The sequence below is a fragment of the Oncorhynchus keta genome, chromosome 10 (genome assembly GCF_023373465.1).
Source record: "Oncorhynchus keta strain PuntledgeMale-10-30-2019 chromosome 10, Oket_V2, whole genome shotgun sequence".
Classification (NCBI taxonomy): domain Eukaryota; kingdom Metazoa; phylum Chordata; class Actinopteri; order Salmoniformes; family Salmonidae; genus Oncorhynchus; species Oncorhynchus keta.
Window position 1 is genome coordinate 59,976,916 of NC_068430.1, and position 116,507 is coordinate 60,093,422.

At 44.0% G+C, this 116,507-nt stretch overlaps 1 protein-coding gene across 2 annotated transcripts; it reads right to left on the reverse strand.

Moving 5' to 3' along the window:
• Window positions 1–11,702: 11,702 nt before the first annotated feature.
• Window positions 11,703–76,688, reverse strand: LOC118389097 (heterogeneous nuclear ribonucleoprotein L-like). Of its 2 annotated transcripts, none has more exons than XM_052527412.1 (13): window positions 76,331–76,688; window positions 43,525–43,643; window positions 39,550–39,787; window positions 37,114–37,199; window positions 34,097–34,193; window positions 33,911–33,983; window positions 23,541–23,612; window positions 21,470–21,690; window positions 20,894–21,015; window positions 17,870–18,071; window positions 17,360–17,417; window positions 16,844–16,942; window positions 11,703–13,008 (listed from the first exon to the last, which is right to left on the reverse strand). In XM_052527412.1, exons 1-13 carry the CDS (start codon window positions 76,541–76,543, stop codon window positions 12,953–12,955), a joined length of 1,656 nt encoding a protein of 551 aa, XP_052383372.1. In that variant the 5' UTR covers window positions 76,544–76,688; the 3' UTR covers window positions 11,703–12,952. The 2 variants fall into 2 exon arrangements, with proteins under 2 accessions (XP_052383372.1, XP_052383373.1); XM_052527413.1 differs by lacking the exon at window positions 76,331–76,688 and adding an exon at window positions 48,951–49,120.
• Between the last annotated feature and the right edge of the window lie 39,819 nt (window positions 76,689–116,507).

Below are 116,507 nucleotides of genomic sequence, written 5' to 3' on the forward strand. Positions count from 1 at the left end.
GAAGACTGTGTGATCACTCTCTCCGCAGCCGATGTGAGTAAGACCGTTAAACAGGTCAACATTCACAAGGCCGCAGGGCCAGACGGATTACCAGGACGTGTACTCAGAGCATGCGCTGACCAACTGGCAAGTGTCTTCACTGACATTTTAAACCTCTCCCTGTCCGAGTCCGTAATACCAACATGTAATACCACCATAGTGCCTGTGCCCAAGAACACTAAGGTAACCTGCCTCAATGACTACCGACCTGTAGCACTAACGTCTGTAGCCATGAAATGCTTTGAAAGGCTGGTCATGGCTCACATCAACACCATCATCCCAGTAACCCTAGACCCACTCCAATTTGCATACCGCCTCAACAGATCCACAGATGATGCAATCTCTATTGCACTCCACACTGCCTTTTCCAACCTGGACAAAAGGAACACCTATGTGAGAATGCTATTCATTGACTACAGCACAGCGTTCACCACCATAATGCCCTCAAAGCTTATCAATAAGCTAAGGACCCTGGGACTAAACACCTTCCTCTGCAACTGGATCCTGGACATCCTGACGGGCTGCCCCCAGGTGGTAAGGGTAGGTAACAACACATCCGCCACGCTGATCCTCAACACAGGGGCCCCTCAGGGGTGCGTGGTCATTCCCCTCCTCTACTCCCTGTTCACTCCTGACTGAAAGGCCAGGCACGACTCCAACAGCATCATTAAATTTGCAGATGACACAACAGTGGTAGGCCTGATCACCGACAACGACGATACAGCCTATAGGGAGGAGGGTAGAGACCTGACCATGTGGTATCTGTCTCTGCTGCTAAAGCCACTTTCTACCACTCTAAATTCCAAGCATCTGCCTCTAACCCTAGGAAGCTCTTTGCCACCTTCTCCTCCCTCCTGAATCCTCCCCCCTCCTCCCTCTCTGCAGATGACTTCGTCAACCATTTTGAAAAGAAGGTCGACGACATCCGATCCTCGTTTGCTAAGTCAAACGACACAGCTGGTTCTGCTCACACTGCCCTACCCTGTGCTCTGACCTCTTTCTCCCCTCTCTCTCCAGATGAAATCTCGCGTCTTGTGACGGCCGGCCGCCCAACAACCTGCCCACTTGACCCTATCCCCTCCTCTCTTCTCCAGACCATTTCCGGAGACCTTCTCCCTTACCTCACCTCGCTCATCAACTCATCCCTGACCGCTGGCTACGTCCCTTCCGTCTTCAAGAGAGCGAGAGTTGCACCCCTTCTGAAAAAACCTACACTCGATCCCTCCGATGTCAACAACTACAGACCAGTATCCCTTCTTTCTTTTCTCTCCAAAACTCTTGAACGTGCCGTCCTTGGCCAGCTCTCCCGCTATCTCTCTCAGAATGACCTTCTTGATCCAAATCAGTCAGGTTTCAAGACTAGTCATTCAACTGAGACTGCTCTTCTCTGTATCACGGAGGCGCTCCGCACTGCTAAAGCTAACTCTCTCTCCTCTGCTCTCATCCTTCTAGACCTATCGGCTGCCTTCGATACTGTGAACCATCAGATCCTCCTCTCCACCCTCTCCGAGTTGGGCATCTCTGGCGCGGCCCACGCTTGATTGCGTCCTATCTGACAGGTCGCTCCTACCAGGTGGCGTGGCGAGAATCTGTCTCCTCACCACGCGCTCTCACCACTGGTGTCCCCCAGGGCTCTGTTCTAGGCCCTCTCCTATTCTCGCTATACACCAAGTCACTTGGCTCTGTCATAACCTCACATGGTCTCTCCTATCATTGCTATGCAGACGACACACAATTAATCTTCTCCTTTCCCCCTTCTGATGACCAGGTGGCGAATCGCATCTCTGCATGTCTGGCAGACATATCAGTGTGGATGACGGATCACCACCTCAAGCTGAACCTCGGCAAGACGGAGCTGCTCTTCCTCCCGGGGAAGGACTGCCCGTTCCATGATCTCGCCATCACGGTTGACAACTCCATTGTGTCCTCCTCCCAGAGCGCTAAGAACCTTGGCGTGATCCTGGACAACACCCTGTCGTTCTCAACTAACATCAAGGCGGTGGCCCGTTCCTGTAGGTTCATGCTCTACAACATCCGCAGAGTACGACCCTGCCTCACACAGGAAGCGGCGCAGGTCCTAATCCAGGCACTTGTCATCTCCCGTCTGGATTACTGCAACTCGCTGTTGGCTGGGCTCCCTGCCTGTGCCATTAAACCCCTACAACTCATCCAGAACGCCGCAGCCCGTCTGGTGTTCAACCTTCCCAAGTTCTCTCACGTCACCCCGCTCCTCCGCTCTCTCCACTGGCTTCCAGTTGAAGCTCGCATCCGCTACAAGACCATGGTGCTTGCCTACGGAGCTGTGAGGGGAACGGCACCTCAGTACCTCCAGGCTCTGATCAGGCCCTGCACCCAAACAAGGGCACTGCGTTCATCCACCTCTGGCCTGCTCGCCTCCCTACCACTGAGGAAGTACAGTTCCCGCTCAGCCCAGTCAAAACTGTTCGCTGCTCTGGCCCCCCAATGGTGGAACAAACTCCCTCACGACGCCAGGACAGCAGAGTCAATCACCAGCTTCCGGAGACACCTGAAACCCCACCTCTTTAAGGAATACCTAGGATAGGATAAAGTAATCCTTCTCACCCCCCTTAAAAGATTTAGATGCACTATTGTAAAGTGGCTGTTCCACTGGATGTCATAAGGTGAATGCACCAATTTGTAAGTCGCTCTGGATAAGAGCGTCTGCTAAATGACTTAAATGTAAATGTAAATGTATCAGGACAACAACCTATCCGTCAACGTGATCAAGACAAAGGAGATGATTGTGGACTACAGGAAAAGGAGGACCGAGCACGGCCCCATTGTCATCGACGGGGCTGTAGTGGAGCAGGTTTAGAGCTTCAAGTTCCTTTCTGTCCACATCACCAACAAACTAACATGGTCCAAGCACACCAAGACAGCCGTGAAGAGGGTATGACAAAACATTTCCCTCCCCCCAGGAGACTGAAAATATTTGGCATGGATCCTCAGATCCTCAAAAAGTTCTACAGCTGCAGGTTGCATCACTGCCTGGTATGGCAACTGCTCGGCCTCTGACCGCAAGGCACTACAGAGGGTAGTGTGAACGGTCCAGTACATCACTGGGGCCAAGCTTCCTGCCATCCAGGACCTCTATACCAGGCTGTGTCAGAGGAAGGCCATAAACATCGTCAAAGACTCCAGCCACCCTGGTCATAGACTGTTCTCTCTGCTACCGCACGGCAAGCGATACTGGAGTGCCAAGTCTAGGTCCAAGAGTCTTCTAAACAGCTTATACCCCCAAGCCATAAGACTCCTGAACATCTAGTCAAATGGCTACCCAGACTATTTGCATTTTCCCCCCACCCACCCTTTACACCACTTTAACTCTCTGTTGTCATCTATGCATAGTCACTTTTATAACTCGACCTACATGTTCATATTACCTCAACTAACAGGTGTCCCCGCACATTGACTCTGTATCGGTACCCCCCTGTATATAGTCTCGCTATTGTTATTTTACTGCTGCTCTTTAATTACTTGTTGTTATCTCTTATTGTTATGCATATTTCTTTTAAACTACATTGTTGGTTAGGGACTCGTAAGTAAGCATTTCACTGTAAGGTCTACCTCCACCTGTTGTATTTGGAGCATGTGACTAATAACATTTGAGTTTATTTGATTTGGAGAGATGATCCTATATAAGCACAATTTGCTTGATACTGTACATACGGCCCCTGGTCCCAGATCTATTTGTGCTGTAGAGCAAACTCCTGTGGTCATTATGATGTAGTGCACCAATATCCCTTTAAAAAGGCAGCAGTCAAAACTTCAGGGCTGGATTCGATCATGGATTCAATAAAATAATATATATATTTTTTTGTGTGCAACCTAATTCAACTATTTGCATTATTATGGTGGTTTGCTACCATCCGGTCACTACAAGCGTCACTACAGACCCTGTAGTGAGGCGTCATTAAATACCCTGGTTCGATTCCAGGCTGTATCACAAATGGCCGTGATTGTGAGTCCCATAAGGCGGCACACAATTGGCCCAGCGTCGTCCGGGTTAGGGTTTGACGGGGTAGGCCGTCATTGTAAATAAGATTTTTTTCTTAGCTGATTTGCCTAGTAAAATAAAGGTTAAATAAAAAATCTAATAAAAAACAGCACTAACAGATATTTTGCTCAAAACATTCTTGTTGTTGTCTTTAGTATGTGTATTTTACTGTATTTATACTTGGGATATCGCTTTTCAACAGAAAAAGTTTTTTTTAAATGGCTGGAGGACGTCTTTACGGCCCTGTATCAGGGGCTATTTATATGGTCGGTCAGGGGTTTGAAGAAGGTCACACTGGTCCTAAGACCAAGGACTTCAATTAAGGTCAATGGGAACATGATCCTGTGTGGCTCTGTTGGTGGGTACATGTCACTAGCAATGCCAGGTTAATGGTTTCGATTCCCAATGGGGACACATACACAAAAAATGTATGCACTCACTGTACTGTACATTGAATTGGGTAAAGTGTGGCTATATGGCATATTTTATACATTATGGGGTGGTTTCCCAGACACAGATTAAGTTTAGTCCTGGACTAAATAGCTATTTCAATGGAGATTCTCATTTGACAATGCTTTTTAGTCTTGGACTAGGCTTAATCTGTGTCTGGGAAACCAGCCCTAAAACATTCAAATAGCATCATAGTGAAGCAATGACTGTATATATGAATGGACAAAGACATTGATCGCGTGACAACATTCATTCCTATGTGAAAAGTCAATTGCGCACTGAAGCCAAATGTCGTTGATTAAGATGGCGTCTCATGGAGACATAACATGCGTAGTTTGAGCTACTCCAGGAAGTGACATTGCAGGGTAGCTCAGTGTTGCTCCCTGTCATTGAATAACTCAAGTAGAAGGCTGACCGGGGTACTGCAGGCTGCTATTAGCAACTATATAAAACTTATTCTGTGTCATTTTTAAATAATCAGTTCAAGGACATGGTGTCTTAGAAGCAAATATTGGTAACTATTGTACCAAGACTGTCTTATTTACATGATGATTGACCACGAATATAACATGTTTTCCTTTCACTATAACGGGGGATCTTGTGTTCTGCTAACAATGCCTGCAGTACTGCGGCCTGCCTTAAACGACCGTGGTTTCAATGAGAAGGGGCAGTCGTTCTCCCTTGCAGTGAAGACACATGTTTATTTATTTACAGGGGCATTGGCAAGACATAGAAAACTGCTTTGAATCTGCATGCCACCATTTTGGCAGAGCCGAGATATGGCCTGATTACACTCTGATCCCAAGACAGGTATGAGTTATCCTGGGGTGGGTGGAAGTGTGTCAGAGGAGTATGTTTTAGCCCAAGTATTACTGTCCTTGTAAGTGTGTGTGTGTGTGTGGGGGGGTCAGTGATTAAAGACATCAGGGAAGTGCTCATCAACTATTCCCTGCCTGTTTCAGTCCATTGTCTTCTGTGTGGTACATAATGGCCATAACCCTGAGTTTTTACCCCTTTTCGTGATATCCAATTGGTAGTTACAGTCTTGTCCTATCGCTGCAACTCCCGTTCGGAGAGAGCCATGCGACCCCCGAAACAATACCCTGCCAAGCCGAACTGCTTCTTGACACTGCCTGCTTAACCCGGAAACCAAGCCGCACCAATGTGTCGGAGGAAACTCGGATCTCTGGTGACGCCTCAAGCATTGCGATGCAGTGCCTTAGACCACTGCGCCACTCGGGAGACCATGAGTAGAATAATCTAAAGAAAGCCTAGTGTAGACTAGATACAAACCAGGTGAGTTTTTACCTCCCAGTGAAAATGAAGATGACTGTTCAAAGGGCTGACAAAAACTACTGTAGCAGAAGCCAATAGGGTGTAAACTAAGAAGAATCTATATTTAAGGTGAGAAAGTCTGAATATATTCTATATATCGTAGCGATCCTCACTATATGAGCCACGTTACAATCCCCACCAAGTGGTTTAACCCAATCGGTGCGATGTACAGGGTGTTTGCCTTTCACACCATCGACCTGAGTTTCCCTGCAATGTTGCCCGCGAGGCTATTGGAGACTATCGGAGACTATCGGAGGCTATCGGAGACTATCGGAGGCTATCGGACGCTATCGGAGACTATCGGAGGCTATCGGAGGCTATCGGAGGCTATCGGAGACTATCGGAGACTATCGGAGGCTATCGGAGAGGCGCGTAGAAAAGTGAATGAAGATGCACTCCTGAAAGAACGGGGTTAATGTAGCGATCTTAACACAACACCTACCAACCTCTTTCAGGTTTTGACCTCTTGGTGTAAGTTGTAGGCTTGGCAGTCGCTGCACCAGTGTTCGAGTCCCGGTCAGCGGTACCCTCCAAATTCACTACAATATACAGTAAGAGATTATTAATTTGACATTTTATTCAAACATTTTTTCCCCTATATTTCTTGTCAGTCCACCAGCAGTATGGTCTCAAAATGCAATTATTTTGCACATAAAAGCCTCATAGCTATATTAATCTCACGCCTGTGTTTACTTCCTGGAAAAGTCTCTTGATGATGAAAAATGAATCATTATAAGACTTTTTTCCTCTTGCTTGATTTTTGGGCCCAGTTTTAAAAAACACATTTAAACCAGATTAAAAGGATCCTGTGTTGTGTTATATTTGCTCCTTGTTTTTTTGGTGCAATTTTAAGCAATAATTTAACCAAAACTCTAATATACTACATCATCTTCTGCAACAAAGATCATGTTATAAAATCTCATGACAAGTTTATTTCTGTGTCCAGGGAACAGAATTGAATGGGGTATCAGAATTTAGAAAAGTGGGCCCAGTAGGCTGAAAGTAATATCTTAAAAACTATAACAATGATATGTTGAACTGTATCAAAAGTGGACTAATGAAAAATATACAGTACCAGTCAAAAGTTTGGACACACCTACTCATTCAAGGGTCTTTCTTTATTTTTCATTTCCTACATTGTAGAATAATAGTAAAGACATTGAAACTATGAAATAACACATATGGAATCATGTAGTAACCAAAAAGAACATGTTAAACAAATCAAAATACATTTTATATTTGAGATTCTTCAAAGTAGCCACCCTTTGCCTCAACGACAGCTTTGTGCACTCTTAGCATTCTCTCAACCAGCTTGATGAGGTTGGAATGCATTTCAATTAACAGATGTTCCATGTTAAAAGATCATTTGTGGAATTTATTTCCTTCTTAATGTCTCTGAGCCTGTCAGTTGTGTTGAGACAAGGTAGGGGTGATATACAGAATATAGCCCCATTTGGTAAAAGACCAAGTCCATACTATGGCAAAAACAGCTCAAATAAGCAAAGAGAAACGACGGTCCATCATTATTTTAAGACATGAAGATCAGTCAATCTGGAACATTTCAAGAACTTTGAAAGTTTCAAGTGCAGTCGCAAAAACCATCAAGCACTATGACGAAACTGGCTCTCATGAGGACAGCCACAGGAAAGGAAGACCCAGAGACCTTCTGCTGCAGAGGATAAGATCATTTGAGTTACCAGCTTCAGAAATTGTAGCATCAACTGTTCAGAGGAAACTGCATGAATCAGGCCTTCATGGTTGAATTGCTGCAAAGAAACTGCTACTAAAGGACACCAATAAGAAGAAGAGATGTGCTTGGGCCAAGAAACATGATCAATGGACATTAGATCTGGTCTGATGAGTCCAAATGTGAGATTTTTGGTTCCAACCGCAGTGTGTTTGTGAGATGCGGAGTAGGTAAACGGATGATCTCCGCATGTGTGGTTCCAACTGTGAAGCATGGAGGAGGAGGTGTGATGGTGTGGGGGTGCTTTGCTGCCGACACTGTCAGTGATGTATTTAGAATTCAAGGTACCCTTAACCACCATGGCTACCACAGAATTCTGTAGCGATACGCCATCCCATCTGGTTTGCGTTTAGTGGGACGATCATTTGTTTTTCAACAGGACAAGGACCCAAAACACACCTCCAGGCTGTGTAAGGGCTATTTGACCAATGAGAGTGATGGAGTGCTGCATCAGATGACCTGGCCTCCACAATCACCCGACCTCAACCCAATTGAGATGGTTTGGGATGAGTTGGACTGCAGAGTAAAGGAAAAGCAGCCAACAAGTGCTCAGCATATGTGGGAACTCTGTTGGAAAGCATTCCAGGTGAAGCTGGTTGAGAGAATGCCAAGAGTGTACAAAGCTGTCATCAATGCAAAGGGTGACTACTTTGAAGAATATAAAATATCTTTTGATTTGTAGAACACTTTTTTGGTTACTGCATGATTCCATATCTGTTATTTCATAGTTATAATGTAGAAAAATAGTACAAATAAATAAAAACCCTTGAATGAGTAGATGTATCCAAACATTTGACTGGTACAGTATATATTTTTTATTTTGAGTAAAGTGCCCCTTTAAGGGTTACACACCCACCATCAACAATTAATATTACCAAAAAGCTTCCAATAAACATGTTTTCTGAAATAATAACCTGATGGTTTCTGGAATTCATTGCGATTGTATATTACGAGTAGGGTGCCACATGTAACAGAGATAAAGAGAGTTGTTGGTTTTCTTCATCTGCTTGTGTGTAGTGAGCTTTTGATACTCCAGTGTGGTCTTGAGGGAGAAAATCAACTCTGGCATAACTAGACCACATAGTTCTACAGCGGAGAGTTTCTATGACATGGGTGACTGAAGGCCATAATCTCCTTCGCTCTCTCTCTCTCTCTCTCTGATGGCTCAAGAGGACTTCTTCGCACTTCTCATCTTCTCTTTATCAGTACATTGAGTACATTTTTACATCTCAAAGGGGTCAGGCATAGCCTACAAAGTCACGCCACATTAGTAGCTCATTTTGGCTACTCACACTATAGGCTAGCTGGGCTCCTCTCTCACTGCCGCAGGAGGAACCCAGGTTATAACTCAAAAGCCAGTGCAGTAATGGAAACTGACCGATGACGAGGCATGTCGCTGCACTATGTCGCTGCACTGTAAACAAACATTGTCTGACACTCGTCCCATATGTAAATCGACCTGCTCCCCGTGACTGCTGCTGATTTACACACATTTGTGGCACTAGGCCTTTGTCATTTTAGACATTTACAAAGACCTATTGCCGTCGACGACAGTAGTAGGATGGGGTTAATTTAGAGCCAGATCATCCAATCTCAGGCTCCCACAGCTGGGTCGTATACATTAGTGCAAAATATAGCTAAATGTGTTGGAGCGGATTTCAGTCTGTTTTCTTCCATTTGTGCCAAGTGAATATGACCCTGGTGAGAAAAACATGGATCGCTACAGCCAGGGAAGTGTGAAAAAAGAGAAGAGGGAATTAAGGGAGGCCAGACGGTTGCTTTTCCCGCTTCACTGAAGCACAAAGACACGCTGAGTGGGTTTGGTCTTTTTGGGACACAGCTGTGTTTACCCCACACACATCTTCTCATGACCCCAAGACCAGAGGGGCAGCCGGGCAGGAGACACTACCATGGCTATAGTTGAATACAGAGCAGAGATACAGATGGATGGTCTCCAGATCATTTTTTCACAAACCCCTCCCAAAGTACCAGCATCAGTGCTTAACAAACCTCTGCTCAAGGACCCCCCGCTATTCCACATATTGGGTCTAGTCCAGCACTAGCACTCCTGATTCAACTAATTAAAAACGTGATTAGTTGACCAGTTGAATCAGGTGTGCTGGTACATTCAGACATTCAAGGAAATGTCTGGGAAACACTGTTCTCGATAATGCAACCCAGAGCTACAGTTAATTCGGGAAGTTTTCAGACCCCTTGACTTTTTCCACATTTTGCTACGTTACAGCCTTATTCTAAAATCGATTAAATACACCCCCCCCCCCATCAATCTACACACAATACCCCATAATGACAAAGTGAAAACAGGTTTTTTAGAAATCTTTGTAAAAAAACAGAAACACCTTATTAACAACTTGATCGAAGTCCACCTGTGGTAAATTCAATTGACTGGACATGATTTGGAAAGGTACACACCTGTCTATATAAGGTCCCACAGTTGACAGTGCATGTCAGAGCAAAAGACAAGACGTGAGGTCGAAGGATTTGTCCGTAGAGCTCCAACACAGGATTGTGTCGAGGCACGGATTTGGGGAAGGGTACCAAAAAACCTCTGCAGCATTGAAGGTCCCCAAGAACACAGTGGCCTCCATTATTCTTTCGTGGAAGAAGTTTGGAACCACCAAGACTTGTCATAGAGCTATTGGGGAAGGGCCTTGTTCAGGGAGCCAAGAACCCGATGGTCACTCTGACATAACTCCAGAGTTCCTCTGTGGAGATGGGAGGACCTTCCAAAAGGACAACCATCTCTGCAGCACTCTAACAATCAGACCTTCATGGTAGAGTGGCCAGACAGAAGCCACTCCTCAGTAAAAGGCACATGACAGCCTGCTTGGAGTTTTCCAAAAGGCACCTAAAGGACTCTCAGACAATGAGAAACAAGATTCTCTGGTCTGAAGAAACCAAGATTGAACTCTTTGTTCTAAATGCCAAGTGTCACGTATGGAGGAAACCTGGCACCGTCCCTACAGTGAAGCATAGTGGTGGCAGCATCATGCAGTGGGGATGTTTTTCAGCGGCAGGGACTGGGAGACTAGCCAGGATCAAGGTAAATATGAATGGAGCAAAGTATAGAGTCCTCCTTTATGAAAACCTGCTCCAGAGGGCTCAGTACCTCAGACTGGGGCAAAGGTTCACCTTCCAACAGGACAACGACCCTAAGCACACAGCCAAAACAACACTTGAGTGGCCCAGCCAGAGCCCGGACGTGAACCTGATCGAACATCTCTGGAGAGACCAGAAAATAGCTGTGCAGTGATGCTCCCCATCCAACCGGACACAGCTTGAGAGATCTGAAGAGAAGAATGGGAGAAACTCCTCAAATACAGGTGTGCAAAGCTTGTCGCGTCATACCCAAGAAAACTTGAGGCTATAAGCACTGCGAAAGGTGTTTCAGAGTAAAGGGTCTGAATACTTGTGCAAATGTGATTTTTCAGTTTTTTACATTTCTAAAAACATGTTTTTGCTTTGTCATGTGTGTAGATTGATGAGGGGAGAAAACTGTTTGAGCTGTAAAGTAACAAAATGTGTAAAAAGTCAAGGGGTCTCAATATTTTCCTGAATGTATTGCATATTGATAGTTTGGCAATTGCTTTTCCAAGCAAGATGCTTTGCAAACCTCTTCAACTGTGGGGACCAGCCGAATGCCAAGATGCGACCAAAATCGACGACGACTATATCCTCAAATCATTTTGCTCATAATCATAATATGATTTGCCTGCTCAATTGCTTCCACATAACTTCAAATGGTCTAAAGTGTAAAAGTGGTTTCCATAACCCTGTGACCTAGATGTCAGGACACCAAATTCTTGGTCAGAAACTGCCAGTCCAACTTTGATCTTGCTAAACTGCTGAATTTCCCTCTCTGTCTCATGAAACATGACAAAGCAGCAGAAATCTTAAGTCTCACTGTTCTCATTATTCAAATGAAATTTAGTAGCAATATGATGTTCTATAAATGTTTAATTAAATAATAAACAAATGAAAACCCCTTAAAGGTAACCTTATTGCAAAGTGTTACCAGAACTGAATATATAATAGAATGCTAATTGAATAGGCGCCTATCGGATGAAGAATAAAATGACATCGTTGTGTATCGACTGGCAAATGTTTTAATGACTGCACATGCTCACAGTGAATTCTTCAGACGTGGTGGTGGTGGGCCAAGTACAAACATGGAGACACAGTATAACTGGGAACACTAAACACATCCAACCCGCATGGACCTTCAGGTTTTGGAACGCTTGAAACACAGTTTGCAAATGTCTTCTTCTTCTTCAAAAAAATGTAGTCTTGAGAGAAGACAGACGTCTCGTAACGGCTGAGTATTTTCCAACCCTAGATCCAGGGACCGACATGGCGGGTTGCTGCTGACCATCAGATAGTAAGCTGACAGTCTCAAGTGTTCATTTGAGTTATAATTCAAATGGTCCTCCGAAGAAGAGGACCATCGACAGAAAAAGTTTAGAAACACCCCTTACAGAAAAACCACCCAATTTCACATGTGGAAAATCATATGATTTGAAATCACATGGAAATGTTTTTTCTTGGAACAATTCACATGGGAAATGTAGTTTTTTCCATAAGGAACTGCTCTTATTAACATAGTGCCCGGACACCCACTCAACTGCTATACACACATATGTACAATATAATGTGAACAGGTTGTTCATTTACAAACACTGAGTAATCTCTTATATTGCAGAGTTAGGCACACGCATTTCCACTAGTTTCCACCAGTGTTTCCCCTAGCTGAGAGCAGGCCTCCACCGCCTAAATTGTTTTGCCCTCGATTGGTTTCAATTTGTATTTTTTTTATCCCAGCTGCCCTTTGGGAATCTTCTGAAAGTTTTAAAACTGGCCACTGGCCATTGACATCAGTTTAGGAATGAAAATGTACCGTAGGTCACTGTCTTTTGACCACTAAAATAGGTCACGCAACAAAAAGACAGAAGTCAAATTCGGCCCTCATCAAGTCAGCACAGGAAATGTCAAATCAATTGTGGTGCAGAGTAAGCAGCCCTGCTAGGATGCATAGTTGGGCTTTCCTCTCCCTCTGCCAGTTACAACTGTCAGCCCAACCGCTGCAGCTCCTTCAAATAATTTTTGTAAACAAAGGAAAAAATACAACAAAAATAATCCATTAAGATAGTTCATATGGGGGGGGGTCTTGAGTGTTTTTAACTCCTCGCTCTTCCATTCTCAGGTCCGAGAAAGTGTGTTGACTCTCCACTCTCACGTTGTTTATTTCGCTCTCCTTCATTGGGTGCTCTTCCTTTCTCCCCGATCCGCTTCTCTCCTTGTTGATGGCGTACTAGTGCGGCGGCCATCTTGGTTTTTTCCAGGTCTCAGAGGTGTGAGGAAGTGGAGAAGCAAAGCTTGAGGGTGTAAGGGTTGGAACCATCTGCAGATGGAAAGACAGAATAGGAAGAAGGGATGAGGAGAAGATTAAAAAATACATGACTTGCACACACCTTTTAACTCAATACATTTACTTTGTGGGGTGTGTGTGTGTGTGTGTGTGTGTGTGTGTGTGTGTGTGTGTGTGTATGTGTGTGTGTAGTTGTGTGTTTGCTCGATAGATTTCCTAGATCACAGGGGAGGTAGCCTGCAGGTATAATTGTTTACTTCATGTTATAAGCATGCACAAGCCTTTATAATGTTTTTTAATAATGCTTATAACATGTCATGTCTCTTTATGCATCAACATTTCAACGGAATGCCTGGTATTTACTAGTCAGGATCATGTTTCAAGTTTTAATGTCACATGCACAAGTTCAGTGAAATGCATACTATAAGCATACTATATACAGGAAATATTTAAAAAGTCAGTTCCAATACCATATTTACATGTGCAGGGATACTGGAGTGACGGAGGTAGATATGTATAGGGGTAAGGTGATAGGCAACAGGATGTGTGTGTAGAGTCAGTATGCATGTACAGTGAGGCAAAAAAGTATTTAGTCAGCCACCAATTGTGCAAGTTCTCCCACTTAAAATGATGAGAGGCCTGTAATGTTTATCATAGGTACACTTCAACTATGATAGACAAAATGAGAAAAGAAAATCCAGAAAATCACATTGTAGGATTTTTAATGAATTTTTTTGCAAATTATGGTGGAAAATAAGTATTTGGTCAATAACAAAAGTTTATCTCAATACTTTGTTATATACCCTTTGTTGGCAATGACAGAGGTCAAACGTTTTCTGTGAGTCTTCACAAGGTTTTCACACACTGTTGCTGGTATTTTGGCCCATTCCTCCATGCAGATCTCCTCTAGAGCAGTGATGTTTTGGGGCTGTTGCTGGGCGACACGGACTTTCAACTCCCTCCAAAGATTTCCTATGGGGTTGAGATCGGGAGACTGGCTACGCCACTCCAGGACCTTGAAATGCTTCTTACGAAGCCACTCCTTCGTTGCCCGGGGTGTGTGTTTGGGATCATTGTCATGCTGAAAGACCCAGCCACGTTTCATCTTCAATGCCCTTGCTGATGGAAGGAGGTTTTCACTCAAAATCTCTCGATACATGGCCCCATTCATTCTTTCCTTTACACGGATCAGTCGTCCTGGTCCCTTTGCAGAAAAACAGCCCCAAAGCATGATGTTTCCACCTCCATGCTTCACAGTAGGTATGGTGTTCTTTGGATGCAACTCAGCATTCTTTGTCCTCCAAACACGATGAGTTGAGTTTTTACCAAAAAGTTATATTTTGGTTTCATCTGACCATATGACATTCTCCCAATCTTCTTCTGGATGATCCAAATGCTCTCTAGCCAACTTCAGACTGGCCTGAACATGTACTGGCATAAGCAGGGGGACACATCTGGCACTGAAGGATTTGAGTCCTTGGCGGCGAAGTGTGTTACTGATGGTAGGCTTTGTCACTTTGGCCCCAGCTCTCTGTAGGTCATTCACTAGGTCCCCCCGTGTGGTTCTGGGATTTTTGCTCACCGTTCTTGTGATCATTTTGACCCCACGGGGTGCGATCTTGCGTGGAGCCCCAGATCGAGGGAGATTGTGGTCAGTGGTCTTGTATGTCTTCCATTTCCTAATAATTGCTCCCACAGTTGATTTCTTCAAACCAAGCTGCTTACCTATTGCAGATTCAGTCTTCTTGAGGTTGTGGACAGGTGTCTTTTGTACTGATAACAAGTTCAAGCAGGTGCCATTAATACAGGTAACGAGTGGAGGACAGAGGAGCCGCTTAAAGAAGAAGTTACAGGTCTGTGAGAGCCAGAAATCTTGCTTGGTTGTAGGTGACCAAATATTTATTTTCCACCATAATTTGCAAATAAATTCATTAAAAATCCTACAATGTGATTTTCTGGATTTTTCTGCCTCATTTTGTCTGTCATAGTTGAAGTGTATCTATGATGAAAATTACAGGCGTCTCGCATCTTTTTAAGTGGGAGAACTTGCACAATTGTTGGCTGACTAAATACCTTTTTGCCCCACTGTATGTACATATTATGTGTGAGTGAGCGAATGATGGACTGAGTGTTTGTGTGTGTGTTGTGTTGCCTCAAGGGGTTATTCGTTATATTCTGTATTCTGACTATTTTCAGGTAACTGGGGACCTTACGCCTGCCACACACAAAGAGACTGTGGCTTGAGGCTGTCTGTATGAAAGCCATTATTACTAGAGAACACAAAGCTTTCTCCTGCAATTGTCCTCCTCTGCCACAAAAACAAATAATGAAAGCACAAGATGGAGTTGTTTGAGGGGGGCTCCATTTTTGTTTTGCCTCACAGTAAAAAGAAAATAAAAAAAGACCCAAAGTCTACTGGCTTTTGTTTGCGTTGTCGGGCCAGTGTGACGGTGAATACCTGCTGTGTAAGGGAGGGAGGAGCACAAGGGAAGAATAAAACAAACATGTCTTTAACTTGTATTGTAGTCGAAAAATAGAGAGAGTGAGAACGATGATGAAGGCCAGTGATGAACAGGCGTCTAGCGGCAAGCCTGTCGTGTTGATTCTATTTGACATTGTCCGGATGGATAGCGGTAATATTCAAGCGGTCAGGATTTCTGGTTTTCACCCAGGCGGCCTGGGTTTGACTCCCGGTATGGGGACGAGTCTTTGGGCTCCCGAGTGACGCAGCAGTCTTAAGGCACTGCATTTCAGTGCTCGAGGCGTCACTATAGATCCTGGTTTGATTCCAGGCTGTATCACAACCGGCCATGGTTGGGAGTCCCATAGGGCGGCACACAATTGGCGTCATCCGGGTTAGGGTTTGGCCGGGGTAGACCGTCATTGTAAATAAGAATTTGTTCTTAACTGACTTGCCTAGCTAAATAAAGGTTACATAAATGTAAAACATGGTATATTGGGTTGACAGGTTATTATGCACGTTCCTGTTGTCCATCATAAACATTCAAATTGAGTTGATTATATAAGAATCTGGGTGTGTTGTTCCTACCTTTTGTTTTCACTAGTAAAGTGTTAAGAAGTGTTCATTCAGATTGGGGGTGCGTTCCCGCTTGAATTTGGTTAAGAGGGAAGTGAATTTGCTCACACTTTGAGAACTTGCTTTACCAAGCTCCTACGTGTATCAGACACACACAGTTTTTTTCCTCTGAAGAGATGATTCTGAACTGAAGACGTGTGTAACCACGTGAAGTCTTAGCCTATTGGTGATAGACATTTACTCTGCGTTATGCTGTAATGCATCACGTATTTAATGTACACTGTAATTGTTTGAATCTCATTGATTTCGTGACTAATACATTAATATTCGTTGAATTGAGTAAATGCATTCCTCGTTCTACGGAGCCATTATTTGATTGAGTCTTTGCTTTTCATTTGATAGTTGTTAATTACACTAAACACATAGACCAGGCTTGTAACACCTTCACATCCCTGAGCTGCACGCCTCAATAAATTCATGCTAGAACATTGGTCGCCAGGATTAGCTATTTTTATCTAGCCTCTTAATAATTGCATTTGTATTGTGCTAATTAGATTTCCGTGTGGACGTTAATCTTATATATATATATATATATTTTTTTTTTAGGTGGATAGTTGCAGAACCATGTTAAACGTCTCGAAGATGTCATTTAAAAAGAGACAGAGGAGTTCGCATGGGTTTTCTAGTGGTTTTCTAGGGCTGCAGTCTCTGGCACACATATGGTGCTGGCAGAGGTTTGAATCCAGCCTTCTGTCATTCTCTCATCATCTCTCGCTCTACTTTTCTGTCCTTGAAGCAAGCATTCTCTCCGGAGTAAGACACAGGACTTACTTGGTATTCTGATCTGGTGGTGGTTGAGGACTGTTAGAACCTCCACAGCGTGTGTCTTGTTGTCAAATTCGAATAAGCCTGAGATCGTTTTGGAGCTGGCTAGAGGGGAGAGGGAAAAACATCGGCCATCTTGAAAAGACAGTGATTGGAAAAGATAACATGTGAAAGTGCTTGTTAATAATAAATAACAATATGTTATGCGCATTTATTAAGTATTTCATCTTTCGTAAACATTGATACGCATTACAATTTATAAGCATTTACAACATGTATGATAATTTGGAAAGCATTTATGAACATTTATAGAAAAGCATCCCTAGTGGTCTATTCATATCAATCATAGTAGAATACTGTTTATCTATTTATTTTATTCCTTGTTAATTACATTTAGGTGCCTAGCTGTTGCTGACACAATTAGAAAAACAGCTGAATGTCTATGACAAGTACCTCTACTGAATGGACTCATGCTGTATATCGTCCATTTAGTCCAACACAATGAATGGAATGAGCACTTACGTTTTGCATCGAAGACTTTGAACTTGATGAAACCGGGTACCTCATGCTCTGTACATAACTAAACATAAAGCACACAACAGAAAGGATTCAGCTTTTGCGTCAACATCGCTTCATTCGGTGTTTTGTATAAATAATCCACTAGATGGCGATGGTATGATGTGAATCTCAACACCGGACAATAAATAGGCTACGAGAGGCAAGTGTTATTCAAACCTGGTCTTGGAGGGCCACTGGGCCACTGTCTGTCTGATGCCAAATAACTTATTGCAAACATATTGCAAACATTTTAATGCCTGTTTATTAAAATGTTAATCGCCCCACTTGCTTGTGTCCTCTCTACCCTATAGGCAAGAGTCTCTTGTTACCCATTCTCAGGGTCATCCAAACGTTTAATTCCACTATAGAAAGGGTTCAACCTCCCCTTAACCCAACCTCCCGCCTCTCTAGACATCAGTCACCATTCCAGCCTAAACAGCCACCCCTTCCTTCCTCCCTCCCCTCCACACCCACCCTCTGCAGCTCGTCCTCAGTGATGCAGGGCGGGACATTGTAGAAGTGCAGCACAGTGGCGGGCGGCTGGATGATGTTCTTGGACGCCTGGCCCACGCTGCTGAAGCGGTTGTTCCGGGTCATGCCGAAGTCCTTGTAGCTGCTGCTGCCGTCCTCCAGCTCAAACACCTGACTGGGGATGACCGCGTGCTGCTTGGACACACTGGAGGGAGGGAAAGATCGAGGAAGGGAGGGATGAATGGATAGAGCAATAGATAGATAGACAGATAGATAGAGCGTGTGTAACAGGAATGATAAACAAAGGAAGGGAGGGATGGGGAAGAGATAAGAAGATGAGGAATCAGAACGCAGCTGATAGTTTTCCAGCCATAGAACATCTATGTGTAATTCTATGTTTCCAGCTCTCCTTTAGTGGGTGAACAAAAAGGAAGCATTTTAAATGGGGTTTATACCCGCCCGTCCAGCATCACTACTCTGGACGGCTCTGACTTAGAATGCGTGGACAACTAAAAAATATAATAAATATTAATAATATATGCCATTTAGCTGACGCTTTATTGGCTTCCTTTTCCAACAAAGAATCCTTCACTCATGCTGCCAAACTGACCATACATTCGACATAGGCGATGTCATCTATAAAATAGCCTCCAACACTCTACTCAAAACCCTGATGCAGTCTATCACAGTGCCATCCATTCTCACCAAAGCCCAGAAGGACCAACTACCCAAACTACCTAGGTCTCTGGGTAGACTGTAAACTCTCATTCCAGACTTACATTCAGTACCTCCAATCAGGCCCAAAATTAAATCTCATCCAATTGGCCTTCGCCTCCCTACCACAAAGAATCCTTCACTCATGCTGTCAAACTGACCATCCTGGCCCCCAATGGTGGAACAAACTCCTCACGACGCCAGGACAGCGGATGTCAATCCACCTTAAACCTGAAGCCCCAACACTCTTCAACAAATTGGATGCAGTCTATCATCAGTGCCATCCATTCTGTCACCAAAAGATTTAGATGCAAGTGGCTGTACCCAGTTGTCCAGGTGTATGCACCAATTTGTAAGATCTCATAAGGGTGGCCTAAATGACTTAAATAAATGTAAATGCTAGGTAAATCCCCGCCTTATCTCAGCTCACTGGTCACCATAGCAGCACCCACCCATAGCACGCGCTCCAGCAGGTATATCTCACTGGTCGCCCCCAACGCCAATTCCTCCTTTGGTCGCCTTTCCTTCCAGTTCTCTCATGCCAATGACTGGAATGAACTGCAAAAATCACTGAAGCTGGAGACTCATATCTCCCTCACTAGCTTTAAGCACCAGCTGTCAGAGCAGCTCACAGATCACTGCACCTGTACATAGCCCATCTGTAAACAGCCCATCTATCTACCTCATCCCCACACTGTATTTATTTATTTATATTGCTCGTTTGCACCCCAGTATCACTACTTGCACATTCATCTTCTGCACATCTACCATTCCATTGCTATATTGTAATTACTTCACCACCATGGCCTATTTATTGCCTTAACTCCCTTATCTTACCTCATTTGCACTCACTGTATATAGACTTTTTCCCCCCCTTTTTTCCCCTACTGTATTATTGACTGTATGTTTTGTTTACTCCAAGTGTAACTCTGTGTTGTTGTATGTGTCGAATTGCTACGCTTTATCTTGGCCAGGTCGCAGTTGCAAATGAGAACTTGTTCTCAACTAGCCTACCTGGCTAAATAAAGGTGAAATAAATGAAAAAGAATATACATTCATGAGGCCAAGGTACAGATAGGTATAGGAAGACGTGTCTTGACCCTCGAATAACAAATTGGCTCTCAAGGGCCGAGGGGAACAAGAGGTTAGGTACGTCATCGGCTTAGTGCTGCAAGAGACTAACTCCCAACGGGAGAGGGGATTTATGAAATGCCCTTTAGGTTTTCCAATGATATGCAGTCTCTCATTTAGAAGCCTAGTGATATAACTATTGTAGCACAGTTTTTTAACATGCCATAATTATTCTGGCATTGTTTGTATTGTAACATTCTATACTATTTTGGGGCATTGTTTATAACATGCTATGGAAAACGATGTGTTTTATGCCACGAAATCCATTTCTTTCACAACATATAGCATGTTACAAACAACGCCCCACATGTTGCAGCAATGTCTTCAGATTGGGTATGCAGTCGGTTGGTGGTGGACCGTCCGCCAACATAATGAAACGCTGTTTGAATTCCTTGCGGCGAGTTTGAGGCCCAGTGGAGCTGAACGAAGCCTCATCTAAACTGGATCTAGCAGCTAAGGCAATTCATTATTCTGATAGATGGAGGCTGCCAATTTGATAGGACAGCGCAACGCAACGCACACAGAGGCTTTGAACAGCCAACGCTGTCGAGACAAATAAGTGCAACTCCTCTGTCCTTTTGTCTATAACGCTTTTGAAGATTCCAAAACACAAACTTGCTAAAGCAACAGATTGATGATAATGATTATGGTAATAGCTATTTTTATTTAATAGCTATTTCTAAGTAAATGTTGAAATATTTGTATCGAAACGTAAGAATGTTATATTTAGGTCATAAATTACAACATTTACTGAAGGAACGTTTTATTTTATGTAAGGCCGAAATAAAGAGTTACAAGTTATGTAATCCAAACTATACATTTTGGTTTCTGTTGCTTTAGCGAAAGCATGCTGTTACGTATCATGGTATAGGCCCTGTTAAAATCCTTCTAAAATCCTCCTTTCCTTCCTTCCTAGAAGTAATTTTTGATCTAAAATTAGACGAAACCAAGGGGACCAATAGGTTCTAAGCGTTCAAACAATGTCTCTTTCAAAAAATGACCTTGCATCCTCTCTTCTTGCCTCCTTCTCAAAACGCATTTGAGGAGAAGATCCCAGGTTCTTCCCTTACACCTGTTCATCCAACGTATTTTGACAAGGAGGCAAGGAGAGATGAACGTCACGCTCATCAAGCTATGGGTTCAAGGGGTGGGGGTCAAAGGTGAAACATGTAACCTCCTCACCAGACGTTGAGCCTCTTGCTGAACACCTTGATGCTGTTAAGGTGTGTGATGGATCGGTCCACAGCGTACTCATCTCCCATCTCTACCAGTGCGGTGCCAGGGACGCTCTTCATAAACTTCACCTGGGGGGGGCGTAAATAAGACCGAATGGCATCACTGTGAATCAATACAGACCTTCCAATATTCTACTAGGCGACACTGATCTTGGGTCAGTTTTGCATTTCCTCTACTGATGGCTTCTCTTCGACTACGCCAGTACTACTCCAGTACCGGCACACTTGATTCAATTGGTCAACTAATCACTAAGCACACTTTTGTTTTTAATCCACGTTAATACAGAGACCAAATGAAATAAGTCTCAATCTAAAACATATTACAGTTCAGGGTTCAATTGAATCAAACTGGTAGGTATTCCCCTCACAGTGGTAGGTTGCTGGCAGTGATTCTGTAACCAAAGCTACTGCATAAAGATTGATAGTCACACTAGCTGTCACTCGACTGCCCTCAACCCTCTCATTTAAAAGGGACAATCCAATCTAGCTTTAATCGCATGTGAAAACAGTTGCTGACACTGACCTTCTCAATATTCCCGTACAGGCAGAAGAGGTTGAAGATGCGGGTGCAGTTCATCTTGGCGGGGTGCAGGCCGCTCACCATGGCGACCGACGAGCTGGAGGCGTGGCCCATATAGGAGGAGGTCTGGGGCAGGGGGTAGGCGACCACCTCCTGGGCGTCATGGAGGGAGCTCCTCTTGTACCTGTTATTGCTGGGCACGGGCAGCAGGGGGCAGTGTGGCCCTGGAGAGTGGGAGAGAGAGAGAGAGAGAGTGAGAGGGAAAGAATAAGACAATGAGAGAAAGAGAGGGGAGATGAGGATAGTGGGAGAGAGAGAGAGAGAGAGAGGGAGAGAGAGAGAGAGAGAGAGAGAGAGAGGGCGTGAAAGAGAGAGAGAGAGAGAGAGAAAAGAGTAGAGAGGGGAGAGAGGCGGAGAGAGAAGAGAGAAAAATATGTAGATGAGGGGAGAGAGAGTGAAAGTGGGAGAGGGAAAGAAATAGGGAGGAGAGAGGGTGTGAGAGGGAGAGGCAGAGGGGGAGAGAGAGGAGTGAGAGAGGGCGTGAAAGAGAGAGAGAGAGAGAGAGAAAAAATATGTAGATGAGGAGAGAGAGAGAAAGTGGGAGAGAGAAAGAAATAGAGTGAGAGAGAGAGAGAGTGGGTGTGAGAGGGAGAGGCAGAGGGGGCAGAGAGACAGAGAGAGATAGAGAAAGAACAAGAAAAAGCTGCCATTGACATAGGATGACCTTATTGAGGATGGTTGAGATGACAGTGCAAACTTCTCCCCTCAGCCCCTCAGCCCTCAGCTCCCAGCCCTCAGCCCCCCCCCAGCCCTCAGGCCCCAGCCCTCAGGCCCCAGCCCCCAGTCCTCAGCCCCCCAGTCCTCAGCCCCCCAGTCCTCAGCCCCTCAGCCCCCAGCCCCTCAGCTGCCAGCCATCAGCCCTCCACAAAGGAGAGAAAATTCCAGCAGTACTAAAAAAGGTCCTAGACCATTTTCTACACCACTGCACCCTGTTTCCCCTGCAGATCTTGCTAATTACCAAGGGCCTTCAAGAGTAGCCACTCACATCACCACACGCTTTCTAAACTACCGACACACACACACGCACACCGTTGACTATATGACACACGCACATACACACCTATGACTATATGACACACGCACACACACACTTACGCAGACACCACCCCTCCTCCCCCTGTTTTTCCATCCATCCAACCTCCACCACCTCCTCCAGATGTAAGTGTCTGTAGGGGATGGAGCTTAATTACAGGATACCCAAAGCCCAGCTGCACAATGACACAGCGAGACAGAGAGACAGAGAGACAGAGAGACAGAGAGACAGAGAGAGATAGAGAGAGAGAGAGAACAGAGAGAACAGAGAGAACAGAGAGAACAGAGAACAGAGAGAGAGAGAGAGAGAGAGAGAGAGAGAGAGAGAGAGAGAACAGAGAGAGAGAGAGAACAGAGAGAACAGAGAGAACAGAGAACAGAGAGAGAGAGAGAGAGAGAGAGAGAGAGAGAGAGAGAGAGAACAGAGAGAACAGAGAGAACAGAGAACAGAGAGAACAGAGAACAGAGAGAGAGAGAGAGAGAGAGAGAGAGAGAGAGAGAGAGAGAGAGAGAGAGAACAGAGAGAGAGAGAACAGAGAGAGAGAGAGAGAGAGAGAGAGAGAGAGAGAGAGAGAGAGAGAGAGAGAGAGAGAGAGAGAGAGAGAGAGAGAGAGAGAGAGAGAGAGAGAGAGAGAGAGAGAGAGAGAGAGAGAGAGAGAGAGAGAGAGAGAGAGAGAGAGAGAGAGAGAGAGAGAGAGATGATGAGTCTGAGAGTGGGATGCAGAGAAAGGGACAGGCTGGGAGAAAGAAAGGTGGAAGAAGAGAGACTGAAAGAGGGATCTAGAGAGAGAGAGATGCTGAGAGGGGGAGCGAGAGATGGAGAAAGAGAGAGATGAGTCAATGAGAGGGATAAAGAGAGAGGGAGTAAGCGTGTGTGCCCTCGTGTTTGTGTGTGTGAGGGAGAGACATGAGACAAAAAGAGAGAACGAGCTAGGGAGGGAGGTAGGGATAAAGACAGGCAGCTAATTTGAGCGACACTGACCATAGCCGTTGTCGCTGTAGGAGGACGGATGCTCTCCCAGAATGGCCTGGCGTTGCCTCCCCTTCCCCCGCTCTGCAACACAGAGAGAATACACAGTGTAAGGCAATTTGAAGTGACAATGCCACCAGGTGCCAACTGCACATCCATCCCCTCAAAATGCACAGACACGCACAGATACACACACATGGAGACTAACAGACACAGGCACACACACACACATGCACACATGGGATTAACACACACAAGTCTAACACACAAGCACATATATGCACACACACATACACACAAATTGGCACATTTGCACGCCAGCCTAGAAATGACTGAAAACCATAACACCACACTACGCAAGCAGATTCGATTTAGTAACAGCAAATCTAGACACTACTTGACACTTGTGGTAATTGGCATAACAGCAAAACAAGACACGTTTGGTTCACATTTGGCCTTTCAGTTCAAATAACACATTTCTCTTCCTTGGCTGACTGAGCCTGGGTGAATTGATAAAAAAGTGTGTGTGTGTGTGTGTGTGTGTGTGTGTGTGTGTGTGTGTGTGTGTGTGTGTGTGTGTGTGTGTGGGAGGGGGGGGGAGGAGGGGTTCGGTAAGAGGGGTGTGTGAAAATGACAGTTAAAATGTCACAGTCACAGTTCAATGGCCTCGGGTGGAAACATTGACCCAGATAGGAGGGAAAATGCATTGACATGGAAAAAGGTATATCAAGCAGCCTTCTACCCTAATCCTCTTACTGTGAACCAGGAAGGGGACCAACAGAACAAAGATAAGAGTCTTTTCAGCCCGTCTTTTCCCCAATGCAGCTTACTGGCAGAGTCGCAGACAAACCCACTCTAGGTGCTGTCAGAACTAAGACTGAAGCATATGTAATGTAATTGTTTTCATGTAAGGTGTCCCAATGAAGTTACAGACTACCATATGGAGCATTGCTGGAAACAGCCTCCATCTTTGTTAGCCTGGTCCCAGATCTGTTTGTGCTGTATACCTCTATGGGGCTTTGTCTGTACAGCACAAGCAGATATTAGGTACCAGGCGATCTCACTGCATCCCTCACTCATCAAACAAACGCCACCTAATACGAAAGGATTCCGTAACATTTTCGAGGTGCTGGTGGGAGTTGGACGGCGTGAGTATTGCAATGACCTATGGACAGTCAACTCAGTGAACCCCGTTACACTGGGGATTTGAGAGAAATGTGTGTGCCAGACTGCGTGTGCGCGTGCTGGTCACGTGCACGTGTCTTTCAACGCAAGCACCAATGACTCAACCTGCGCTACATCATTTGAACATCATTTCAAAGTCTCATTTCAACAATGCAAGGGAGAACTGGTGCTGCTCACGCAGACACAAACGGAAGGTGCAGCGCTGAGTTAAAAGAGAACGCATGTTGTCCACAGGGGACCGAGCTCATGCAGAGCTAAGCTAATTGGTACAAAACGAGCAGTTAGGCGGGCAGGAACCGGTGGGATTGGTGGGATGCCGTACTTGTACAGAAAACCCAAAGAGAGGGTAGAGAAGAAGGATTAACTGAGAGGAGAGGAGGAGTGGCCTTGATCCCTGCACTGAGCCGAAAGGTTCGCCATTCGCCTGACAGTGGCAGAGTGAGAGAAAGAGAGAGGGGGGAGGAAGAGCGAGAGAGACGGTGGGAGAGAGCGAGGAGGGGAGAGAGAGGGGGGAGGAAGAGCGAGAGAGACGGCAGGAGAGAGCGAGGAGGGGAGAGAGAGAGAGAGAAAGAGGGGGAGGAAGAGCGAGAGAGACGGCAGGAGAGAGCGAGGAGGGGAGAGAGAGAGAGAGAGAGGGGGAGGAAGAGCGAGAGAGACGGCAGGAGAGAGCGGGGGGGGGAGAGAGAGAGAGGGGGGGGAAGAGCGAGAGACGGCAGGAGAGAGCGAGGAGGGGTGAGAGAGAGAGAGGGGGGAAGAGCGAGAGAGACGGCAGGAGAGAGCGAGGAGGGGAGAGAGAGAGGGGGGGAAGAGCGAGAGAGCGGGAGAGAGCGAGGAGGGAGAGAGAGAGAGGGGGGGTGGAGAGCGAGAGAGATGGCGGGAGAGAGCGAGGAGGGGAGAGAGGGGGCGAGAGAGATGGCGGAGAGAGCGAGGAGGGGAGAGAGGGGGGAGAGCGAGAGAGATGGCGGGAGAGAGCGAGGAGGAGAGAGAGAGAGGGGCGGAAGCGAGAGAGATGGCGGGAGAGAGCGAGGAGGGGAGAGAGAGAGGGGGGAGGAAGAGCGAGAGAGACGGCGGGAGAGAGCGAGGAGGGGAGAGAGAGAGAGGGGAGAGGAAGAGCGAGAGAGACGGCGGGAGAGAGCGAGGAGGGGAGAGAGAGAGGGGGGAAGAGCGAGAGAGACGGCGGGGAGAGAGCGAGGAGGGGAGAGAGAGGGGGGAAGCGAGAGAGACGGCGGGAGAGAGCGAGGAGGAGAGAGAGAGAGAGGGGAGAGGAAGAGCGAGAGAGACGGCGGGAGAGAGCGAGGAGGGGAGAGAGAGAGAGGGGGAAGAGCGAGAGAGACGGCGGGAGAGAGCGAGGAGGGGAGAGAGAGAGGGGGAGCGAGAGAGACGGCGGGAGAGAGCGAGGAGGGAGAGAGAGAGAGGGGGAGAGGAAGAGCGAGAGAGACGGCGGGAGAGAGCGAGGAGGGAGAGAGAGAGAGGGGAAGAGCGAGAGAGACGGCGGGAGAGAGCGAGGAGGGGAGAGAGAGAGGGGGAGAGAGAGGGGGAGAGAGCGAGGAGGGGAGAGAGAGAGGGGGGCCAGAGAGATGGCGGGAGAGAGCAAGGAGGGGGAGAGAGAGAGAGAGAGAAGGGGAAGGAAGAGCGAGAGAGACGGCGGGAGAGAGCGAGGAGGGGAGAGAGAGGGGGGGGAGCGAGAGATACGGCGGGAGAGAGCGAGGGGAGAGAGAGAGAGGGGAGGGGAAGAGCGAGAGAGACGGCGGGAGAGAGCGAGGAGGGGAGAGAGAGGGGGGAGCGAGAGATACGGCGGGAGAGAGCGAGGAGAGAGAGAGAGAGGGGAGAGGAAGAGCGAGAGAGACGGCGGGAGAGAGCGAGGAGGGGAGAGAGAGGGGGAGCGAGAGATACGGGGGAGAGAGCGAGGAGAGAGAGAGAGAGGGGAGAGGAAGAGCGAGAGAGACGGCGGGAGAGAGCGAGGAGGGGAGAGAGAGGGGGAGGAAGAGCGAGAGAGACGGCGGGGAGAGAGCGAGGAGGGGAGAGAGAGGGGAGAGGAAGAGCGAGAGAGACGGCGGGAGAGAGCGAGGAGGGGAGAGAGAGGGGGAGCGAGAGAGACGGCGGGAGAGAGCGAGGAGAGAGAGAGGAGGGGAGAGGAAGAGAGAGAGACGGCGGGAGAGAGCGAGGAGGAGAGAGAGAGGGGGAGCGAGAGAGACGGCGGGAGAGAGCGAGGAGAGAGAGAGAGAGGGGAGAGGAAGAGCGAGAGAGACGGCGGGAGAGAGCGAGGAGGGAGAGAGAGAGAGGGGGAAGGAAGAGCGAGAGAGACGGCGGGAGAGAGCGAGGAGGAGAGAGAGAGAGAGAGGGGGAGGAAGAGCGAGAGAGACGGCGGGAGAGAGCGAGGAGGGGAGAGAGAGAGAGAGAGGGGGGGAGGAAGAGCAAGAGAGACGGCGGGAGAGAGCGAGGAGGAGAGAGAGAGAGAGAGGGGGAGGAAGAGCGAGAGAGACGGCGGGAGAGAGCGAGGAGGAGCGAGAGAGAGAGGGGAGAGGAAGAGCGAGAGAGACGGCGGGAGAGAGCGAGGGGGGAGGAAGAGCGAGAGAGACGGCGGGAGAGAGCGAGGAGGGGAGAGAGAGAGAGAGGGGAGAGGAAGAGCGAGAGAGACGGCGGGAGAGAACGAGGAGGGGAGAGAGAGAGAGAGGGGAGAGGAAGAGCGAGAGAGACGGCGGGAGAGAGCGAGGAGGGAGAGAGAGAGGGGAGAGGAAGAGCGAGAGAGACGGCGGGAGAGAGCGAGGAGGAGAGAGAGAGAGGGGGGAGGAAGAGCGAGAGAGACGGCGGGAGAGAGCGAGGAGGGGAGAGAGAGGGGGAGCGAGAGAGACGGCGGGAGAGAGCGAGGAGAGAGAGAGAGGGGAGAGGAAGAGCGAGAGAGACGGCGGGAGAGAGCGAGGAGGGAGAGAGAGAGGGGGGAGCGAGAGAGACGGCGGGAGAGAGCGAGGAGGGGAGAGAGAGAGGGGGGCCAGAGAGATGGCGGGAGAGAGCAAGGAGGGGAGAGAGAGAGAGAGAGAAGGGGAAGGAAGAGCGAGAGAGACGGCGGGAGAGAACGAGGAGGGAGAGAGAGAGAGAGAGGGGAGAGGAAGAGCGAGAGAGACGGCGGGAGAGAGCGAGGAGGAGAGAGAGAGGGGGGAGGAAGAGCGAGAGAGACGGCGGGAGAGAGCGAGGAGGGGAGAGAGAGGGGGAGCGAGAGAGACGGCGGGAGAGAGCGAGGAGAGAGAGAGAGGGGGGAGAGGAAGAGCGAGAGAGACGGCGGGAGAGAGCGAGGAGGGGAGAGAGGGGGGGAGAGCGAGAGAGACGGCGGGAGAGAGCGAGGAGGGGAGAGAGAGAGGGGGAAGGAAGAGCGAGAGAGACGGGGGAGAGAGCGAGGAGGAGAGAGAGAGAGAGAGGGGGAGGAAGAGCGAGAGAGACGGCGGGAGAGAGCGAGGAGGGGAGAGAGAGGGGGGAGGAAGAGCGAGAGAGACGGCGGGAGAGAGCGAGGAGGAGCGAGAGAGAGAGGGGAGAGGAAGAGCGAGAGAGACGGGGGAGAGAGCGAGGAGGAGAGAGAGAGAGAGAGGGGGGAGGAAGAGCGAGAGAGACGGCGGGAGAGAGCGAGGAGGGGAGAGAGAGAGAGAGAGGGGAGAGGAAGAGCGAGAGAGACGGCGGGAGAGAGCGAGGAGGGGAGAGAGAGAGAGAGAGGGGGAGTAAGAGCGAGAGAGACGGCGGGAGAGAGCGAGGAGGGGAGAGAGAGAGAGAGGGGGGAGGAAGAGCGAGAGAGACGGCGGGAGAGAGCGAGGAGGGAGAGAGAGAGAGAGAGAGAGAGGGGGAGGAAGAGCGAGAGAGACGGCGGGAGAGAGCGAGGAGGAGAGAGAGAGAGAGAGGGGGAGGAAGAGAGAGAGAGACGGCGGGAGAGAGCGAGGAGGGGAGAGAGAGAGAGAGAGAGAGAGAGAGAGAGAGAGAGAGAGAGAGAGAGAGAGAGAGAGAGAGAGAGAGAGAGAGAGAAGATACAGAGAGGCCTCTGACAATGACGTCATCCCAGTAGTTGGGATAAATCTATGGAAATTGTATCTGCCCACATAAACCTGGCAGTACATAGGGGATCAATACATTTAAAAAACGATAGAGCGGCAAAAATGACACTGTGAAACATTTTATTTTTTTTAAATTACAGATAAGAGGTAAGAGATGTGTGGAACACACCTGGCGTGTTTCTCTCCTGTCTTATCAAAATATTTAATAAGGCACGTCCCTTGTAGGTGTGAATACACTTCGAGACTTTACTTGGAAGTGTTTGAGGCAATGTTCTTGAGTACCTTCGAGGCAATGTACTCAAAAGAACGAACGAGAGGTTTGAAAGACAACATCCATAAACTACTATGTGATTCTGATGAGAAGAATTACATCTATTTACACGCTGTCCTTCTCTATGTTTGTATAATAAGTTACTGTATAGACACCGAACAAATCCTTTTTGAAGAGCATCTGATACGGTAAGGGCCTCAAGTGCGAATATAGCATTTCAATTTCCCCAAAATGCAAGCTGATTAGGATTTAAATTTGCCGTCTGTGGCTCAAGAGGATTGTGTGGGGCTGTTTTATGTTAATTTCTCTCTATTTGCACTAAAGTGCTTCCAACCCATTATTATTTTCATGTCAGCATTTTATTTTCAGACTCTTGCTATTTTTCTAGTTGCTTGTCTGTCTCCTTCCTCCGGTCAATAGAAACAATTGGAAGCTGACCACATATCTTCAACTCCACGGCAAAAAGTCCTTGACGCCGTCAAAGTCAAACAGACCTTCAAATCCAATACACGGCAAGGCGATCGATTGGAGAGCAGCCCTGGCTTGTGGGTGATAAGACACTGTTTACCCTCCATTTGTGGCGAGAGAATTGGAATCGGGGTTGGCGTGTCAATCACACCATCCAACGGACGTTTAATCAAGCCCAAGTCACACAAGGCAGGCTTTCTGCTTGGTTAAAAACCATGCTCCCATTTATATGAATATGATTATGGGCTGTAGTCTATCTACAGCACCTCATATTGTTAAAGCAGCCCCAGTACATGAAAGCTTCAAATTCAGAGACCAAGGGTTCTCTTTTATTGAGCATTGTAAAGCTATAATATTTGGTGTGGACAATGCTATTGTACAGTGCATTCGGAAAGTATTCAGACCCCTTGACTTTTTACACATTTTGTTACGTTACAGCCTTATTCTAAAATTGATTCAATCATTTTTTCCCCTTGTCAGTATACACACAATACCCCATAATGACAAAGCAAAAACAGGTTTTTAGAACATTTTTCAAATGTATAAATACCCCTCACCCAAAATATCACATTTACATAAGTATTCAGACCCTTTACTCAGGACTTTGTTGAAGCACCTTTGGTAGTGATTACAGCCTCAAGTCTCCTTGGGTATGATGCGACAAGCTTGGCACACCTGTATTTGGCGAGTTTCTCCCATTCCTCTCTGCAGATCCTCTCAAGCTCTGTCAGGTTGGATGGGGAGTGTCGATGCACAGCTATTTTCAGGTCTCTCCAGAGATGTTTGATCGGGTTCAAGAACGGGCTTTGGCTGGGCCACTCAAGGACATTCAGAGACTTGTCCCATAGCCACTCCTGCATTGTCGTGGCTGTGTGCTTAGGGTCGTTGTCCTGTTGGAAGGTGAACCTTCGCCCCAGTCTGAGGTCCTGCTCTGGAGCAGGTTTTCATCAAGGACCTCTCTGTACTTTGCTCCGTTCATCTTTCTCTCAATCCTGACTAGTCTCCCAGTCCCTGCCGCTGAAAAACATCCCCACAGCATGATGCCGCCACCACCATGTTTCACCGTATGGATGGTGCCAGGTTTCCTCCAGACGTGACGCTTGGCAGTCAGGGCAAAGAGTTCGATCTTGGTTTCATCAGACCAGAGAATCTTGTTTCTCATGATCTGAGAGTCCTAGGTGCCTTTTGGAAAACTCCAAGCGGGCTGTCATGTGCCTTTTACTGAGGAGAGGCTTCCGTTTGACCACTCTACCATAAAGTCCTGATTGGTGGAGTGCTGCAGAGATGGTTGTCCTTCTGGAAGGTCCTCCCATCTCCACAGAGGAACTCTTGAACTCTGTCAGAGTGACCATCTGATTTTTGGTCACCTCCCTAGCCAAGGCCCTTCTCCCCCGATTGCTCAGTTTGGCCGGGCAGCCAGCTTTAGGAAGAGTCTTGGTGGTTCAAAACTTATTATATTTAAGAATGATGGAGGCCACTGTGTTCTTGGATCTTCTTGGAACTTTAATGCTGCAGACACCAGATCGGTGCCTCGACATAATCCTGTCTCGGAGCTCTACGGACAATTCCCTCGACCTCATGGCTTGCTTTTGCTCTGACATGCACTGTCAACTGTGAGACCTTAGAAAAAACAGCTGTCTGCCTTTCCAAACCATGTCCAGTTAATTGAATGTACCACAGGTGGACTAATCAAGTTGTAGAAACATCTCACCGATGATGAATGGAAACAGGATGCACTTGAGCTCAATTTCGAGTCTCATTGCAAAAGGTCTGTATACTTATGTAAATAAGGTATTTCTGTTTTTTTTTTTTTTTTTTTTTTTTTTTTAAATGTGCAAAAATTTCAAAAAATGTTTTTGCTTTGTCATTGTGGGGTTAGGTGTAGGTGTGTAGATTGCTGAGAATTAAAAACATTTGAATCAATTTAAGTATAAAGCTGTAACGTAACAAAATGTGGAAGAAAGGGAAAGCGGTCAGAATACTTCTCGAATGCACTGTGTATCTGTATATCAAATTAATATGCATCAATTCATTGGTATGGGCTCAGCAAATGGACAGGGGAACAGGCTCTGTTATGAACAGATTCTATGATGTTTTCACCAATTGAGTAGGAAGATAGATAGATAAGAAAATTAAAGATTAAAGGAGGGGGGGTTAGCAATAGCCCTTTCACCCCTGTTGCTTTATTTTCTGGACCTACTCAACACTGTCAAATCCAAGGGTTCGAGCGTCGTTATTGTTTTTCAATATTTCCTGTCAGCATTTGTACCCTGCAATGTAGGCTACCATGGCCACGGCAAAGGGATGAATGTTTTTTTTCTTTTTCAAAGACGGGCTGTAATTAGATAAAAACATCCAATGTTTCCATGAAGATTTGTTCAAGGACAGACTGATAGAAGTGGAGGCATATTCATGGGATGCACCTCCATCAGTCGCGTCATTGCCAGATGCTGCAGCATATTGATGTCTGGTTGTTAAAAAAAAATATATATATATATAATTTTTTTTTATTTAAAAAAATGTCTGGTTGTTAATGCTGAGTCTGAATGGGGGCTAATGACTGTTTCGTCAAATGTACACTATAGTGACCTGGAAATACAATGACATTGCTAAAGTAGACAAATCATTTGTGGAAAACAACTTCGCCATCAAGTTTATTTTAGAGAGGTGGCTATTTTGCCCTCAGCTACAAAAGTTTGTCAGAAATAGCTAGCAATGCTAACGTTAGCCAGCTAAAATGTCAGCGCTCTCCCCTCAATCTTAGCTAGCTAGCTGAAGTTATACGATATCTAAAGTAAATCTGGTGACATCACAATGACAAAAGCTTGTCTTAAAAATGATTTGCCTCCTTTTGAAATGTCATCGGGTTTCAAAGCCACAGTGATGCACTTTAGACAAAATCTTCATCAGCATTCATTGAGACTGCATTGAGCAGAATGCTCAGCTGTGCATCAGTCCTAAAAAGGACAGTTCAAAACAATATTGTGACGAAACGACGAATAAACATATCTGTTATTCATCTGTTATTCATCACAGATACTTTAATCATTTCTTGGCTATGAAAAGCCAACTGACATTTACTCCTGAGGTGTTAAACTATTGACCATGTTGGTCATCTATGAACGTCTTGAAGAACGATCTGGCCTAAATGACCATGTACTGTTATAATTTCCACCTGGCACAGGCAGACGAGGACTGGCCACCCCTCAGAGCCTGTTCCTCTCTAGGTTCCTTCCTCGGTTCCTTCCTTTCTAGGGCGTTTTTCCTAGCCACTGTGCTTCAACATCTGCATTGCTTGCTGTTTGGAGTTTTAGGCTGGGTATCTGTATAGTACTTTGTGACAACTGCTGATGTGAAAAGAGCTTTATAAAATAAATGTGATGGATTGGTTGCAATAAAATATTTATTTGAGTACGTGTACACAATCAGGACTTGATTCAATCAGATGGCTCTCTTCCTAACTATATACATAAACACATGTGGATAAGATAAGGTTGGGGTTAGTGGATGAAATACCATTTGTGATTAAAAAAATGAAGGTACTACTAAACCCGGGTTTCCCAAACTCGGTCCTGGGGCCCTGCCTGGGTGCACATTTATTTTTTTGCCCAAGAACTAACTACACAGCTGATTCAAACAATCAAATCTTGATGATGAGTTTGGGAAACTCTGTTCTAGACAGTGACGACTGGGCCGTACCCGCTCTGATCTGCAGCACTGAGAAGTAGGGGCCGCTAAAGCAACAGCGAGCTACAGCACTATAAGCACAGGAAGTGGTACACAGAGAGGTTGACCATCATCAGCCAAATCTGACATTTCTATTAACAATTCATGCGTAAAACAGAAGGATCTGTATGTAACCAAGGTTCTCTGATGGAACAAGTGCGGATGGCTGAAAGAGAAAATGTCATTTTGACTCATTTTAGTTAGGCAATGAAGAAGACTAGGCAGGGACAAAGACTGAGGCCTAATGTTGAAGAGAAATCAAGAGACGAACTGGCAAATTGAGATTCATGGCCGATCTTTAAGCAACGAATGTAAAACCACAATGGCGGAACTCATTTCTTGTCACAGTCCATTTCAACTGATTATGCGTCTGTAGGAGTGTGAAGGTTGAAATGGTTTTGAAATGGTTTGACAACCACGGCTACAGATGAGAGGGTTGCTCTGCTCACCATATTTTTATTTAAGCTCTTTGTAAAAACAGAAGTGACACACACAACACACACACAAATGTCGTATTCATTAGAGCTGCAACGGGAGAATAGTTTAAAACATTTTGCAACGGAGAACTAAAATGTGTGTTTCTTATTGGACACGTCCAGGTAGTCTCTCCTTGTTCTAGTCCGTTTTCTTCAATTTGCTACCTAATGAATACGACCCTAGTACATGAAGAGATTCAGCAGGAAGGAAGGATATCGTACCTCGCCTGACGAGAAAGGGCTTGGTGTAGTCCCAGCTATCATTGTCGTTGCGGAGGACGTTGAGTCGCGTGGGCTGCATGGGGAGAGAGAGCAGAGCACCGGTGCATGTGTGTTAGGGGTCCACAGGAATCCTGGTGGAGTGTGTGTGAGCACTGTGTGTGTATGTGAGTTTGTGAGTGTGTTTACCCGAGCGTATTCTATCTTCAGGGTACAGCAGCCGGCGTATATGTCTGCTCCGTTGAGTGCTGATTTTGCCTTCTGGGCATTTTTGACAGTTTCGAACGTGGCGACACCATTAAGGAAGAGCAACTAGGAGGATCTCAGTGGAATAATTCAAAACATTGCAAACAGAATAAATCAGTGTAGAATCACAAATGACCAGAAGGCAATAACATAGGAGATGGAGCAAGAACCACAAGCCAAACCTGCAGATGACTAAGGCTGCTCGCATACTCTTAGGTCACTCAGCCCAACGAAGTTATGCTTCGGCGAAGCTGTAATCAGCTCAGCAATTGCAGATTTGTTTATAGAATAGGGCCCGGTTCAAATCCTCCTAAAAAGCATTCTCCTCCCTCGCTTCCTTGTAAGTAATCACTCATCTGACATGGCATAATTGGTGCAATACAATGGAAAGCTTGCTTACGTCAATCCATTCATGTCAGATCAGTAATTAGCTGAAGAAGGTAGGAAGGAAGGATTCATTTTTAAGAGTGTTTGAACAAGGCCCTATTCTACTCCAGCTACTCTAAAGCACAGTTGCACTGGGTTGAGTGACTCTTGTCTCTAACCATCATGAAATCTGATCAAGCTGCTCTGGTTCCAGTAAAATGCAGACGGCTAGATCTTTATGCAAATTTGGTAGTAAAAGTAAAATGCAGTATAAAAACCTAAGAGCATAAAAAGGTCCAAAATGCCTGTGGTAATATAATCTAATTGAAATCTAATTGAGGTGGGCCAAATTGTCTTAAAACAGGGGATTTAAGCATCCATCTCCCATAAAACCCCGAACCTGAAACAACAGTGACAACAATCCCTTGTCTCCTGAGTTTCCATTGGCCAATCTCTGCTCCTAGTGGTACCATTAGCAAGAAACTGGACTGATATCTGTACATGATCCACATAATGTGCCAACTTGGGGACAATGTGAAATGTCTTATAATGCTAGACAGTAAATATAAACAGAGGCCCATTGCCTCTAAGGGAACAATATGGGAATTAGTTATCAAATGTCTATTTATGTTATTTTATTTCACCTTTATTTAACCAGGTAGGCCAGCTGAGAACAAGTTCTCATTTACAACTGCGACCTGGCCAAGATTAAGTAAAGCAGTGCGGCAAAAACAACAACACAGAGTTACACAGAAACAAACGTACAGTCAATAACACAACAGAAAATAAAATTAGAAAGATCTATTACAGTGTGTGCAAATGTAGAGGAGTAGGGAGGTAGGCAATAAATAGGCCATAGAGGGGAAAATAATTACAATTTAGCATTACTACTGGAGTGATATATGTGTAGATGATGATGTGCAAGTAGAGATACTGGGGTGCAAAAGAACAAGAGGTTAAGTAATAATATGGGGATAAGGTTATTTGGGTGTGCTATTGACATATTGGCTGTGTACAGGTACGGTGATCGGTAAGCTGCTCTGACAGCTGATTTAAAAAAATAATAATTTCACCTTTATTTAACCAGGCAAGTCAGTTAAGAACATATTCTTATTTTCAATGACAGCCTGGGAACAGTGGGTTAACTGCCTGTTCAGGGGCAGAACAACAGATTTGTACCTTGTCAGCTCGGGGGTTTGAACTCGCAACCTTACGGTTACTAGTCCAACGCTCTAACCACTAGGCTACGCTGCCAACCCATGCTTAAAGTTAGAGAGGGAGATATAAGACTCCAGCTTCAGAGATTTTTGCAATTTGTTCCAGTCATTGGCAGCAGAGAACTGGAAGGAAAGGCGGCCAAAGGAAGTGTTGGCTTTGGGGATGACCCGTGCAATATACCTGCTGGATCGCATGCTATGGGTGGGTATTGCTATGGTGACCAGTGAGCTGAGATAAGGCGGGGATTTACCTTGCAAAGACTTATAGATGACCTGGAGCAAGTGGGTTTGGCGACGGATATGTAGTGAGGGCCAGCCAACGAGAGCGTACAGGTCGCAGTGGTGGGTAGTATATGGGGCTTTGGTGACAAAACGGATGTCACTATGATAGACTACATCCAGTTTGCTGAGTAGAGTGTTGGAATCTATTTTGTAAATGACATGGTCGAAGTCAAGGATCGGTAGGATAGTCAGTTTGACGGGGGTATGTTTGGCAGCATGAGTGAAGGAGGCGTTGTTGCGAAATAGGAAGCCGATTCTAGATGTAATTTTGGATTGGAGATGCTTAATGTGAGTCTGGAAGGAGAGTTCACAGTCTAACAGTCTACTATGAACTAGGTATATCAGTACTTCCCATTGTTGATTATTTTTCCAAGAAAATACAAAAACTGAACTCAAATGTGGTTCACACTCCAGAACTATATGCACTGACTGGCCTACAACATGCTAAATATTACATAGGTTGTTATAAGGTTGATATAAGGTTGATGTAAGGCTTGCATAATGAAAAGTGTGTTGAAATATGGCCTCTAACCAACTACACATACTGGAGGTGTGCAAACCATAATAGACACACAGACACTGCTTCCGACACATAAGTGAGCGCTGATACTGTCAGGTGTTTATTCATGCTAGATGTGTGTGTGCCAGGAGTGTGTGTGATGCCGAGAGACAGTCATCCATATTTGATGAAGGGCCATCTCGTCCGCTGGAATGCTGCTCCAGCGCTCTCGAGGACCCGGTCGAGTGGAGTGGGTTCTGCTCCTCTACTCTGAAGCTTTTTACAGCCTGAGTGTGTGTGTGTGTGTGTGTGTGTGTTTCTGTGTTTCTGTGTGGGGCCAGCACTGACTGACAGCTTGTTTCCCACTCCAAAGTGACATACTGATGCAGGTGTGCATACTCACACAAACCCACAGGGAGACATACACAGACATGTACGCAACAAAATCACTCATACAGACAGACTCCTGAATCCACACACATGTACATGCATCCACAGTAGATGCATCCTCGTCACACACCCGTGCATGCACGAACACACACACGCACGCACGCACGCACGCCTGCAGTAGCCCAGCTTGACTCCAGAAAGGATATTCCACCATGGCCTGGATTCCATTGCGTTTGAAGATGACAATGCGCAGTACGTTGCCTATGGGATTGCAGACTGTGTACAGAACATCCTAGAAGACAGAAGAGCAACGACAGGGTTCTGACTAATGCCGAACTGAGCACAATAATAAGTCGCAATTCAGGGGTGAGTTTCCAGAAAGCTTAGTAGTTCATGTGGTATTTTTCTAGATGACTCAGACCAACAACGCACGTCGAAAAGTATTTAATCTGGCTTATTTTGATTATATTTGTTCATTTTGATTATATTTGTTCATTGGCTGTCAGTTAAACATACATTTTAGACTTTACATTACTCTCTTGTGGCTGAGCAGCTGGGTTGTCGAGATAAATAACATGCCACATTAGCTACAAGGCTTTCGGGAAACCCAAGCTAAATCGCTGTAAACTAAATCATCGTAAGCAACACCATTGTAAAGTTAAACCATTCTGAACTTAAACATTGTTAACTATTGTGACCAAAACCACTGCTGAACTATCACAAATTTAACCATTGCTGAACTATCACACATTTAACCATTGCTGAACTATCACACATTTAACCATTGCTGAACTATCACACATTTAACCATTGCTGAACTATCACACATTTAACCATTGCTGAACTATCACACATTTAACCATTGCTGAACTATCACAAATTTAACCATTGCTGAACTATCACACATTTAACCATTGCTGAACTATCACACATTTAACCATTGCTGAACTATCACACATTTAACCATTGCTGAACTATCACACATTTAACCATTGCTGAACTATCACACATTTAACCATTGCTGAACTATCACACATTTAACCATTGCTGAACTATCACACATTTAACCATTGCTGAACTTTATATTCACTTTAAATGACGTTTTACTTGATCTAATCCTATTCTTCAACTTACATTTTTGGTTGAGATGGAGACGTGAATCCAACATACTTAATAGTAACTCGTAGATTCCATTTCAAAATAAACCAAAGCGTGAAACCCTAGGCGTACATGCATTGTCTATTTTTTGTTGAATCCTGGGCTGAATTTAAACAATAATAATATAACAGCTGTTGATTACGTCCCAAATGCTACATAGATATAGCGTCATTGATGATACACAGAATGATCGATAAAGTATGGTTACATTCCATTTGCTCTGTGACCCTTTCTGTGACCCTCTCTGTGACCCTACCCTTTGGAATGACTTTCATAGCAACAATGAGATTTCTCAACAATCATTCTCACGATAGCACATTGGCAAAGACAGAATCGCTAAATTTGCACGACAATCGTGCGCCGTATTCTGTAGGTGTAATCTCTGAACCTATGACCACGTTCCATGCTAGTTAGCTATCTACATTTTCTAAATTTGGTCTGTCACTAGAGATCAGCCTCGATGTTGCGGCGGGTTACTAATTTGAGCCTTTGTCAACGGTTCTTCCTTTGACAGCGATGCCATGATGATGGTGTTCAAGCGCCAGGCGCTGGTGGAGTTTAAAGCCACGGACAGTGCCGACCAGTGTCCGGCATGCGGCGCCAACGAAGTCGTCCTGTATGGCTCAGTTATGTAATGAATGTAATATAATAATAATAATAATAATGTCATGTAATGTAATGAATGTAATGTAATGAAACTGCAGTGAGCAGGTCTCGAACCCTCAACCTTCTAGCCCGGCGCGCTATCGACTGTGCCGCAAAAGCATGCTCTAGCGGCAGAGTCGATTTCCACGCTTATAAACCCAGGGTCGTCTCAGTAGTGCATGGCGCTTGAAAAGCCAGGATTTTGGGTTCGAGTCCCTGGACCATCCACAGGGCCACCCACAAGTAAAGTGTATGCATGCATTACTGTAAGTCGATTTGGATGAAAGCATCTGCTAAATGGCATATATATTATTATATTATGGTTAATAGTCAGTGACATATATCAATGCTAAGCAGGGCTTGGTTAAAACCCTGGATGGGAGACTGAAGGAATAGCTGTAGATAGATCGACTGTCCAGTAGGAGGTGCTGCCCAGCCTATTGTTTTTTTCTTATAGTGGATATTACGTTGAAAATATGACGTTGTTGTAATTTGTACAAATTCAACATATTTTATACAAGGTTTGTCTATGTTGAAAATTGGTTACCACGATGACATAATCCTGCGGTTGAAATGACACCCCTCAAAACCACATTTGATGACAGTTGATTACTTTTTTCAAATCCAATGTATTTTCCACATAGATTCCACATCACAATATGTTGACAAATTACGTTGAAACAACGTTGATTTAACCAGCTTGTGCCCAGTGGGTTGACTACCGTAATTTAAACTATTGAAAGCTAAACCATTGTAAACTAAACCATAGTGAACTAAACTATTGTCAACATTGTAAACTCAACCATTGCACTGAACTGGCATGAAGTTCATGAACTTACAGTGGTGATGGGATAGAGGGGGTTCTGAATGGAGAGGAGCAGGACTTTGTTGCCACTGTTGGGGTCATCGGCGTTAGTTGGCCGCGTGATCCTCTTGCTGGTGGAGTAGTTGAAGAAGGCCTGCTGGCCGGCAATGTAGACCGCTTCGTTGGCACCGCATGTCACGCACTGGTCGGCACTCTCCATGGCTTCAAACTCCACCAGCGCCTGACGCTTGAACGGCATCATCATGACGTAGCTGTCAAAGGAAGACCCAGTGACAAAGACACAATTAGTAACCCACCGCAACATCGAGGCTGACCTCTGGTGACCGACGAAATTTAGAAAATGTTGATAGCTAAAGTAAACTCACCCCATTCCGTACAAATGTGCGCAACCGCAACATTCAAACGAGGCTAAAAAGAAAACTAATGGGACTGTAACGACTGTGTTGACTTCAAAATCTGGGGTGTGAACCTCGTTTCTATTCAAGCTTTCATCGACATGGTAATGGCTCTATAGTATTGGAGAAAAGTTAAAAAACTGTCCCTCCGTTACATCTTGACGTGTCATGTCGTAACGTAGAGCACGGATAAAGCAACTATTTATGTCTTACAATCTCTCTCCACCAGATGTAGCACTTCTATCATCCTTTAAAAACAAGAAATGGACAGTGACAGGGGTAAGGGGGGATACCTAGTATTTTTTTTCGTCATCTTTGCATGCGATCATCAATCTCAAAGCCGCTGTTTACTTCTAAGATCACTTTAGCACCGTGCTAAAAACCCGATTCAAATTCGACACAAACCTTCAAATGGGTATGTAATGACACATTATATAAACTCTTTATAGTGTTTTATTTACATTTTAGAGGCGATAAGGTGATAAGTTGGACAGATCTAGTGAAAAAAAGCCATTTTCCCACACAACATCTCTCCTTATCACGCATTAGTTTCGCTTCCCCACCCGCCATTTTTAAAAGACCCGACGGGGCTCATTGCCTTCTTGAATCATGCAGAAACGAGAAGTGTTTAGGTCATGTTATTGATTCTGTTGGAAAGAGGAGAAATTGTGCTTTACAATGGTATTGACATTACAGTTGATTTGGAAGTATTACGTTTTTGGGGCGCTAAAATAAGGGCAATTGTACGGACCAAGACGATGTACGAGTTTACGTGAGTTTACGTTACTTAGCATGAATGTGGTTATGGGTTCTGAGATTTCATCTATGGAATACGGCACACGATTGTCGTGCGGGTTTGTCATTTTGTCTCATGACAGAGAAACGGTTTCCCTTTTTGTCAGATGCTGTGCAACACTCAACAAAAATAATCAGACTGCAATATCTGTTGAAAACAGTGATATTGGAAACTACCTGGAGTCTACAGTACCTGCCATCTTGCTGCCAAAGAGGACCAGAATGGAAATAAACCTCAGGGCGTTAATGTGTTTTTATCCTCAATCATGTTTTATGTATGTGATGTTGTATCTGGCTGGAGCAGCCACTTCTAATGATCAAATCAAAATGATCAGACATTTGATGATTGTCAAACAACAATCCATGTTGTTTGTTCTCAAACAATCCAAAAGAAAATTCTAGTTTATTTTATAACAAAAAAATGGTTTCGTTTGGGAGGGGGGTGTTACAACAACATTTGTCACAAAGTGCTTTACAGTAACATGGCCTTGTCCTTTCAAAAAGCAAGCAAAAGGAAACAACTCCCCAGGAGGAAGACATCATCTTCCATTGATGTACAATCCATAACCATACTATCATCCTCAACTTTAGAATTAGTAAGCAACAAGCCCTACAGCTAATATGTTTCTCTTTACACAGCTCTCCTTTGGCAACAATCATATTGATCAGAATCAGCATTCGGGAATCATCTACATCCTGCCACAGGAAACAGAGACAGCATTCATACACAGTAAGCGTCCCCACACACTGAAGACCCAGCCAGTGTTTCACTCAGTGGCCCATATTCAATTTTAGCTCCCCCAGTTCCCTAGTTAGACATCTCAATGTTTTTCTTATACCAGACTCCCATGCAGAGATGGTAAAACAAAACTGGATGCTCGTGTGAGAATTTGTCTCGTCTAACAGAACCCCAAAACACACTTGAAGTTATTGCTTTGTAACTCAACATTTGTGAAGAGACCCCAGATAGAAACCAAACTCTTTTATAGTTCTCACCTCTCCGGAGGTGCTGTTGTTCACCGTGCATTCTATTTCTGTTGAACTAGAAAGAGTTCAACATAAGTTAAAATAAAATGTCCCTCTGGTTATGCTTTATTTTACAGTCAACAACTATTCATCCAGCTAGTATCTTACAATATATACTAAGAATGGCTGGTATTGGATGATTGTGATTATAAGACATTATAAGGTGGTCATCCCTGCATTATAAATGTGTGATAATGCATTATACCCGCAGGCCCCAAAATATATACCTTATTGATTTTTGAAAGAACAACAAAAAGTACCACAGAATGCACTACTTAAATTGCAGACACTCCACCCCCATAAATAACATTGCACAATAAAGCCTCCCCATCATTCTAATCGGAATGCTGTCTTTGAGGCTACTGTTTGAGTGGAGCTGACAGCTCCCGTTCAACGTGTCACAATATGTCTGCCTAAGGCGTTCTCGGAGGAGTCTACAGTATATCGATATTGCACCGACCTAAAAATAACCTCGCCTGATCTCAATTCCGACTACAGCACCGGGAAACCTACTCTACCAAGTCAAGTCCTTTGCAATCAAATCCACATCCCATAATATCCTCAAAGCGGTGACCCCTCCCGAGTTACGGAAATATCAAGTGACACTGGGATGGATGGAGGCAGAGAGATATTTACAATAATCACAGGCATACTGGCCCCGTACACACTAAGGTTGTGAAACTGAGGTACAACGCATTTGACACAATGGTTGTGAGACAACTGCTATGTTTGTGATACAATGGAGAGTTTGTCTGCATAAAAAAGTCTACACAACCATTGTGCGGTGTCTCCGCAAAAACGTGTGTATCAATACTTTTGTGCAGAAAAACTCTTCCTTGTGTCACAACCGTTGCGTCGAATGCGTTGTACATCAGTTGTGCAACTTAAACGTGTCTACGGGGTCATTGTCTTTTTCCAAATTTCACCCAAATTCACCTCAACTTCAAATCAAAACTTTCTAGATTCTCTGAGTGAACGTGAAGGGGCTCTGCAAATAGGCCTCTGCTGTGTATTCCCCGTTGTGTGAGTGCCCCAAATGACGCTTCCTCAGGCAGTCCACGCAATAAGAAGATCATATGTTTGTCCCCTGAGCAGCTATACTCTTGAGTAAACATGTGTGGTCTGATGTTAAAAGCAGGCAATTTAGAGGACAGACATGAGCTAAAAATACAGGTCCTAAATGGCACACGTTAATGTTTTCCAAGCCCTTAATGGCCCTTGTTCTACGAGAAATATGATAACTGGGAGATTGTTATTAGATTTAAATTGATTCAAAATGGATTCCCCAAGAAATGGCTAATGGGAGATCAATTTTAAAAAATCAAGAAAAAGGGAGTTGTATTCTAACAGGACAAAGAGTCCAGTCCGACTAGCTACGTTGGAGAAAAACAATCCAACTGCACACAGGGAAAAAATATGCATCTCAATACATTCTGTTGATGCATTCAATCAGTGAGCTGCTCAGAAGCATAATAGTATTAGAATACTAACTCAAATGTATAGTCACAAGTATTTCGCTCCACTCGCAAAGACATCCTCTAACCATGTGTATGTGACCAATAAAATGTGATTTGATTTTAGTAATATAATAGTTGGTAAGTGAAAACTCACAGTAAGTGCCACTCTGAACTATGAATACAGTTTTGTAATGCACTACAGTTCTGTAGCACATTTAAAATAATCATATGCACAGGCATCCATGTAATGGAAATGAGGCAAAAGATTGCCGCATGTCCCTCAAAGCAGAACAGACAACAAGAAACATCACCTACCAGATGTTGCCAAACTTCTCCAGGGCCTCCACCAGGTCCCCTTCCACCACTGACTCACAGAGCCCCCGCACGTGGACCACCGGAGAAGGGGCGATCCTGTGGGCATCCTCCCCATTGTCCTGGAGGAGAGAGGGGGGGACAGCGGTCAAATGGGGTTCAAAGGTCAAAGGTCAAATGAGGTATACCACAAGGTACATACGAAGGCCGCTTTCACAGCAAAGAAGGTTTAACATAACGGAAATGTAACCAAGCGCCAAAGCCCTCGTCAGCACTGGCACTGAGCACCGTTGACATGCTGTTGGAGTGCACGGAATTGCAGAATGTTCCCTTGTCAATGCCTTAACGCTGTTTTCTGCATGTTTATAGTTCATTTGTTTGTGTTTTGTAGCAATGTTGGTTTGGTTTGAATGACTTCAATCAACATTTTTTAAACATTTTAACTCATTATTGAGGCCTAAGGAAATTCAGCCTCTTCAGATTCCTTGACACGAGGGCCACCTACAGACCGGCAAGCAAATACAGTGCATTTGGAAAGTATTCAGACCCCTTGACTTTTTCCACATTTGGTTACTTTCCAGCTTATTCAAAATGGATTAAATGAAAAAATGCCCTCATCAATCTACACATTTCTAAAAACCTGTTTTCGATTTGTCATTATGGGTTATTGTGTGTAAAATCAAATCAAATCAAAGTTCATTTTTCACGTGCGCCGAATACAACACCTTACAGTGTAAGTAAGCATTTCACTGTAAGGTCTACCTGTTGTATTCGGCGCACATAAAATTTGATTTGATTTTACACACAATACCCCATAATGACAAATCGAAAACAGGTTTTTAGAAATGTTAGCAAATTCACTACAAATAAAAAACAGAAATACCTTGTTTACATAAGTACTCAGACCCTTTGCTATGAGACTCGAAATTGAATTGCAAAAATCGCTGAAGCTGGAGAATTACATTTCCCTCACTAACATCAAAAATCAGCTATCTGAACAGCTAACCGATCGCTGCAGCTGTACATAGTCCATCTGTAAATAGCCCACCCAATCTACCTACCTCATCCCCATATTGTTTTTATTTACTTTGCTGCTCTTTTGCACACCAGTATTTCTACTTATGCACCATCATCTGCTCATCATCATCTGCTCACCTATCACTCCAGTGTTAATCTGCTAAATTGTAATTACTTTGCTACTGTGGCCTATTTATTGCCATACCTCCTCATGCCATTTGTACACACTGTATATAGACTTTCTTGTTTTGTGTTATTGTCTGTACGCTTGTTTATTCCATGTAACTCTGTGTTGTTGTTTCTGTCGCACTGCTTTGCTTTATATTAGCCAGGTCGCAGTTGTAAATGAGAACTTGTTCTCAACTAGCTTACCTGGTTAAATAAAGGTGAAAAAAAATATAAGAAAAATAAAATTGAGCTCAGGTGCATCCCGTTTCCGTTGATCATGCTTGAGATGTTTCTACAACTTGATTGGAATCCACCTGTAGTAAATTCAATTGATTGGACCTGATTTGGAAAGGCACACACCTGTCTATATAAATCAAATAACATTTTGTTAATCACATGCGCCGAATACAACAGATGTAGACCTTACAGTGAAATGCTTACTAATGAGCCCCTAACCAACAGTGCAGTTTCAAAAGATATGGATAAGAATAAGAGATCAAAATAACAAGTATTTAAAGAGCAGCAGTAAAAAATAACAATATATACAAGGGGGTGACAGTACAGAGTCAATGTGCGGGGACACCGGTTAGTTGAGGTAGTATGTTCATGTAGGTAGAGTTAATTAAAGTGACTATGCATAAATGACAACAGAGAGTGACAGTGGTGTGCTGTGGGGGCGAGCAATGCAAATAGTCTGGGTAGCCATTTGACTAGATGTTCATACTTTTTTGGCTTGGGGGTAGAAACTGTTAAGAAGCCTCTTGTCTTGCACCTAGACTTGGCGCTCTGGTACCGCTTGCCATGTGGTAGCAGAGATAACAGTCTATGACTAGGGTGGCTGGAGTCTTTGACAATTTTTATGGCCTTCCTCTGACCCTGCCTGGTATAGAGGTCCTGGAAGGCAGGAAGCTTGGCCCCAGTGATGTACTGGGCCGTTCACACTACCCTTTGTAGTGCCTTGCGGTCAGAGGCCGAGCAGTTGCCATACCAGGCAGTGACGCAACCAGTCTGGATGCTCTCGATGGTGCAGCTGTAGAACCTTTCGAGGATCGTAGAACCTTTTGAAGATCCCACAGTAAAAGGCACATGACAGCCCACTTGGAGTTTTCCTAAAAGCACCTAAAGAACAAAATTCTCTGGTCTGATAAAACCAAGATTGAAATATTTGGCCTGAATGCCAAGTGTCACGTCTGGAGGAAACCTGGCATCACCCCTACAGTAAAGCATAGTGGTGGCAGCATCATGCTGTGGGGGATGTCTTTCAGGGAAAGATGAACGGAGTAAAGTACAGAGAGATCCTTGTTGAAAACCTGCTCCAGAGCGCTCAGGACCTCAGACTGGGCGAAGGTTCACCTTCCAACAGGACAATGACCCTGAGCACACAGCCAAGACAATGAAGGAGTGACTTCAGGAGAAGTCTGAATGTCCTTGAGGGGCCCAAACAGAGCTCGGACTTGAACATCTCTGGAGAGACCTGAAAATAACTGTGCAGTGATGCTCCCCAACCAACCTGACAGACCTTGAGAGGATCTGCAGAGAAGAATGGGATAAACTCCCCAAATACAGGTGTGCCAAGCGGGTATCGTCATACCCCAAAAGACACGAGGCTGTAATCGCTGCCACAGGTGCTTCAACAAAGTACTGAGTAAAGGGTCTGAATTCTTATGGAAATCTCAGTAGAACTACTGATTTTCAGAGGGTTCGTAGTCCGGCAGAGGTGAAAGAGAGAAAAGGAAGGAAATATACGCATGAGGAAGGAAGAGAGGGGTCTGCATACTTTCCGAATGCACTGTATATCCTGGTCTGTCAAACAAATGAAATGTAACATAATTTCAACCTAACACTACTGAAAGCCTTGTCTTGCAGCTGGATGTTGTTAAATCGCAGCACAGGCTGTTAATGCGTAGTTCTTCACACCTGTTTTACAGTGGCTTCACAACTCACACGCCCTTCACACTTCTCTCAAAGTGAGGGAAATATGCTAATGATAAAAAACCTCTTGGGAAAGGACTTCTGAAATAGCAACTGGCAGAGCAGGAGAATCACTTTGTAAACTGTTGCACAACACCTTTGTGAGCTGTTTGAACATTCATGAATGCTTACATACGACAATACAAGGGGAATTGAAAGTAGAGGAAAACCATATCTGAATACTCACTGATACATCCATGTTGGACTGGCTATTCAGGCATTCAAATATGTATGTTGAAATATAAAAGAAAACTCTTCTGAGTCATTGCCAACATTGCTTATATGCTTCACAGACCAACCATGAAAATGCAAGTCTGGCAACAGCACCAAAAGCCAATACCTAAAAATGACACAATTCATCTGCAAATTGAACGCTGTAACATGCAACAAGCTTTTCTTAGTCTCCAATTAAATCGGAAAACAGATTACAAACAATGATGAACAGCACACAAAATTTAAAAAAATAAATAATGATCTACTAAAAGCCGCTATGAAACAAGAGGAGTGAAATTGGGAAGGCCAATATGAACTTACTCTAAAACCACTTCACGATGAATGAATGACCTCAGCCCAATTTTAAGCAATGAGATGTTTTTGCAGAATCACAATGAACGTTAAAAAAAGCAGCAGCTGCGGTGAACAGGTTACAGCATCCATTCTTATATATCTTCCAAATGGATGCAAATTGTGGGAATGAAGAAACATGTCACCCCGATGACACTGGAGCTACAATACATTAGAAAATAAGCTAACAGTAATTGTAATCAGGCTGTCTTGACGCTGTATTCTTCAGACTACTTGGTCTGCCTTGTTTCCACCGTAGACCGGTTTTGAGAAACCGCATCGATAAGGGCCACAGCACTCCTGAGGCAACCAATTACTTGGCCCTCTTCTTTGTTCGAAGCTAGCTCTTCCAGGAGCCCAGGATGGTTCATTACCGGAGCTGTCCGTCGCAACGAATTCCTCCCGCCTAGTCTAACCCTCCATGCGCTCTGGGACAACGCCGAGCCCCGCACGGCTCTACTTCAGACACAGAGACAAATTGAATCCTCGCCGACAGGCACTGTGCTTAAGATGATATTCGTTTACAATTGACCACATTCTTACCCCCCAGCCTATCTAGAAAGAGAGATAGATAGCCTGTGTCCCGATTCACCACCCTTCTCCCGGAATATGCACTTGCATACTTTCTTCCATGGATTTAACAATGATGGAAACTCCCTACAGCCAATGTTTACACCGATCACTAGCTTTCAAATCCATAACGGGGAGTGTGTGAGTGCACACTTTTGGTAAAGTGTGGAGAATCAGGACGCAGACAAAACGTCCCTGAAAACAACTCAAAAACGCCCCAGAAATGACAACCGCAATCCAGGAACGGTGTTTGTCTGAAGTAGAGCGTCAGAGCGGCAACATGTAGCTCAACAAGCTTCAGTAAAGACGTTGATATATTCATATCCCTTTCCTGAAGATCTTTTTAATGCTCAGGAAATTGGAGAGATGGGGGGGACATGCAAAACTGCCGCCTGTCACAGTGGTAAAGAAAAGACTCAAGTTTCTTTTGTGCAGTTCTATGACGCGCCGAGACAGACGACACGAATAACAGAATAACTGGTGTGCTTTTCGCTGGGGTAAAATTAAGCATAGAAACTATTTCAAAGCTGCTTTGTGGCTCTCGAGCCGTTGCTTGTTTGGAAAATATCTGAGCTGTCTTCTTTTGATGCCTGCACTTGAACACAGTCAGGCATACCTACCACTACTTTAACTACCCGAACTTTCAAGGGTGTCTTCAAAACTGAACACGTCTCTCTGCACCTTTCCCCTCTTCCATTTCTTTCATTCCTTGTTCCCTCTTTCTTACTATCTAGACTTTCTTCCTGTCTTCAGTCCTCCTCCTTCCTCTCTTCCACTCTGTCTGTCTTTATTTCTTTCTTTCCTCTCTCTCTCTCTCTCTCTCTCTCTCTCTCTCTCTCTCTCTCTCTCTCTCTCTCTTCTCTCTCTCTCTCTCTCTCTCATAGCTAGACAGACCTTGGCCCCTTTTGTCAGTCCCACGTGCAAAGCTATTTTCACCAACTGACACTTGCAGTCTGCCTCTTCCCTCCTTTAAAAATAGCACTGAGGAAACGTGGACAAAAGTTCTGTCCCCACAAGAAATGGGGTCTTGGAGCAACGATTCATCCCATGAATCCAGCCAATAATCCAGTGCAGCCAGCCGAGGAGATAAAATGCAATGTCACAAGAGGTTAAAGCACTCTTGTGTTTGTAAACAGTACCTGTTCACATTGTTCACACACTCCTCTTCCACGGTAGCTGATAATGACAATTCCCACTGATTCAGGCTCAACCGCAGTGACAGGCTTAATGCTGCTGCTGTTGTGAAACAGCATCCAGACGAACACAGCAGCAGAGGGCCTAGCAGGCCACACACACAACAGGATACACATCTCCCCGGCTCTGTTTTGCAGTTTGATCTGAGACATAGCTACATCAAAGGCTGTTGCACCACTTACTCCACCTCTACTGCTATGCAAGCCATGTCCCTCTGGCTTTACACCCTGCAGAACAATGCCCTATTGAGCAATATTCTCAGAAAGTGTTTAAAAAATATATATATTATTTGAATTTTTGATACATGCTTTACTCCCTGTGATGTTGAAACAGTACCTCTTCTGTCGTCCGAGAGACCCGCTAATTCAGGAGTCCTTTTTTTGGTTTATCTGAACAGTCAGCAGTTGCGGTCGGAAAATCCCCTCACTCAAAATGGTAAAAACAACAACGAAATAACAAAATGTCAACCTTCCTAAGCTTTGCCACTAACACCTTAGCATGAGCAAAAGCACGAGAGCGTGCAGTTTTTGCTCGATGCAGACCTCGACCTTGTTTCCGGCAGCTGAATTGAAGGCTTTGTGAGGCCATACTACCTCATCTCACGATACGGTACAAAACCTGGGAGACAACCATCTGCCAACACTAAACACACAGACACACACTTTGGTTTGTCGCTGCTTGAGCAACCTTTTTGGGATAATTCTGCTAAAGGCTCTTTAAAGTACACTTTAAAAACCATTCTAGTGTAGATATAACCATTGCCTGCCACAAAGCACATCTCAAGAACCCATTGTTACAATACATATACACACACATTATTGATTGTTATCCTTTTTAGATGTTATAGAACTGTCTCAAAAGGGTTCAATATAGAATCATTTGACAAAACCATCCCCAAAAACAACTAACCTCTCCAGCAGCCTTCTAAGCAAAGTGTGCACTTTAACATCAGGTGTCAGCACATGTTATATTTAGAATGATCCAGACTCTCAAAGAGCAACTTAGGGCAAACAGGGTTCTGTCAGAGAATAGACACTTAGCCATGTTTAACAGTGTGGTGTAACTGTAGGCAAGATACAGGGGTTGACATACTGTGTGTGTGTGTGTGTGTGTGTGTGTGTGTGTGTGTGTGTGTGTGTGTGTGTGTGTGTGTGTGTGTGTGTGTGTGTGTGTGTGTGTGTGTGTGTGTGTGTGTGTGTGTGTGTGTGTGTGTGTGTGTGTGTGTGTGTGTGAGAGAGAGAGAGAGTGCACGCGTGTGTATGTGCATGTTTGTGTGTGTGTGAGAGAGAGAAAGAGTGTGCATTTGTGAGAGGATGTATGTGTGCCAGGTTATGTGTGTATGTATGTTTGTGTATGTGAGAGAGTGTGTGTCTACACACTGTCTACACCGCCTTATGCGTACCCCAGGGGTATGACCAATGCCGTCGGGGGATACGCCAAATAAAACAGGGCTATACATTTGGGTGATGTTTTTGTCTCGCCTGAGTAGCCTCGTTTCACTGCCAAAAATAAAAATAAACCATCTAGTGTTCAGCAAAATAACAACACAATGTCAAGTACAGGTAGCCTAGTCAAATAATTAACATCCAATCACATTAACCGTTACTCTCTTGCGGGAATTCCACTAACGGTCCATATGGAGCCAAAAAATTGATACATTTTTAAAAAGACCCGTCGCCATAGAGACTCATACCAGCTCTACTGGTAGTACTGCTACTACCAGCAGTACTACACCTGCACCTGTCAACTGCACAAGTTGTTCTGCTTCCACAAGCACATTCAGTGCTAGCATCAGTAATTCTACATTTGTTGTTTGCCCAGCTAGCATGGACACTGACAGTTGTGATTCTGTTGCAGCTGAAGAGCTACTGCCCCCTTACCTGGGAAAGCACCAAACAACAGACAGGGACGTTGGACCATCACAAATATGATGAGAACTACATTGATCTGGGGTTCACTTATATTGGGAGTAGTGCCTTTCCTCAGCCACAGTGTGTTATATGTGCAAAAGTACTATCTCACAACTCGATGAAACCGTCACTCTTGCACAGACATTTAGAAACTAAACATGCCAATTAGAAAAATAAGCCACAGGAGTTTTTTGAGCGAGAATTATGATGACTTTTGAGTAGTAAGACGTGTATAAAAGCAACAGATACCATTAATAAGAAGGGGCTAGAAGCGTCTTATATGGTGAGCTACCGAGTGGCTAGGACAGGCAAGCCCCATACTATTGTGGAGGACTTCATTCTTCCTGCTGCCGTGGATATGGCTGGGACAAGTCAGTGAATTCTATGCATTACAGCTGGATGAGTCAACAGATGTGGCCGGCCTGGCACAGCTCCTGGTATATGTCCGTTACGTTTATAGGGGGGTCATTTAAGGAAGACATCCTCTTCTGCAAACCACTGGAAACCAGGACAACAGTAGAGTTGTACTGGACAGCTTTGTGACATCAAGTGGACTTTGGTGGTCAAGATGTGTTGGTATGTGTACTGATGGCGCATAAGTCATGACAGGGAGACATAGTGGAGTGGTAACGAGCTTGCAAGCAGTTGCTCCCGACGACACTTGGGTATATTGCAGCATCCACCTATACTTCAGCATCCACCTATACTGCAGCATCCACCTATACTGCAGCATCCACCTATACTTTAGCATCCGCCTATACTGCAGCATCCACCTATACTTCAGCATCCACCTGCATTGCAGCATCCACCTACATTGCAGCATCCACCTATACTGCAGCATCCATCTATACTTCAGCATCCACCTACACTGCAGCATCCACCTATACTTCAGCATCCACCTATACTTTAGCATCCACCTACATTGCAGCATCCACCTATACTTCAGCATCCACCTATCCTATACTGCAGCATGCACCTATACTTCAGCATCCACCGACATTGCAGCATCCACCTATACTTTAGCATCCACCTACATTGCAGCATCCACCTATACTGCAGCATCCACCTATACTTCAGCATCCACCTACATTGCAGCATCCACCTATACTTCAGCATCCACCTATACTTCAGCATCCACCTACACTGCAGCATCCACCTATACTTCAGCATCCACCTACACTGCAGCATCCACCTATACTCCAGCATCCACCTACACTGCATCATCCACCTATACTGCAGCATCCACCTACACTGCAACATCCACCTATACTTCAGCATCCACCTATACTTCAGCATCCACCTACACTGCAGCATCCACCTATACTGCAGCATCCACCTATACTTCAGCATCCACCTACACTGCAGCATCCACCTATACTTTAGCATCCACCTATACTGCAGCATCCACCTATACTGCAGCATCCACCTATACTTCAGCATCCACCTATACTGCAGCATCCACCTATACTGCAGCATCCACCTATACTTCAGCATCCACCTACATTGCAGCATCCACCTATACTGCAGCATCCACCTATACTGCAGCATCCACCTATACTGCAGCATCCACCTACATTGCAGCATCCACCTACATTGCAGCATCCACCTATACTGCAGCATCCACCTATACTTCAGCATCCACCTATACTGCAGCATCCACCTATACTGCAGCATCCACCTATACTTCAGCATCCACCTACATTGCAGCATCCACCTATACTGCAGCATCCACCTACATTGCAGCATCCACCTACATTGCAGCATCCACCTATACTTCAGCATCCACCTATACTGCAGCATCCACCTATACTGCAGCATCCACCTATACTTCAGCATCCACCTACATTGCAGCATCCACCTATACTGCAGCATCCACCTATACTGCAGCATCCACCTATACTGCAGCATCCACCTACATTACAGCATCCACCTACATTGCAGTATCCACCTATACTGCAGCATCCACCTACATTGCAGCATCCACCTATACTTCAGCATCAACCTATACTGCAGCATCCACCTATACTTTAGCATCCACCTATAATTTAGCATCCACCTACATTGCAGCATCCACCTATACTGCAGCATCCATCTATACTGCAGCATCCACCTATACTACAGCCACCACCTACATTGCAGCATCCACCTACATTGCAGCATCCACCTATACTGCAGCATCCACCTAATACTTCAGCATCCACCTACACTGCAGCATCCACCTATACTTCAGCATCCACCTATACTGCAGCATCCACCTACACTGCAGCATCCACCTATACTGCAGCATCCACCTACACTGCAGCATCCACATCTACCTATACTGCAGCATCCACCTATACTTCAGCATCCACCTACACTGCAGCATCCACCTGTACTTCAGCATCCACCTATACTGCAGCATCCACCTACACTGCAGCATCCACATCTACCTATACTGCAGCATCCACCTATACTTCAGCATCCACATCTACCTATACTGCAGCATCCACCTACACTGCAGCATCCACATCTACCTATACTGCAGCATCCACCTACACTGCAGCATCCACCTGTACTTCAGCATCCACCTACACTGCAGCATCCACCTGTACTTCAGCATCCACCTATACTTCAGCATCCACCTACACTGCAGCATCCACCTGTACTTCAGCATCCACCTGTACTTCAGCATCCACCTATACTGCAGCATCCACCTATACTGCAGCGACCATGTAACGCTTTTACTACATACAGAAGAGTGCTGGTTATCAAGGGGCAAAGTATTGACACATTTTTCTTTAAATTGAGAGACAAGATTAAAGTTCTTTACTAACCATCATTTTCACTTGTCTGCATGATGACGAGTTTCTCACACAACTGGCCTATCTGATGTTTTTTTCTCGCCTGAATGATCTGAATCTAGAATTACAGCAACTATATTCAATGTACGGGACAAAATTGAGGCTATGATTAAGAAGGACAACACACAGGTCTTTTCATCATTGTATGATTTTTTTGTGTGCAAATGAACGCAAGCTTACAGATAATGTCAAATCTGATACAGCGAGCATCTGAGTGAGTTGGGTGTGCAATTACGCAGGTACTTTCCCAAAACAAACGACACAAACAGCTGGATTCGTTATCCCTTTCATGCCCTGCCTCCAGTCTACTTACCGATATCTGAACAAGAGAGACTCATCGAAATTGCAACAAGCAGCCCTGCGAAAATATAATTTAATCAGAAGCCACTGCCAGATTTCTGGATTGGGCTGCTCTCAGAGCATCCTGCCTTGGCAAATCGCGCTGTTAAAACACTGATGCCCTTTGCAACCACGTACCTATGTGAGAGTGGATTCTCGGCCCACACTAGTGTGAAAACTAAATACAGGCACAGACTGACTGTGTGTGGAACATTATTTAAGACAGACTCTCTTCAATACAACCCAACATTGCAGTTATGTGCAACATTTCAAGCATACCCTTCTCATTAACATGTGGTGAGTTATTCACAATTTTTGATGAACAAATAAGGTTTTATATGTAAGATGGCTAAATAACGAGCAACATTATTAATTCTTCTTATTTGTTCCCTGGTCCTATAAGAGCTCTTTGCCACTTCCTACCAGCCGGGTTGTGACAAAAACTCATGCTTATGTTAAATACATGTATTGTATAGTGTGTGTGGCAGGCTTACAATGGTGGTAAAAAACAACATTTGAGAGTGCGCTGACCCTGGTGCTAGAGGAGAGGGGGTACGCAGCTGGAGGTTGAATGTTTGAAGGGGTAGGGGACTACAAAACATTTGGGAACACGCTGATCTACACCATAAAATCTACGGTAGAGATTTCATTAGAGAGGAACCAATCTAGAAACCAACAGATTATCAACTTCGAGCTACAAATATCCAATACTTTCTCTAACTGCACAGCCTGCCAGCCCAAATGCATGAAGAAAACCTTACGGCATTGATTATTCGCTCTGGCTCTATGCTCACCGCAATGCCCTGCCTGCTGAAGCACGACCTCTCCTGTCACTGGCTGGATGTGGTTTTCTGCTGAGTCAGTCACCATTCGGGCCAGACAGTCTCTTCACGCATCACTTTCCGTTCAGGTTGGGCTGAGTTGGAACATGGCCTTTTATAACGCATGAACTGTCTCAAAGCAGTTCCCCACACAAAGTTAGAATTAAATTGAGAACAGGTTATTTTTGTTGTCATTGCTAGCAAGCTCACTAGCACTTAGCCTTTGGGACCAGAGCAGCAGAGTAGAGCAGAGGGTGATGCTAGCTGTAGGTCATCAGTGAAACATCCCTGACAACCGTAAAGCCTGTGGCATTAATCATTGTGGCAGTTTGTTTCACATGACGTTAGTAGGGGTCGGCGGTTTTATCGTCCGTGCCAGGCGAGACGACTATGTTTCTACCCCTCGCGCACACACACACTACCACCACCATCAGACAGAACAGAGTGGATATAACAGGAGAACAGCTATCTCATAGTCGCGGCAAAGGGCATTATGTACCACCCCCCGCTCCCCTCCCTTGCCCTTTTCTCCATCTCCATAGCAACAGGATCTCCACTTTTTGGGGGGAGGAATAAGGGGAGAGGGGGTGACAAGCTTTGACACATCCCTTTCAGTGACATTTCGATCAAGGACGGATGTATGTATAATTAACATTTTAACATACATATTCATCATCAGTGCTTCCTACTTAGTTTCTAGGCACCCGTTGATTTGCAACTAACAGGCATTTTGGTTTTGCCGAGCGAGGGCCATTAACTAATCTCTCATTTATTTTTACGTCCTCCTTCTCTTCCAGAATGTTTCTCATTAAACCTGGCCTTGTCTGCTACCGCTAAATGAGAGCGGTAAACATTTGCCAGGTCAAACGCTGCACAAACAGGGCTAACAAGGCAGAAGTAATGCATAATTTATCTCGCCAACAGCCAGGGTTCCACAGAACAAACAATCTGACGAGGGAACATTTGTTTTAGTGCGGTTTTTCGAGAGTCGTCATTAATTTAACCATTCTGATAATGTCTCAGTCGCATGTCCCAAATGGCACACTATTCCCTATATATTGCACTACTGTTAACCAGGGCTCATAGGGCTCTAGTCAAATGTAGTGTGCTATATAGGGAATAGTGTGTAAATATAAAATGTCAGATGAAGAATTCCTTCAGGCTGTCGGATAGAATGGAAGAAAATCAGGAGGTGCAAGTCGTGTGAAATATCTTGGGCTTTCTTTTGTCAAAAGCGATTACTTTTCTGGTGATGACATGAAAACAAGGCTCCTCTTCTACTGCATGGAACCACATTTGAATTAATATATTTTGGTCATGAACTATTAACATTGTTTTATTGGGCAAACCTGGTAGGCGGGTAGTAGAGACTGCATAACCACATTTGAAACTGAATTTGAAGATTATATAGAGAGTCATATACGTATATAACAAAGATACAACATTAATTGGTTCCTAAACGTAGATACCATTGCGTAGTAGCAGTTCTTATAATTTGGTGTAGTTGTAGTTGTAGTAATTGGTTGTAATATGGTTATATGATGTCTCCTCAACCAGAAAACCAGTTTACAACGAGAAAATTATGCGATGAAGTCCCCATATGCCAAATGTTTGACACACTTTAATCACATAAAATAAAAAATGGTTCTGGATCGTTCTCCAATCAAGCATGTGGTTTAGCCGACAAATTAAATGCCCCCGTCATATTAAATTATTCTGCTCGCCACTTGGGTTCGGAAGGGCCACATTTCTGTTAGAACAATCCTGGTTAAATATTTTATATTGTTTCCTCATGCAACAAACCCCCTCAACCCCCTTCTTCTCTGATACACCCATGTCACATTAGTTCAGCTGCACCATCGAGAGCATCCTGACTGGTGCATCAAGGCCTGGTATGGCAACTACTCGGCATCCGACCGTAAGGTGCTACAGAGGGTAGTGCGTACGGCCCAATACTTCACTGGGGCCAAGCTTCCTGCCATCCAGGACCTACAGTATATACTAGGCGGTGTCAGAGGAAGGCCCAAAAATGGTCAAGACTCCAGTCACCCAAGTTATAGACTGTTCTCTCTGCTACCGCATGGCAAGCGGTACCAGAGCGCCAAGTCTAGGTCCAAAAGGCTCCTTAACAGCTTCTACACCAAGCTATAAGACTGCAGAACAATTAATCAAATGGCCACCCAGACTATTTACATTGACCCCCCCCCCACCCCCTTTGTTTTTACACTGCTGCTACATGCTGTTTATTGTCTATGCATAGTCACTTTACCCCTGTACATAGACTCGTTATTTTTATGTCATTTTATTGTGTGACTTTTTTAAAACTTTAGTTTATTTAGTAATATTTTCTTAACTCTATTTCTTGAACTGCATTGTTGGTTGTGACAATTTCAAAATTGTATTTTATTTGATGGACAAGGCAAGACGAGGCAGATAAAGAGAGCCTAGCTCACACCACCAGACCTGGGTTCCAGTATTATTACATCTAGTCAAATACCTCAAGTGTTTCCTCTAGCCTGCCTGGATTGCCAGATGGGTGTGGTTTCAGTCAAGATTAAGTATTTAAAAGGATTTCAAATAGTATTTGAACCCAGGTCTGCACCATACACAGGATATTGAACCCAACCATCTTTCCTGCTTTGGACAAATTAGTATTTCAGGCAGAATTCCAGAGGCCAGAAGGTGAGACAAGACGGCATTTTGAAGCCTTTGTTCTCTGCCAGTACCTATCTGTGTTTTTTCAGGTCAAGGGAGAACATGGACACTAGTGTTTCAGGCACTCTGGGACAATATCCTTCCATTAAAACTTCTTCATGAAATATACAAACTGAGGATGGGTATACAAAACAGAGGTTTGCTTCAAGTCTTTCATATGAGAAAAGATGGACCATTGTTCATTTGGTTCAATTAAAGGCACTCCCCCCAAAAAAAAAAAAAATGTAAGTAGATAATTTCCCAAAGTCCTTGAACACAGGAGAGGAGATCTCCACTCATCTATTTGTCAATCAATTTTGGTGTGTGTGTGTGTGTGTGTGTGCCTCTCAGACACACACATCCACACCCACACAAACACACGGCCCAATCTTTTCAACTCCTCAACCCAGAACTGCAGAGTATGGGCATAGCAAGCAATATCCTGCACAATACATCACTTAGGGACACCTTCGAAGCCGGCTGTCAGAAAAATACTGCACTGCATTGGCCAATGTCAACTCCCCTCCGCAGCCACGGTAATCAACATGTTCAAACAGTGTTAGCGTCATCAGGCTAAGGCCACAGCAGACACAAACACAACTCAAGAAAGGGCTATAGTGTGATCCCTATGCTTAACGTCCTTTGAGTTAATGCTGGAGGCTATTATTTGTATCCTTCTTCATTAAATAGATGGCTATTCTCTCAAACAATCATCTGGAGGGCAATTGGGAGAGCACACGACCCTGCAGTGTAATAGACACACACACACACACACAGCGCCTTAAAGGGATAGTTCCTGATTTTGGCAATGAAGCTCTGTATCTACTCCCCAGAGTCAGATAAACCCGTGGATACCATTTTTATGTCTCTGCGTCCTGTATAAAGGAAGTTAGAGGTATTTTCACGAGACAATGCTAACTAGCATTAACGCAATGACAACCTAACCCCAGCGGGACTCTGGACTTTTGCCCACTCTAAGGTAGTGCGCCATCCAATAAATTATAACGCATCACTGTTTCCTCTATATGAGAGTGGGCTGGCCTTCCTTCGGAGACTTGGAATGAGCTTCAAAAGGCACTGAAGTTACAGGAGCTCATCCCTTAAAATGAGTTTAAAGGTAAGATAAACACTTTGATGGAAAATGAAGTGGGGGGCTGTCGATAATTTGAACCCTAGTTGCTCCACTCCTCCCCAAACCATCTTGCTGCTCAATGTGTAAATGTATGCTTTTAAACTGTAGTGCTTTGTTTTTTTTATGCTGTAAAAGTGTCGGAAACGTTGTGCTACTACTTCGGCCAGGTCTCTCTTGTAAAACAGATTCTTAATTATATTGAGACTAACCTGGTAAATTAAAAATAACTAAAAGAACAGAAACTGGGTGAAGGCACAACATATCCCCATCGTCCAGCTTCCCGTGCCCTTTCTGCCTATGGGCCCTGGTCAAAAGTGAGGCAGAGAATAGGATGCCATTGGAGATGTACACCTTCTCCCTCCTTTCCTTCTCACCCATTCAGCCACAGAGGATATTAATATGGATATGATTGGATTCTATGCCCTACTTTTGAAGTTACACATTGACATTCGGGAGGAATTTTCCACCGCTTTGATGATCTTCACAGACCCCCCCCATCTCTTTCTCTATATTGTTTTAACGTTGTGCGCGCCGAAGCTTGCTTTTATGTTTCACTTCAAAGGGGAAGCCTATTTTCACAAGGCCGCAGGCTTTTGGATTGTTTCTGTGTAGTTGCGTGCACAACAAAACTTATCCATGATCATGCGTTTTTTGGCATGTGAAATAAAATAGGCTTTAAAGAGACTGCGATGCGCACGGTGCATTGCAATCGATGTGTGTATTTTTGAAAATCATTCAAGGTCGTTGTCTATGATAATCCCCATATTCAAATTGATCATCAGCCTTTGACAGAAAGTTGCTTGAGAAACATGATAACTGTCCATAGATCTTATCTGATGGACCAGGGACTGTATGATAATAATCAGAATCATAAATTGGGGGTGCTTACTGTATATAGTCTTGTTTCACTATATGTACAAGTGGGTAACCTGTACAGGTGTGAGGTTTCATGAAAGATCATGATACGATTATATGGGCGGGGGGCACCTGATCCAAGAGCCGAGATGCTTTTTGGTTTCTTGATTTTTCTTCTGTGTAAAGATTCTAGTTGCATGGATGGAAAATATCCCTACATTGCTGTTTGAATATGATAATTGTTCTATTCATTTAATTCAAACAGCAGTGCAGTTACCACCATATTGCTTTTCCTCTCGTTGATTACAATGTATTCAGAGTTAATACATCCCAGTGCTCCTTTGAGAAACATCACCTTCAACCTCGAAGTTAAATAATGTCCCCACTGATCAGCATATCTTTTGAATGTGAGGTTAATAACTACTTAGTATTAGAGAGAACATGCTTTACATACATCCTAACACCACACACACACACACACACACACAGACACACTAGCCATATGCCTCAGTGGCTCAACATTGGAATGTGCCTTTGACTTCTAATTATCTCAGAAGAAAAAAGATTCTCATCCAATTTGAATTTGGGTAATCATTGGCATGCAGGTCTGTCTGAAATGCAAATGTCCTATAATTATTCCAATGTAAAAAAGGGCCAAACTTGTCAACAGATGTGGTGGGATATTCATTATCATATCTTTACATATCAGACGAGTATTTTTAATCACTCAAACGCATAATCACCCTAATCACACGAAGAGATAACAAAACGATTGTTATTCTCATCAGACGCTGTCTAAAACATACAGGAAAAGGTGAAGAGGACCTTTACTACCAGATGAGTGAACGTGTAATGAGGTGGAACCATTCTCATGAGATGACTAACCTTGCCAGAGGCCTGAGGATTTGGGTTAACTTCACGAGCTAATGACCAGCCTTGGCTATAGCTCAGCGAGCTAGCAGTCTTGTGACACGCGAGAGACCCTGATACGAACCATGGTTGGAACCATACTGAAACAGCCATTGAAACGCAGCTATTCAATATAAACTAATGTTCCAGAAGGGCCAGTGAGGTGTGTCCGTCTCTTACTCAGTTCAGGCCATCATTAAGATGTGCCATTATGTAGCCTGGCTGCATTTCAAGCTGAAAATCGACAATAAATGCTAAGCATTTCCTTGATTATTGATTGGCAGACTTGGATGATGTTGGTCCATTGTTTTGAGGCTGACAGAAACAGTAAAGACAGTGGCCTGGATTGGTCTAGCAGTTACTGTTGCTGTCGGCTTCAGAGCACATGTACAGGTTTACCTGATGTACAGATTAATTTGATCACTCTGTTGTTGCAGAGAATCCTCCTGCACAGCGGGAAATGCGAACTTGTATTAGAGGTTTAAAAAGGCTTCTAAAGTTTGTAATTTCCACTTTAAAAAGTGAAAAATGTATCAACCCCTACCAAATTGACAAATTAATTACAATCCACATAATAATTCACATTTCCTGTTACTGCAGGATTATTTCCCTACATGTACATTTGAGTCGTTTAGCAGACACTCTTATGCAGAAGGACTTACAATAGTGAGTGCATACATTCCTGCTGTGAGAAACTGGTCAAATTAAGATATGACATACAGTATGTATGCAGGTGTTGGCGTTTGAATTTAGTTCGCACCGCACCCATACTTTCCTGTCTCCCTTCACTATCTCTGTCCAGTAAAACAATTTTAATTTTTTTATTTTTAAATACGTAAATGCGTTTGAGAGTGATGGTGATAGTGAAGGGAAGGGCTCGGCCATACGATCTCACAGTGGGTTACATCACGGAATGTTGACACTACTACCAAAGTCACACCTGGTTGAGGAATCTCGAGAAGGCCACCGGCTTGTTCATCATGCTGACAGACCAGCAGGATTTAGCCGAGTGCCAATATACCCTCATACTGAATTCTTATTATTTTTTGGACTGAATCACGCTCATTGTCTCCAATACTCCAAATGCCATAAGGTTTTTTTTCACTTCTATAACTGACTACAATGTCGAGGCTCTCCTAGAAGTTGGCGGTGTGAGGGGGAATCATTTTGATATCATGGATGGTCAGTCCTTGCATCCATAGCTCTGTCTATGCACTGAGGAGTGGTTACATTTCTAATGCCCCATCCCTCAGCTTTTTACCGAAACAGGGGCGTAGAGTATGCTTTGTTATTGTTTCAACTGCTGCTTGCCGCTTTAATGTAGTGCGGGGAAAACATTTCTAACACACCGGGATAGTTTTTTCCCTCCAGGCCCCCATTATTAGCCAAATAATGATCATTTTGCGCAAAACCCCCAATTTAGACAAGCCAAATGGGCTAAAAAATTGCCCTATGGTCAGTCCGTCTCTGATGTGCTACAGCTTTCTCCAGGTGTATCTTACTTCATCTTACTAATGGTAGTGAATCTCCTTCTACACATACAATAAGAATGCAGTACTTTCCCCAAACAGGAAATCAAAGAAGATAATGAAAATGTATAAATAAATCAGCAGCAATAACAACATATGTAATATCCTCATCTCGTCTGTTTGGTGTTCTTGCGTTGGAAAATAAAAAAAATCGTATTGACAAAATGCCAACAGCTACTATATGTAAATAAAGCCTCCTCAAAATGTAAATTAGTCAGAAATGTGTCTCTGCTTCGAGCACGTCCTCAACACCTGTTTCAATGAGTGTGCCTCTCTCTGTGTGACGTTTACCATGGTTAACAACACCAAAAACAACGTAAATGGTGCAGAAAAACCAACATTTTGTCTCTAGGCTTCCACCTGACGTTAGCTTTGGAGAAGCATTAATAGGCGAGGGCACAGGCCTCATTTACATATACTTCAATAAACCACACAAAATAAAAAACTGTCGGGATCAGCATTAATTCCGGCGCTGGATTACATAAGACACTGACTCGCAAAAGCCAAGGAATACTAAGGAACGCCTCTCTGCCAGTATCTCTGATGTCAGAAAGGGTTGGGAGAAATAACGTCCCGCAGTGCGATGTGCCAGCTAAGTAGGGCATGTCGGGAGCTGCCACCGCCAGCCCGCCTGCCTTCAGACCTCTCCTTTTGCAAGGGGGCGAACTGCTGCTTTCAAGCTCTCCCTCTGAAGACGATGCCGAGATCACAGAGTTGCGGAGATGAAGCGCCTGTGATTCTACTCCCCCACCTCCATCCCCTTCCCTCCTGCGTCCCACCCCCACTCGAGTCTCAAAATTAAACTTGAATAAAGACAGACAGGGCAGCAGAGTTAATATGGAGCTGCGCTGCCCGGTCCCTGGCTGGTTGCAGTGCAATGACGAGCAGCCAAAGTTCAGCAGCACAGCCTTGAAGTCATGCTGGTACCCAGTGAATGTAGCCAAGTTATCGTTATTCATTGTGCATTTATTATTACTTTTGTTAATACGTGTTATTACTTTATTTTATTATTTCTCTCTTTTTTTCTTCTCTCTTCATTGTTCGGAAGGGCCCGTCAGTAAGCATTTCACTGTTAGCTACACTTGTTGTTTACGAAGCATGTGACAAATAAAATTGGATTTGATTTGCATTGAGAGAGTTGGCCAGACCAGTCGCTGTATGCTTATAAAGGGAGTCTCGAATAAGATGGTGGCCACTGGCAAGGCCACAACCAACACCACCTATATCATTTCAGCCCTTGCTAATATTACCATTGAGTTGCTGTTCAAAAAAAATTCTGGGGTACCAGTATTGCCTCAAGAGATTTTCCATGCTGCTCTGTTTGGACTGGCACCGTAGAAAATAGGTGAAATGCACTGCAATTTTACATCTAGGCATTGCTTTGTAGGTGTGTAGCCTTAGGAAATGTTGAATAACAGTCCAAAGAAAAGAAGCGCTCTCTCACTGCGCTTGCAGAGCATCACTTATTTATTGAATGCCGACATTTCAGCCTCACCGACCGTCATCAGAGATCTTAACCAGTATTTCCTAGCACATCGCCATGTCAGTCTTGGAAGGGGGAACGGACTCGGACTCACACTATTCCCCATGTCTTACAGCAGTGGCTTAATCAAGCGCAAGCTCTTGGCATACTCTGGCCGTGACGCTGCAACTACTGCTGTACTTGTGTTCACAGGAGAGAGAGATGGAGAGAGGGATAGAGAAAGGGAGGGAGTGAAAGGGAGATGGAGAATGAGAGAAAGGGAGAAGCCCAAGGCAGAGGCCTCTGCTAAAGAGAGGGCGAGTTGGACAGAGAGCCTTTTCCTGGTAATGAAGAGGGACGTTCAACAAAGCCACCAGCAAAAATCCTATCCCTCTCTCCCTCTGCTACAGTCATCTGTTAATGTTTGCCTTTTCAATTGTTTGCACAGTGATTTCCGATGGGAATACACTTCACAGCACATGTATTTTATCCAAGATGGTGTAGCAGTAAGTCGTCCCGTCGTATCGTCTCTCTGTAAATATCTGTAAATATCGTCTCTTTTTTCGTTTTAGATATTTTTCTACGCATTTCTTTAAAAACATTTTGCTAAACCTGCTAAACCTAAGCTTCCAAATACTCTCCTGCAATCCGCCTCCCCCAATGTAGCTACTTTTCCTAAAGTATTTATATTTACTTCGGAACCGAAACCCCTCAACTGAAGCTAGCCAGCTAACCACCAGCTATGCTAGCGGTCTTCAGCTAACCGGTCATCAGCTAACCTTTAGCTCGGAAAGCTCTCGCCAGTTCGAACAACGCAACGCTAACCAGAGCATAACGGACCTATTTATTTTTTATCCCCGGATTCCCTCCGCAAACGGAACGGAACGGAACGGATTCCCTCCGCAAACGGAACATTTTTTTCAGCTGGATCTTCACAACTAGCTATCGAGCTAAACCGCAACCCTGGTTGATTACTCCTGGCTAGCGTTTCCACCCACGTAGCTTGAAGCTAGCCCGGCCAGTGCTCCTGTGTTCCTAGCATACTCCTGGGCTTCTATACCCGGACCCACGACCGGTCTATCGATGTCACTGCATGAAGAGGAATAAACAGACTCACCCCATCGCGACGTCCTCCAAAGGCTAACTCTCTCGCCCTCGCTATCTCCTTGCTTGCTAATTCGGCATGCTAACTGCTAGCTTGTTTAGCCCAGGTCCGCTAACTACTACCTTGTTTACCCCGGCCTGCTAATCTGTTAGCTTGTTAGCACAGGCCTGCTAACCATCTGCATCACAGTGGCCCATATGTACTTTCTATCTCTTCCCGATTTTAAAAATTGGTTTATACCTTCCGGAAACCTGCCTCACCCAATGTGATACGGAATCGCTATTATTTTTAATTTTTAGAACACACTCAAGAACCTCCAGAAGCTAACCAGCTAACTAGCTACAAGCTATTTAGTCATTGTTTTTTTTTTTACCTGGATAACACTCGCCAGTCCAGCCCCCCTGCCCCATCCACCGCTGCCCCTGGACTCTGATCACTTGGCTACATAGCTGATGCACACTGGACTGTCCATTAATCACAGTACTCCATTCTGCTTGTTTGTTTTATCTGTCGGCCCCGTTGCCTAGTCAATGCCATTTTACCTGCTGTTGTTATGCTAGCTGATTAGCTGTTGTCTCACCCACTGTTTTAGCTAGCTTTCCCAATTCAACACCTGTGATTACTGTATGCCTCGCTGTATGCCTCTCTCAAATGTCAATATGCCTTGTATACTGTTGCTCACATTAGTTTTCATTGTTTTAGTTCACAATGGAGCCCCTAGTCCCACTCCTCATACCCCTGATACCTCCTTTGTCCCACCTCCCACATATGCTGTGACCTCACCCATTACAACCAGCATGTCCAGAGATAAAACCTCTCTCATCATCACCCAGTGCCTGGGCTTACCTCCGCCGTACCCGCACCCCACCATACCCCTGTCTGCGCATTATGCCCTGAATATATTCTACCATCCCCAGAAACCTGCTCCTCTTATTCTCTGTCCCCAACGCTCTAGGCGACCAGTTTTGATAGCCTTTAGCCGCACCCTCATACTACTCCTTCTCTGTTCCGCGGGTGATGTGGAGGTAAACCCAGGCCCTGCATGTCCCCAGGCACCCTCATTTGTTGACTTCTGTGATCGAAAAAGCCTTGGTTTCATGCATGTCAACATCAGAAGCCTCCTCCCTAAGTTTGTTTTACTCACTGCTTTGCCGTGTCTGAATCCTGGCTCAGGAAGGCCACCAAAAATTCAGAGATTTCCATACCCAACTATAAAATCTTCCGTCAAGGTAGAACTGCCAAAGGGGGAGGAGTTGCAATCTACTGCAGAGATAGCCTGCAAAGTAATGTCATACTTTCCAGGTCCATTCCCAAACAGTTCGAACTACTAATTCTGAAAATTACACTCTCCAGAAATAAGTCTCTCACTGTTGCCGCCTGCTACCGACCCCCCTCAGCTCCCAGCTGTGCCCTGGACACCATTTGTGAATTGATTGCCCCCCATCTAGCTTCAGAGTTTGTTCTGTTAGGTGACCTAAACTGGGATATGCTTAACACCCCGGCAGTCCTACAATCTAAGCTAGATGCCCTCAATCTCACACAAATCATCAAGGAACCCACCAGGTACAACCCTAACTCTGTAAGCAAGGGCACCCTCATAGACGTCATCCTGACCAACTGGCCCTCCAAATACATCTCCACTGTCTTCAACCAGGATCTCAGCGACCACTGCCTCATTGCCTGTATCCGCTACGGTGCCGCAGTCAAACGACCATCCCTCATCACTGTAAAACGCTCCCTAAAACACTTCTGTGAGCAGGCCTTTCTAATCGACCTGGCCCGGGTATCCTGGAAGGACATTGACCTCATCCCGTCAGTTGAGGATGCCTGGTCATTCTTTAAGAGTAACTTCCTCACCATTTTAGATAAGCATGCTCCGTTCAAAAAATGCAGAACTAAGAACAGATACAGCCCTTTGTTCACTCCAGACCTGACTGCCCTCGACCAGCACAAAAACATCCTGTGGCGGACTGCAATAGCATCGAACAGTCCCCGCGATATGCAACTGTTCAGGGAAGTCAGGAACCAATACACGCAGTCAGTCAGGAAAGCTAAGGCCAGCTTCTTCAGGCAGAAGTTTGCATCCTGTAGCTCCAACTCCAAAAAGTTCTGGGACACTGTGAAGTCCATGGAGAACAAGAGCGCCCCCTCCCAGCTGCCCACTGCACTGAGGCTAGGGAACACGGTCACCACCGACAAATCCATGATTATCGAAAACTTCAACAAGCATTTCTCAACGGCTGGCCATGCCTTCCGCCTGGCTACTCCTACCTCGGCCAACAGCTCCGGCACCCCCGCAGCTCCTCGCCCAAGCCTCTCCAGGTTCTCCTTTACCCAAATCCAGATAACAGATGTCCTGAAAGAGCTGCAAAACCTGGACCCGTATAAATCAGCTGGGCTTGACAATCTGGACCCTCTATTTCTGAAACTATCCGCCGCCATTGTCGCAACCCCTATTACCAGCCTGTTCAACCTCTCTTTCATATCGTCTGAGATCCCCAAGGATTGGAAAGCTGCTGCAGTCATCCCCCTCTTCAAAGGGGGAGACACCCTGGACCCAAACTGTTACAGACCTATATCCATTCTGCCCTGCCTATCTAAGGTCTTCGAAAGCCAAGTCAACAAACAGGTCACTGACCATCTCGAATCCCACCGTACCTTCTCCGCTATGCAATCTGGTTTCCGAGCCGGTCACGGGTGCACCTCAGCCACACTCAAGGTACTAAACGACATCATAACCTCCATCGATAAAAGAAAGTACTGTGCAGCCGTCTTCATCGACCTTGCCAAGGCTTTCGACTCTGTCAATCACCAGATTGTTATCGGCAGACTCAGTAGCCTAGGTTTTTCGGATGACTGCCTTGCCTGGTTCACCAATTACTTTGCAGACAGAGTTCAGTGTGTCAAATCGGAGGGCATGCTGTCCAGTCCTCTGGCAGTCTCTATGGGGGTGCCACAGGGTTCAATTCTCGGGCCGACTCTTTTCTCTTTATATATCAATGATGTTGGTCTTGCTGCGGGCGATTCCCTGATCCACCTCTACGCAGACGACACCATTCTATATACCTTCGGCCCGTCATTGGACACTGTGCTATCTAACCTCCAAACGAGCTTCAATGCCATACAACACTCCTTCCGTGGCCTCCAACTGCTCTTAAACGCTAGTAAAACCAAATGCATGCTTTTCAACCGATCGCTGCCTGCACCCGCATGCCCGACTAGCATCACCACACTGGTTGGTTCCGACCTTGAATATGTGGACACCTATAAGTACCTAGGTGTCTAGCTAGACTGCAAACTCTCCTTCCAGACCCATATCAAACATCTCCAATCGAAAATACAATCAAGAGTCGGCTTTCTATTCCGCAACAAAGCCTCTTTCACTCACGCTGCCAAGCTTACCCTAGTAAAACTGACTATCCTACCGATCCTCGACTTCGGCGATGTCATCTACAAAATCGGTCCAACACTCTACTCAGCAAACTGGATGCAGTTTATCACAGTGCCATCCGTTTTGTCACTAAAGCACCTTATACTACCCACCACTGCGGCTTGTATGCTCTAGTCGGCTGGCCCTCGCTACATATTCGTCGCCAGACCCACTGGCTCCAGGTCATCTACAAGGCCATGCTAGGTAAAGCTCCGCCTTATCTCAGTTCACTGGTCACGATGGCAACACCCATCCGTAGCACGCGCTCCAGCAGGTGTATCTCACTGATCATCCCTAAAGCCAACACCTCATTCGGCCGCCTTTCATTACAGTACTCTGCTGCCTGTGACTGGAACGAATTGCAAAAATCGATGAAGTTGGAGACTATTATCTCCCTCACCAACTTCAAACATCAGCTATCTGAGCAGCTAACCAATCGCTGCAGCTGTACATAATCTATTGGTAAATAGCCCACCCATTTTCACCTACCTCATCCCCACAGTTTTTATTTTTTTACTTTTCTGCTCTTTTGCACACCAATATCTCTACCTGTACATGATCATCTGATCATTTATCACTCCAGTGTTAATCTGCAATATTGTAATTATTCGCCTACCTCCTCATGCCTTTTGCACACATTGTATATAGACTTCCCTTTTTTTCTACTGTGTTATTGACTTGTTAATTGTTTACTCCATGTGTAACTCTGTGTTGTCTGTTCACACTGCTATGCTTTATCTTGGCCAGGTCGCAGTTGCAAATGAGAACTTGTTCTCAACTAGCCTACCTGGTTAAATAAAGGTGAAATAAAAAAAATAACAAAAAATGAAACTTGCCTCTCAGTTCTTGTTACACTCTTCAATTGGACAGTAGTACTGTTTTCCTGTTTTTAGGGACAATAGCTTTAGGCGATCTCAACATCACGGCCATCTTTACAGACTAGGTTTCAAAATGTGTATTTCTGTGGCATTACAGCTCTAGCATGGTCCCGTATCTCTTTGCGCTGTCATGCTAACGGCCATAGCACTAGAAACACAGAGGCAGAAAGGTTGACTGCATATTCACTTCAAATTGAAATCTCTCTTTTTAAAGTCACCCCCCACCTTCCTCGACTTTTCCTAAATAAGTCTATTTAACGCAGGTATGTTCCGCAGAGCATCAAATCCTCTTGCAGAGTCACATGCAGGCAGGTAAGACAGTTTGATTTCTAGATATTATCAGAAAGAGCAGATTCTGAAGTTTCCAAAACACTGACCTTTGACAATAACTCTCAAGATTGAAGAGATTAGCTCTATTTCAAAATGTCACTTTTTCAGAGAATAGCCCCTGTTCCATGCACTACACATAATGAGCATGTGGCAGCAGGCAGCCTACAATAACTTCATGAAAATGCCATTGTGTTCTTTGAATTTATATATTCATTTATATATTCATTTATTCTAATGTTATCAAATACCTCCACAAACACAACCAAATAGCATATACGATAGCATATATGAAATGTGTCTATTAGACTTATACTTGAATGTCGCAGTCAAAATGACTGCTCATTGGCTCAAAGCGGGGTCCCTCGATGCCCTGCTTTTCTAGTGATAGGAGTGCTAACAGAGCACAATCAGTTCTGGGATTAGACTGCAATACCTCATTTTCCCTACTGATTTGGGAGCAATACAAAATGATATCAAATAGAAAACAGTCCAATAGTGACAGTGTTCACAGAAAGGCATTCACAGCGGGCATATAGCTGCCTCGCTGCCTCACTGCTTGACACTTATGGGGCCAGCTAAGCTACTGGAGGAAAAGGAAGAGACAATAGGTCGAGAGACTGAAAGAGAATGGGGAAAGGTGGAGAATTTCGTTACACTCAGGCTTCGGCTGAGTTTAAATCATAAGCTCCTAAGTGACTCCTGATAACATCAGCACAGTGGGAATCTGCCCAAGAGCCTGTCAGCAAGGAAGACGAAGAAGAAGAAGAAGAAGGGTAGGGGATAGAAAAAAAACTGACGATAATGATTCACTTCAAACACCACCCTGGGAGCATTAAGCCTTCCCACTACAGCTCAATGAATTTAGGAGAGAGAGACTGAGAGATAGAGAGAGACAGACAGAGAGTGAGACAGAGAGAGAGAGAGAGAGAGAGAGACAGAGTGCTGGAAAGCACAAACAGCGAAGCTAAGAAAGATAGCATCAGTTGAACACTTCCTCTGGTGCGTGGAAGTCAAAAGGAAAGAAGAAAAAAATGAGCCACAACCACTTTAATATAAGCCATCTTTGGCATCTTCAGCATCTGTCGTAGGTAATAGTGTTTCTTAAGAGGTCAACAGATGCTTGCTTGCGTTGTAACTACCTTGCGGTGGAATGTGGAAAACAAGCGTACTAGACTGAGCGAACAGAACGACACTTAGCAACACAGACATGTTCTTCAACCTTGACAGTGTTGATTGCTGGTTCGTCAAACATGAAACTCCTTGGAGTCTCCTTTATCTCAGCTCAAACGTAGGTTTTTAGTTTCTAACAACTTTACATCGCTCCTTGAATGTAACATATTTTCTGAATGATTCTCTTTTTTTATTGTGTAATACTAGATTAGCGATTGCCTGTCCCTGACACTCATCTTTATGACAGGATAAAAGCATACGATTTCAGATTTCATTTTGATCGAAGACAGCACATGGGATTGGATCACTTTCAATGCAAACCAGCATACTTTATACAGGTACAGGCCAAGACAAAGACTGATTGGTATACTTCAGTCTGCCTCAGAATGACAGGATGTCAGGAGGCAGAGACTGTGGGCTCAGCCCATCTTTGACAAATGGGCAATTCTACGGCGACAGAAAGACGCCAAGACTCTGACTTTTCCACTTTAAAAGGATGTCAAACAAAAACCATTGATTTCAAAGTTAAACAAACCATACAACTCAAGGACTTTCAACAGAACATTTGAGAAAAACAGATTTCATCGGAAAACTGTGAAGAGTAACAGAATGACGTTTTCCAACAACTATCAAATACTGCATCTAATCCAAAGTAATATTCAAAGATGTCTGCATAAAGAATGGGGTGTCAGATATGATATGACACCTTGACTTTGATCAAAATCTATTTTGGTTATTGAACTACAGTAAGTGCAGTGGATTAACACCCAGTAACAGAATGATGGTAACAGAGTGACATCATTGGTCCAGCCCTGGTCAGTACTATACAGAGATGCTTGGTGGTGTTTCCTGAATAGGTACACAAAGCTAGAACAATGATATTTCCTCCTTTGCATGGTTGGGTATTATTCTACACACTAGCTATTATTATAATGAGCTCAGACCACCAATTAATACCACATTTGGTTGGTCCGAAACGGACCAAATCTGTGCCAATCATAGACGTCTATGTTTCACAAGTTTGGACATGCCAGTACAACACAGTAGAGCACAGTACAGTAAAATACAGTGGAGTTCAGTACAGTAGAATACAGTGGAGTTCAGTACAGTAAAATACAGTGGAGTTCAGTACAGTACAGTTTAGTAGACTATAAGCCAGTTTAGTACAGTAAAGTACAGTACAATACAGTAAATTATACTGTACTTTACTTGTGTGCTCTACTGTGCTGTACTAAACCATTATCTACTGTACAGTAAAGTACTGTACTTTATTGCACTGACCAATACTATACTCTACTGTAGTGTATTGTGCTGTTCAAACATGAAGCAGATGTCTATGATTGGTCCAGATTTGAACTGACCATATGTTCACTACTTTTCAATGTCCATGGATGTCCGGTGTCGGTCAGCGCTCAGTGAGTCAGAGGGCTGGCTACAATACATGGACAGAGAGGAGGTTCATGGGTAGGTGTCAGTGGTGACGGGGGCCAGATCTATACAGTTACATATTGGTATATTATTTGACATTATATCGTATAGTAACGTTTTGACAATATCGCAATATAATTTTTGCGCTAGTTTGCTGTACCGGCACAAAAGCTCCAGTATTTTTCCTTCATAGCTTTTGTTCTCCATCTTCTTTTTAAACAGGAAGCCAATTTGTTTTCGGCACTTTTACTTCCATGACTGATCAAAGCTAGTTTTCTCATGTCTCTCGCTTGTCCCTCCGCAGCAGACATGTGGTGAGCAATATGTTTGGAACATCGAATCGCAATAAATCACAGTATGGAATTGCAATACATATAGAATTGTGAGAATCGCAATTACATATCATGTTGGCACCTAAGTATCATCATAATATCGTATCGTGAGGTCCCTGGTAATTCTCAGCCCTAAGTGTCAATAAGAGCTGGAAGTGGTGACATTAACTGGAGAGAGAGTAGATAGACAGGGAGAGAGAGAGGGAGGTGGTGTCCAGACTGTTTTCACACTCTTGGTTTGACCATGAGACCGAAGGAGAAAGTAAACAGTAATGGGGTGAACATAACAGTATGCCAGTGGAAGGGAGAACAGTAGAAGGTAACCCAACTGTGGTTTGAGACTACCATAAATTTTCATTGCAGCCATTTCAGTTCAGTCATTCTGTTACTGATTTGGTAACAGAATAATATGCCATAATCACATAATAAATCATAAACCAAATGTTATCCCCAAAAACACTATAACTAATTAGCAGGTCTACCTTTACGTACTTGTTACTTCTGTAAACTTTCATTATCCTCCCTCCTCATGAGGGAGAGAAATGGGAAAATATCTTAAAGATGTGTGGTGTTTGGGTAACAGAATGACAAGACACTAGGCAATATTTCTTAAACTTACAGATCGCAAATAATTTTGGCAAAACTAAATATAAATGATATTAGTTGGTAGGGGGACATTACTTCAGCATTATTGTGTTTTGATGTATTTCTAATACCCGTTAAGACTGTTTCTGCTGGATGTTTTCTAAGATCCATTTTCCATCTGTTTGACCAGAAATCAAAGCCTTTGCTTATTCCTCATTTTTAAGATGGAAAATGTAGACATTTATTTATGCCTTAATTTCTCAAAAGGTATTTACTCTTAGATGTCATTTGACACCCAATTTGATGTGCTCCTGTGAACTTCTCATGTCAGTGCTAATGGGTCCTTTTACATAAAAATTCCCAAATCTAGTGAAGGAAGTAGACCAGACACTGGTAAATTAGCCTGGTCCTAGATCCGTTTATGCGATGTAGAATAAAATAGAATAACTTTTAGCAGAAATGTAAATACAAGCAAGGCACTCAAACTAATTTACAGTAAAATACTTACACATGTACAGTACATTGGAAGGGGATATGCAGAGCAAAGCTTTGAATTGAGAAAATGTACGTTTGTAGCGTTCGATCTAATGTCCACAGTTAGAATGGATATTGGAATATAGTCCCAGTCAAAGTTCTCCCAGAGCTGTGTCACCCAGATCCACACTGAAGATAATTTCTTAGCTAAGCTACCGCAGCTTTGAAAACAGGTTTAATGCAGCCCAAAGCTGAGGCTTTAGTCACACTGGCATGAGCCACCGTTTGTAACATTCTATATTCTGTGGAAATGATTCATTCCTTGTCACAAAATGCAAACATTGCCATCTTTTGTGCCCACAAAATGCCAAACGGTTATACACCGAAACCCCATGAGGGACTGTATACCTCCCAAATGGCACCCTATTCCCTATATAGTTCACTACTTTTGACCAGGGCCCATATGTCTGTGGTCAAAAGTAGTGCACTATATAGGGAATATTTTGCCATTTGGGAGATCCATCCCGGCATCTGAACAAAGCTCTGCCTCGCACCCAGATGTTTATCAGCCAGGGCCCTTGGCTTTATGAGATAGTGCCTAGCGTCGCGCCATAGTGGCATTACTACCATCCACGAGACCACGGTGTAATTCCCTCTTTGCATATGCCAATGGGATACGATTAAGAATGCAAACTGCACCTCGATCTATCTCTCCCTATCAAACACACCCACGAGGCTCATTGTTAGGCACGTAATAAAAATGTTAATGTTCTATTGAGCCCCGATAAGGCCTACCGCCGCCCACCTCGGCTCTTCTGATGTGCTTGTCAGGGCTGCGGATCACTTTCACATAGGGGACGCTATCTGGCAGCATTCCAAATGGCACCCTATTCCTCATATAGTGCACTGCTTTTGACCAGGGCCCTGACATTTGGGATGCACCGGCTGCCATTGCCCAAACTGAGGAGCTATTGTTTGCAAAGCCAAGTAGGAGATTGATATACCAATAAAAAATTGTAGCGAATAAAACCATATAGGAAGTCTCCACTTCCCCCTTCCTCGTGCCAATAAAAAATGATCGACAATCAGTTACCTGAGGGTGATGGTGATAATCCGATTAACAGGCAGGCTATTCGGGAGGTAACCGTAGCAACATGCTACTGTTGAACACATGAGAGGGTGTGATGTCATGTGTTATACCATGGTTGAAAAGTGTTTCCCCTTGATTTGACTCTTATTGAAAATCCTTTAACGGACAATCTATCAAAAGGGGAACGGTGCTACCGTTGAACACAGGGGAGGTGTCAATGTCACGTATACTCCCTCTCCGGTCTCTAGGTCACCAGGCTGCTGATTATCCCGCACACCTGTCACCATCGTCTCGCGCACCAGCGCCTCATGACACTCACCTGGACTCCATCACCTCCTTGATTATCTTCCCGATATCTGTCACTCCCCTTGGTTCTTTCTTCAGGTGTTACTGACTCGGTTTCATGTCGGTGCGTTGGTTGTGGCTATTGTTTTGTTTATTTATTAAAACACTCACTCCCTGTACTTGCTTCCCGACTCTCAGGGCGCTCGTTACAGTCAAAGCATGCCAAAGAGGAAAAGTGTTCCCTCTTGATTTAACTCTTTATTAAATTAACCAATTTGAGGCATCAGGGCGAAATACAAAAATCTATTTTATTTTATTAACTCTTATTTTACTAAGTACTAGGTTGACTAAGGACACATATTATTACAGCAACAGTTTGGGGAAGGATATCCAATATCCAAGATTGAGAACATTTGGGACAGTTTTTCAGACACAGATTAGACCGAGTCTTGGACTAAAAAGTGCTTAGAGAATATCCATTGAGAATGTTTTTTTACTCCAGGACGAGGACAGAAATGTTTAAAATTAATGTTGCATTCATTTAGACTGTGGGTCTTTAAGAAATACAAGGAGGAACACACTGGATGTCTTGGCAGCCCACAAAGGTACGGTCCAAAGATTGAACAAAGAGTGTGTGTTTTCGGTTGATTGGACGAGTGATAGCGCTATCTGTGGCTTCACAGGGAGCAGCAAATGTCAAATACGGCAAGATAAGCAGTGCTCAACCAGGCAGACTCCACGACCACTTTGTATTCAAATAGTTACATTTCTCTTACTGCTCTCTCTGGAGATGGACCTGATGCAGCATGTGTGATTTGGAATCATAAGTTAACCCTTCTGTATTTCTCATAAAGGATCCTAGACCACAAAACTAGAATACTTTGGGTTTTGAAGTCTATTTCAGCATGTGGATAAACATATATGTTCATAGTTTTGTATATAACCGTGTAAATACATATTTATGGGAATAATACTATGTTGTGACTGTGAATGTGAATGTACGTGCTTCAGAGCATCTCTGTCATACTCTTTGGTGAAACAATGTTAGCATTGGGTGAGAAATGGGATATGGTTCTTCACAGTGACATTCATCCAAATGTTATAATAAATATTTTAAGCCCCAGTTCATAGCGTTTGTCTAAATTTAGTTAAGCTAAGACACCCACGGATAAATTTCTTCAGGGGGCAGTCTCTAAATCGATGGTAGCCTGCGTATTATTTGTCTCATTATTATTAAGACAAAATAGATTTCAAGCCGCCAGACTGTCGGGGACACTAATGTAAAATCAAATTACAGGGTAACGAAGTTAAATAGCGTGCTTCGTTCGGCAGAGAACTCCCAAGTCTTGTGTTCTGATAGATATGAGCTACACAGCTCCACACACTTTCTATGGACAATTTTAGATCTTTCATTTTAATTTTGTAAGCTTTCTAAAGAAAATTGCTAGATATATTGGACACAAAACTAATTTGTCATTATTGGAAATCAGTCCTTAATATAAGCAAGTAGCCTAAAGATTCTCAGAACTGCAGCTGGATCAAAGGCCCATCTGTCAATCCAAGTTAAAAAAAACTTTATTGTCACTTGCCCAGAGATAGAGATAGATAGAAAACAACACTGACTTGTTTCTTTGAATATGGTCATTGATGATGCTCACTTTCTTTTTCAAAGCCAAGCATCCATCTAAGGAACATAAGACAATGGGCAATGTTATGTCTACACCCACCTTTCTTCCAGACCCATATTCTTTTGTTGACCACCGGGCCCGGTTTTCCCCGGAGGTCCCCGTAGCATCCTCCTCATCTCCTAGCAGCCCCGCGGAAGCTGTATCTGAATCCTCCCCCTCCTCCAAATCCTCTCCCTCCTCCACATCCATCGTCTTGAGACGCTTAGGCGCTCTCTCGTATTCCCCTTCCTCGTATTCCTCAATGAGAGACATTGTTGATGAATAGAAACAATTTTTTGGTATTAGATTAATTCAACACCTGAGAAATAAATCACAAAAAGCAGTCCGGAAAGTTGCATGCACGTGGCTCTAAAACAGAATGTCGACCAAGCGAACTAGAATTCTGACAGCTGTGCGCATTGACGGTAATGCCACCCTCCAATACGCCCCCTTATTATGCGTGCACGTTCACTCTTTTTTTCACATTGCAGATTTTCTTCCATTGGACAACCTATGCTTCTGTTCTGAATATAGTCGTTGATTGGCTATGGTGGTTAGGCGTAAAAAGCGAATATATGATAGAAGCTTCTGTATCGCGGAAGACGAGCCACAGTCTATGTGCATACCATCATAGAGTAGAACACTAGGCCTAATTAAAAGGTAAACAATGAAGCAAATGTATCCCATGACACTTCACATTTTAGTAATTTAGCAGATGCTCTGACTTACTGGAGCAATTATAGTTACCTAACCGACCTACCCAGTTAGCTCAGGAATTTCGAACCAGCGACCTTTTTAACAGCTAGGTGACCTGCCGCCCTACTTTCACATGCAAATAGCACTTCATTTCTATAGGCAATCCATAGGTTATTGGTCTAGTACTATTCTGTTATTACTATGTACTAGTACAGTAGTATTAGACTTAGAACTACACAATGAAGAAAACAGTCTAGTTGTTTCAACTAATTATTAAGTAACTGGATCCACGTGTTAGGCCTACCTGAACTTAAAAAAATATTTGGAGCGACCTTAGCTCCCAAATGTATTTGGGCATCTTACCTAAAAAGGCTGTGGAACAGGGTTGGAATAATGCAGGGGCTTACCGGGGCTGAAGCCCCTGGGTAACACTTTTGTATTTAAGTAAACAAATATATATATATATATATATATAGTACCAGTCAAAAGTTTGGACACAGCAATCATTCCAGGATTTTTCTTTATTTTTACTATTTTCTATAATTGTGAGGACACCAAACAATGAAATAACACATATGGAATCATGTAGTAACCAAAAAAAGTGTTAAACAAATCAAAATATATTTTATATTTAAAATTCTTAAAAGTAGCCACCCTTTGCCTTGATGACAGCTTTGCACACGCTTGGCATTCTCTCAACTAGCTTCATGAGGTAGTCACCTGGAATGCATTTCAATTAACAGGTATCTTGTTAAAAGTTCATTTGTGGAATTTCTTTCCTTCTTAACCCTTTCATGCATGAGTTCCAAATATCTCTAACGTCGTTCCAGCGTGAGTTTTTTAATCCACATGATGTTAGAACGTTCCCTCCATTCCAGAATGTGATTGTTACGCAACAGTACATTTAATCCGCGCTGCCCTCAAACCAAGGAATTTAGACAGCTTTTATTTCAACTTCAATTTCAAATGATTTTCGAACAAGTTTTTCTTTTCTAAGAACAGTTTGAATTGAGGTGTGTTCCGCCCCCTCATTCATTTACGTAAAAATAGTCATTTTTACTTTTGCGGACAACTTCTTTTTTTGGGACATTTCTGACCCCAACAAAATTCCCCAAGCACTTCCCAATTGTTTGTGCAGTTCAAGTCTGCAGACATTTGCGCTTCTTCCGTCAGAACAGGATCTGCACACGTGTTCACATTTCCACCTGTTGCCCGCATCGCAGTCATTGTTGTTTTAGTTACTAATAATAACTTTGGAAATGTGTGCGTTTCTATCAAAGTAAGTGCTTTATCACGTTGTAATGGTTTCTGTATGTCGTTTCTATTGTAGCTTACTGTATGTGTGGAGCATAATCTATTTGTGTATATTCCGTATAACCGCAGACACGTGGCTGTGATTGGGAGTCTCATAGGGCGGTGCACAATTAGCCCAGTGTTGTCCGAGTTTGGCCGGTGTTAGGCCATCATTGTAAAAATAATTAGTTTTTAAATGTCTTGCCTAGTGAAATAAATCAAAAATATGAGCATGGTTTGTTTATTTGGTATATTCAGCATAGCTCTGTTCTGCCCTGCCTTGCCCCCTTGTGGAGCTCAAAAGGTAGTTTCTTATTGTCATAACTCAAATTTGTGATTTTGTCAATGCAATAAACTATCTTTTATAGCAGTGTTTATTATGTTACTTCTTTGTAATATTGTTTTATTGCTATATCCTTATATTGTATTCTATTGAATAATTCCTCATTATTCTGTACTTTCAGAAACCACAAACAGTCTCATAACTGGAGCTGGACATCTTTGGAGCTGAAGATTGAGGCCAGCTTTAGAATGCTAGCGTACACTCCTTAACAGTTTTACTGGATGGAAACACAGCAAGAAAACACACAGGCCAATATGAAATAGTCGTCTATTTTATTGCAGTATTCGTGGTTGGTTCAACAACAACTTGTTTTACTAGAGGGAAGAAAACTGAATATGCATAACCCATATTTAATATTCATGCAGTGACTGAACATCAACTGCATTTCCACCCCCCTCCCCCTCTAAAGACATTGTATCATGGCAGGTCACCTGTCAAGTCAGTCAGTCACTTATTGCTGCAGATGTGCTCAATAGTGCTTTAGCATATGATACTGATCAAAGCATGGTGAAATACATAGAGGTGTATGACAAGCTAAACACATGTATTTTGTCAACTTCCTCTGCTTACTTCCCCTGGTGCCAGACAGGCAGACTTTGCAGTGCCTCTGTGTGTGACTACCTTGAGCAGTAGTTTGAGGGACTTTGCAGGGAAAATGCCATGCAGTGAGGCATAGGGTATTGTCCGCAACAGGGCGACCCCCAGTGGATCGGCGCCGAGGGGTGTGGTGCTCCTCCAGCAGCTCTCTCATGAGGTTCTCTCTATACTTTTGGTAGGTAATTACTTTACCTATGAGGGAGTGGGGAGGATGAGGAAAGGGAGAGGATGATGAGGCAGTTGGTAGGTGGGTGAGATATTGTCACTATAATTGCATAATGGATTTGTATGTGAACTGTATATCCAATTACCAAAAATACCTTGTTCAGTAATCATCTCACCTGTTAGTTGGCAGTGAACTATGCTGCCGTTGAGGGCAGCAGTGTCGATCAGATGGAAAAATATCTTCTTATACCACTTGGTCGATTTCCGAGTGCATTCCACAAAGCATTCCACAATGTCCGCCTTATCCACGGCCCCCATTTTAAGGTTATAATCAAGCACACAGTCTGGTTTGATTTCTCTCTCTCCCGTCAGGTGGTCCATCTTCCCTGAGGCCGCCATGGTTGCTGTATGGACAGTGGAGAGGACATGGACGTCTCGCTTGTCATGCCACTTTACTGCCAGCTGTTGACCGTTGTCCTGGAATTCCACCTCTCTCTGCATCTTCCTGCATCCGAATGCCGGCATCCCCTTCCTGTTCCAACTTACTGTGCCACAGGCATCTGTGCTGATGGAGAGCAGATGCTGGAAGAGTGTGGGACTTCTGTAACAATTGTCCATGTACAAAGTGTGTCCGTTGCCGAGATGAGGAGCCAGCATGGTCATCACCAAACCCCAAGCCCCTCCTAATGTTAGATGTCAGCGAAACAGTGAAATGCTTACTTACAGGCTCTAACCAATAGTGCAAAAAATGTATTAGGTGAACAATAAATAGGTAAAGAAATAAAACAACAGTAAAAAGGCTATATACAGTAGCGAGGCTGTAACAGTAGCAAGGTTACATACAGACACTGGTTAGTCGGGCTGATTGAGGTAGTATGTACATGTAGATATGGTTAAAGTGACTATGCATGGGGAGCACGTGATGCCGCTGAGCTGAGCAGACGTTGACAAACCGAGCTCTTCAAAGTTATTCTATTTTTACCTAAATAACAACGTTGAAACAATATTCTAACATCGGCTGATAAATTGTCAAGTACTTACCTTCCCAAAGAGACATGGACCTCCGACCGAGAGGCAAGAAGGATGACCAAAACGTTGTTGATTCCCAAGATAACGATAACGCTACAGCTAGCAAGATTAGCATTAGCCCTCATAACTCAGACGACAGTTCCAGACTGTTGCTCTCAGCAGCCTCTTGCGAGCCTGCCGACATGCTGGCTATTCTCCTCCGGGAAATTCAGGATGGTAACAGAGGTCTTTCTCTGAAAATTGATAAGAAATCGGCTGAACTCCATTCTACCATTGACGACCTGAAATCCTCCATGAATGATCTCCTTTTGAGAACGACTGAGGCAGAGTTGCGCATTAGCACAGTTGAAGATACCATCGTTAGACACGACCAGGTCTTGATACAACTGCAAAAGGACAATGCCTACCTCAAAAACAAGGTAGATCAGATGGAGAACCAGAGTAGACGTAATAATATCCGTGTGGTGGGATTGAAAGAGGACAGCGAGGGCCGTGACCCGGTCCGTTTCTTCACTCAATGGATCCCGGAGGTCCTCCCGGTCACTATAATTGATTTGTACATTTTCAACTAACCGTATATTCCCGGGGTGAGTTCTATTACATTTACAGGAGAGTATATTTTGGTTTAGTCCATATCTACTGGGCGAAGCAATAAGTGGGTTTAGGCCCACTGCTTTCCCCCTCATTTATGTTAATCTTTCGTAAAATTTAGAGAGCTCGCAGGTTTTAGTTTACGCCAAGGTTTAGCTAGTAAGAGCAAGATGGAAAGCGAGCAGCAACGTATCTCTACAAGTGTATTCATGTTTGATTGTTGGGATTGTTGTTTTAGTCTGACAATCGTGGTGGGTGGGATTTTTATCATTTTTTCTTCCTTTTTCTATGTTTATTGTTTCCTTCCTAAAGAGACACACAGGTCACTTTTGTGCTCAAACCAAAGTTGAAACATTTCCTAATTATCTGCATATGATAGATTTCTATTCAGTTACATATTTGAAACCCAACCTATGCTTAATCCACTAAAATATGTCACATTCAACGTAAAAGGTCTTAACAGCCCGATTAAAAGGAAAAGAGTCTATACATGCCTTAAGAAATTAAAGGCTGACATTGTGTTTTTACAATAAAAACATCTTACAGCCAGTGAACACAATAAATTGAAGAGGGAATGGGTAGGACAAGTTTTTGCATCCTCTTTTAACTTCAAAACAAGAGGAGCTGCAATTTTGATAAGTAGACACATCCCTTTCTGCGTCAACAACACCATCTCTGACCCCTCTGGCAGGTTTGTTTTGGTGCAGGGGCATATGTTTTCAGAGTCTTGGACCCTATTGAATATTTATGCTCCTAACTTCGATGACCATATGTTTATTCAGAATGTCTTCCTTCAGGTTGCTCAAGCACCACCAGGATGGCTACTGGTTGGAGGAGATTTTAATTTTTGCTTAGATACAGTTCTTGATAGGTCTTCTGATAAACCCTCACTTCTTACCAAAGCCGGCAAGCTCACCATGTCATTCATGATAGATCTCAATTTACTAGACATCTGGAGACAGTTGCACCCACAGGATAAGGACTACTCTTTTTATTCACACCCACACAAGACACACACGCATAGATAACTTTTGACTTTCGACACAACTGTTTCATAGAGTGTTAGATGTCGAGTATCTCCCCAGATTGCTTAGTGACCATTCTCATCTGGTATTATCAATCTCCATTCCTACCAAGGTAAATGGAGCATATAGATGGAGACTAAGTTCTACACTCCTAAAGCAACCTGAATTTTGTGCATTCATCAAAGAGCAGATCAATATTTTTACTTTGACAAACAAACCCTCTGCTCCTGACAGCTTCATTCTTTGGGACACATTGAAGGCCTATCTGAGGGGACAGATTATTTCCTATACTAAAGGGCTGAAGAAAAAACACGGTGCGGAACTGAGTGCCCTTGAATCTGAAATCTCTGAGCTAGAGAAAACCTACCAAAGAGGCCCGACTAAAGATCTATACAGGCTTTTGGTAAATAAAAAACGTAAAAATAATAGGACAAGAGGAAAGTAAGAGGACAATTAATGCCATAGAAACTCTTACTAATGAGATATCTTTCGACCCTACTGAAATTAATAATACTTTTAAGAAATACTATGAAGACCTCTACACTTCCCAATCAAGCGATGATCTATCAGAGATCGACTCCTTTCTCTCCTCTCTCAACCTCCCATGCTTGTCAGGGGAAGACAGCGAGCGCCTGAGTGAACACTTCTCAGTTCCTGAATTGTTGGAGGCCATTAAATTCTTACCTTCTAATAAATCTCCTGGGGAGGATGGCTTCCCTCCAGAGTTCTATAAAGAATTTAAGGAGCTGTTGGTTCCCTACCTTATGGAGGTACTTAAAAAAGCCAGAGAAGACAACTGCTTTCCAGAGTCCTTCTCTCAAGCAGTGATTACTGTAATCCACAAGAAAGGGAAAAACCCGCTAAAGTGTGCCTCCTATAGACCAATCTCTCTCCTTAACACAGATTGTAAACTGGTCACCAAGATGCTATCTAAGAGACTGGAGTCATGTCTTCCCCTGTTGGTCAACCCAGATCAGACTGGCTTCATAATTAATAGATTGTCCTCCAATAATCTCAAAAGGTTCTTTGATATAATTCACCTTGCTAACAAAAACAAAATACCTAGTGTCGCAGTCTCCCTCGACGCTGAAAAGGCCTTTGATAGGGTTGAATGGCCATACCTCTTTCGCGTCTTGGAAAAGTTCGGTTTAGGTACCGTGTTTGTAAATTTGATAAAATCACTCTACAAATCTCCTAAAGCTAGGATTGCTACCAATGGGATTACTTATTCCTTTTTCCCTCTTTATAGGGGGAACAGACAAGGTTGCCCAATTATCCCCCACCTCTTTTCCCTCGCCATCGAACCGTTGGCTGAGGCTATTAGAACGTGCCCTGACATACATGGCTTTGAGGTGGGCCCCCATACCCATAAATTATCACTCTTTGCGGAAGACCTTATCTTATTTCTAACAAACCCAGAACACTCCCTCTCTCACTTGCAGATCCTACTACAGTGTTATAGTTCTTTCTCTGGATATAAGGTCAATTTTGATAAAAGCGAAATCTTACCGTTGTCTGTCTTTGACCATCATACCATCAAGCACAAGTTTCCTTTTAGATGGTCGCCTATGGGCTTCACATATTTGGGCATAATGGTGGATGGTAATCTGAACAACCTCTATAAACTCAATCTGGCCAGTTTGTTGCAAAAGGTGGAGGTTGACCTTTGTAAATGGATGGACTTACCTCTCACTCTACTGGGTAGAATCAATGTAATTAAAATGAATGTCCTGCCCAGGTTTCTATATCTGTTTCAATCTCTTCCTATCCCTGTTCCCGCAGCATTTTTTTCCTCTCGACAAGCTGACCAGACGGTTTATCTGGCACGGCAAAACCCCTCGTGTTGGCCTGGATAAACTGACCCTTGATTACGGTCAAGGGGGCTTAAACCTCCCAAATTTTAGAATGTACTACTGGGCTGCACAGTCTAGGTTTCTGGCTCAGAGGTTTGACAATGGTCCCTCTCCCTCATGGTTGAACATTGAAACGCTTGAGGTAAATGAAGACACTGGGGCAGATTTGTTTTACAAATGGGACAGAAAATCTATAAAAACCATCACAGACAACCCTTTAATCATACATTCTGTCCTGGCATGGTGCAAACTGCATGAGCTGTTCGGACAAGGGGGATTCCTTTCCCCTAAAACCCCTTTATGGAACAATAGATTGATCCCTATGTTTTTCCAGAATAGTAACTTTAGACCATGGTCTGATAAGGGGATCACTCTTCTGGAACATTGTTACGGGGAGGGAGTTCTTATGTCTTTTGATCAGCTGAAACAGAAATACCACTTGCCTAACAGGGACTCCTTTAGTTACCTACAACTATGAAACTTTCTTAGGGTGACTCTCAAGGGACAATGGAACCTGCCTAAGATGTCACCTATTGAACAACTCTGCCACGCAGACCAACCACTGTTCAAGACCATTTCCCGTGTTTACAATGCTCTTATGTCAGGATTAACACGGCCTAGGCTAGATAAACCCCGACTTAGATGGGAGAAAGATCTGGGTATTGATCTTGATGAGGATCTATGGAGTGACCTATGCAGGGATGGGGTTACATCCACATTGAACTCCAGATACAGACTGATCCAGTTTAATTTCCTCCATCAGCTCTATATCACCCCATCTAGACTGCACAAGTTCAACCCAGATATCTCCTCCCTATGTTTTAGATGTGGCTCAGATGAAGGAACATTCCTCCATTCCACTTGGCAGTGTTCAAAACTACACGGTTTCTGGCAGGGGGTATGCAATACCATATCCTCAATTCACGGGGTTGCATTCCCTTTAGACCCGGAGGTCTGTCTACTGGGTAACTTTACTAACACCAATCTTAGGCAAAGCCATACTATAAAGCTAACAGAAATATTGCTAGCGATTGCCAAGAAATGTATTGCCTTGAAATGGAAATTGGATTTCTCCCTGCCAGTTGCAATGTGGCTATCGGAAGTTAATAGTTGTATCGCTTTGGAGAAAATCACTTACTGCTTGAGGAATAAGTTAAAGACATTTTACAGAATTTGGCAACCTTTTATTGACTATATGGAGAATCTCCCTCCACATCTCATTGATTGAATCTATATATAATCCTCACATAATGTTTCACGCCTACGGCAGGTGATCCAATGTCTCGTTATTTATTATTATTTTATTTTTTGTTATTGTATGTTTGTTTATATAATAATTTTTTATTTTTGTTACGCTCGTCTGTTACTGTCACTTTGTCCTATCGTTGTCTAATATCTTTTCACTTTTGTTTTGAATGTTCTTAATTGGAAAATGCAAAAATAAAATAAAAATAAATAAAAAAAGGGACTATGCATATATGATGAACAGAGAGTAGCAGTAGCGTAAAAGAGGGGTGGGTGGGACACAATGCAGATAGCCCGGTTAGCCAATGTGCGGGAGCACTGGTTGGTCGGCCTAATTGAGGTAGTATGTACATGAATGTATAGTTAAAGTGACTATGCATATATGATTAACAGAGAGTAGCAGCAGTGTAAAAAGAGGGGTTGGGGGGGGCACACAATGCAAATAGTCCGGGTAGCCAATTGATTACCTGTTCAGGAGTCTTATGGCTTGGGGTAAAAACTTTTGAGAAGCCTTTTTGTCCTAGACTTGGCACTCCGGTACCGCTTGCCATGCGGTAGTAGAGAGAACAGTCTATGACCGGGGTGGCTGGGGTCTTTGACAATTTTTAGGGCCTTCTTCTGACACCGCCTGGTGTAGAGGTCCTGGATGGCAGGCAGCTTAGCCTCAGTGATGTACTGGGCCATGCGCACTACCCTCTGTAGTGCCTTGCGGTCAGAGGCCGATGTCGTGACGTTGTATTAGTTAATGTGACGACTGCTGCTCATCGAATGATTAACAGTTTATAATTGTGTGATTAAATTAATCAGGCAATTGTTAACTCATAAACCTGGGGCACCATGGGAAAATTTGATTTATTGAGTTTCTGTTTCCCAAATGAACTCAAAGAATATCAGAATATCGATTTTACAACAGTCGCTAATTAATCAATTTCCTCTACAGTCTCAATCTGAACGTCGCATAATCCAGGAATCTACACAAACCCGGGTCCCACCAATGAGCTTGTACCACACCAATTTTAGTTGATTATTTATTTACTAGAAAGCTAAAATGATAATAAAAGATACACATACACAAAAACACAGTCTAGGCTATTGATTAGAACTTAGTATAAAGGGCCAAAACACTATGAAGCGTGTTACTCAAAATGGGGATTTGAAAAAGAGAGAAAAAGAGAAAGTACATGAGAGAAACATACATTTGGGTGCATTTGTCAGCTATGCTTATTTTAACCCTAACCTTGCCCCGAACTGCTGCTCTTATGGGTCAGAATATAATGATGTAATTACGTGTGAAGGTCTCCGCGGATTCTCCGTGTGGACCGTTTAGGCTTCTCAATGACACACTTCTCTGGTGCAACTCTCTGGTTGTCCTCACCGATGTCAGTGTCCTTTTGGCTTAGTGGCCCGATTCCTCGCCCTTGTTCTGAAAGGGATCTTCAGAGGACAGCCAGCTCTGTAGCTCAGAGCTCATAGCGTAGGAATGGAAACATTGTGGATACCACGATTCAATGGGAAGTAGAGGCCGGGTGGTCCGGCTTGAATTCACCCGCTTAGATATAGCTACTCATCCGTAGCATGGGTAGAAAAAGATGTCTTTGTCTTCAACTTTTTGTTGCGTTTTGGGTTGGTTAACTTTTCAGACCTTAGCTGCAGCACGGGTCACTTAGACTGATATGGTAACTCTTAACTCATATGTCTTATACCCTCGGGTCAGAAGTGGGCGTAACCGCCTTTAGGACAATTCTCTGGGGTTTTTTCTCAGTTTTTTTCTCTAGATTTGACTCAAATCCAATTTTAGGCAACTAACTTCACATTTAATCTTTACCAAAACATTCTCTTTTATTTGGACATTTTCCACACAACGTACAATGTATAAACATCAAGCATATACTAGGAAAACTCTTAACGTTATAATGTTTTCGTAATAACATTGTCCTTTAACCTTTAATAACAACACAAAAATGACATGTATTTTCATATTCCATCTACCATCACTACCACCATTGTGGCTGACGGAAACCATTGTTCCAAAGTCCATTTATTGCATGTTTAATGTTCTGAGGCTGGTTCTCCATAGTGAGAGGACAAAGGAATTTTGTCTGTTGCCTAAGATTTACCCTGTTGGGGGTCGGAGATAATCTGTAGGGTTGTGGTCTGCTGTAACCTGACCTGATCAGGACAGTCATGACACCGAGCAATTGCCTTTACCAGGCAGTAATGCTCTCGGTGTTGCAGCTGTACAACCTTTTGAGGATCTCAGGACCCATGCCAAATCTGTTTAGTTTCCTGAGGGGGAATAGGCTTTGTGTCATGCCTTGGTCTTAGTATTTTGTGTTTTCTTTAATTATTTGTTCAGGCCAGGGTGTGACATGGGGTTATTGTATTGTCGTATTGGGGTTTTTGTAGGCATTGGGATTGTGGTTGATTAGGGGTGTGTCTAGTATAGGCTTGGCTGCCTGAGGCGGTTCTCAATCAGAGTCAGGTGATTCTTGTTGTCTCTGATGGGGAACCGTATTTAGGTAGCCTGGGGTTCACTTTGTATTTCGTGGGTGATTGTTCCTGTCTCTGTGTAGTGTTCACCAGATAGGCTGTAATAGGTTTCTCGTTCCGTTTGTTGTTTTTGTATTTATTAGTTATTTCATGTATCGTTCTGTTTTTCTTCATTAAAGACATGAGTAACCACCACGCTGCATTTCGGTCCGACTGTCTTTCTACAAACGAAGAACGCCGTTACACTTTGTCGTGCCCTCTTCACGACTGTCTAGTTTGTTGTTGATGTGGACACCAAGGAACGTGAAGCTCTTAACCTGCTCCACTACAGCCCTGTCGATGAGAATGGGGGCGTGCTCAGTCCTCCGTTTCCTGTAGTCCACAATCATCTCCTTTGCCTTTTTGACCAAAGATGTTATAACAAAATGAGGTGAGTAAGGGTTGACTTATTTTTTGGGGACTTCCGGAAATGAAGGGTGGGATGTGAACGATGGTAGACGACACACCCATTCAACATGCATACTATAAACAGACCAAACTCATCTTGTCTTCTCTTATTATCTTTGGTTTATGTGAGGGAATAAAGCATGGTTGCACGCTGAAACAAATCATTGTCAGATTACTTTTGATTTCTAGAAAGTCTTTTACTCAATTATTTCGATCAATGGTGAGCTCCTCACCCGTGATGTGATTAATTATACAAAGTAGTTGCTATTAGCTAATTCATATTGTAGTTTATGTCAGCCGGGAGTTAGAAAATATGACCACTTGTGTTGCATCAATCTTTCCTCAGTTAGCTGTAGGACAAATGTTGCCTACATTTTCCCAGTTAGGATGATTGTGTTATGCTACAAATACTTTTGTGAATATCTGAACATTGCATCCAAAAATAGACTGCTCACATTCAGGACATAACTTTGTAAGGACTGTGTTTGTGTAAATAGTTTCTGAAAAAAGTGTGGCCAGCTCAAATGCTGATTGTTGCATTTTTCGAAACTGTCCGTTCTAAATTAGCATTCTAAATAAGTGTTCTGATCACATAGGTGTGATCGTACGCTTCAGGGACCACTGTCGAACGATCACACCTGTGTGATGGTACGTGTGAAAGGGTTAATGCATTTGAACCAATCAGTTGTGTTGTGACAAGATAGGGTTGGTATACAGAAGATAGCCCTATTTGGTAAAGACCAAATCCATATTATGACATGACCAGCTCAAATAAGCAAAGAGAAAACACAGTCCATCATTACTTTAAGACATGAAGGTCAGTCAATTTCAAGAACTTTGAATGTTTCTTCAAGTGCAGTCGCAAAAACCATCAAGCGCTATGATGAAACTGGCTCTCATGAGGACTGCCACAGGATAGGAAGACCCAGAGTTACCTGTGCTGCAGAGGATATGTTCATTAAAGTTACCAGCCTCAGAAATCAGCAATTAACTGCACCTCAGATTACAGCCTAAATAAATTAATCACAGAGTTCAAGTAACAGACACATCTCATTATCAAATTTTCCGAAGAGACTGCGTGAATCAGGCCTTCAAGGTCAAATTGCTGCAAAGAAACCTCTACTAAAGACCAAAAATAATAATAAGAGACTTGCTTGGGGCAAGAAACACAATCAATGGACATTAGACCGGTGGAAATGTGTTTTTCCGTCTGATGAGATTTGTCTTTGTGAGACGCAGAGTAGGTGAACGGATGATCTCCACACGTGGGATTCCCACCGTGAAGCATGGAGGAGGAGGTGTGATGGTGTGGGGGTGCTTTGCTGGCGACACTGTCAGTGATTTATTTAGAATTCAAGGCACACTTAACCAGCATGGATACCACAGCATTCTGCAGCGATACACCATCCAATCTGGTTTGTGCTTAGTGGGCCTATCATTTTTTTTCAACAGGACAATGACCCAAAACATACCTCCAGGTTGTGTAATGGCTATTTGACCAAGAAGATGGAGTGCTGCATCAGATGACCTGCCCTCCACAATTACCCAACCAATTGAGATGGTTAAGGATGTGTTGGACCGCAGAGTGAAGGAAAAGCAGCCAACAAGTGCTCAGGATATGTGGGAACTGCCTGAAGACTGTTGGAAAAGCATTCCAGTTCGCTACCTCATGAAGTTGGTTAAGAGAATGCCAAGAGTTTGCAAAGCTGTCATCAAGGCTAAAATATATTTTGATTTGTTTAACACTTTTTTGCTTCCCCATATGAATTATTTCATAGTTTTGATGTCTTCACTATTATTCTACAATGTATATACAGTGGGGCAAAAAAGTTTTTAGTCAGCCACCAAAAGTTCTCCAACTTAAAAAGATGAGAGAGGCCTGTAATTTTCATCATAGGTACACTACAACTATGACAGGCAAAATGAGAAAAACAATCCAGAAAATCACATTGTAGGATTTTTTATGAATTGATTTGCAAATTATGGTGGAAATAAGTATTTGGTCACCTACAAACAAGACAGATTTCTGGCCCTCACAGACCTGTAACTTCTTCATTAAGAGGCTGCACCACTGGTTGCATCACTGCCTGGTATGGCAACTGCTCGGACTCCGACCGCAAGGCACTACAGAGGATAGTGCGTACGGCCCAGTACATTACTGGGACCCAGCTTCCTGCCATCCAGGACCTCTATACCATAACTTGTCAGAGGAAGGCCCTAAAAATTGTCAGGCTCCAGCCACCCTAGTCATAGACTGTTCTCTCTGCTACAACATGGCAAGCTGTACTGGAGCGCCAAGTCTAGGTCCAAAAGGCTTCTTAACAGCTTCTACCCCCAAGCCATAAGACTCCTGAACAGCTAATCAAATGGTTACCCAAACTATTTGCATTGTCCCCTGCCCCCACCCCCTGTTTTAAGCTGCTGCTACTCTCTGTTTATTATCTATACATAGTCACTTTAACTCTACCTGCAGTACCTGTACATATTATCTCAATTTCCTCAACTAACCGGTGCCCTTGCACATTTACTCTGTACCAGTACCCCCTGTATATAGCCTGCTACTGCTATTTTACTGCTGCTCTTTAACTATTCGTTATTTGAATTTGAATATTTTATTCAATTTTTTACTTAACACTTATTTTTCTTAAAACTGCATTTTTGGTTAAGGGCTTGTCAGTAAGCATTTCACTGTACGGTTGTATTCAATGCATGTGACAAATACAATTTGATTTCATTAGATTTTCTGGCTTATAAATTAATTATCAATCAATCAATCAAATTTTATTTATATAGCCCTTCGTACATCAGCTGATATCTCAAAGTGCTGTACAGAAACCCAGCCTAAAACCCCAAACAGCAAGCAATGCAGGTGTAGAAGCACGGTGGCTAGGAAAAAATCCCTAGAAAGGCCAAAACCTAGGAAGAAACCTAGAGAGGAACCAGGCTATGTGGGGTGGCCAGTCCTCTTCTGGCTGTGCCGGGTGGAGATTATAACAGAACATGGCCAAGATGTTCAAATGTTCATAAATGACCAGCATGGTTGAATAATAACAAGGCAGAACAGTTGAAACTGGAGCAGCAGCACAGTCAGGTGGACTGGGGACAGCAAGGAGTCATCATGTCAGGTCGTCCTGGGGCACGGTCCTTGGGCTCAGGTCCTCCGAGAGAGAGAGAAAGAAAGAGAGAATTAGAGAGAGCATTATGTACCCATTGATTCTTGAAGAATATAACAGAAGCCAAAATCTAAGCTTGTTCTACTCCGATTTTTTTAAGCAAAGTAAATGTAAACTAACATTTTATAGCTTAAAAACCTGGTTAAAACTACAGTTGAAGTCGGAAGTTTACATACTTTGGTTGGAGTCATTTAAAAAAAATTCAACCAATCCACACATTTCTTGTTAACAAACTATAGTTTTGGCAAGTCGGTTAGGACATCTACTTCGTGTATAACACAATACATTTTTCCAACAATTGTTTACATACAGATTATTTCACTTATAATTCATTGGATCACAAATCCAGTTGGTCAGAAGTTTACATACACTAAATTGACTGTGCCTTTAAACAGTTTGGAAAAAGAAGCTTCTGATAGTATATAAACACCATGGGACACCGCAGCCGTCATACCGCTCAGGAAAGAGACGCATTCTGTCTCCTAGAGATTGTAACGTTCTGGGTGTCGTGAGTGGGAAGTCAGGCGCAGGAAACAGAGAGTTCAATACAATGCTCTTTTAATGCACAGACGGTGAACAGCGTTCACCCCACAAAACACTGGGTGCTCAAAACAAATGCCCCAGACACGGGGGACAAAAACTGTCCAGCAAACTCCGCGAACATAAACCAACACGTTCGTCTACACCAAACACAAAGGTTACAATAATTAATCCCGCACAAAGAAACGGGCGGGCCGGCTGACTAATAAAGCCCAACTAATTACAACAAACTCAAAACAGGTGTAACCAATAAACACATAAGGAGGGGGAGGAAAGAATCAGTGGCAGCTAGTAGGCCGGCGACGACGACCGCCGAGCGCCTCCCGAACGGGAAGGGGAGCCACCTTCGGTCGAAGTCGTGACATAGATGAATGTACTTTGGTGCGAGAAGTGCAAATCAATCCCAGAACAACAGCAAAGGACCTTGTGAAGATGCTGGAGGAAACAGGTATAAAAGTATCTATGTCCACAGTAAAATGAGTCCTATATCGACATAACCTGAAAGGCCGCTCAGCAAGGAAGAAGCCACTGCTCCAAATCCACCATAAAAAAGCCAGACTGCGGTTTGCAACTGCACATGGGGACAAAGATTGTACTTTTGGGAGAAATGGCCACTGGTCTGATGAAACAAAATAGAACTGTTTGGCAGCAATGAACATGGTTAAGTTTGGAGGAAAAAATGGGAGGCTTGCAAGCCGAAGAACACCATCCCAACAGTGTAGCACGGGGGTGGCAGCATCATGTTGTGGGGGTGCTTTGCTGCAGGAGGGACTGGTGCACTTCACAAAATATGTGGGTATATTGAAGCAACATCTCAAGACATCAGTCAGGAAGTTAAAGCTTGGTCGCAAATGGGTCTTCCAAATGGACAATGACCCCAAGCATACTTCCAAAGTTGTGGCAAAATGGTTTAAGGACAACAAAGTCAAGGTATTAGAGTGGCCATTACAAAGCCCTGACCTCAATCCCATAGAATATTTGTGGGCAGAACTGAAAAAGCGTGTGCGAGCAAGCAGGCCTAGAAACCTGATTCAATTACACCAGCTCTGTCAGGAGGAATGGGCCAAAATTCACCCAACTTCTTGTGGGAAGCTTGTGGAAGGCTAACCGAAACATATGACCCAAGATAAAAATATTTAAATCAATGCTACCGAATACTAATTGAGTGTATGTAAACTTCTGACCCACTGGGAATGTGATGAAAGAAATAAAAGCTGAAATAAATCACTCAATTTACTATTATTCTGACATTTCACATTCTTAAAATAAAGTGGTGATCCTAACTGACGTAAAACAGGGAATATTTACTAGGATTAAATGTCAGGAATTGTGAGAAACGGAGTTGAAATGTATTTGGTTAAGGTGTATGTAAACTTCTGACTTCAACTGTATAATTTTGTATCATGCATGGTGAGTCTTGCATCCATAACTCTGTATCAAGGCACACGGCGAGACCCAGATGCAGACACAGGAGGCAGATGGTTGGAGTCTTACAATGTTTATTAATCCAAAAAAAGGGGTAGGCAAGAGAATGGTCGTGCACAGGCAAAAGGTCAAAACCAGTTCAGAGTCCAATAGGTACCGAAGGGCAGATTCAAGGTCAGGGCAGGCAGGATGATCAGGCAGGCGGGAGAGTAGTCCAGAGTCAGGCAGTGGTCAAAACCAGGAAGACTAGCAAAAGAGAATAGATATTGAGTACGGGGAAAAACATGCTGGTTGACTTGACTAAACATAGAAGAAGAATTGGCACAGAGAGACAGGAAACACAGGGATAAATACACTGTGGAAAAATAAGTGACACCTGGAGGGGTTGGAAACAATCACAGGGACAGGTGAAACACTCTGCCTATGAATTTGAGAGTGGTTACGTTTCTTCAGCCCCGTCCCTCAGCTTTTTACCAAAACAGAGGCGTTGAAAATTCTTTGTTATTATTTCTACTGTTGATTCCCCCTTCAAGGACCTTCTGTTCCATGCCAAGGAGCCAAGAAGAGTAGGAGAAGCGGTAGGGAAGGTAGCAACAGCAGAGTGAACAGCTAAGGATAAAAGCTTTGAGCATCAATCTTTTAAGCTTTGTGGTGGTTTGTGCTTTGGAGTGGCTGTGTTTAGAATGTGCAAAAGGTAACAAAAAGTTGTGTGGTGTCAAATGATTTTCTGTCTACATTTTCTGGGACTGTATGAGAAGAAAGGCAAAGATGAACACAGGACAGTTCTGTTCAGAGTACTTTCCTCTATTTTTCATCAATATTTTCTCTCCATCTGTGGATACTCATCTTGTCAACTAGGTTGAAACAAAAACTCTCCCAGCCAAGTCTTTATCTACCTAATGATGCATTCTACTATGCTCTTTTCCTTTCTCTTAGTAGGATATTGCCACTTCTCTGTTTCTTTCCTCTTCTCTCTTTCACCTCTGCTGGACAAGGAACCCTGTGAAAATCAGCAGTTCTACTGAAAGGGCCTCCAGTTGTTCACGTAAAATGAAGGAATGAAGTAAATCATCTTGAGAACAAAAAAATCACATTTCAAAGGACTCGAGGGAACATTCCTTATTTGCAATCATGACCTAACACCATTTTCATGGAGCTATGGTTCATTTGAGTAACGACAATGATTTACTACAAGTTATGAATTGGAATTTGTGCTCACCTGGGTGAGAAATGGTCAATTAAGTATAGTATTTATTTATTGTATTGATGTTTAAAGATTTGATTAATCTACATTTTTTGTCAACTTTTGTTTGTCAATGTTTCTGGGTAGAATTCTCCTCAAGCTGCTAGTTAAATGTCACTAGAAATATGAGATAAGCTGTTCCTCAATTCCATAATATTATCCTCAGTAATGGAGAGATAAAATAAATATTCAGTCCAAAAAGTCTGCAAGATCTCTTGTTGAGATGTTACCAAATATTTGGTCGTACACGTTTTAATTTATCCCTCATTAAATCAGGGGTAATAATAATAATAATATGATGATGATATTGCACTTTACTTTTATGGTATCAAATAGTTTCTTGGCGTACACTACCAGTCAAAAGTTTTAGAACACATACTCATTCAATGGTTTTTCTTTATTTTTACAATTTTATACATTGTAGAATATTAGTGAAGACATCAAAACTATTAAATAACACATATGGAATCATGTAGTAACCAAAAAGGTGTTAAACAAATCAAAATACATTTTATATTTTATATTCTTCAAATTACCACCCTTTGCCTTGATGACAGCTTTGCACACTCTTGGCATTCTCTCAACCAGCTTAATCAGGAAAGCTTTTCCAAAAGTCTTGAAGGAGTTCCAACATCTGCTGAGCACTTGTTGGCTGCTTTTCCTTCACTCTGCGGTCCGACTCAACCCAAACCATCTCAATTTGGTTGAGGTCGGGGGGATTGTGGACGCCAGGTCATCTGATGCTGCACTCCATCATTCTCCTTCTTGGTAAAATATACCTTACACAGCCTGGACATGTGTTGGGTCATTGTCCTGTTGAAAAACAAATTATAGTCCCACTAAGCCCAAACCAGATTGGATGTGATATTGTTGCACAATGCTGTGGTAGCCATGCTGGTTAAGTGTGCCTTGAATTCTAAAGCACAGTGTCACCAGCAAAGCACCCCCACACCCTAACACCACCACCTCCATGCTTTATGGTGGGAAATATAAATGCGGAGATCACCCGTTCACCCACACCACGTTTCACAAAGACACGGCGGTTGGAACCAAAAATCACACATTTGGACTCCAGACCAAAGGACAAATTTACACCAGTCTAATGTCCATTGCTTGTGCTTCTTGGCCCAAGAAAGTTTCTACCTCTTATTGGTGTCCTTTAGTAGTGGTTTCTTTGCAGCAATTCGACCATGAAGGCCTGATTCACGCAGTTTCCTCTGAACAATTGATGTTGAGATGTGTCTGTTACTTGAACTCTGTGAAGCATTTATTTGGGCTGCAATTTCTTAGGCTAGTAAACTCTAATGAACTTATCTTCTGCAGCAGAGGTAACTCTGGGTCTTCTATTCCTGTTGCGGTCCTCATGAGCCAGTTTCATCACTGCACTTGAAGAAACTTTCAAAGTTCTTGAAATGTTCCACATTGTCTGACCATCATGTCTTAAAATAATGATGGACTGTCATTTGTCTTTGCTTATTTGAGCTGTTCTTGACATAATATGGACTTAGTCTTTTACCAAATAGGGCTATCTTCTGTATATTACCCCACCTTGTCACAACACAACTGATCGGCTCAAACACCTTAAGAAGGAAAGAAATTCCACAAATGAACTTTTAAGGAGGCACACCTGTTCATTGAAATGCCTTCCAGGTGACTACCCCGTGAAGCTGGTTGAGAGAATGCCAAGCGTGTGCAACGCTGTCATCAAGGCAAAGGGTGGCTATTTGAAGATTCTGAAACATAAAATATATTTTGATTTGAAAAGAAAAAACCCTTGAATTAGTAGGTGTTCTAAAGCTTTTGACCGGTAGTGTACGTATCTAAGACAGGAAAGAATATGAAAAGAATATGCACTCTTATGTCTTGCTTTCAATGTAAAGACTGAGTATTTTGCTCTTAAATGTAAGAACTTTGTCTTTGATACAGGTCTACACCAAAAGTCTTGATAATATTACATACTTCGGAATCCCTTTACAAAATTCCACCAACAACAGCATGCTTCTCTTAGAACTCCAGTGAAAGTACGCTGTAAGACTGTGCCTGTGAAGTGAGGGAATTATATCTCCCAGCCAGAGATGAAAAGATGATTGAATAATCTCAAGGTCAGAGTCAACTCATCTGACATCTCTCCTTTTCTAATGTGCCAGGATACAAATGTGCCCAGACACACTGAGGCACACAAAAGATACCATATTATAGGTATAGAGCCTTATGGGCCCTTGTAATAAAGTAGTGTACTATAAAGGGGGAAGAAATAGTGCACTACTGTATATAGGGAATAAGGTGCCTTTGGGAGACCACCACTGAGTAGACTACAGCGCCCTTCGCTTTCACTTCAAAGGGGGTTTTAATTGATTCACCATGAAAATAGGTAGTTTTAGCCCTCATTCCCTTCAATAATTGAAATAAAAAACAGAAACTATGAGGGTATGTACTGTATGCTATGTAAGAAAATTAAATAATGTAAATGCAGGCACACCCACACACACATAGACACACACACACACAGTTGAATCATAATTCATAACGAATCATAAAACACTGTTACTGGCCTCTAAAGAAAAATCTGTATTCAAAAGTTATTTACAAATGTCCTACTGCTTCACCAACCCTACTCATGGATCCAGAAGTATAAATATGCATTACACAAGTTTCCTATCGAACTATGCCCTGCGACGAACCATCAAACAGGCAAAGCGGCAATACAGGGCTAAGATTGATACACCGGTTCAGACGCTTGTCTGATGTGGCAGGGCTTGCAAACTATTACAGACTACAAAGGGAAGCACAGCCGCGTGCTGCCCAGTGACACGAGCCTACCAGACGAGCTAAATCGCTTCTATGCTCGCTTCCAGGCAAGCAACACCGAGGCATGCATGAGAGCATCAGCTGTTCCGGACGACTGTGTGATCACACTCTCCATAGCCAAAGTGAGTAAGACCTTTAAACAGGTCAACATTCACAAGGCTGTGGGGCCAGACGGATTACCAGGACGTGTGCTCCAGACATGTGCTGACCAACTGGCAGGTGTCTTAACTGACATTTTCAACATGTCCCTGATTGAGTCTGTAATACCTACATGTTTCAAGCATACCACCATGGTCCCTGTGCCCAAGAACACAAAGGCAATCAGACTAAATGACTACAGACCTATAGCACTCACGTCCGTAGCCATGAAGTGCTTTAAAAGGCTGGTCATGGCTAACATCAACACCATTATCCCAGAAACCCTAGACCCACTGCAATTGGCATACCGCCCAAACAGATCCACAGATGATGCAATCTCTATTGCACTCCACACTGCCCTTTCCCACCTGGACAAAAGGAACATCTATGTGAAAATGCTATTCAAAGACTACAGCTCAGCATTCAATACCATAGTACCCTCAAAGCTCATTACTTAGCTAAGGATCCTGGGACTAAACACCTCCCTCTGCAACTGGATCCTGGACTTCCTGTCGGGCCGCCCCTAGGTGGTGAGGGTAGGTAGCAACACATCTGCCACGCTGATCCTCCACACTGGAGCCCCCCCAGGGGTGTGTGTTCAGTCCCCTCCTGTACTCCCTGTTCACCCATGACTGCATGGCCAGGCACGACTCCAACACCATCATTAAGTTTGCAGACGACAACAGTGGTTGGCCTGATCACCGACAACGACGAGACATCCTATAGGGAGGAGGTCAGAGACCTGGCCGTGTGGTGCCAGGATAACAACCTCTCCCTCAGCGTAACCAAGACTAAGGAGATGATTGTGGACTACAGGAAAAGGAGGACCGAGCACACACCCATTCTCATCGACCTGGGCTGTAGTGGTGCAGGTTTAGAGCTTCAAGTTCCTTGGTGTCCACATCACCAACAAACTAGAATGGTCCAAACACACCAAAACAGTCATGAAGAGGGCTGAGATCCTCAAAAAGTTCTACAGCTGCACCATCGAGAGCATCTGGTTGCATCACTGCCTGGTATGGCAACTGCTTGGCCTCTGTTCGCAAGGCACTACAGAGGGTAGTGCGTACAGCCCAGTACATCACTGGGGACAAGCTTCCTGCCATCCAGGACCTCTATACCATGACGTGTCAGAGGAAGGCCCTAAAAATTGTCAAAGACTCCAGCCACCCTGGTCATAGACTGTTCTCTCTGCTACCACACGGCAAGCGGTACCCCCTGTATATAGCCTCGCTACTATTATTTTACTGCTGCTCTTTAATAATTTTTATTTTGTATTTTTTACTGTCTATTTTTTACTTAACACTTATTTTTCTTAAAACTGCATTTTTGGTTAAGGGCTTGTATGTAAGCATTCCACTGTAAGGTCTACCTACACCTGTTGTATTCAGCGCACATGACAAACACAATTTGATTTGATTTGATTTATTTTTATTCTCAAAAAAGACCTAGGACTTGCCGATGACAAGCATACCTATAACGTGATGCAGCCACCACCCTGCTTTAAATATAAAGAGTGGTACTCAATGATGTGTTGTGTTGGTTTTGCCACAAACATTACGCTTTCTATTCAGGACATAAAGTTCATTTCTTTACCATATTTTTTTGTTTCAGTTTTACTTTACCCACTTACTGCAAACAGGATGCATGTTTAGGAATATGTATTTATGTAATTTACAAATCATGGTCAACACTATTATTGCACACAGAGTCCATTCAACTTATGTGACTTGCTAAGCACATTTTACTCCTGAACTTATTTTGGCTTGCCATAACAAAAAGGTTGGAAACTTATTGACTCAAGACATTTCAGCTTTTCATTTTTATTTTATTATTTTGTTAAGAAACACATATCCATTCCAGATTTGTACATTTTTATAACAGATATTTTCTTAAAAGTAAAGTACATACACTGTATGTGTGTGAATGTTTCCAATGGTATTCGGCCACTTTAAGCAGTTGATTCCAATCGCTGGGATCCTTTTATACATTAAGTTGAATGCACTAAATTATTTTCAAACCTCCATTTATCACAGTAGCCAACATTTACGATTTCATTTAAAAAGCGAAGGCTAAACAATTTAAGAGGAGGATAGAGATGATTCTGTGCCATAACATTTTTCAAATTTTGTATCACATCACACCTCGGTCTTGAGAAAAATGTCAAGGTTTCTATGGAAACACTCCAGTTAGACAATATTTTGCAGCAGTGCAAAGTGTAGGACACATGTTGCATTGTAGAGACTTCATTTCTCCAATAACAGTGCATGACTGACATTATCCAATAAGAATAAGGTCAGAGTCCCAAATGGCACCCTAATTCCCTGCAGTGCACTACTTTTGACCAGAGCCCTATAGACCCTGATCAAAAGTAGGGCACTATTTAAAGAGTATAGGGTGCCTTTGGGATGTAGTCTGCATGTGAATCAATGATGTGGAGCTGACTGCTCCCTGTTGTTACATGATACCAGGTTTACTGGTTACAGTTTGGGCATTCCATATTCAATATTTAGCCTGTGGAACAGTCCCGATATACACCAGCGTTTATCTTGAAAAGGCCCTCGACACTCGACACTCTCCACCGTATATCCCTATGGAAAATACTTCACCAGTTTGGAATCTCTCCCAAAATTGTCAACGTCATCAAGACCGTGTACACCGATTTCCACTGTCAGGTTGTCTGTAACAGACACGTAACCAACAGTTTTGGAGTCAACACTGGTGTTAAACAAGGACGCTGTTTGTTAAAGCCATTAACTGGCTTATGAGACAGACACTGACGAATGGAACAAGTGGCATCAGATGGACACTCCCCTCATCTCTGGAAGATCTGGATAATGCAGATGACATCACCCTGCTCTCCCCTGCAGACAATCTGACATGCGAGAACAGGTTGACAAGCTCACAAACACATCCCTGCAAATTGGCTTGAAAATCAATGCGGCAAAATCTAAGCTCATGAGGAAAAACCACAAGACGCCCGCTCATTAACATAAATGGAGGAGCAGTGGAGGAAGTTCAAGAATTCCTCTACCTAGGCAGAGAGGTTAGTAATGAAAAGGACGTCAACACCCGGATCATCGAAGCAACCTAAACTTTTGACATGTTAAAAACCATATGGAAATCAACCGACTCAACATCAAAACCAAACTCCTCCGCCTGTTCAATAGTAATGTCCTCAGTGTGCTTCCGTACGACTCTGAATGATGGAGTGTGACATCCAGACTGTCTCGAAAACTGGAGACTTTCCAAAACAAGTATCTCCGGAAGATACTTGGCATTTACTGGCCAAACATGATATCAAATGAAGAACTGCACCGAAAGACAGCATCATTGAGTCAATATTTTGTTGTTATATTGTAGCAAGCAATGTATATCCTGATGTATGTGTGATGCAGGGAGCATCTCTTTACTGCAGGATGCATGGCTAAGACTCCCTATACAACTCACTGTCTTGAATGTCATAATGCCTGCATAAGGTTGTTGTAACTTGGAACTTTACATAGCCGTCTTTGCCATACGCCTGTTCTGAACCACGACGCACTGAAACTTCACTGGAATCTGAATGTGTCATAGCCGATTAGCGACGGAGACCAGCAATGTGACCAGTTAACACACGTTTATGTCTCATATAGTCAACTGGATGTCCCGCGTGGCTCTGTTGGTAGAGCATGGTGTTTGCATGGGTAGTGGGTTCAATTCCCACTGGGGCCATATATTTAAAAAATGATGCACTCATGACTATAATTTGATTTACAGATATATTATGTCACTTTCAAATAAATTGTTGCTGTAAGCTCATACAAACACAAAATAAAGTAAAGGCAATTATGCCTACAAAATTAATCACAGGGAGCTAGAAGATATTCCGTTAGTGAGTAAAAATGACAACATTCAGTGATGGTTGGAAAAGGCAGTCATGGGAGAATGTATTAATTCATCTGTAATGACTTTGTTTTGAACTTTTTCACAGTTCATGGTTTTCTCAGTCCATCACGGTTTGTTTATCATTGTTTTTCAGCTTGAAGCAAAAGGAGACTCATTTGTGGAAACAGTATAATGACAGGAGGCAAGAGTGCAATGTTGTTGAGTTACAGTTATAATCATTTTTATAATGACTATTCATTAGTGGCATTGGCAAATAAGGTTTGTGTTTTCACAGTGTTGGTTTTTACTGCCGTGACGCACAACAGAAATGATTCATTAACAAGGATCCATGACACTTTTAGGAGGTAAAATATCAACGTTGCTTGTTTGCCGAAGGAGGATTTCGAATTGCTAGTATGGATTAAATCTATTTTTATTCATACTTGTTCTCCTGGACCCTTGTGGATGTTGATTTTCTGAGTTAATATTTTATGCTTTTTTTAATTCATTGAGGCAATAAGAGCAAATTAACTTTTTTTAAATTATATTTTTCGAGTGCGGACTAATGAATCTGATTTTCCGAGTTAACGAATTTCAAGAGAACCAGCAGGGTTCAATTCTAGTTGAGCTATAAAAAGTCACATTTCTTAATAATGTCAGTTGAGGGAAATCCACATGAAGCGAAATATGGCATTTTCTGTTAATAGTTTTCCTTTTACCTTCATTGAATGGATTTACCCCAAGACATGATCACCTAAACATGTCCATTTACTTTAGGGCCCACCTAGAATCGTTCTCTCTCTCTCTCTCTCTATATATATATATATATATATATATTTTTTTTTTTTTCAGTCCAGGCCTCCTAAGTTGTTGTCAGAGACGTGTGTGTATAGGTGGCAGGGAAGTAAGGCTCAGGAGAGTCAAACAGAGTGTAAAATGGAGTCTTTTAATAAATGTCCAAGTAACATGCTCCATAACACTAATAAGAAAAATGAATATAAACAAACATGGGTAAGAAGACCCGTCGCGCACCTATACACACTACACTGACAATAAACAATCTCTGACAAAGACATGAGGGGAAACGGAGGGTTAAATACACAACAGGTAATGGATGGGATTGAAAACAGGTGTGTGGGAAGACAAGACAAAAACCCATGGAAAATGAAAAATGGATCGATGATGGCTAGAAGACTGGTGACGTCGACCGCCGAGCACCGCCCGAACAAGGAGAGGCAACAACTTCGGCAGAAGTCGTGACAGTTGTATACAACGTAGAATGCAATTCATTTCTATGCCATTTTATTCATATGGCTACATCTTACTGCTACCGTTTTAAAGTATATTTTAAGGTATTTTAAAAGATTTTATTGAACAGACAGTGAGAGGATGACAATGCTGAAAGGTAGGTAGGCTGTGTCAAAGGGCAGTTTTGAACCTATGTTACACTGAATGCATGTGTACCAGTGGCTGCAGCATTGCCACAGGACCCTCAAGGGCACTTCCTGCTTCCTTTTGTCCATTTCCCGTATGGGAAATTACCACCGCGATTACCACCCCGTGCTGAGTGGGCGAACGATGACGAAGCTCTAAAACCTGCATGATTCTGTTGGGAGGACAATGAAGATGTAGGATCGGTGCATCAAACTGTGAGATTACATCCTGTGGGTGTTTGTTCATCTGCCTACAAAACTCTTCATCTCCAAATACTGTTTGTAATTATTAAACCACGTGGGAGTTCCCAAATGAAGAAACATAGGCAGTTTCCCCACAGACAAAGGCAGTTTCCCCACAGACAAAGGCTGTTTCCCCACAGACCTGGGTTCAAATACGATTTTAAATCATTTCAAATCCTTTATCTGTGCTTGATTAAAAAGCTTGCCTGGCTTAATGGACCAATAGAGTAGTCCCAAAACGTTAAACCCCGGCCAGATGGCACTCCAGGGAGGCTAGAGCAAACGCTAAAAGAATTTAAAAGATTTCAAAAATGATTTTAAACCCAGGTCTGTTGTGTGTCTCTCTCTCTGTCTATTTTAGCCTCAATCACGTCATGCAAAGTAGTGTAGCGGCGGCCCCAGGATAATTTGTTTACTGGAAGACTAAGGAAATCAAATTTCATGATAGCCGGTGACACAGTAGGCTATTGCTTGAGCACATGCTTTATGTGGGAAAATGTATTGTTGTAAATCTAAGCCAGCCCAAATTCAATGAAATTGATAGTCTGGCTTCACTACAGTAATTGTATATGAAATAGGATTCCATAAAATGCACAACAGCGAGTTACAGGATTACTGAAACGACAGAGTCAAATTCATTTCAAACCAATGTTGGGGTCAATTCCTGAAATACCCTGTTTTAAAACATTGTGTGTGTATGTGAATCAGCCATTGGATAATTACCCATGGAAGTCTCCTTTTGAGATATTCTAAAATAGAGAAAACATGTAGTAAATCGACAAGAAATGTATGTGTTTTTGGACAAGGTTGCTTCGCCTCCGCAGAAAAGGGCTCTCATCGACGAGAATGGAAATGAAAGACAAGGTAAAATAGAAACCAACCATTTACGGGACCAAAAGAGCACCTGCCACAGTTCACTGAGATGTTTTGACAGGACTGAAGGGATCAGTAGAGGCATAAAGCGCTTGAGTCTGAATATGAGTCCCTCTCTCTCTCTCTCTCTCAAAAACTGTGTGGGGGGGGGCACACCGCATACATCACACCCAAATGAGCCTCCCAATTATGTGTGTGACGGGGACTAAAAAAAAGCCTGGCTGCCTCATTTGCATGTACAGCTGGGCAGAAGGATCACGCAGATTGTTCATGTATCCTTCTTTTGCGCAGCCGTGTCTCAGCCTTGAATCACAAGCTAGGGGAGAAAGAAGTTCACATCCAAGTCCTTCCATTTTGTCCTGTTTCATTTTGCAGCTCCCTCACTCTCCTCACATCTTTGTCTGGCACACTGCATTATCGGGAGAAGAGGGAGAGAAAGAAAAAGAGAGGGGGGAGAAGGGAGAGAAGAGAAAGAGGCAGCTGCAGGTATTGATCGTCGACAGCGTTCAGCATAATGGGTGTTAATGTGAGAGTTTGTGAGAGACGAAGTGCCGTGGCTGGTGTGCCCATCGGAGCAGGGACACGTGAACCCCAGCCGTCGTGTGCTAAATGATGCCATATGCCAGGCTCTCTGCCAGTCCCCTTGAGGTAAACCCAGACTAACTCATGCTAAATTGTCCTCACGCTGGCAAAGCATCAGATTCAGATTTCTTACAGTTAGGAATGAACTGCAGAGAGAGTGAATGTCTGGCCCTGAAGGCGTATGACATTGAATGTCGATCAGCCTACACAGGCCACAGCAGGGCCGTATTGAGGGAAATAGATGTTGATTACGATAGATTAAACATGATTTCATTTGATGATGGGATGCAATAATGTGCTCTAACTTGGATCAATATTTTTTCTTCAAAAATTGGACTCCTAAAAAAACAATACTAATATGGAAACAAAAGTATTTGTGATATTTTTTAAAAAGATGAATGTTTTGTCATGTTATGCAGAAACAGCCATCACACAATCCAATTGCGTAATGAGACAAGTGTTTGTTGTGAAAGCGGATGTCAGACATTTCCTCAAGTTCGTCAGGTACCCGCTCAAAGCACTTCACATAGTGGTCTAAGTCTAGACTATCGGCCCCCCCGGGTGAGAGAAAAAAGGCTAACTATGACCTATTTCAGGCCTTTCTTACTCTAATGAAACCAGCATAAAATAGAGCATGACAAAAGCGCAGTGGCAGGAAATGGTCAAAGGGGAAGAGGCAAAAAGGAAATTATAGCCAAGTGGTTTTCAGACGCACTCGAGAGTCTTGTTCTTCTGTTCTTTCTGACAGCCATTGTGATGCAGTTCTCTCCCCCAATTAGCCTTGCTGATGTTGTTGTCAACTAGTGAGAGCAAGCATTTGAGAAAGTTTGACTGTACATTTGTGTGTGTGTGTGTGTGTGTGTGTGTGTGTGTATTTGTGTGTGTGTGTGTGTGTGTGTGTGTGTGTGTGTGTGTGTGTGTGTGTGTGTGTGTGTGTGTGTGTGTGTGTGTGTGTGTGTGTGTGTGTGTGTGTGTGACCAAAGCAAAGACAGGTCAAATAAAGTTTTAATTTCTGCTATAGGGCTTACAAATAAGTACTTCTTCTGAGAAAGTTTGACAGTAAGTGTGTTGTTATTTCTGCTATAAGGCTTACAAATGAGTTGTTTATTTACTTCTTCTGGTGTCCAACAAGTAATGTGCTCATTTAACTTCATTCAAGTTAATTCACCTAGTTAAGAAGTCTAGACCTTATCCGTCTCTGTCCAAAGTACCTTCCAACCTTCTACTTACTGCCCCACTCATGACTCCCCACTCTGGCATGTGGCCAGATCTGTTTGTGCTGTCACTATGACTATAGGAGTTGGCAAGGCAACTCAAACAGCCTAGTTCTCCTCCATCCTGGGTCTGTTTTGGCTTGACTTGCTTTAGTTTGTGTTCTGGGCAACCTTGCTTGCTTGTCTTCTGTGTGGCAGACCTCAGCCTCTGTGTCAAATGGAGCGCCAGCGCTGAACCTCAGTCCCTCACACTTAAAAATAGTCTGACAGTCGTGCTCAAAGGCCCTTTGCTTTTCTCTACACCTGCCAGCTCCTCTCCGTAACACGCTCCTTTGCCCCCTCGAAAAGTTTTTTCCTGGAAGAGGTGACACGCCGACTGCACGATTAAAAAGGTGTGAGTAGTGTAACATACTCAATTCCTACCCAGAGCAAATGAAATAGAAGGTTCACTGAACTGCTAGGATACCCAAAACATTTTTATAATAAGAAAATCTCAAGAGGAGTTTTGGTCATTCCCCTGTCTCACTTTGGCGAGCATGTTAAAATGTTTTCAGTTAATGTAATAGACCCTTGTGCCCTGAGGATCAGCCTCTCTCCCCTTGTGCCCTGATGATCAGCCTCTCTCCCCTTGTGCCCTGATGATCAGCCTCTCTCCCCTTGTGCCCTGATGATCAGCCTCTCTCCCCTTGTGCCCTGGTGATCAGCCTCTCTCCCCTTGTGCCCTGATGATCAGCCTCTCTCCCCTTGTGCCCTGATGATCAGCCTCTCTCCCCTTGTGCCCTGATGATCAGCCTCTCTCCCCTTGTGCCCTGATGATCAGCCTCTCTCCCCTTGTGCCCTGATGATCAGCCTCTCTCCCCTTGTGCCCTGGTGATCAGCCTCTCTCCCCTTGTGCCCTGATGATCAGCCTCTCTCCCCTTGTGCCCTGATGATCAGCCTCTCTCCCCTTGTGCCCTGATGATCAGCCTCTCTCCCCTTGTGCCCTGATGATCAGCCTCTCTCCCCTTGTGCCCTGATGATCAGCCTCTCTCCCCTTGTGCCCTGATGATCAGCCTCTCTCCCCTTGTGCCCTGATGATCAGCCTCTCTCCCCTTGTGCCCTGATGATCAGCCCCCTTGTGCCCTGATGATCAGCCTCTCTCCCCTTGTGCCCTGATGATCAGCCTCTCTCCCCTTGTGCCCTGATGATCAGCCTCTCTCCCCTTGTGCCCTGGTGATCAGCCTCTCTCCCCTTGTGCCCTGATGATCAGCCTCTCTCCCCTTGTGCCCTGATGATCAGCCTCTCTCCCCTTGTGCCCTGATGATCAGCCTCTCTCCCCTTGTGCCCTGATGATCAGCCTCTCTCCCCTTGTGCCCTGATGATCAGCCTCTCTCCCCTTGTGCCCTGATGATCAGCCTCTCTCCCCTTGTGCCCTGATGATCAGCCTCTCTCCCCTTGTGCCCTGATGATCAGCCTCTCTCCCCTTGTGCCCTGATTGATCAGCCTCTCTCCCCTTGTGCCCTGATGATCAGCCTCTCTCCCCTTGTGCCCTGGTGATCAGCCTCTCTCCCCTTGTGCCCTGATGATCAGCCTCTCTCCCCTTGTGCCCTGGTGATCAGCCTCTCTCCCCTTGTGCCCTGGTGATCAGCCTCTCTCCCCTTGTGCCCTGGTGATCAGCCTCTCTCCCCTTGTGCCCTGGTGATCAGCCTCTCTCCCCTTGTGCCCTGGTGATCAGCCTCTCTCCCCTTGTGCCCTGATGATCAGCCTCTCTCCCCTTGTGCCCTGAGGATCAGTCTCTCTCCCCTTGTGCCCTGATGATCAGCCTCTCTCCCCTTGTGCCCTGATTGATCAGCCTCTCTCCCCTTGTGCCCTGATGATCAGCCTCTCTCCCCCTGTGCCCTGATTGATCAGCCTCTCTCCCCTTGTGCCCTGGTGATCAGCCTCTCTCCCCTTGTGCCCTGGTGATCAGCCTCTCTCCCCTTGTGCCCTGATGATCAGCCTCTCTCCCCTTGTGCCCTGATTGATCAGCCTCTCTCCCCTTGTGCCCTGATGATCAGCCTCTCTCCCCTTGTGCCCTGATTGATCAGCCTCTCTCCCCTTGTGCCCTGATGATCAGCCTCTCTCCCCTTGTGCCCTGAGAATCAGCCTCTCTCCCCTTGTGCCCTGGTGATCAGCCTCTCTCCCCTTGTGCCCTGAGGATCAGCCTCTCTCCCCTTGTGCCCTGATGATCAGCCTCTCTCCCCTTGTGCACTCCTGAATTGGCGCAGTCTGACTCACTGAGCGAGGTGCCAAAGGGCCGCTGGCAACCAAGCCCTCCTCAATGGAGTCCTTGTTCTGCTTTCTCGCCCGTCGCCGCTGCCAACTCTGCTCTGCCCAGAAGTTCCAGAGAAAGCAGCGGGATCATCCTCGGCTACTGGAGCGTCTTTCTTAAGATGTGTCCGCTTCCGATAGATCAGCCAGAGTGGTGGGAGTCCTTCCGCAGACATACCACAACGTACCCCGAGGGATGATTTCGGACGTTCCAAGACATCCCAGTTGGACAGTTAAGAGTGCAGTCAGTTGGTTGCAAAACAACTAAAATAACTTGTATGCATTCAGGACTTTGCTCAGCATAAAGCTATCACAAGCACCGGCAGTGACAGTGGCTTTATCCCAGTGTAACTGAAGCACTGCCGACAGCTCAAAACTGGCACCATGGGAGGCCCAAGATTGTACATTTTCCCTCTAGGGCTGATCAACTGAGGCTGGCCTTGAACATCGTTGGGAAGATGAACTGGCTGAATGAGCTTCCGTCTTCTAACTCAGTTGCAGCAGAGACCTGAAGGACCTGAAGGACCCCAAAAAGTATTTACAGGCACCCGGTTTAGAGGGTCATGAGTCTGGACAACAACAGTGCAGACATTAAGGTAGATGATGTAGGGAAACAGAACAGATTGAATGGCATTACTATGAACTCTGCTCAAAGCCATTGCTCCACTAAATTACTGAATATTCCCCCCAAACGAGATGGGCACAAATGACTGTGATTGACTATTCAAACTGGATTATCTATGATAGAATGGGATGGTTTTTTCCATTTGAAGTCAAAACTTGCACAATTTTCTGGAGGGCGAGTGGGTGGCTGGGGAAGAAAAAAATCGATAAGGCTCTCATCCCTGTGAAGTGAAAGAGAAGAGCATGGATGAAGGAGGAGAAAGAGGGGGAGGAAGAGGTGAAGGGTGGGATGTGGGAGAGGAGAGGTGAGAGAAAATGGACAAGAGGGACAATCAGTTGGCTGAATCAGTTCCAAGAACTCCCGAACACACACACACACACCTCTGCTGAGAAGTTACTGCGTAAAACATCTGTACTTGTCTTTCAACAATCTGCCGAGTAGCCCACACATATTTTCATACATTACCACTGTACTCTCAATCACAAGTTTCCAGGGTTCGATAAAACACAAATGTTCTTGTGCCGAGGGAGTTTGTTTAATCAATAAAACAATGTTTGCTGTTGGAAGCAAAAAGAAAGTCCACTGGAAAGGACATTTGGATGAATTTTCCAGCTAACAAAAGTCTCCACAGGTGCCACCAGTGTCACTGAACAAGCACACGCACACACAAATCCACACAGCGATGACGGCGGGTTCCAGACAAGACAAGACAAGGCCAAGTATATCGCCGAAGTCTTTGGTTTCCGCCTATCCGACAACACTCCTGTTGTGTGCGTGTGAATGAAGGCTTCATCTAATTCACTGAGTCTGCTGTTCCCCCACCGCCGTGCCCCTACCGCCGTGCCCCCACCTCCGTGCCCCCACCTCCGTGCCCTCACCACGGTGCCCCCACCACCGTGCCCCCGCCTCCGTGCCCCCACCTCTGTGCCCTCACCACCGTGCCCCCACCGCTGTGCCCTCACCACCGTGCCCCCACCACCGTGCCCCCACCGCCGTGCCCCCACCTCCGTGCCCCCACCTCTGTGCCCTCACCACCGTGCCCCCACCGCTGTGCCCCCACCGCCTCCACCGCCGTGCCCCCACCTCCCCTCACCACCATGCCCCCACGGCCGTGCCCCCACCTCCGTGCCCCCACCGCTGTGCCCCCACCGCCGTGCCCCCACCGCCGTGCCCCCACCGCCGTGCCCCCACCTCCGTGCCCCCACCTCCGTGCCCCCACCTTTGTGCCCCCACCTCCTTGTGCCCCCCCCACCGTGCCCCCACCGCCGTGCCCCAACCGCTGTGCTGTGCCCCCACCGCTGTGCCCCCCCGCTGTGCCCCCACCCGTGCCCCCACCGCCGTGCCCCCACCGCTGTGCCCCCACCGCCGTGCCCCCACCAGTGTTCACTAATACAACCACCTTGGCACGCTCACAACTACAGGGGCTCAAGGTGCCTTGGTAATAATGAATACATTATTCAAATGTATTCAGCGATGACATTTAAAAGTCTTCCTGGCCACAAATCCATCCCCCAAAAAGAAACTAATCGCCAGACTGGATGTTTAATTTCTGTTAGTGTTGCGTTGTGTTGTTCTGAAGAGAGAACAGGTGGGAGAACAACACAGAACAGTAGCTGGAGTATTTATTACGCTATAAATCTTTAATGCTCTTCCATTGCGGGCTCGACCATTATTACAAGGCCCGATGCAAATGATTATTTAAGAGACACATGGCTGTGATTCGGATGGCCGTAAGGTCTGGCCTGAAAACTATGAAAAAGGAAAAAATAGGTTATTAATATTGCAGAGAGAGAGAGAGTATCCACCTGCGTCAAGTCTCTTCAGTCTAATGGCAGACAAGGCTTTTTGCAATACAGCTAGTGGCATATTAAATATGCCAAATGCTCGAGGCAAATAGTATTTTATTTGCTGTATACTGGCTTTCTGTTTTGCAATATCTCGAGGAAAATATTGTTAACACTGTAGTAGCCTGCAGGTAGGTTAAATACATTATGAGACAGTGTTACCAAATTATCTAGCTGAGAATAACAGCTTGGGCCCCAAAAATGTCAAGTTGAGTCTGGTCATGTCTCAGCACTGAGGTTGTAAAACCAGAATATGTTACTGGAAATGTTTCAACTTCACCAGCAAACAACCAGAATTATTTTAGAACACGACATCTAGTGGCATTTTTTGTGTACTTCAGATTGTCACAGGTGTCTAATTATACATGGCCCTCTGTGTGGCTTTACCACATGTTAAATATATAAAACAACCAAATAGGATTATTTTAAAATAGAAAAATTGAATGAAAGAAACTGTAAACATGATCCTAAATATAAAACATCAACTTAGTGAATATCATTGATGTTTAATAAGACAGTTTGCGTAAGAAATATCGTTAATATTTGTTTGAAACACTTTTACTTATTTTATTTTGTCAATATGTCTTTGTTGTCAATGTTTTGTCGCCAAACTGGCAGCAGTTGTGAAAAAGTCAATGGTTAAAGAAGGACTTGCAAAGTTAATTGAAAATAGTGCCTTTGTTGATTAGATGCTATTGAACTATTATTAACTATGTCATCTTGAACCATATCGCCAATCCACTAGAAACTCATGGAAAATATGGACAAAGATGTCTAAAAATGAATACTACACGGAACATAAATATAAACACAACCTGTAAAGTGTTGGTCTCATGTTTCATGAGCTGAAATAAAAGATCCCAGAAATGTTTCATATGCACAAAAAAAAGCTTATTTCTCTCAAATGTTGTGCACAAACATCCCTGTTAGTGAGCATTTCTCCTTTGCCAAGTTAATCCATCTATCTAACTGTTGTGGCATATCAAGAAGCTGATTAAACAACATGATCATTACAAAGTTGCACTTTGTGCTGGAGACAATAAAAGGCCCCTCTAAAATGTGCAGCTTTGTCACACAACACAATGCTACAGATGTCTCAAGTCCTGAGGGAGTTACAATTGGCAGCTGTTGCCAGAGGATTTAATGTTAATTGCTCTACCATAAGCCACCGTCAAATTTGTATTAGAAAATTGGGAAGTAGGTTCAACCGGCCTCACAACCGCAGACCACGTGTAACCACGCCATCCCAGAACCTACACATCCGGCTTCTTCACCAGCGGGATCGTATGAGACCAGCCACCCAGGCAGCTGATGAAATGGTGAGTTTGCACAACCAAAGATTGTCTGCACAAACGGTCAGAAACCGTCTCAAGGAAGCTCATCTGCATGCTCGTCATCCTCGCCAGGGTCTTGAACTGACTGCAATTCGGGGTCGTAACCAACTTCAGGGGGCAAATACTCACCTTTGATGGCCACTGGCACGTTGGAGAAGTGTGTTCTTCACAGATGAATTCAGGTTTCAACTGTACCAGGCAGATGGCAGACCTTGTAAGGCGTTGTGTGGGCGAGCGGTTTGCTGATGTCAACGTTGTGAACAGAGTGCCCCATGGTGGCGATGGGGTTATGGTATGGCCAGGCATAAGCAACGGACAACAAACACAATTGTATTTTATCGATGGCAATTTGAATGTACAGAGATACCGTGACAAGATCCTGAGACTCATTGTTGTGCCATTCATCCGCCGCCATCATCTCATGTTTCAACACGATCCATGTCCCAAGGATCTGTACACAATTCCTGGAGCTGAAAATGTCCCAGTTCTTCCAAGGCCTGCATACTCATCAGACATGTCACCCATTGACCAATTTCGGGATGCTCTGGATCGACAGCGTGTTGATGTGAAGAAGAAGATGTGTTGCGCTGCATGAGGTAAATGGTATTTGGGACCAAAAGATGCATATCTGTTTTCTCAGCCATGTGAAATCCATAGATTAGGGCCTAATACATTTATTTCAATTCACTGATTTCCATATATGAAATGTAACTCTGTCAAATCTTACGAATTATTGCGTTTATATTTTTTTCAGTGTATACTGTGCATTCAGAAATTATTCAGACCCCTTGACCTTTTCAACATTTTATTACGTTACAGTCTCATTCAAAAATGTATTGAATTGTTTTTTCCCCTCATCCATCTACACACAATACCCCATTATGACAAAGTAAAAACAGGTTTTTAGATTTTTATTCGAATTTATAAAAAAAAATAAAAAACATAATATCACATTTGACATAAGTATTCAGACCCTTTACTCAGTACTTTGTTGAAGCACCTTTGGCAGTGATTACAGCCTTGAGTCTTCTTGGGTATGACGCTACAAGCTTGGCACACTGCTATCTTCAGGTCTCTCAAGAGATGTTGGATTGGGTTCAAGTCAGGGCTCTGGCTGGGCCACTCATGGACATTCAGAGACATGTCCCGAAGCCACTCCTGCGTTGTCTTGGCTGTGGTCTTAGGGTCGTTGTCCTGCTGGAAGGAGAACCTTCGCCCCAGTCTGAGGTCCTGATGGCAAATATCTCACTGTACTTTGCTCTTTTCATCTTTCCCTCGACCCTGACTAGTCTCCCAGTCCCTGCCACTGAAAAACATCCCCACAGCATGATGCTGCCACCACCATGCTTAATCATAGAGTTCAATCTTGGTTTCATCAGACCAGAGAATCTTGTTTCTCATGGCCTGAGAGTCTTTAGGTTCCTTTTGGCAAACTCCAAGCGGCCTGTCATGTGCCTTTTACTGAGGAGTGACCTCCGTTTGGTCACCATAAAGGCCTGATTGGTGAAGTGCTGCAGAGATGGGAGAATCTTCCAGAAGTACAACCATCTCCACAGAGGAACTCTAGAGCTCTGTCGGAGTGACCATTGAGTTCTTGGTCACCTCCCTGACCAAGAACCTCCTCCCACGATTGCTTTAGCTTGGTCTAGGAAGCAGGTCTAGGAAGAGTTTTGGTGGTTCCAAACTTCTTCCATTTAAGAATGATGGAGGCCACTATGTTCTTAGGGACCTTTAAAGCTGCCAAAATGTTTTTTCACCCACAATCCTGTCTCTGAGCTTTACGGACAATCCCTCAACCTCATGGCTTGTTTTTTTTGTTGCTCTGACATGCATTGTCAACCTTATACAGACAGGTGTGTGCCTTTCTAAATGATCTCCAATCAATTGAATTCAGGTGGACTCCAATTAAGTTGTAGAAACATCTCAAGGATGATCGATGGAATCAGGATGTACCTGTGTTCAATTTCGAGTCTCATAGCAAAGGGTCTGAATACTTATGCAAATAAGGTATTTATGTTTTTAATTAATTATACATTTGCAAACATTTCAAAAAACCTGTTTGCTTTGTCATTATGGGATATTGTGTGTAGATTGATGAGGTAAAACATTAATTTAATACATTTTAGAATAAGGCTGTAACGTAATAACATTTGGAAAAACTCAAGGGGTCTGAATACTTTCCGAATGCACTGCATATGAATACATTTTCAAAAAGCTATTGAAGTATAAATTACCATAGGTTGCCATAGATTACCTGGTAATTACTAAAGATTCTGGTAACTTTATTAAATTACTGGTAGCTTTGCAACAGTCTGTTTCCTTTTGTTTTGTGCACACTGAACACAACCATGTTCAGAAGTGGGCTGACGCTAAAATCAGAGACTAAGATAAGAGTCAGGCAGTTAGTGGTTGATCTTAGATAACTCACTGTGTCCCTATCACGTTTTAGGGTAGACCCAGATGCAGACAATGTCGAAGTAACGAAAGTTTGTTACTAGAACAGGGGCAGTAAAAACAACAGGTCAAGGGCAGGCAGAGGTCAGTCATCCAGATCAGAGTCAAAAGGTACAGAACAGCAGGCAGTCTCATGGTCAAGGCAGGCAGAGGTCAGTCATCCAGATCAGAGTCAAAAGGTACAGAACAGCAGGCAGTCTCATGGTCAGGGCAGGCAGAGGTCAGTCATCCAGATCAGAGTCAAAAGGTACAGAACAGCAGGCAGTCTCATGGTCAGGGCAGGCAGAGGTCAATAATCCAGATCAGAGTCAAAAGGTACAGAACAGCAGGCAGTCTCAGGGTCAGGGCAGGCAGAATGGTCAAAGCCGGGAAAACTAGAAAACAGGAACTTTAGAAAAAGATAGGAGCAAGGGGGGGGAATGCTGGTAGGCTTGACGGACAAAACGAACTGGCAACAGACAAACAGAGAACACAGGTATAAATACACTGGGGATAATGGGAAATATGGGCAACACCTGGAGGGGGTGGAGACAAGCACAAAGACAGGTGAAACAGATCAGGGTGTGACAGTCCCAATAGTTATGACTCACACTGTATTTGTGTTTTTATTTATTATGGATCCCCATTAGCTGCTGTCAAGGTAGCAGCTACTCTTCCTATGGTCCAGCAAAATTAAGGCAGGTATTTTAAAGCATTACAATACATTCACAACAGATTTCACAACACAATTAAGTGTGTGCCCTCAGGCCACTACTCTACTACCACATATCTACAACACAAAATCCATGTGTACGTGTGTGTATAAGTGCACATGTTATTGTGTGTGTTTGCATGTGTCTGCCTGTGTCTGCCTGTGTGTGTATGTCTCTTCACAGTCCCTGCTGTTCCATAAGGTGTATTTTTATCCGATATTTATTCTAATGCTGATTCTAATGCTTGCATCAGTTACTTAAAGCGGAAAATAATTCCATGTAGTTATGGCTCTATGTAGTACTGTGCACCTCCCATAGTCTGTTCTGGACATGGAAACTGTGAAGAGAGCTTTTGATGGCATGTCTTGTGGGGTAATGCATGTCTGTCCAAGCTGTGTGCCAGTAGTTCTAACGGACAGCTTGGTGCAATCAAAATGTCAATACATCTCACAAATACAATTAGTGATAAAGTCAATCTCTCCTCCACTTTGAGCCAGGAGAGATAGACATGCATACTATTAATGTTAGCTCTCTGTAGATCCCTCTTTGTGGCCGCTGACCAAACGACTGAACAGTAGTCCAGGTGTTACAAAACTAGGGCCTGTAGGACCTGCCTTGTTGATAGTGTTGTTAAAAAGGCAGAGTATCGCTTTATTATGGACAGACTTCTCCCCATTTTAGCTACTGTTGTATCAATATGTTTTGACCATGACAGTTTACAATCCAGGGTTTCTCCAAGCAGTTTAGTCACCTCAACGTGCTCAATTTCCACATTAATCACTACAAGATTTCATTCAGGTTTAGGGTTTAGTGAATGACTTGTCCAAAATACAATGCTTTTAGTTTTTGAAATATTTAGGACTAATGTATTCCTTGCCACCCATTCTGAAACTAACTGCAGCTCTTTGTTGAGTGTTGCAGTCATTTCAGTCACTGTAGTAGCTGATGTGTATAGTGTTGAGTCATCCGCATACATAGACACATTGGCTTTACTCAAAGCCAGTGGCATGTCGTTAGTAAAGATTGAAAAAAGTATGGGGCCTAGACAGCTGCCCTGGGTAATTCCTGATTCTACCTGGATTATGTTGGAGAGGCTTCGTTTAAAGAACACCCTCTGTGTTATGTTAGACAGGTATCTCTTTTATCCACAATATAGCAGAGGGTGTAAAGACATAACACATACGTTTTTCCAGTAGCAGACTATGATCGATAATGTACATTTCAGAGGCAGTCTGAAATATTGTTACACAACACGGTGCAGGCCTAATTTTATCGCCACTGACTAGTTGCTTTTACTGTCTTTATTTGAATTCTATTTCATTGACACAAACGAGGACCATATAGTGTTTATTTGCCTTGTCAAAATGTCTCATGATGTCTTTGGGCCACATCTGCCAGTATTATGATGCAAATTAGATGTACTAATGGATAATTAAGTATCCTATTATATACTATATTAAAATGTAGCCAACTATTTATGTTGATAAGACAATGTACATTTACATTTACATTTAAGTCATTTAGCAGACGCTCTTATCCAGAGCGACTTACAAATTGGTGCATACACCATGACAACCAGTGGAACAGCCACTTGCATCTAAATCTTGTTGGGGGAGAAGGGGGGTGAGAAGGATTACTTACCCTTACTTACCCTATCCTAGGTATTCCTTGAAGAGGTGGGGTTTC

Bases quoted from the DNA above. Each gene is read 5' to 3' on its own strand.
- LOC118389097 (XM_052527412.1), bottom strand. From the start codon at position 76,543: ATGTCTCTCATTGAGGAATACGAGGAAGGGGAATACGAGAGAGCGCCT. The intron at 21,016-21,469 runs GTCAGTGTCAGC...CGCCCCCCCCAG, and splicing joins TGTACGGGAATATTGAGAAG to GTGAAGTTTATGAAGAGCGT. The intron at 13,009-16,843 runs GTAAGTCCTGTG...TTCCATCTGCAG, and splicing joins CCACCAGATCAGAATACCAA to ATGGTTCCAACCCTTACACC.